The sequence below is a fragment of the Macrosteles quadrilineatus genome, unplaced genomic scaffold (genome assembly GCF_028750875.1).
Source record: "Macrosteles quadrilineatus isolate MER2022 unplaced genomic scaffold, UCM_ALF_1.0 Scaffold_4__1_contigs__length_99947679, whole genome shotgun sequence".
In the NCBI taxonomy this organism is placed as follows: Eukaryota; Metazoa; Arthropoda; class Insecta; order Hemiptera; family Cicadellidae; genus Macrosteles; species Macrosteles quadrilineatus.
In genome coordinates, this window is record NW_026542597.1 from 28057938 (window position 1) to 28202116 (window position 144179).

Genomic DNA, 144179 nt, shown 5'->3' on the forward strand with positions numbered 1-144179 from the left:
AACAAAGTATTACAGGAGTTATGTAAGATTGAATAACAGTCATCTTTACAATGAGTTTAAAAGATCAACTCAAATATTACCGTTGTGTAACTCAGACCCTGTTTATCTTCGTTATTGATAAACCTAAAGCATTCCGGACGGTTCTCTCCTTCTCAAAATGCCTCGCTGTCCAGGCAACACAGGTCATTAATAGAGGGCCAATTGAGAACGAAAAGTCGTTTTGGGGTAGTGTTAGGGCGCATTTGTAACCTAATAGTGTCCAGGTTCAGGTTCAGACTGTGATGGAACTTTCAAAGCCACTGGGGCAGAGCCCAAGGGACTTCTTCAAAAATGTAAGGCCAGTTTGCAAATCTACGCGACACGCTCTTTCCAATGAGACGTCAATGGATAAAATTGGTTAAGAAATGGCGGAGGAGTTCAACCGACAAACTTTCGTGTAGCGTATTAATTATATAGATATCTGTTTTTGTATTTTCGGTATTCAGCTTAAAATTTTGCAAAGAAATATATTTCTAGCTTAGACCAAACTATTGTTCAATAAGTAAACAGTTAATGAATTAAATTATCTTACTTATAAAGGGAAATAACTTTACTACAATATAAAACTACTATTACTTACATTGACTGCCACGCAGGTGTTGGAGCGTTGTGTTGACGTACAACGTTTACGGCAGAACCATTGTCTGTGGTAGAACTCTCGCTTCAATTCAAAACTGAACCACGATAAACTGACCAGTAGTTTTTGTTTGTCAAATTTCTCGGTCTTCAAACGCGATATCAGTTTTTTGAAATGGCTAAAGCACTTAGCTTTACTTTTCTTTGATATAGTACAGTAGCTGTCGCATATGATAAAAATTGCGATCAACAGACAGTAAAGATTATCATGTGTTCGATTTAGGTCTAATTCAAACACGAACTGATTTCTTAACGCAAGTTTTTCGATGTATTTGATATCACCTTTTAAAGTGTTTAACCCCTTGCCGAAAATATTAACTTTAGTCTGGTTGTCTAAATATTTGCCTAAAGTTTCTAGAAATGTGTATAATTTATTGGAAAATGTATTATCTAGCTTGTCTAACTCACTGATTAACGATAACGATGATTGTCCCGCACAAGTCATGACTTAAAGAATACAACTTACGACGACGGTAGAATTGATGTACAACGACACTTAATTGTATCGTTTACCTGCACTGGTATATTATCACTGAGGCTGCAGTGTTTATAACAGTTGCTAGCTAGGACAGCGTAGTTTGCCCGCCAACGTCTAGGAGCGCTGAGCGCTGCTTTCACTCAGGACTACTTGTAGTCCTGGCTTTCACCTTTCCCTTTCACTGCACACCACGCGGGGCACGGGGGCAGGAGTGTAGGAGTTTTGCCAACGGGTATCAGGTAGAAAGGGTCCCCATCCATGAATTCCACATACTGCGGAGTTTTGCCAACGGTTGTGGGTTGCGCGAGAGGGGGAGGGGGAGAGAGATTACACGTGACCGTGAGGGTGGCTTCCGCTATGGGTGGACAAACCAGGCAGGATGCTGACTGTGTTCAAAGTATGTAATGCAGTTATGCACCTCTGACTGTGAAAGGAAATGTATTGAATTTTTAACCTAACCTAACCTAACCTAACCTAACCTAACCTAACCTAACCTAACCTAACCTAACCTAACCCACCGCGACAAGCGCATAACTGCCAAGCGTAGACAACCCTGACAATCGCTCTCCTTCCGGACGTCACACTCTTTCTCCCACCACCACCGTTGGCAAATCTCCGCACCAAGAGGTGGCCGAAGGCATCCCCCATCTACCTGACACCTGTTGGCAAAACTCCGGTTCCCCGGGGGCAGAGGGTTGACACTGTGGATATGAGGGGTAATGACCCCCACCTCACAACGCTGTAACAGTGCCTCTGTCTCTGCTCTCTGTTCCTCGCTGAAAAATCAATCCGCACTCACACTGACTACACCAACACCACGCAAGCGTGTGGTTGAGTTTTAAGCCTTTTAGCCGGGTTTGAAAATGATATGATTGTCAGCGGTTGTCAGGGTGGTTGCCAGTGGTTAATCAGTGCTGTAAAAGTTGTAACGTTATTTGACTGTATATACAGGGTTAGTAAAAAGTGTGGAGACCCCCTGTTATTTTTTTAACGTCCCATACTAGAAAAACTAAACTCGGCACACCTTTATGGCATGTTATGAAGTACTTTTTGGGTATAACCGTCACTTGGTGTACATCCCCAAAACGGGGGATTTTGGGGGAAACTCAAACATTTCAAATAGAAAGACCTATCGAGTGACCCCTCATTTTGAAGGTCCTGGTAAAAGAAAACCAAAAACGCAAACTAGACGTCTTTATCTCAATCCAGTAAAAAATGGCAGCCAATTGAAATTCTCAGCAGTTGAATTTAACTTGCAGCCTTCCAAGTCTGGAGACCCCCTGTAAATTTTGTAGCGGCTCACACTAGGAAAACTAAACTCTACACACCTTTTTGGCATGTTATGAAGTACTTTTTTAAGCCTAATAGCCACTTGCTTACCAAACCCAAAATGGGGGATTTTGGGGGAAACTCAAAAGTGTTAAATGATAAGCCCCATCAAGTGACCCCTCATTTTGAAGGTCCTGGTAAAAGAAAACTAACAACGCAAACTAGAGGTTTCTATCTCAATCCAGTAAAAAATGGAAGCTGATTGAAATCTTTATAAATCGGAAATAACTTGCAATTTTATATTCAAGTGGCTCCCATATTTTACTGTGTTAAGATAGAGATCTATAGTTTGCATTGTTAGTTTTCTTTTACCAGTACCTTCAAAATGAAAGGTCACTCGATGGGGCTTATCATTTAAAATTTCTGAGTTTCCCCCAAAATCCCCCATTTTGGGGATGAACACCAAGTGGCGGTTATGCCCAAAAAGTACTTCATAACTTGCCATAATGGTGTGCCGAGTTTAGTTTTTCTAGTATAGGCCGTTAAAAAAATAACAGGGGGTCTCCACACTTTTTACTAACCCTGTATATTCAACTAGCTGTGCCCGCGGGCTTTGCCCCGTTTAACTTCATATGTGAGCTCGTTCGCATGGCTCAATCACGTCCTGGTTAGAGTTCGTTCGCTACGCTCACTCACCTTTAGGTTGGAGCTCGTTCGCTGCGCTCACACGTCCTGGTTGAAGTTCGTTCGCTACGCTCACTCACCTTACGGTTGGAGCTCGTTCGCTGCGCTCAATTGCCTTCAGGTTAGCTCGTTCGCTACGCTACCTCGCCTCCGGGTTGAAGTTCGTTCGCTACGCTCACTCACCTTTTGGTTTCAAATTAGCTGTTGTCAAATATTAAAAAAAATAATAGTGCTGCACTCTGTTGGTAATCCTTGTAACCTTAATGCTATTGAACATCATAGAACAGAACCAACTTGTTTAATTGAAACAGCTGTTATGATTCATTAATTCCATTTAAATATGAGTACTCATTAGGTTAACATGGGAAACTCCAGAGCCACTGGGGCGGAGCCCGAGAGTCCGATCAGAATAAAAACCACTTAGTTTTCCTATTTAATGCCTAAAGAATCAGTGTACCAAATTTCAGCCTCTTAGGTAAGTGGGAAGACTGGGAAGTGGGAGAATTAGTGATGAGTGAGTGAGTCAGTCAGTCAGTCAGTCAGTCAGTGAGGGCTTTGCCTTTTACTATACTAGCTGTAACAGCGGGCTTTGCCCCGTTTAACTTCATAAGTATTCGCATGGCTCAATTACGTCCTGGTTGAAGTTCGTTCGCTACGCTCACTCACCTTTAGGTTGGAGCTCGTTCGCTGCGCTCACTCGCCTTTTGGTTGCAAATTAGCTGTTGTCATAAATTTCAAAAAAATAATAGTGCTGCACCCTGTTGGTAATCATTGCAACTTCAATGCTATTGAACATCACAGAACAGAACCAACTTGTTCAATTGAAACAGCTGTTAAGATTCATTAATTCCTTTTAAATATGAAAAATCATAAGGTTAACATGGGATGTTGCTTGTCTGAAAACTTTTCCAGAAGAGAGAAAGTAGATAAGATCACCCACTCCACCAAAGTTCAGGCTTTGCCCACCAGAGTTCAGCACCAATCAAACACAAACACTGCATTACTTAGTTCACTCACTTTCCACCAGATTAAGGAGATTGGAGGGAAATAAGGATGGCCCAAACATCCCCCCACCCAAAATGAATATTTTAAAACAAACACATAAAAACATTGAAGCTTAATCTTGAAAAGGCAATAGACATAGTTTATTCACAGGACGAGTGAAGGTTCCACTAGCAGTCTTGATCTGCGCCACCCGAACGGTTCCATCTATACCAGGATACACTTCGAGGACTCGGCCAATGGACCATGATGTTGGAGGAAGGTTCTTGGCTGGAAGAAGTATCATCTTCCCTGGAGTGAGGTTTGGAATGGTAGTATCCCACTTCGGGCGATGCATGAGGGTGTGAATGTATTCTCGAGACCATCTCTGCCAAAAATCCTGAACACTTCGGGAGATAAGCTGCCATCTCGATCGAAAGTTTATGGGTTGAATTGACAGATCCTCTTCAGGGCGACTTAAGAGTAGAGGAGCACCCACAAGAAAATGTCCTGGAGTCAAATAATCAAACCCATCGGAAGGGCTGGATGACACTGGACACAAAGGACGGGAATTCATGATAGCTTCTATTTTCGCTAATAGAGTTGAATATTCTTCAAATGTTAAGGGACGATCTTTGATTACTCGTTTGAGGTGATGTTTCATTGATTTTACTGCGGCTTCCCAGGAACCACCAAAATTCGGAGCTGATGGAGGGTTGAACTGCCAATTGATGTGACGCTCTTCACAGTAGGACTTGATTTGGTCATTACCCTGTAGTAATACATCTCTAAGTTCTTTCAGTTCTCTGGCTGCACCCACAAAGTTTGTACCTAAATCACTATACATAGTAGCTGGCACCCCTCTCCTTGAAATAAATCTGTCCAAGGATGACAAAAAGGCTGCAGTAGAGAGATCACTGACTATATCTATATAAACAGCTCGAGTACATAGACAAACAAACATAACTACCCAACATTTATAGGTTTTAGCATTTCTCCTTCTACTCTCTTTACATACAAAAGGACCCGCTAAATCTACACCAGTGTTGACAAAAGCTCTTGTCATCTGAAATCTACAGCTAGGAACATCTGACATGAGTGGTTCTAAAGGTTTAGCTTTAAACCTATAACAATTCATACACTTAAATACAATACTTCTTAAAAGATAACGTATTCCAGGAATCCAAAACTTTCTTTGAATAAGCGATTGCATTAATTGTGCTCCTCCATGTAAGGTCAACTTATGATAGTACAAGCAAATCAACTCCGCTAATCTACTCTTTCTGTGAATCAAATAAGGATGTTTCCTGGCACTTGAGACAGGAGCTTGAGCTAGGCGACCCCCCACCATTAGCAAACCCTCTTTACATTCAAAAGGAGTCAAATGTTGTACATATCCTTTAATAGGTTTATTACTCTTAATACTGTTAATTTCTGAGGAGTAGTATTTGCCTTGTGTGAATCTAATAAGTACCTTTAAAGAATTGTTTAGTTCTAAATGAGTGAGCTCTCCAAACCTTCTTTTATTTACACTTGCTTTAACATTAGACACAAATCGCATAACATAACCTAAAACATGTTGGACCTTTGTCAGCGAAGAACATGATTGCAATAATGATTCTATAATACAATCATTATTTTTATCGGGGATCTCCTGAGTGACGAAACTACTATATTCCCTTATTTTTGTTTCTGGAATGGGATTAACACATTGATAATCACTACGAGGCCACTGACTAATGTCAAACTTTAGGAAGTTTGGTCCATGCCACCAAAGGTTATGATCAACTAACTGGGTAGGTAGTAACCCTCTCGAAGCAGCATCAGCTGGATTGGTTTTTCCAGGAACATGTTTCCACATAGAAGGAGCTAAAACTTCTAGAATTTCAACAACTCTGTTACATACATAGGTTTTAAGTTGATGGGGTGGTGTATGTAACCATGACAGAACCGTACTGCTATCAGTATAACATATGGTATCATAAGTGGGCAAATTGGATAGGAAGTCATTCAATGACCTTATTAGCCTGGACAGAAGCAAAGCACCATTTAGTTCCAACCGAGGAATTGTCACCGGTTTGAGTGGAACAACCTTACTTTTAGATTTGAGGAGGTTAACATTTACTTGATTGTCAGAAGACTTTACCCTAAGGTAAACACATGCTCCGTAACCCTTTTCACTTGCATCACAGAAGCATATCACCGAGATTTGGTCTGGGTCCCTGAAACTTATATACCTGGGTATTCGGATCTTCTCTATTTCCTCCAGCTGAGAAAAAAATTCCAGCCATAACTGAGCCAAGGGAGCAGGGAGATTTTCGTCCCAATCAATGCCAGCAAGCCAGAGCCTTTGAATGAAATACTTTATCCAAAACGTAACAGGAGTGAGATAACCATTTATGTCATAAATGCGCGCGACTTGTGACAACACACCTCTTTTTGTAGTAACTGGATTTTCATTGGACAACTTGTAACAAAATACATCGGATGTAGGGTCCCATAGAAAACCTAAAAGTTTAATGCAATGGGATGATTCAAAGGATACAAAAACATTTTGTTCTTCAACAGGAATTTGTGATAACACATTTGGACTGTTACTAGCATACTTTCTGAGTGAAAATCCTCCTTTACTTAGCAAATTAGTTACTTCATGGTACAACTGAACAGCTTCCTGTTCTGTATTAACTGCACATACCATGTCATCAATATACATGTTAGACGTGAGAGCCTTTGAGGCAACTGGGTAACTGTCCCCTTCATCCGCAATTAACTGTTTTATTGTTCTTGAGCTAGAAAAGGACTACAGGTTAATCCAAAAGGCAGAGTTGTAAGTTCCCATTCTGTAATAGGTTGACTAGAATCATTTCGCCACAATAAATGTGTGTACTTAGTGTCATTAGGATTAAGACCTATACATCTGTACATCTGTTTGATATCACCTATTAGAGCTATGGGGTTCATTCGAAAATATAACAAGATCTGAGATATATCAGATTGTAATTTAGGACCTGATAATAGAAAATCATTTAATGATTTGCCCGTATTACCTTTTTCACTAGCATTGAAGACCACTCGCACTTGTGTAGTTGTACTTTCCTTGACAACAGCATGATGAGTTAATAGATAATCTACTCTTGCAGTGGCAGGCCGCATATGTCCTTGTGTTACATAGTCTTCTAAATTAGCATTGTACTGGTTTTGGAAATCAGGAAATTTTGCCATTCTTCTTTCTAAGCTAAGAAGGCGTTTATGAGCTACTTGTCTTGTGGATCCTAAATCATCTGGAGGTACAGCTCCCTTGAATGGAAGAGAAACTTGATATCTCCCATTACTATCACGAGTGGTGGTTTCTCTGAAAACCTTTTCACAGAAAACATCATTATCATCTGTGGGAACTACATGAGTGGGTTCTTCAGACTCCCAAAATCTTCTTAACATATCATCAAGGGATGGTGTTTGGGTAAACATGGTTTGAGCGACAGAAGAGTTGTGAACAGTGGGAATTTTACCAAAAATAATAAATCCAAAAATTGTATCTAAAGCTGCTGGAGAACCTTTGATATGCACCAAACTCTCGGAGAGTATGTTGGAGTAATGTTGAACACCTAAGAGGACATCAATCGATCCAGGTTTATCGAATTCGGGATCAGCTAGTTGTATGTTACCAAACCTGTTGTGTATACTTGGGTCTAACTTGGTTTTTGGCATGTCCGAGGATATAGTTTGCAAAACTATTGCTTCTACTGACAGAATGGGGTCTTCCCTATGAAGCGGAACAATGGAGCAAGATACACAACCCCGATTATTAGAGAATGAAGATGATCCAACACCTACCACATCAACTGAGTACCTTTTGCGGGGTAATCGTAAAGTTTGTGCTAGGGACTCTGTAATAAATGACGACTCACTGGCAGGATCAACAACCATACGACATTTCACCCAGTCACCTGCAGAGGACATAACTCGACCTTGTACTGTACCTAACAACCCAGTTGTATTTTGTTTGTTTGCTTGTGATTTCACATGACAATTTAATGCATTAGTGGAAGGCTCGTTACTTCCAGGAACTTGAGTAGGGAGGGTTTTACTGGTTTCAGTGCTACATTGTGGTATTTGTGGTGTGTCACGGTGCAACAAGGAGTGATGGTTTTTGTTTTTACATGTTCGACAACTGAACTTACTTCTACAGTTAGCACGTGGGTGTGGCCCTAAACAAGCATAACACAGCTTCAAATTATTTGCTGTCTCGAGTTTTTGTATAGGAGACATTGCAATGAATCTTTCACAAGAACTTACTTTATGTGTATCCTGATTTTTACATAATGGGCACTTAACCTTATCATTGTTCATTTCTACCCCTTTGGTTTGAGGTGTGCTACCTTTTGGTTCTTGAGCGTTAGACATAAAAGACTTAGTAGTTGAACTTTGTTTGATACTTTTAATGGATTTTCCACTTTGGGGAGAGTAGTTGGGGTTAGTATTTGGTTTACTTACATTGGGGGCCTGCACCAAGGAGGCAACTTTATACTGCTCAGATACAAACAATGATAAGTCCTTAAAAGTAGGGAAATCCTTATGAGAATTCTTATCTTCGAATAAACGCTTAGTGTCAGGATCAAGAACATTCATGGCTAAATTGAATACAACGAAATCAGCTAAATCAGGAATTTTCAAAGCTTTCAGGGATTCATATTGAACACAAAATACATCAATAAACTGTCTTAAGTTGTTAGAAGAACCATTCATGAATGGTTTAAAATGAAGTAGTTTATTCAGATAGTGTACCCACTAACCTCTTATCTGTATACCTTTCTACTAGGTTATCATATGCTGCTTGATAATTCTCCTCATTAAAATCAAAGTGATCAATAACTGATAGAGCAGGTACCTCTAAATATGATTTCGAAAAAGAAAACTTTTGTATAGGAGCTAACTCAGTTTCATGCACAAGTGTATCAAATAAAGACTTAAAAGCTGGGAACTTTTCCAAATCACCTTTGAACTTTGGAATGTCAATTGGGGGTAATTTTGGCCTCAGTTGTTTTACATCATGAGTAATAGGAAGTACAACATCTTTTTTTCGATTGTCTAGAATCAACTGACTTTGAGCAACAACATTATAATACAAATCCTCATATGCATCAGAGGCACTTTCAATGGTCACTGCAGACTCTATTATTAAATTTAATCTTGCTAACTTATCTTGAATTTCATTGAATAACGTATAATCACTTTCAACCTTTTGTGCTCTCGCAATAAATACATTTTCATTTTCTGGTAACTTCTTAATTAAATCATAAGTAGTTTGTAGTTTACGAAATAATCTCTCACGCTTCTCAACACAAGCCTTACTTTCTAACTCCTCTTTAGTACCCATCTTAATTAAATCTATAAATCAATAATTGTATAGTTTAAAAGATAAAACCACTTAAATAAGTTGATTTATTTACAAATATAAATATATTTATGCATAAAATCTTCTTTTCTTTTCATGAGAATTAAAAGAGAAATTTACAGGGAAATACATGAGCATTAGCAACCTTGAATGAACAATAGCTTGATAAGCTTATCTCTCCCAGACATGAAAGACACTATTGAATTTTGTACAAATAAATAAACCCTTTAAAGTCACCAAACTTATTTATTTATTAATATAACTTATCCTGGCTCCGACAGGACCAAATATTCGGACCAATGCCCGTGTTTGACTTTAACTGACTTTATTTTAAACATACACTTAAGTGGACTGTATTATCTGACTTGATTTGGTGACTTATTTGGGGCTAGACATGAAGAACAATACATACATTTGAAACAATTGGTTTATTAAGGCTTTCACTCATCACAGTTAACATGGATTTTAGTTTACTTTTACCTAGAGATTAAGTGTAGGTACCTTTTATCTTACAGTTATATTTAACTTTATTTAGATTTATTAGTTTAAATCTGGCCAGATGCATTAATTTCCCCAATAATTAATAATGGTTAAATGGACTTGGAGGAAGGAAGGGAAGTGGCCACATAATGTCTGTTGAAGTTACTGATGCTAATAATGTTCACTTATGATGTTGGAGTGATCTTCCCCACTTTCGAAGATCTTTACATCTTTATAGGAAGTTATTAAAGAAAATAATTACTTGAAGCACTACATATTTACATTTACTTTAAACCAATACTTAGAAACTTTAACACTGCACCAAACAAAACCCTAGACATGTTGCTTGTCTGAAAACTTTTCCAGAAGAGAGAAAGTAGATAAGATCACCCACTCCACCAAAGTTCAGGCTTTGCCCACCAGAGTTCAGCACCAATCAAACACAAACACTGCATTACTTAGTTCACTCACTTTCCACCAGATTAAGGAGATTGGAGGGAAATAAGGATGGCCCAAACAGTGATAAAGACCATATTGGTGAGTGCCAACATCTATATGGCGTTAAAAAAGTCTCTCAGGAATCCACCCCACTGGGTCTCAAAGTTTCAATGTAATCCTTATGGAAGCAGTATTTGACACATAAACAAAGACATATGATCAGCTGTTAACTTTTGAATACAGTAGATAAATAAATAGATGATAGCATTATTCCACAGATACTAGAACGTAAACGGCGGCATGGATCATAAATATAATCATAGATATATAATCAAATGACGACACTAGCTTGAGGTCCGTGACGTAGGAAGTGGTGAAGGAAGTAGTAAAGGTGAGCAGTCTGGAGTGTGGGAACTGTTTATGACGATTAGATTAAGGTATCTGCATTCCTAAAATTCTATTGGAAGGGAGGAAAATGGGTCCGCGACGTAGGAATTGGTGAAGGAAGTAGTCAAGGCGAGCTGTCCAGAGAGTGGGAACTGTTTATGACGATTAGATTTAGGTATCTGCATTCTTAAATGCTATGGGAAGGGAGGAAAACGGGTCCGCGACGTAGGAAGTAGTGAAGGAAGTAGTCAAGGCGAGCTGTCCGGAGTGTGGGAACTGTTTATGACGATTAGATTTAGGTATCTGCATTCCTAAAATTCTATGGGAAGGGAGGAAAACGGGTCCGCGACGTAGGAAGTAGTCAAAGCGAGCTGTCCGGAGTGTGGGAACTGTATATGACAATTAGATTAAGGTATCTGCAATCCTAAAATACTATTGGAAGGGAAGGAAACAGGTCCGCGACGTAGGAAGTGGTGAAGGAAGTAGTATAGGCAAGCAATTCGGGGTATGGGATCTGTTTGATGACCATTAGAATAAGATATTTGCAATACTAAAATGCTATGGGAAGGGAGGAAAACAGGTCCGCGACGTAGGAAGTGGTGAAGGAAATAGTCAAGGCGAGCTGTCCGAAGTGTGGAAACTGTTTATGACTATTAGATTAGGGTATCTACAATCCTAAAATGCTATGGGACGGGAGGAAAACGGGTCCGCGACGTAGGCAGTGGTGAAGGAAGTAGTCAAGGTGAGCTGTCCGGAGTGTGGATACTGTTTATGACGATTAGATTTTGGTATCTGCATTCCTAAAATTTAATGGGAAGGGAGGAAAACGGGTCCGCGACGTAGGAAGTGGTGAAGGAAGTAGTCAAGGCGAGCTCTCCGGAGAGTGGGAACTGTTTATGACAATTAGATTAAGGTATCTGCATTCCTAAAATGTTATTGGAAGGGAGGAAAACGGGTCCGCGACGTAGGAAGTGGTGAAGGAAGTAGTCAAGGCGAGCTCTCCGGAGAGTGGGAACTGTTTATGACAATTAGATTAAGGTATCTGCATTCCTAAAATGCTATTGGAAGGGAGGAAAACGGGTCCGCGACGTAGGAAGTGGTGAAGGAAGTAGTCAAGGCGAGCTCTCCGGAGAGTGGGAACTGTTTATGACTATTAGATTAGGGTATTTACATTCCTAAAATGCTATGGGACGGGAGGAAAACGGGTCCGCGACGTAGGCAGTGGTGAAGGAAGTAGTCAAGGTGAGCTGTCCGGAGTGTGGATACTGTTTATGATGATTAGATTTAGGTATCTGCATTCCTAAAATGCTATTGGAAGGGAAGGAAACAGGTCCGCGACGTAGGAAGTGGTGAAGGAAGTAGTATAGGCAAGCAATTCGGGGTATGGGATCTGTTTGATGACCATTAGAATAAGATATTTGCAATCCTAAAATGCTATGGGAAGGGAGGAAAACAGGTCCGCGACGTGGGAAGTGGTGAAGGAAATAGTCAAGGCGAGCTGTCTGGAGTGTGGAAACTGTTTATGACAATTAGATTAAGGTATCTGCATTCCTAAAATGCTATTGGAAGGGAAGGAAACAGGTCCGCGACGTAGGACGTGGTGAAGGAAGTAGTATAGGCAAGCAATTCGGGGTATGGGATCTGTTTGATGACCATTAGAATAAGATATCTACAATCCTAAAATGCTATGGGATGGGAGGATAACAGGTCAGCGATGTACGAAGTGGTGAACGAAGTAGTCAAGGCGAGCTGTCCGGAGTGTGGGATCTCTTTATGACCAATAGATTAAGGTATTTGCATTCCAAAATTGAGCGGAGTCATCAAGGGTTCGTATTATATTGTTTTTATCATAATGCAGTAAAAACAGTCGTCATTGGTGCATGCGTTGCGGGTCTAAAGTAGCATTTTTACTCTTTAGGGAATACAATTTGTTTTTAGCCTCTATGGAGTAAAACTCAGCTGTTGTCAACTTAGTTGTAAATTTCTATTGTAAACGATTGAATAAGTATCAAAATACGTAACGATTCGTGCTTCATAATCATTTTAACCTACAGTCTACAGTCTCTTCCCATAGCATTTTAGCATTGCAGATACATTAATCCATTCCCACACTCAACACTGCCCACCTTTACTACTTCCTTCACCCTCCCCTACGTCGTGGAGCAGTTTCCCTCTCTTCCCATAACATTTTAGGATTGCAGATACATTAATGTAATTGCCAAAGACAGTTCCCACACTCTGCACTGCAAGCTTTACTACTTCCTTTACCATTTCCTACGTCATAGACCTGTTTCCTTCCCTTCCAATAGCATTTTAGGAATGCAGATACCTTAATCTAATTGTCATAAACAGTTCCCACACTCCAGACTGCTCACCTTTACTTCTTCCTTCACCACTTCCTACGTCGCGGACCCGTTTTCCTCCCTTCCCATTAAATTTTAGGATTGTAGATACCCTAATCTAATAGTCATAAACAGTTTCCACACTCCGGACAGCTCGCCTTGACTATTTCCTTCGTCACTTCCCACGTCGCGGACCTGTTTTCCTCCCTTCCCATAGCATTTTAGGATTGCAAATATCTTATTCTAATGGCCATCAAACAGATCCCATACCCCGAATTGCTTGCCTATACTACTTCCTTCACCACTTCCTAAGTCGCGGACCTGTTTCCTTCCCTTCCAATAGCATTTTAGGAATGCAGATACCTTAATCTAATTGTCATAAACAGTTCCCACTCTCCGGAGAGCTCGCCTTGACTACTTCCTTCACCACTTCCTACGTCGCGGACCCGTTTTCCTCCCTTCCCATTAAATTTTAGGAATGCAGATACCTAAATCTTATCGTCATAAACAGTTTCCACACTCCGGACAGCTCACCTTGACTACTTCCTTCACCACTGCCTACGTCGCGGACCCGTTTTCTTCCCGTCCCATAGCATTTTAGGATTGTAGATACCCTAATCTAATAGTCATAAACAGTTTCCACACTCCGGACAGCTCGCCTTGACTATTTCCTTCACCACTTCCTACGTCGCGGACCTGTTTTCCTCCCTTCCCATAGCATTTTAGGATTGCAAATACCTAAATCTAATCGTCATAAACAGTTTCCACACTCCGGACAGCTCGCCTTGACTACTTCCTTCACAAATTCCTACGTCGCGGACCCGTTTTCCTCCCTTCCCATAGAATTTTAGGAATGCAGATACCTTAATCTAATTGTCATAATCAGTTTCCACTCTCCGGAGAGCTCGCCTTGACTACTTCCTTTACCACTGCCTACGTCGTGGACCCGTTTTCCTCCCTTCCCATAGAATTTTAGGAATGCAGATTCCTTAATCTAATCGTCATTAATAGTTCCCATACTCCGGACAGCTCGCCTTGACTACTTCCTTCACCACTTTGTACATAGCGGACCTGTTTTCCTTCCGTCCCATAGCATTTTAGGATTGTAGATACCTTAATCTAATAGTCATCAACCGTTTCCACACTCCGGACAGCTCGCCTTGACTATTTCCTTCACCACTTCCTACGTCACAGACCTGTTTTCCTCCCTTGCCATAGTATTTTATAATTGCAAATACCTTAATCTAATGGTCATAAACAGATCCCACACCCCGAACAGCTCGCCTTTACTACTTCCTTCACCACTTCCTACGTCGCGGGCCTGTTTCCTTCCCTTCCAATAGTATTTTAGGATTTCAGATACCTTAATCTCATTGTCATATACAGTTCCCACACTCCGGACAGCTCGCCTTGACTACTTCCTTCACTACTTCCTACGTCGCGGACCCGTTTTCCTCCCTTCCCATAGCATTTTAGGACTGAAGATACCTAAATCTAATCGTCATAAACAGTTCCCACACTCTGGACAGCTCGCCTTGACTACTTCCTTTACCACTTCCTACGTCGCGGACCCGTTTTCCTCCCTTCCCATAGAATTTTAGGATCGAGATACCTAAATCTAATCGTCATAAACAGTTTCCACACTCCGGACAGCTCACCTTGACTACTTCCTTCACCACTTCCTACGTCGCGGGCCTGTTTCCTTCCCTTCCAATAGTATTTTAGGATTGCAGATACCTTAATCTAATTGTCATATACAGTTCCCACACTCCTGACAGCTCACTTTGACTACTTCCTTCACTACTTCCTACGTCGCGGACTCGTTTTCCTCAATTCCCATAGAATTTTAGGAATGCAGATACCTAAATCTAATCGTCATAAACAGTTCCCACACTCTGGACAGCTCGCCTTGACTACTTCCTTCACCTTTTCCTACGTCGCGGACCCATTTTCCTCCCTTCCTATAGAATTTTAGGAATGCAGATACCTTAATCTAATCGTCATAAACAGTTCCCACACTCCAGACTGCTCACCTTTACTACTTCCTTCACCACTTCCTACGTCACGGACCTCAAGCTAGTGTCGTCATTTGATTATATATCTATGATTATATTTATGATCCATGCCACCGTTTACGTTCTAGTATCTGTGGAATAATGCTATCAGCTATTTATTTATCCACTGTATTCAAAAGTTAACAGCTGATCATATGTCTTTGTTTATGTGTCAAATACTTTTTTTTTTTTTTTTATTTGTTTACTTTACAATCTGTTCTATTATAGGGATTGAACAATAAGTAAATACTATATAATACGAAAAATTGACTTTGGAACATTAAAAATAGCTGTTAAGCATTCTCAACAACAAATCTTTCAATAAAAACACTTTACAAAAATCTGAAGGGCAGGTCCAGAATTGATGGCCTCTTAAGTCTGTAAATTGTATCCATGTTGTTTAATAAGTTAAGAGCTAAATGATTTTGATGAGATTCCAATTTCGTAATATATCGTTCACTTATGGTCATGATTTCGTCCTTATTTTCTTCCGATGAGCCAATTTAACTGATTAGATTTTAAATTTAGTTGTTGCCGTTTTCTCCAAATGTGTGTTTTCCAAGTTAACTTCCTATCTAAATGGATACCTAAGTATTTAACCTCAGTTACTTCGGGAAGTTGGGTGTTGTTTATTGTGTCAGGAGGACAAGAATTTTGATTTAGAGTAAAAGAAATGTGGACAGATTTAGTTTCATTAATTTTGAACCTCCATGTCTTAAACCAATCAGTAATTATGTTCAGATTTTGCTGTAAATTTAGAGAAGCTTGAAATGGATCACGATGAACAGACAAAACCGCAGTATCATCCGCAAATGTAGCAATTTCTACCAACTCATTTTCTGGGAGATCTGCTGTGTAGAGAATATACAAAAACGGCCCGAGGACACTTCCTTGAGGAATCCCAGATTCGATTGGACGTAGGTTAGTGAGGACGTCTTGATATTTAATTTGGAAAGTCCTGTTTTGAAGGTAGGATTTTAAAATGCCATAAATTGAATGGGGTAAAAACTTTTTTACTTTATATAACAAGCCAACATGCCACACCTTATCGAATGCCTGGCTAACATCTAAGAAGGCAGCTGAACAAAACTTTTTATCTTCAATACATTGACGTATCACGTCAACAACTCGGTGAACCTGTTCTATGGTACTGTGTTTCCGTCTGAAACCAAACTGATGTGCAGGAATCACATCTTCGCCAATAAGTTCTTGTATCCTTTTCAGAAGAAGTTTTTCAAATAACTTAGACATTATTGGTAAAAGACTTATGGGTCGGTAAGAACTTACCTGGTCAAGAGGCTTCCCAGGTTTCGGAATGACTATCAATTGTGCTCTTTTGAAATGATCTTGTACATATTCAAGTTTTAACATTGTATTAAATAAAATAGTCAAAAACATTATTCCTTTTTGTAGAAGCTCTTTAAGTATTTTACCAGTTATGAGGTCGTAACCAGGAGCCTTTGTCAGAATGAAGATTGTTGATGATGATTGATTTTAGTTCTGATGGTTTGAACTTCTGCAATGGGAAGTCAAGTTGTAGCGGAGCATCCAAATATTCAAGTATCTCTTCCTCGTTGTTTACTGCCGCATTTGGTTTGAACACATTCTCAAAGTATTGAGCAAAGGCTTCAGACTTCTCTGTGTTACATTTTGCCCAGCTCCCATCAGATTTTGAAATAGGCGAAATTCGAATCTTTTGGCGCTTCATTCGCTTCGTAGCTTTCCAGAGGGAATAATCCGTAGCTTCGGAAGGTGATAGAGATTGGGTGTAATTCTCAAACCAGCGATTTTTTACATCATATAACAGTCGCTTCAAATTTCGAGATGCCCTATTAAAATTTGTTTTATCGGCTGGATTCCTGCTATTTTGCCAGATTCTTCTCAACCTTCTTTTTTCCGCAATCTTCTTTTTAACAAAAATAGGGTAACTTAATCCAGGTTTCGACAAATAAGGAAGGACAGGAGTTGATGTTCTCACAGAATTTTGAATACAAGTTATAAATAAGCCAATGGCGTCTTCTAAATTTTGATTGCTTTGTAATTGAATTTTTAAGTTTACATTTTTGTTTACTTCTTGACGAAAAAGGTCCCAATTAGTGCCCTTATTGTATAACCGTTCAGTTGCTTTTTGATGAAAGACTTGCGTGCTGATTTGCAATATTATCGGTGAATGGTCAGAGGATAGGTCGAGACTTGATTGGATATTAGTGTAGTTTTGATTAATACCTTTTGATATGAAGAAGTCCAATAAATCAGGAGTTTTCCTCATATCAGTCGGCCAATAAGTAGGTTCACCTGTTGAAATATGATTTAGAGTGTTGTCATTAATTACCCTCAGCAACTGTCGACCTCTTGGTGTGGCCAAGCGTGAACCCCACTCTTGATGCTTGGCATTATAGTCTCCTCCAGCGATGAACCTAGTCCCTAGAGTAGTAAAAAATCTGTCAAAATGTTCATAAGCTATAACATGTCTTGGAGGGCAGTAAATTGCAGAAAGAGTAAGAGGTCCTTGCATGTCTTCGAGAACAATGCTTGAAGCTTGCAGGTACTGTTCCCTAAAACCTGGAATTTCATGATGTTTTATACAGTTTTTAACCAATATGGCACTACCTCCGTGAGCTGTATTGTCAGGGTGGTTTGTAGAGTATAAAGTATAATTTGGAATTTTAAAATAGCTTCTATCTGTAAAATGAGTCTCAGAAATAAGTAAAACATCTATTTTATGATTATTAATAAACAATTGAACTTCTTGACCATGCTGAGCCAAGCCATTAGCGTTCCAAAGAGCAATTTTGAGAACAATATTCATTTTAAACGAGAAATGACTGTTGTTAACAGATTAAGAAGTGTATTAATCTGTTCTGCTTGCTTCGATAGCATACTTTCGAAGCGAGCAAACGAATCTTGGATTATTAATGACAAACCTGCTTCTTGTTCTGTGACTTCGACTTGCTTTCTTGAGTCACAGCCCTCATAACTGTTTCTTGTAGCTTGTGCGAACGAAATACCTTCAGTTATTAAACTACTCTTACTAGGGACACTAGAGTTTCGGTCACCTGTGTGTTCCTGAGTTTTTTCAGGAGTTTTTCGCCGAAGGGGAGGGAATTGCTTATTTTGAGCATCCTTGTATACGGGACAACCCTTGTAATTTGCCGGGTGTTTTCCGGAGCACAATACACAAGTCGGAGGCTCTGATATGGGCTTAGGACAGACTTTAGTGTCATGATTTTGTGTGCATTTTACACAACGAAAGTCGTTGTGACAGTAGGACCTGGTGTGGCCATACTGTTGACAACGTTTACATTGAACAACTTCTTTTTTCTTTCTAGGTGGTTCAAATGAAACCTTAGCATTTAACAAAAACTGGATCTGAAATATATCCTTGTTTTGAGCGTTAGGTTCCAAATCTACAAAGAAAATAGACATGGGTTTCTTAGTGAATCTATTTTTAAGATTAGTAAGGTTTCTTACCACATGTCCTTTTTCTTCGATTGCAGCTTTAATGTCATCAACACTTGTTGAGTAGTGCATGTCCTTCAAAACAACGCTGTAAGCTCGTTCTTGCTTAAGCTGGTAGGTGTGGAAGCTTACGTTCAATTCCCTTAGACCTTTTACAATTTTTCTGTAATCATCAGATGACGATGGAAACAGTTTGATTCTATCTTGACCAAGACACTTGTATGTATATCCAGTATTGGTAACCAAGGCATCCAAAGCTCTGACCATTGGTCCAATATTTGTTACACCGGGAAGGAAGATTGGTGGAGGTTTGGCCTCCTGCTTAGTCGTCTGCCGTGCCGGCACTTCATCGTCCATTTGGTCGTCATCCTTTGAGTAAAGAGGGTCATAGCTGTTTCGAAGGGGGATGGAGTCTATATGATTTATTACACGATGACGTTTTTGCACATGATCTGGGGATGAAGCAATATTTCTCTTGACATTTCTTGATTGGACAATTTGCCAGGAATCATTGGTATTACCTTTATCCAACTCATTAGCGTCAGAGAGATTTTGTTCGTTTGAACTTTCCTTGGACAAGGATGAGCTAGGCCGATAGTAATCATGTTCACGTGTGTGAAAGCTTGTTGCCATGGTAACAAAATTAAATAACTAACCTAAGAAACAAACTGGACAGTCACTAACTGAATTAGTTTATAAATGTACGATTTCACAAAAAACACACGAACCTTTAGTATTTACATATTGAAACGGATATAAACAATTGTTTTAACACAAAAAACTAGTTACTTTTTAAAGCAAATCGTAAGAAAAATCAAAAAATATCACTAAGAAAATGCACATACATGTTTGCTTAAGTTCATCAGCTGAATCATGTGTCAAATACTGCTTCCATAAGGATTAATTGAAACTTTGAGACCCAGTGGGGTGGATTCCTGAGAGACTTTTTTAACGCCATATAGATGTTGGCACTCACCAATATGGTCTTTATCACCATGCAAAATTTGAAAACCATTGATTCAGCCGTCTAGGAGGAGATTGCGTATACATAAAAGTCGACGTATAAGAGCTTCGCTCGCTCCTTTCAATTAAATTTACAAGGATTACCAACAGGGTGCAGCACTATTTTTTTTATTTTTTTTATTTATGACAACAGCTAATTTCCAACCAAAAGGTGAGTGAGCGTAGCGAACGAACTTCAACCAGGACGTGAATGAGCCATGCGAATACTTATGAAGTTAAACGGGGCAAAGCCCGCGGGTACAGCTAGTGGTATAATATGTATAAAATGTAAGTTATGGTATATGTATAAAAACGGTCCGTGCCCGCCAATTCAATTGGCGGGCATGGACCTTCGTTCCACCACACAGCGCGCTATCCAGTAGAGTTATTATACATCGATGGTCAGTGAGGGCTTTGCCTTTTGTATATTTAGATACTAAAAAAACTTTTGCAAAACTAATGACAGCTAGCCTGACACCATACTACTGGACCGAATTATACGTGGTTGGTACCAAATGAAAGATATTTATCTGTAGACGTGCAGAAATTAAATTAAAATTTAACTAAGGTACAAAATTATAAAGTGCGTATTGCAGTTATACTATATGAAATTTAAAGTTCTCACCAATCTTCAATCTACTATAAGTATTTTGTCTTAAGAGGGTTTGGTCCAGAAAATGGTCAAAAATCTGGGATTTGTAAACTCAATTTTTATTTAGATTTTCCTCTACAAGAAAAACAGAACAATTTGATGTAAACATACTTATTTCATGGAGAAATAAAACATTTAAAGTTGAGCTTGCACACACAATTTTGACGAACTAATCATCTTAGGTCGGTTTTGTCAGTTTTCAGTTTTATCATAGACAAAAATAATTACGGTAAATAATGATTTTTGTCTATGTTTTTGTACAACCCATACAGTAAATGATTAAAAGCAGTCGTACTGCAGCATAGTGGCGCTCAAGTAGTTTGTCGAATTAGACCTACGAGCGCTAGTGTTGTCGTGTGCTTGCTTATAACTGCAATCCTGCAATCTACCCGTACCCGAGTACAACCCGGTCGGGGGATGGCAAGATGTACTACATCTTGGGGGGATGGTGGCGTGATAGCTCAGACGGCTGAGGCGTTGCACTGACGAGTGCAGCATTACAAGTATATAATAACTACATTTGAATATTGCGAGTAGATTTTTCACCCTATTTTAAAATCGGAGGCATGTTTGTGATGTGTAATGATAGTATGTAAGTTGCATGTTTATGTAAGCCTACAAGGCTTTGGTGGTGAGGCATTTTATATAGGGCCATAATGCCAGGGAGAAATCATTGTTTGAATAAGTAGTTAAAATTGTTAAAACTAGTGAAAAGAGTAAGAATTGTATATCAAAAAGTAAACGTAGTAAGTCACGCGGAAAGATATTTTTAAATTGTCCTCGGCCACGCACACGGATTCCGCGAGGATTTGCAAACATACAAGGGAGTCTATGAAAATCTATAGTAATTAAAATAGCTATTTGTAACAAGCCTAACCACAACAACACTTCCTTCTTTATTACATGCTGCAAGAATTCACTTAGAAACGCATTTTCTAGTCCCGTTCGTCTATTCACTAGTTATTAGAAACCTTTTGTTGACAAACGTCCAACAATACAACACGGCTGAATGGCTTGCTAATCATTGTTGTACAGAACGACCTTGTCGATTGTTGTACGGACCTAAAACACGAAACGCTTAAACGCTGGTTTGGCAACAGCTCTGCAAAACTGTCACCCGACAAAGTGGGCTTTCTTGCACGGATTACAGTACAGTTTGGCGCACACCAGTATTCCAACCAAACAACACAAAACAGCGTGCTTTTATTATGCACGTAATCCGTGTATGTTTGAAAATAAGTTTGCAACACTTAAAGATATTACGACTACGATCAGCTGGTGCAGCGTTTCCTATTTCGTTCAATTTTTGGATTTAACCTAAAAACGTGTTGTACGGTGTTTGAAAGACTAATTATTTAAATGCTCTTTAACTTTAGGAAAAATATAATGTGTACCTAAAATTTATTTATGTTGTATGATGCCTATTGTACGGCCCCAGCAGATCGTAATTGTAGCGTTGCTAAATTACTTTCAAGCGTACACGTATTACGTGCCTAAAAAAACACACTCTTTTTGTTTATGGTTGAAATACTGGAGTAAAAGTAAGTAAATACAGCTATAGGCCTAACAGTACAAGAAACCCCGCTTTGTCAGGTAACTGTAGGACAAATTATTTACTTAACACTACAAGTTCTCAAAGGTTAAGAACTGCACAACAAAAAATTTAGAATAGCCTTTAACATTTGAGTTTAAATAAAAACAAAGCAGAAGTTTTCCATTAAATCTTGAATCGTTGATTATTTAGTCAATGAGGTTATTCCACGTTGTACAGTGTATATCGCAACAAAAATCTTCAAATGTGAAGAAAATGTAAAGAAATCCAAAAATTAATAATCAAAGTGAACACGTGTTTGATAAAATAAAATAAATGAATGTATAAAAAATATAAAAAATAAGATAAATAAAATAAATATAAAACAGATGTCTTTTAATCTATGCTTTTATTATACAAATTATTATAGGCCTATTTTGTATCTGAATTTTTCTTATCATTTTTGTAACTTCATAATTTTTTAATTCCGTTCATTTTAAGTCATTCCCCATTGCTTATCATACACTTAAATTTATATAAAAATTCACAAATTTGCAATTTTTACAGTAAAATAATCGATTTCAACATTCTAAGACATAAAGAGAAAGTTTAAATACTAGATTACGTTATCCCTGATTTCAATATTGTATACAGTGCATTGCAAGAATTAAGTTAGCAATTAAGAAACCCAAATAATAATATCTATATATTAATAGACAAGAAAAATCCCTTAAACCCTTTTTTCTCAGCTCGTGTGCATCACAGGGAAATCTATGCATATTGTTAGAAAGATATAGGCTATTCCCGTAGATGTGCAGAATCTCTGTATGAATTGAAATAGGCTCAAAAATAAGCACAAAAAATGAATTCAACATAACAAAATTACATTGGCTTTATGGGTTGCCATGCCGGGTGACTGAAAAACAACGAAATATAAACAGGAACTCGAAACAAATGGAAGAAATTGGAATCCCATGTTTTATTAACAGATTGGCGTGAAAATAGAGAAGTCTGTACATTACATATTTTTGGTCGAGTTTTCAACCACTGGACGACCTCGACTTCTAGTTAATATATTATTCTACGAACAGATTATTGTATTAACAACTGGTTTATTGGATAATAAGTTGGTGTTTCAATTTTAAATAAATGTCCTTTACCTTGAGTTCAAACCAAAGGTATAACGTGATAGGTTATTGGAAGCGAGCTGGTCTGGAGCACGGGACTTCGGTCCCCAATTTACGGGTTCGAATCCCGGCAATCACGAATGGATTTCATCAAAGTGACAATGCCACAACCTCTATGCCTGAAGGAAAACTATTCAAGGTCATAGCATCCTTAGATGTTCAGGTGGGACAAAAAGTAATCCAATCACGCAAAGTATTTCGCTTTCGCACCCAGATCTGCGACTAGCGTGTTTAACGTTTCTGTGGCACTTTCTCTCTGGTCTTGTCACGGTTCAGGAAGGGTGTTAAATGACAGTGACACGTGACACGCTACACTACTGTGACACTGTGTCACTGTGACCCGCGTGGGCTGGAGCGATATGACCACTTGACCCATCCTCCTACAGTCGTCTGCCTACTGCAGCCGTGCGTGTAAGTAGCCTACACTTGTCTCAGGGGGTTTAATTATAAAATTATATATAAATGCAAATTTATAGTTGCCAATAGGATATTGTTAGGTTCTGGTGCCCTCCCTTCATTTAAGATAGTGATGGAAGTATAGCTAAAACATAGGATATTAAACAGTCAGTAACTAAATTAACTACAATTAATAAAATAAAATTGACATAAATGTTTAATTTGAGAAAAAAATTGTTTTTTTAAATGGATGGTTTAAAACCCGATGTAGTCACATAAGTAAGACTTACATTAATTTGCATGCATATGATAATAATATTGACACTTTTAAAAGTACTGTATAAACCAACTAGCAGAGTGCCCGTCCTTCATACGGGGTTGGCATGCAGTTATACTCAAGCTTTGCGTTTGCAATGAGGGAGGACATAGTTTGATAAAATTTGCTTCTTTAAATTTACAGTATTCTTTAGTATTACCATAGTATTACACATCTACCATAGCCACAATGTTCTACCACTTCCCCTAAAACAACAGAGAAAAATAAATTATCAAAAATTCGCAAAATATCACAAATTATTCATGAAATTAAAAACATAAACATAACTGTAAACAATCCTACTTTGACAGTTAGTTCTCAGCGTATCACTCACAGTTTTTTGCTGCTGCTTAGTTCAAAAATAGACAAATATAGTTCAAATATGTGTTGTTTTCATAAATGCAAAAAAATATAGTGCTGCACCCTGTTGGTAAATCTTATAACTTTTTAATGCTTTTGAATATCATAGAACCAACTTTTTTTAGTTGAAACAGCTGACTAAATTCTTTAATTCCCTTTAAATATGAATACTCATAAGGTTATAATGGGGAACTACAGAGCCACTGGGGCGGAGCCCAAAAGGAATTTTGTGATAAGAATACATCTATATTTTAATCGGGGATGTGAGCAATCGTCATGCCAAATTTTAGCCCAATCCGTCCAGTAGCTTATGCGTGATTGAACTTCAAACAAACAAACACACAAACTTTCACATTTATAATATTAGTAAGATTCACCAAAATAAACATTAGGCCTATAACAGAATACTTACTTTTTTCAGTTGTAAGTTTCTTCTTTTATGATTAAATGCTATTGGAGATTGAGGTAAAACAATTAAAGATATAGGAGCACAAAACAATAACTGAAAAAATCTTAGTAAGAACCAATAAAAATTGAAATATTCACTAAAATGTTGAAGATGTTTTAGATAGTTTTAGCGCTAGCTGCTTGTTTAAATTTTGAAGAGAATATTAAAATTTAAAAACATAGTATTTATTATTTACTATTTGTAAAGTACTTAGTAACAATCTTTCTGTATTGCAGTGACTAGGTAGATTACCTTAGTTTTCTAGGTTAGAAACAATGGTATAACATATTTTGTAAATACATATCCTGTGTGACATTTAAACAATATTTAACGTGAATACATTTTTTACAAAATTGTTCCTTCATGGGTTAAACATTATTCTTATAACTAATTAATGTAGTAATTTAGCTTTTTAACAGGCCATTTAGACATTTCCCCCCCACGCCTAAGCATTATCTTCAGATTGATCCATGAGCTAAATACATAAAGAGGAGTGTGTTAAATCTATATGAAAAGAATTAAACTGACTGTTAATGCTTTTCATGGATTTAAAATACTTTATTTATATCTACTGTATCATGTGAGGTAAAATCAGGAGTATTTGAACAGATGCGATATATAGATCATAAACATAAACAAATGACAGGAATTCTCTAATAAAACACATTAACATATGGTTTGGACTGTTCCATTTAGTAATGTTAAATAATGTTTACTTTCGGGCCAGTGACATACTTGACTCCCAGACTAATGGATATATTGACATTCAGCAGATGAGTAGAACCATTGAATTTGGATAATTAAGCATACATCCCATCTATATGGATCAGCTGTGGCAAGGTTGTGTCATATAGAACATGGTTAAATAATTTCACAGTTTTTTTCTACTGTAAATATTATATTTATTTTCATAATTTGTATTTCTTTAAGAGTTGGTTCATGCGACAAATATACTATACTCTGTATTAGTTTCTCTCTCTCTGTCACAGGCTAAAAATAAAACTTTTTGGGAATGAATAGTGTGCCTCCTTCTTGGTGTGTATCTCTAAACAAAAGTTGTACAAAGAATAATTCTAAAAATAAAACAGACATAGAGCTTGCGAAAATGAATGCCTACCATAAACATTAAACATACTCTTATATTTGTCATCCCAGTTAAAGACAATTTTATTTTTTATTGTAGGTTTCCGTATGGTATGAAGTGTATGTTTTTATGTTAAAAATTTATTTACTTAATCTCTGAACTGTTGCTTATCTCCAATCATAGCAAAAAACAAGTAACACACACACACACAGTAAAATTCATCCTAAAATCAGAATAAACATTTAGTTTACCTCAGCGTACTCAAATGTAACTCATATAAACATAGTTTCAGATTGTACAGGATGAAAAGTCTACTTGAAAATACGGTATCCAAAGTCAATAACAGTACAGTACCTGATGATATCATTATGAATTAGGTTCTCGCTGGAAAAATAATTTGTTAGCAAAAATTACTGGAAGTTCTAGTTGTACAAAATCAAATTACGTTTATCTCACAAAGTTATCCTTTAGGCTATAAATAATTGACACACATGCGAGAACACTGCCACACCCATTTCCTTCACAGTTGTGTGGGTGTTTCCACCTAAAACAAGTGAGTAGTTTGATTACTTCATTATTTTCTGAATTGAATATACTTTATTGGCATCATTAACAAAATGAGTTAGTGTTGATAAGTATTTGCCTTGGAATTGTCCTTTTCTCAATATATAATGTCAAGCACGATTTATTACAATTATTAATCATTGGGACGCCACCTAGGTGCGTATTTTGACGAAAAAATGAGTGTAGAATATGGCATGAGATGATAATTTGTGTAGCTTTGTTACCTACTGACTAAGACCGGCTGTTTCATTAGTCAGGAACATTATTAAATCCCATTGATCAAGACCAAGGACAGCTGGCTTTAGAATCGAACCATCAAAAAGTTACACTTTTTTCTCAGGATCCTTAATAATACCAAGGCGAGCACTATAACAGCTGAGCTACCCAACTATTAAGGCGATTCGTGAATAAACTAAGCTACAGACTCAATAGTTTAACAATATTTCCATACCATAAATATTCTTTGTGATCCCCACTTCATAATCAAGTATTGAGATATAAAAGTAAGTACTGTATTTTATTTTCATTTCTTATTTTGAGGTTTTTCTATTGCGAATGACAAGTTTCTTTAAAGGTACAATCACAATTACCTTGTCCTGTTGTTATCTCATGTTGACCTTTTATAAAGATTGTCACGACTGGTAGCTCAACAACAAATATATGGCGTCTGGGACTAACTATAATTACACTAGTGATCGAACCAGCAATTCCTTCAGATTTTTACTCGATTGGTTCAAGTATTTTGATTTATAAAATGAATTACTTCATTACTTGGTTACTTGGTATAGGCCTACTTAATTACATTTTTCCCAGTTGTCCATAAATCTTATGGATGAAGTTATTTTCTCTTTCACAGGAAGAAAGTGCCATAATCCAGTAAGAAAGTGATCCAGAGCCAGGAAATGAAAGTGCCATATTTGACAAAATGTTGCAGAAGATACCCACTGAAATTTGGAAGCAAAGTATTTGCATGGTACAGTATGGTAAGAAAAGTTACCATTAATTTTAATAAAACATTATTTATTATAACACTATTCAAATAAAATCAAAATATTAAGATTTTGAAGACGGTAGTTTATTTTTTTAAGTCTTATCTTCACATCCTAGAACACTAGGTTCTAGCTACTAGGCTGGAACTGTTTTACACATTACTTCAGTTATAGTTCAGGAGTGTCGAGGCATTATTATAGATAAAATCCATTGGTGATTGGCAGGATTCAAAACCAGGACCTCGGGATCCTAAACCCCCGACCCCGCGGTCTACCACTAGACCAGCTCGCTACCCTAATTTTTTAATAGTAAAAAAATGTTTCTCTAGATTAAATTACAGTAACAAAGACCCCCAAAGGGATATCTATTCTATAATATTAAAACGAAACAGTGTTTTTTATTTCACGATTCTGAATCAACCACTCGACGGATTTTCATGATTTTTATGTTGAAAGAAAGATCATTTTAAAAACTAGGGAATGTCGAAGCCATAATTTTAGTTTAAGGTCCCAGTTTTTTAGAAATTTAGTTTTAATTTTTAAAAAGTCTAGCAGCCGACGCTAAGATTCTAAACTAGCTTTTGGCATAAAATAATTTGCTTAACATAACAGCTGTAAACATTCAGCTTTTGTGTCACAAATTAAGCATTTGGATAAAAATGTAAAGACATACTTAGGGTTTACTTATTTATACTATGTGTAATGCTAATCATTGGTACGTTCAATTCTTCGGTAAGAGGATGACAGATTAATTAAATATACATAGTAAAATACTAGGATGTTCAAATTATTTTTTAAAGCAATCTTTGTAATCTTCGATTTGTTTTAGAGCAATATAATTTGTTTTAACTAACAGCTGGTTATATAAAAACTGTGGAACTATGAGGTTATTTTATTTACTCTTATTTTGTCATTGATTATAGGAAATAAGTTAGATTAGTAGACCACCGAGATAAGTAACACCATCGATGTGTACAAGTCGAGGCTCTGTACACGAGTTGAAAAAAATATATTTAAATTACTAGCTGTAACCCGCGGGCTTTGCCCCGTTTAACTTCTTAATTTTCAAGATTATCTCGTTCGCATGGCTCAATCAGGTCCTGGTTGAAGTTTGTTCGCTACGCTCACTCACCTTTAGGTTGGAGCTCGTTCGCTACGCTCACTCACCTTTAGGTTGGAGCTCGTTCGCTGCGCTCACTTGCCTTCAGGTTGAAGTTCGTTCGCTACGCTCACTCACCTTTTGGTTGCAAATTAGCTGTTGTCATAAATGTAAAAGAAATAATAGTGCTGAACCCTGTTGGTAATCCTTGTAACTTTAATGCTATTGAACATCATAGAACAGAACCAACTTGTTTAATTGAAACAGCTGATAAGATTCAATAATTCCATTTCTCATAAGGTTAACATGGGAAACTCCAGAGCCACTGGGGCGGAGCCCAAAAGGATTTTTGAAATAAGAATATGCCTATATGTTAATCGGGAATGTGAGCTATCATCATGCCAAATTTCAGCCCAATCCGACCAGTATTTTTCGCGTTCACTTGTCACAAACATACATCCATACATCCATACATCTAAACTTTCTCATTTATAATATTAGTAAGATTTTACTGCTCAACTTTTTTGGAAAGGGTAGGAAAATCACAATTTTTACATGTTTTAATTTATCTTGGCACCTTTTTGTTTACAATCAATGTTTTTGAATGCTTGAACTTTGTTTGGATTAGGCCCGGAAATATTGATGTCATAAAGATGGAGATCAAGAATCCTCAGGAATACGATTTTAAATTACCACCACAACCTCAGACGGGTTTGATCCAAAGATATACAGTTGAATGACATAGATTTAACACAACGTCATCAATGACCTAGGATACTGCAATTAGACTAACCATCTTTTTATGAAATCTAAAATGTTGTTTGGCGTGTGTTTAGTTGTAGTTACGTTTGGCGGCGCTGAATATTTTATAGTTTAAATAAATGAATATGGGGAATTACGATGTACATTGATTCAATGAGGGTGTCTTAATTATCAAGGATATTATAACTGATCATGGAATGGATAATAAACATAGACAATTAATTACGTCACTAGCATTACTAGCGTTTTTACTTTTTAAATTCCTTCAACATGTGACCAGTTCTTTTGTTCAAATGAATATTATTTTATTTTTGACTCAGCTGTTTACAAAACAAACTAATATGTTGTTGTGTTTACTTTTCTTTGTTTACACTTATTTATTTAGCAATTGGTGCAGTGAAATTGACATGAAGAATGTGCGTGGACGATTCGTTTAATGATGTCAGGACACCAACGTTATAATTATGTGTACTGTGAATTTTATTGGATGTTTTCGTTTTATTTTAGGGAGTTTCAATTCAGACCTACTGGAAATTGTGTATAGTATGAGTAATTGTATTGTGGTGATATTGATTATGGATGAGGCAGGTATGCGATGGAAGATGATATCAATGACTAGGCCTATACACTTCTCAATTGATAATTACTCTTTCTACAGTAGGCTGTAATAAAATTTGTCTTTATACGTGTAAACTAGCTGTTCTGAATTATAGGCCTACACAGTTTTAACTGACTACTCCCGTACGTAGGACGGGCTAACACCTCGTTATAATTAATTATATCTCTCTCAATCAGGTTCCAAATGTATATTTTACAACATTTTGTCCATGGATGTTGCAAGGTTATACATCGATGGTTGCACGGTTGCACCGTGTGAGGATTGCAGGGTCGCCGGAAGACTGCCCCCCGGAAAACTACCCCCCCCCAAGCAGGTTCCTACGTCATATTGACGTCAGAGACCGGGGGGGCAGTTTTCCAGTCACGGACACTCAAATTTAGTTGTCAAACAGTTCTAATCTAACCTAACCAACCAAACTTGCTGTAACATTTCGAAAATCGAAAATGTGTTATATTCACCACATGCATTTTCTATTATCCAACGGAATTACTCGAATTAAAATTAAAATTACATGATTTGTCTAGGGGGGGTAGTATTCCAGTCGCGGACACGGCTTCCATATTGGTTAGTTAGAAGATTTTGTGACGTCACGTTTCACCTGGGGGGGTAGTTTTCCGGGGGATAGTATTCCGCATCCCCGCAAAAATGACAAGAAACAACCTACTAGTGCTTTAAACTACTAGTCCAGTCAAGGAATGAGGTGTAGAGTGCGTGAGCAGGTAACTAAGAGATTCCTTCAGAAACTTGTTCAGGGGGCTTAGGGTGTTAACATACCAAAAGTCCTGACTCCTAGGTGGTGAGCCAGGGGGTGGAGGGGGGAAAAAGGGGGGGGAAAAGGTACGCATTTTGGGTTTTTTTATTATATCTCGAAAACTATCAACTTTTTGTATACTTTAGTAAATTATAAAATTGAAGAAGATTAAATTTTCTACAAGAAAAGTATATAATGTGTTTATTTTGGTTCAACAGATTACGAGTTATAACTTATTTAATTGATATCTTATTAAAATACTCCTTCCATAAGAAATACATGTAAATTAGTATGCGAAATGGGGCGAATCCTATCCGCCCAAAGGAAATATAAATGATATTCTGGAAATCTTGACAAAATTTCCAGTAATTTGACACTTTAATCATTAAAATTGATCCAAAATTAAGGCGAGGGCGAGGTAACCAAATGTCAAGTTTTGGTGTTTTTTTATTGGAAATATAAAAAAAAACCTTAAATCATCCCATTTTTAAACGCTCACCCTCGCTTTAATTTTTGACAAAATTTCATGATTTAAGTGTCAAATTACTGGAAATTTTGTCAAGATTTCCCGAATATCAGTTATATTTCCTTTGGGCGGATAGGATTCGCCCCATTTCGCATACTAATTTACATGTATTTCTTATGGAAGGAGTATTTTAATAAGATATCAATTAAATAAGTTATAACTCGTAATCTGTTGAACCAAAATAAACACATTATATACTTTTCTTGTAGAAAATTTAATCTTCTTCAATTTTATAATTTACTATAGTATACAAAAAGTTGATAGTTTTCGAGATATAATAAAAAAACCAAAATGCGTACCTTTCTCCCCCCCTTTTCCCCCCCTCCACCCACTGGCTCACCACCTAGGAGTCAGGACTTTTGGTATGTTAACACCCTAAGCCCCCTGAACAAGTTTCTGAAGGAATCGCTTAGTTACCTGCTCACGCACTCTACACCTACTTTTGGATCATTCATTGACTGGACTATACTGTACGCAAATATTCCAGCACCATATGTTCAATATTTACTTATTTAAGTACCCCCCCCCCCTAAATTTTGAAAGCCCCGAGTACTTATAGGTGTTGGTAAACATCAGACCGGAAATAAAATATGAATGTATACATCAATTTTTTAACGTAATTTGTTTTAGTAAGTTGTAGTTTGTTTTTAACGTTTTTTTCATTTGTTGTTGGGATTTTTTTTAGTTTTTTCTTCCTAGTGGAAATATACTTATAGTAGACAGACAAACAAACATTTCCTTATTCATATTATGAATGTGATCAACCAGATTGAGTGGAAAATGTGATTTCCAATATTGTTAATAAATTAAACCATGTCAAATATATTACTCTTTTTAAATCAGATATACAGTTATATGCCATACTAAAAGTATAGTAAAAAAACGACAATATATGATAAACTATGTTGAACTAGTGACTACTATTTTTTAAACTTGTTTTGTTGCAGGTTTCATCTTGTTTTGGCATTATCAACGGATTTTATGACTTGGCTGATGTATCTTACAGTGACTACCCTGAAGGTATTTAAGTTGTTATGTTAATATGGTATTTTAAAACTAATATTTAAGCTGTAAGATTAACTATCAAATGTATAATATTGAGTAACTACTGTTTTTTTGTTGTTTTTTCGGGGGGGGGGGGGGAGGTTGAAATGTGTTTACCCACACTGAGAGGCTCAATGTCCTCTCAGTAGTGCCCAAGTGCCAGATTCCTTGGGATCAATGTCCTCAGACTACCAGAAAAAACCTCATGTCCTAGGTCACTAGCCTGGAACTGTTTAGCTAAACTCCTCTTAAGCTATGCCATTGCCTCTAGGACTTTCTTTCTTATTTGCTCCTGAAGGTTAAGGCCGCTCGAGATTAACCTTAGCCCAGTATGGCCTAGGCAAACTGCTTCACAAAGTTCCAGGTGCCCTCCCCCTGGAGCATAGCTCCAACGATATTGGCAGAAGATGTGTATGCAATGCCGGGACAGTACACGGTCCGAGCTGGTCCTTACCATTCTGTGGAAAAGGCCCGGAAGTACCAGTGACCCAACAAAAACTGGGTCACGAAATACCCGACCTCACCATGCTTCCGTTCCACCCATGGTTGGATGCTGGCGGTCCAACATCCCCAAGACTTGGTGTCCCATTCACGTTGCCAGTGTTTGCACTCTTCGCTTGCAGCAATCTCCCTGCCTACTTGAGGTCTCCTGTGGTAGATCGCCCGTCTCGAGATGAAAGACAGGGATGACACCGGTGATCACCATGACTGCAAGCTCGGAGACCATGCGGCAGGCAGAGGCGACTCGCAAAGCCGGTGTAACTACATCATCTACTTCCACGGATCTCAGAAATCCTATCCATGTCTTCCCGTCCGTCTATACATTTCCTGTCCCACGGTGGTGTAACGTTCAGCTACCGATGCATCAATCGTGGAGAGAGACAGAAGACAATCTGCAAGCTATGGACTTTTTGACATCTGCACATCAAGTCCACGTGGACTGTCTCAACCAATCAGAGAAGATTAACCAACGATCACACCCTCTGACTGGCTGTCTCTATAGGCGGACGGGGGGACGTCCATTCCACCAAAAACCAACAGAAGAGCAGTCTCCAGGAAGTCTTCGGTCCGGTCACCGCGTTCGGGAGTCAAAGTTTTCGGTCGTGAGTGAAGTGTTGTTTTACCATGGCCTGTTGCCTTTAACGGCAGATTAAAAATTGTTTAGTGAATTGTCTAGTGCATCAAATCCACAAAGTATGTCAATTTTATAATTATTTAAACTAAAAATGTAAGTCATCCTGCTCGCTTACTCAGGAGAAAATAATTTAAGGCTTTAGAAGTTAGATTTCCAAATTTTAAATCAAATCTACTCAATTTACTTTCTTGAATTTGAACAATAATTAATATTTTATTATCTTGTTTTACATTTTTAATTTTATTAAACTCCAATTACCAATTTATTTGTTAGGATTAAGTATATTTACCTTATTAATTTGACTATTCACTGTGCTGGTTCATTTCTCCTTGTTTAAATTGTATTAGACTTATATATTATCATTGTATTTTGTTTGGTCGAGTTTATCAATCTTCTCCTCTTTTAAATAAATTATAAATTCATTTAGTAACTCTAGTTTTATTCTCAGTCCCGGCCCTCACGCAATAGCCAAGCGAGTCAATTAACTTTTCACCTATTAACTATTTACTACTATTAATACAAAGTCACAACACCGGTCACAAAAGACGTGCCTCTTCAGTACATGGGCCTAGGCCTCAGGATAGTACAAGAGCACCGATTGGACAGCAGACATCAGTAGGCGGCATTTGCAGGAGCGGGAACCAGCGACATTTGACATAAGCCTGCTAAGGCCTTTAGCGACTTTGTCAAGAGTTCGCTTGATCTGCTCGTAGGAGAGTTATGACTGTACTATATTCTATTTTTAAACTAGTAATAATACAATAATAATATACTTTGTTACAGTTGCTGCAGACTTAGCTAAACTGAAAATAATATTTTGCCTGTTGGATGCAATGTTTAGCACATTTCTTCTCATGGGGCTTTATATGGTGAGTTTATGAATCTATAATTCTTTTATAGTTTGAGCTACCGGTAAGTTAAATAAATGTTTTGAATATCAGGCCAATAAATTAATGGTAAGGCTCATATGGCTGTGAATTACGAGCTTGGTGATAAAATTAAGGAACACGGCAGCGTTCCGCCCCGCCAAGTCCCCCAGCGGTACACAGCTGCTGCAGTGTATATATACATGACGTGACAAAGTGGCTTTTTTACTGGTCTATAGCTCTGAAGAAACAAAAGCTATTAAAATAATTATTCATCTACTGGAAAGGGGCACTCATTCTCAACAAAATAAAAAAAAGAATTTAAAAAAAAAAACGGTCGTGTTTGAGCAAAGAAAATCTAGTTTGAAAGTTCACAAATTTTCCGTGTTCTCCTTCTTCTCCTTGAATGTTGACGGACCTACAGCCCAAACCACTGGCTCAATTTTAATGTTTTTTATGTTGTTTGAAAGCCCTTAACGTGTAGATGTGCCTTTTGAGGGTCTCAAGTCAGTGCGTTGACCCATAAACCCTTGACAAGCCCTCAAAGTACGATTCTGGCCCATTTAAATAACATGGGATTAAAATCAAAACAAAAGAAGGACCAGCTGCGACTAAATCTCAATTAATTTAAATGTTAGAGAAATTCATAGGAACAGCTGAAAAAATATTTTAAAACTTTTATAAAGTATTTTTTTCAGGTAGGCTATACCGAATGATTTGAACTAATTACTATCTATTAATTTGAAACTGTTTTTCTTTGTCATAGCTAAATTGAGAGAACGGCTGGGCGTAGAAGCTCGGTAGAGGTGTCTAAAGAAAGGTCTTGGTCTGTAGATGAGCCATCAAAAGAGAAACGTGGTAAATTCCCTTGGGGCTCTGCCCCAGTGGCCTTTGAATTCCCATCCCATGTTATTCTTATGGAGGAAAAACTGGGTTTTTGTCCCAGCTAATTTGAGAGAACGGCTGGGCGTAGAAACTTGATAGGGGTCTCTAAAGAAAGGTCTTTGTCTATAGATGAGCCATCAAAAGAGGACCGAGGTAAATTACCTTGGTGCTCTGCCCCAGAAGCCTTTAAAGTTGCCTCTTCAAATTTGTTTACCATATTCATAATTCTACACTACTTTTTAATGAAACAGCTGTTAATATTTAAATTGTGATTTATTGAATTTTTCAAAATGAAGTACAGTATTTGCAATGGGGTTTTCTGATTTTAAAATCGGTTTTATTCTGCATCGTGTCATGTTTTGAAATATAGTGTTCTATTACCAAATCAGCGGAAAATCCTAATATCACAGTCCCAGTCAGCACACGAGGTATTATATACATATATTTTAGGTCAATCTTGGTAAACTATGTAAAGTATATTGAAATATGTAAAATTCACATATAATTTACTCGCTGATATTTACATAGAAAATATCGTTACCTTTTGTTTTAGGTCAACATGAAATACTGTCTTAATTAATATGTGATTGATTTAAACCTATTTTCTGGCCTATTTCTCGATACATTTAATGTATACTGAATGTAACTTATTCACATCCCATATACTTTAATATTGACGTAAAATATACATATATTTACGTCAAATATACATTAACCATTTTCCTGGATTCATACCAGATAGATTTGTAAATTTTGCTCAAAGCCTTGAGAAAGAGATATTTTCACTCAGACCAAACAGTTGCTTTTAGAGAAACTTTTTCTTAGAAGAAGGGACAGTAGGAATTTACAATACAGGCAGCTAGACAAAGAACTGTAATACAAAGGGGTGGCAAGTGCGAAGGTCACTTCCACTTGTAGAATTCCTTCACCAAGCCAAGAAGTGTAGTTAGACCGAACCGGTTTGGGATTGGGGTTGGGGTTGCAGCGTTGACTTATTGGATCCCAATAAAAATATCGAAGCCAGACTGATAGATACTAGAATTATATCGATAGTCAATATCAACATCGAACTTGATAGGCTCGATATTTCTATTCGATAGCTTACTGGGCAGTTATGATTAATTTAAATTTATGTAACTACTACAGTCTAAGTTAGAAAAACTAAATAAGTTAATAATAATAATTAATAACTAATATTATTATTACTAAGGTATAACTGAAATAAATCATAAATCCTTTCTACACGGAGCATTACTGGTCTTTCGATATGCATTGAAAATCGTATTAGCACGATAGTATCGAATGGGTCGGACAGTACCGTAACGCCGACTAGGACTAGCCGTCATCCGAGGCCGCCATTGTTGTTTTTGTTTTAGTTAAGTTGTTTAGTTCTGTGTTTCTGCTGCAGTTCGAGTTCTTTACTTTATCTCTTCTTCTTTTTATTCTGTGTAGTCTCTCCTCTGCCCTCTTCGAGATCAATATTTCAATCGTTGTTTCCAAAACTTAGCTGTTAATTATTCAGTTTTTTAGTTAGTTTTAAAAGTTTATTTTACAGTTGTAACTTATTTAAGTTCAAGAATCAAGAAGTTTATTGGCCATCGGTGTTACCGTTGGTCCTAGGCCTACTTTTAAGATTTTCGCTAGATCAACCTAACTTATTTATGTTTTCAATTCATCATCAATTTTCTACAACCCTCAAAGGTAAGTGTTCTGCTTTTATTTATGGTCTAAACTTACAAATACTGGATTTTAATTAGGCTAGGCTAAGTTAAGTTACATCACAGACAATTGGATAAAGAAGATTTAAGTTACATCTTCATTTTTACTGGTCTTGGATGATATTTTCGGTAGGTGTGTATTCTTTCAAGATTTCGGTTGCACTTTAGTTTCTGTCCTACATTTACTATTATAGGACTACTAACCACGAATACTAGATCATGTTTTCTAGTACCTATTTAGGTACGGTACTACACAAATAGGTAGGCCTATTTGTGCTACCAGCTGATGAAACTGTTCTAAACTTAACTTAACCTTAACCAAACATGCAGTTAAGTACTAGGTAACTTGAGTTGAAACCGTATGTGAGTAAATGTAGGACAGAAACTAAAGTGCAGCCAAGATTTTATCAAGTAGGCCTACGATATTAACTAACTTAGGTTAGGCCTATTAATTAGCACATTAGTAAGTTACAGGGTTTTTAAATTCGCAGAGGATACGCATCCGGTAACTGGACATGGATTAGGCGTCCAGCAGTTACTGTCATAACCTAACCTAACCAACCAAACTTGCTGATAATGAAAAATGATAATGAATGAAGGTTAAATTATGTTCATAAAATAAAATTATAAATGCCAAAAATTCTAACAAAAGATGTACAGTTAATGGCATTCAAAGCAAAATCTTTGACAAAAAGTTAAAGTTACCGATGTGATTCGAACCAGGGACCTCTTGCGTTAATCAGCCTAGCACTCTATCCACTACACCACAAACACCGATGGTTGTACATCGTATCGTTGTGGTAATGGCGTTCCGGGCCCTCACAACCCTGTGACGTCAGTGCCGGACGCCTAAGTTAATCCACGTCCTGTTACTGGACGAGTATCCTCTGTGTTTTAAGTTACGCTTGATGTTTAAATTTACAGTAGGTAATGGTAATTCCCAGGCCTACACTAAGATTTTAACGCAACTAATTAGGCCTATATGCTTCCTTATGTTAAATTATCAAGAGATAAGTTAATTTTTTGGCTAAGGGTTTTTGAACTTGTCCAGTTTTTGTTAGACGGTTTGTTTATTTACAAATGACTAATAGGTAACTATACTATATGCTAATTAACTTAGGCCCATGTTATACGGACAGCAAGAACGCGACAGATAAAACGCCGACGCTGATTCACAAATTCAGTGCTGTTATACAATCAGCAATCACGCTGTGTCATCGACGCCAGGGAGCTGTTATACGAGCAGTAAACACGCCGCGACAGGCTCCGAGGGAGCCCGAAGGTCGCCGAACTGTGAATTTCCACTCCCGATAAGTCGCCTGGGAACTATCCTGTCGGAGAAGTATGGTAGGGTGAAGCACGGATCTGCTGTGTAAAAGCTGCCCGTATAACAGTAGGTACTCGCATAATTTCTGTCGCGTTTTTTCCGCCAGTTTTACCGGTCCGGTCGCGTTGTCCACGCTGACGCCAGGTTTACAGTGTCCGATGCGACAGATAAAACGTTTGTATAACTTGCACATAGTGACGTCCATTGCTCGGTAGGCTTGGCGTCTCGCGGCGAAAAATCTGTCGCGTTTTTTCTGTCCATATAACATGGGCCTTAGGCATACACAATTTCATTCAACAATTATTACAAGGAATTAAGTTAGCTTATGCATGGATAGGTATATCTGTCATAAGTAAATAAGATAAACTTAATTAATTGTGAATGCAACAAATAGGCCTAATTTAAAAAACATACCTTCTGTTGCTGTATCTAGGTTATGTTATGTTCACTCCTAGGGGCCAGTTGTGGAATCAGGTCTGGATTTACTTATTGTTTCGGGAAATAGAATGGTTATAACAGTCAAACACACCTAAGAAGGACTTAGCCGAAAGTATAAAACGATTAAATATGACTAAAAAGTTTTTTTGTTTTTGTAGATCGACTTCTTTCAAAGGATTGGGGGCGCAACAGTGGTGGACTCTGGCTGTCGAGCCCTCATCAGATCGCGGACAAACGAAGTAGATGTTAGCTTCAGTTGGGAGGGAAGGAAGGGAAAGAGGACCCTCCACAGCCTCAACTTCATAAAACACTGGAGAGTGAGTATAATAGTTGCCTACTAATAGTTACTGGAATCTAATGGAATTTAAATAATAGTCCCTGAAAAGTTATTTTACCTGGGGAGCAGTGATTAACTCTTTTGTTTGAGTTATAATTTTAAATCTATTTTTAAAAAGCTACCCAACTTAATATTTATGAACACTCTTTTTTTAAAGGTGTGTGAAATATTTTATTTATTTAAATCTAATCTGTATCTAATCATGGGGAGACTGTGGGAGAAATTTGTAAAGATGAGATGCCGTTTTTTTTTTCTAAAACTAATAGGCTAATGTTAAACGTGAATCCGTTCTATATTCATCATTAGATTCAATTAAAACCCTCTTATGTTCCCAACCGGAGACTTTATTTGGGGCCCCTAATTCAAACCAACAAAAACAGAAAATATCAAAAAGGAAAAGAAGAAATAGTTATAAAAAAAGTTAAAGGAAAATTTTAACAAGCTAACAACAAGTTTAAATTATTTTAGCGAATTTTCTATATAGGGAATAAGCTATTACTGTAGGTCTCATGGTAAGACCTCGACCCGGGACCGATTTACTTTTCATTTTTGGGTCCTCCATAGGCCAAAAACACCCTCCGTTTAAATTCATATATATATATGAAATATATACATATGTATGTATATGTCCGTTAGCGCGATATCTCGAGCAAAAGTGAACCGATTTTGATCAAATTTGGTACTAATGTATAACCTACGTTTATTCAAAATAATTTGAACAGACTATGGGAACGAGGGTTTATGGGGGGTTTTATGGGGTAAAAATTGGGTTTTCTGATTTTTGACTCTAAAAACACAAAACTTCACGATTTCTTTCCATACCATTTTGTATAGCTTATAAAAGAAATAATTTTGTATATTGAAGCGTTGTTGTATGCCTATCGGTTACGGAGATAATCGAAAAATATTGTAAATTAATAATTTCTATGTTATTCTCATGGAGAAAAACTGTTGTAGGCTAGTTTGCTTGTAGGCTATATAAATATATTTTTGTCAAATTTGACAATTTTGTTTGTTTCATTCTAGTTTATGAACATTTCAATTGAAATAAAAAAACACTTCAATACCTTCCTTCCCTGTAGCAGCAAACCTAAGTACAGTAGGCCTACTCATTATAATCAATGTTACCTATGTAAATAGGAAATAAATCTTACAATTTTAAGGGAATGCAGTAGAGTCCCCAAAACTCGGCGTAATGTGGACTGGAAGGGTGTCGAGTTTGTGAAATGTCGGGTTATTGGGAACTAGGGTTATAAATAAGAACCATACAATTTGTAATCCTTTTAGCTGCCTTATTTATTTATAGGCCTATTTATATTACAAGTCAGTATTAAGTCATCAGATATAGTACAATAAATCTTTGGTACAAGTTGGGAATGATTTAACTTGAGCCCATGTTTAACTCATGTCGTACTCAAAAATCACTAATTTTCTGAGCCAGGTGATGGCCGAGTTATCCAGACTGCCGGGTTATCGAGTGCCGAGTTTGCGAGACTCTACTGTACTTAAGTAGAAATCCAGCCCAGTAAATGGAAATTTGCTTAGTCTGCAGGGTTGCTGTGGCGGGGGTATTTGATATCCATAACATAAAAAAAACTTTTTGTAAATCATTACTTGGCCTCTATTAATCTAGGTAACTACAGTTGGCTCTCAATAATCGGACATTTACTTAAATAGGCCCATTAGAATGTCAGTTTGCCAAAAATGTTTGACTACCAATGTGTGGTGATTTTCCCAATTTCATGGCGATCGTAGGTGGCAATGGTTTCATGATCACAGGATATGTTAACGATTTCGCCGTGATCGTAGGATAACTGAGGTTAGTTTGACCTAGGTCCGCAAGTACTCTAATTACGGCACTGTTATTGGTAATGATTATTTCTGGATACACGAATAAGCTAGAGTATGTAGGCTATGTCTGAAACATGCAAAGGTCTACCAGACCAGTCCAAGTAGATGACAGAGAAGTGTTGATGAACGAGTCAATTTGTGGGTCTCCTTAATCCTGAACATTGGATACGCCATTTTGCTTTGCTTCGACCACGTACTATGCTTACTACTCAAACCGGCCCTGCAAAATATTCCCGAGTTTATACTCGTAAAGTATTTAGTATTAACTAATTAGTGTCCAGTGGCATCACCGCCATGTCGGATTATCAAGGGTAAATTGTTTTGAACCCCCGTAAAAAATCTTCTTCTAAGTTAAAGGACAAAGTAGGACCTTATGAGAAAAAACTGAATCAAACACATTAACACTTGCTTATAACATAACAATTATAGTGAAAACTCTGTGGTATCACATTGTAAAATCATGTTTCAGGTGTTGTTGCAGCGTCTCACGGAGACAATGTCACATACAAGGCATTTGAAACCAAGGTTAAAGAATGGTTCCGGCAGGCTCGAAGATTAAATTTTCAAATGTAAAGCTGTACTTGATTTATTAAGATTACATTTTTATTGTAAAGCTGTACTTTGTACTTATTGCCTACTGTTCTGATTTTAGTTTTGTTGGGTACAAATTCAATTCTAATTACTAATTATATGATATTATGTTAATAATTCTAGAATGATTAGTTTTCCTTTTGATTAATGAGAATTTGTTTCCTATAAAGTAACACATTTTTATGCATTCAATTCAAACAAATACTAACACACCATGAATGAGTGAAGACAATTTAAAAAAATAAATTAGAACTTACCACAGTTTTCATAGTACTACCGTACTGACCATAGTTTATCGCCTAAAGAGTCACCCTTAAAAGTGCCTCAAGTTTTTAGGATGAGTAATATTTTTATAATAATTGACTTTAGCTGAGAACTAATCCATCTTTCTTATGTTGATTACTGACAGAACATTTATTATTATGTTTATTTAGGTGCTAAACATAATTGGATAAATTGATTCTTAATACAATTTAATTAGATTCAGATATTTTTTGCATTACTGTACATAATTAAGATGATTTACATAAATAATACTTAAATTTACATATTATTGCTTCAGTTTAGCTTGTACAAAATTTACATTCCATATACATATATCATTGACGTATTATTTTTGTATATGGTTTACGTAAATTGACGTATTAGTAATACGTATTATTTACAAAATAAAGTGGGACGTATAGACGTAAAATAGAAGTATTCTATATCAATTCAATACGTATAATTTATTTTGGATTTACTTTGGCTCAAAGTAAATAATACATATTATATACTTCTGTGTGCTGACTGGGGTAACTCTTAAAATTATTTCTTATGGAGTTAACTTATATCTATTGTATGGCTTGGTTTCTGACTTTTCTACCACTTCTTGGAGATTGTACGTAGGTGATATTCTTTGGCGTATTGCATCTGTAGACGAAACATGGGTTGGTGAAATTATTACAATGGAAAAAAGCGAGAAATCCTGGACAATTTGATATAGGCTAAAGATAAAATTGAATTAATAATATGCTACATTTCTTGAGCAATCATTGAAATAACCGATTTGCAAACAATGGAAACATAGAAAAAGTCATAGAACACAACCAAGTAAAAGAAAAGAAATAATGTTTTTTTTTTCATTTATAATCGTTATTATAGACAACCTAATGCAGCTATGAGAGAGAAAAATTTGTAGAAACACTAAAAAACAAGATCAGCTTTTTGAGAAAAGATAAGATATTTACAAAAGATTTTGATTATATCTAACTGTTGCATAGATCGTGAGTATTTCCATAATCTTCGAGTCGCCTGTAACGCTTCGCAATTGCTCGAATTCGAGCAACAGGTACACTAGTATAAAATTATTTAGAGCAGTGATATTCACCGATACTTTCCATTGAAAAATGCAGTGTACCGACGGTACACTGGTACAGCAGCTCGTCATTTTTAACAGTTTAATACTACTTATCAAAACATAATATGAAACCTAGGAACTTGAAACTTAGTACTAGTACTAAGGTTTGTTTTATGTTTTGATACACTAAAACAAATAAAACAATCGGGAAAATCAGTTTACGTATGTTAAACAAGCAATTACATTTTTACTTATCAGAGAAAAGAGGATTTTTAACTGTTAATTTTCTACAAAAATTAATAAAATCTAACAAAAAACCACTAAGTGGTAAAACTTTCCCCGCCAAGTCAGCAATCCAAAAAAGATAATAAATTATTACTTTTTCCGCCAAGAAAAACAATGTAATGTATGTAAGTTTGGCAACTTGGCGGCAGACTTTTGCTCGATCACTTTAAAAATAGGTACCATAAAACTAGTTTCATTGAGTAAGTATCTCTCCCATTAGTACATTGCTAGGTGAGAGCTTATTTTACAAAATTTGACCTTATTTGTTCATAAAATCATAATAGTGATGGTTTTGTATTTACTGATTACCTCGAAATTATTATACTTAGTTGGACTAATTAATTAGAGAAGTTGATTTGTGAAATTATCCACTAACGTAACTTAAATGAAAAAAAACCAATCAAAAGTCTGCCGCCAAGTTTCCAAACTTACATACATTACATTATTTTTCTTGGCGGAAAAAGTAATGATTTATTATCTTTTTTTGGATTGCTGACTTGGCGGGGAAAGTTTTACCACTTAGTGGTTTTTTGTTAGATATCTAATACATGATTAATTTTGCATTTTAATCTTAATTTGACTTATTTTTTCTTCATTACAAAATTCAAGTCTTCGCAACATCATAGATGATGTTCAAAGTTTACATCAAGACTTTTTAACCAAGAAGGAATCAAAATTGAGGGTTTTTATGTTTGAAGTAAATACATAAATTGATAGGTAAATTAGTTTAATAAAATAGAACTGAACTTATTTCATGAGTCAAAACTAGAAACAAAAACAATAATAATAACAACTTAAAAGTCAGCTGCAATTAAACAATGTTACAAACATATCACTTTTTTCCACCAAGTTTAGGCTTCTTCAATTAACCTCCTCTGTGGCCTGAAGGTCCTTGTTGATCTTCGCAGGTGAGGAGGAGGTACACTCGGGCGGGGTAAAGCTTCTGCAGTGGATATTCTAGATCGTAGCTGAGGAGGGACATTCGGATGTTGTGAAGCTACTGCAGGGATTGCTCTAGGACTAGGAAATACAGCTGGTGATCCATGGTTTTCTGGATTTTGTACTTGGAAATCTGAAGAAGACAGTAGCTGTGGTAATTGTTTAATGCAGGGGTCGTCTTCCTCTTCCGATTCATTGTCTTGGTAGCATTTTCGAATTTGACTTGTATGTCTTTTAGTGTGTACATTAGAATCAATCAACCACGTGTTCCTACCTAACTGTCTAAGTATGGTTCCTATTTTCCATTTTACTTTCCCTTCAACAAAAGTACAAATGTACACCTATCAACCTATAACTTGATTTTTGAGAAGCACTTTAGATTCTACTTAGTTTCAGAGAAATATCGTTGTCCAGTTTCAAGCAAGACAACATTTATTTTCAGACGTGATAACAATCACTTAAAAAAAAAATTCCCATTCACTAAACAAATTACCCGCAACTCATGTCTACGCACAGGCCCTGCCTATGTAGACACATTTCCATATAAGTTGATTAGGTATTTTTTTTTTATCTCTTTGTGCCATAGTTATATATTATTTTGTAAGTTATTTTTAAGACAAGGATTAAGTAATTTATTCTGTAAAATACCATGAATTGTACTTTTTAGTTGGGAAATAAACATCATTTCATTTCATTTCACACTTTACTCCCAATGGAAAAGCCTCTGGATTTATTATATCGCAGCACTTCAGAAGGTTTATCTCTTGAGTTTATCTCTTGTGAAGGTTTGATAAAATCTAATTTAGTTCGCAGATTATGACCCAAGAACAAAAATGCAGGTGTTTGTCCAGTTGCAGTGTGAGGTGTAGCTCGATAGCGAAATAAAAATGTCCTCAAGTTGTCAGTTTTGTATTTGAATGTAACAAAGGAAATTTTCCCAATCTTTTCCAAGTTCGTCAACATATAACAGAAACACAACTTCCTGTATCTAGTTGCATATTAATTAAAATACTATTAATACAGATAGAAACCCAAATTGGAGAAAATACACTCACATTATGAAACTGAAGACCAGGTGAACAATCAAGTATGTTAGAGTCGATAACGGTTCTAGAATATCTCTTCCTCTTTCATTTTCAGTGAAATTTACTTGGCGGTTGTACGTTCCTTTTCCATGTCCACCAATTTTTTTTGTTTTGAAAATCTGTTGTACTTTTAATTTTGCAAACTTTTGCCAAGTGACCTTTTGTATCACAATTATTACATATTGCATTTCTAAATCTACATTGTTTCCTAAAATTGTTACCACCACAAGAATAGCATAAATAGTTTGAATTTGTAATTAGAACCTCTCCATTGCTCTCATAATCGGAAAATGAAATCAGATTTTTCTTAGCTGAAGTGGTAAAAACTGAACTTAATGTTCTAGCGAATTCAAGTACAGTATTGAAATCTGTGTAATCTTTCTGAAGTAAATTAGCTCTAATAGAATCTTCATTTATGCCCATTATGAAGGATGTAATGAGAGCATCTTGATAAAAGTCACCAGGAAAATCACAACTGCTGGCTAATTCTTTTAAGTTACTTGCAAAGGTGGACAAAGATTCATCACCTTGCTTCAGTGAAAAGAATTTGACTCTTTCAGAAACTTAAACTTTACTGGCTTAAAATGCTTTACCAAAAGTTCATAAAGTTGTTCATAAGTGAATTCACAAATATCTTTTGGCTTGCAAATAGTTACCAATGTTTTAAGAACTGTAGGCCTACTATCCAGGCAGTCAATGAATAAACATCTTTTAATATCATCATTTTTAATATTGCCCAAACATAAATTTGCCTTGAATTTAATATTCCAAACATCAATGTCGCATGAATTAGGGTTAAATTTTTCACATCTAGGTTGACTTACCAACATAGGATTATTAAGAGTTGCTGGTAATGTATCTTCAGACATTATAATGAATTAGACTGTGGAATTGAATAAACTATCTTACTCTCTTAAGTTTTCCATAAAATCATCCTCGTCGCCAGTTTTATGTTTGAAGTAAATACATAAATTGATAGGTAAATTAGTTTAATAAAATAGAACTGAACTTATTTCATGAGTCAAAACTAGAAACAAAAACAATAATAATAACAACTCAAAAGTCAGCTGCAATTAAACAATGTTAAAAACATATCAAGGGTAAAACAATTCTAGATTGATAATTAAATATCATATGGTGAAGCCAATGTTTTTTAGGTGAAAAAATGGAAACAATACCCCCGCCGCAGCAAACCTGCAGACTAAGCGAATTTCCATTTCCCTGAATGGATTTACACTAAAATGTCTCCTTAAAATTATCACATTTATTCCCTATTTAAATAGAATCAGTTTAAAACATACTTAGGTTTGCTGCAACAGGGAGGGTAAAAGTGTTTTTTATGTAAAATGTTAATAGTTAGTAAGAAATAAAAACATTTTCCAAATTTGGGCAAAATATGTTTATAAACAAGCAAACTACAACAGTTTACTTATTCTCCATAAGAATAACATGGGAATTTTAAATTTACAATTTTTTGGAATTTTCTCCGTAACCATTAGGCGCATTATAACGCTTCAATATACTAAATTATTTGTTTTTTTAAGCTCTACAAAATAGTTTCGAAAGAAATTGCAAAATTTTATGTTTTTTGGGTCAAAAATGGGAAAAACCCATTTTTACCCCATAACAGCCCCCATAAACCCCCGTTCCCATGGTCCGATCATGCTGGTTCGCGAACTCGTTCGAATAAACGTAGGTTTACACGTTTGTACCAAATTTCATCAAAATCGGATCATTTTTGCTCGAGTTATCGCGCTAACGGACATATATATATATATATATATATATATATATAAATATATATATATATATATATATATATATGAATTTGAACGGATGGTGTTTTTGACCTCTAGGGACCTCAAAACGAAAAAAAAAATCGGTCCCGGGTCCAGGTCTTACCGTGAGTACTACGGTAATAGGTTATTCCCTATATGGGAAATTCGCTAAAATGGAACAATCCATGAGAATTTTTCCAAGTTCACTTAAAAAATGGAGACTTTTTAAAGATATTATGTCTTAAAAAGGTAAACAAACACATTATTTTCAAAGAGAATCAATATTTATTGTCTTGACCGTTTACCATATTCAAATTAAAATGGAATCATTAGCTTGTTGGAAGAACAGTGCAACTTTTGATTACATCCATTTAAACAAGCAGTTGAACATAAACTTAATATTATTGATTTCATTACGATATTCACCTAATAACTGTTCTTAACCAAAATAATCATGAAAAAGTAAGTATTTCACTGAATTCATTTTGCCTCGGAAACATGTTTTGGACTCTAAACTGTGCAAGTTGCGCACTGATTCCCTCGTTTATTTATATCTACTTAATTATTTACGAGTCAGAAAAATATAGGTATAGGTATTGTTAAATCCTATTTCTGTACTAAGAGAGTTAAATGTCAACTTGCGTGTTGAATTTTGTTAGAAAATTCCCAATTTACAGAAACTCTGAGATAAAACCTAATCATAAATTTCATTTTGTTTTTAAAGGCGAGCACACTGATATTTCATTGTAGCATATTTCATTTTGTTTTCATCCAGGAAAGGCCACACTACTTCCTGTCATGGATAATAGCCAAGTCTGTATTACTTCTGTGTGATGTGCCTCTCTACATACTCATGGCTTACTTCGACAAACTGGCTGATGAAGTGGGAATATTCCTGTTCTGCATGGGTAAGTCTAAGTATCATCATACACTCTTGCATTTAGGATCACTTGAAACAATTTTCTTCACTTCTGTCCGGATTGTGCAGAGGACAACCAACTTTAAAACAATTTAAATTGAATTTTACCTACGGCCCTTTTTTAAACTAGCCTTCTCAATTCAGTTCTTGGAATTGAAAAGATTCACTTAACAGTATATTGTTTACTTAATTATCAGCTGTTACTTTACAATACAAGTTTGGACCAATAGAAGTAAAATTAATGCTTTGAACTCAGCTTATCAGCTGTTAGGGTAAAGCCAATTAATTTATTCATTAATTGATCATACAATGAGTGAGTGGTTGGTAGTCTTGGTCATAACCAGTGGCAATGAGAGGTTAAAGAAGAACATAACCCATTTTAGCCGTTCTGAGTAATAGTCGTTATTAATTAATAAATACCCCCGCCACAGCAAACCTGCAGACTAAGCGAATTTCCATTTGATTTACACTGAAATGTCTACTTAAAAATATAACATTTATTCCCGATTTAAATAGAATTAGTTTAACAAGTACTTAGGTTTGCTGCATCAGGGAGGTAAAAATGTTTTTTTTTATGTTAATAGTTAGTAAGAAATAAAAACATTTTTCAAATTTGATCAAAATATGTTCATAAACAAGCAAACTACAACAGTTTACTTATTCTCCATAAGAATAACATAGGAATTTTAAATTTACAATTTTTTGGAATTTTCTCCGTAACCATTAGGCGCATAATAACGCTTCAATATACTAAATTATTTGTTTTTTTAAGCTCTACAAAATGGTTTGGAAAGAAATTGCTAAATTTTATGTTTTTTGGGTCAAAAATGCGAAAAACCTATTTTTACCCCATAAAACCCCCCGTAAACCCCCGTTCCCATGGTCCGATCATGCTGGATCGCGAACTCGTTCGAATAAACGTAGGTTTACACGTTTGTACCGAATTTCATCAAAATCGGATCATTTTTGCTCGAGTTATCGTGCTAACGGACACATATATATATATATATATATATATATAAATATATAAATATATATATATATATGAATTTGAACGGATGGTGTTTTTGGTCTCTAGGGACCTCGAAACGAAAAAAAAAATCGGTCCCGCGTCCAGGTCTTACCATGAGTACTACGGTAATAGCTTATTCCCTATATGGGAAATTCGCTAAAAAAGGGTCGTAGGTAAAGTAGTGTACGAATCTCACACAATTAGCCTCTAAGACACGCATAAAAGTTTTAAAGGCACTCGCGCCAAGTCTTGTACCTTAAATTTTCTACTTGTGCCTTTAAGGACCGTCTTTTTAAGCTTGCGTAAACTACGATAACAATCTATATGTTAACTATTACGTCCTCTTAGATATTTTTAACCAAAGAGTAAAGCACAAATAGTAAGGTAATCCCTAAAATAAGAGAGAAATTGTAGCTGTCATCAGTGATTTCAAACCAACATTTAACACACATGGAAACTAGCTTCAGATTTTACAGGTGCAAGAAGTCTACTTGCACTACTCAAAGTGAGTGGTATTTATAACATTGACAATTGGTCTTTGGGTTCAATGGTGTCTGGTGTCACATATTTTATCATTTCATTTAGCAGAACCTTTGATATTAGCTATAACATTAGATTTATCATCATTCATATTCAGGGCCAATTTAATTAATAGGTCCGTTCCCAGGGGTGTAAGAGGTTCAAAGGCTAGTTGGGGGGCGCAAGGAAGAGAGAAATCCCCCCAAAATGAAGAGTGAGGGGCCCAACTCTTTCAAGCCCATAGCGCAAGATTGTAAAATCTGCAGCTTGATGTGTGTATGTTGGTTTGAGTCCATTGATGTTGAGCTAATCTGAGCTTTTGAGAATGATGGCCACTTTAGAGTCTAACGATGAAAGTGTTTTAAGGTTTTTAGTTAGGCCTACTATGTTCTAATGATTGAAGTGGTTTTAGAGGTATTTATAAGATATTACTTTATATTAACTGAATAAGAACAGCAAAATAAAAAAAAACTATTAGGCCTACTTGGAACTGTGGTAATACAAGCCAATGATATAATAAAAATAAATATTAATTATTTTCATCGTTTGTAGGTAAAGTAAAATTCTCTAGTCATAGGCCATACAAACTTATGCATTGCAGGCTATACAACACTAACCATTTGTTTCAGGACTTGACATTTATGGAATTCTAGTCATTCACGGATACTATATTGAAGTGACCAGTGTTGGAGAAAAAATTGAGAATGAAGCCTAACTCAAACTAATCAACAACAATACCAAAGACATCACAGCCAAATTATTATTAAAGTTAAGTTATTTAGTACAAACTACTTTTGTCCTTATAACCTTAATTTATCAACTCTACGAAGACATAAATAATGGTTATAATAAGCAGTTAGTTAAAAGACAGCTACTCCCCAAACACCGTTTGACCCTATGAAAACATCTCCATTGTATGCTGGGCTGAGATTGTACAATGTGCTTCCGCCATGCTACAAGTTATTAAACAAAACCAAATTTAAAGAGACAATAAATAATTTACTTATTGACAAGGCTTTTTACTTAATTAAAGATATTTACAGAACATTAATTTAGAATTTTTTTACTTTATTTTGATTTTAAGTGTTTAATTTTAAGTTTATGTTAGTTGTTTTATGTATGGATTTAATTTTGACAATGCACCTTTTCTAAATGTTATGACATGTATGGAATGTTTTGTGCTGCAAATGTCATCCTCAGCTTTTCTGTAAGGCCGACCGATCACAACTGATTGGAGTACTGTGTTATTGAAAACGGCCGGTAAAACCAGTAAAAAGGACGGCAATGTTTTGACAAAGACCGGTCAATGCCATGTCTGTTTGAAAGGTAATAAAGGTGATCCTCTTATTAGAGGGAGGTCATTGTATCTGACTATGTTTGAAAACATTATTCATTTTTTCAAATTTAATTATCTAGGGATTATTTCCAAACTGTTGCAGCGTACTCCGCAGCCGACACACTGAGCGCTAAAGCTGAGGTTCTGAGGACATTAGGGTTAGCACCCCAGCATCTGCTGGTGAGCTTCCTGATGATATTATTCCTCGCTGAGACTTTACCTCTTGTCGCAATACAATGCGCCTTAAATGTCAGTGTGCGGTCCAGTATACACAGATATTTGGGTGTAGGACAGTGCTGAAGACGGTCTCCCTGCCACCTCACATTCAACTCACGGCCTGCTTCTCTATTGTTTAGGTGAAAGGCACAAACTTGGATCTTAGCAGGGTTCAGCTTGAGGTGATTTGCGTCATAGTACTGGGAAAGTTCATTTAGAGTCATAGTCAGCTTCTGTTCCACCTCTTCAAAACTCCTACCTTGTGCCGCCACCGCCATATACATACTGACGTGTAGCGTTTGGCCACGGTTGGTCGTTAGTGTAAATGTTATAAAGAGCTGGGGCTAAGACGCTACCCTGAGGCAATCCATTTCTTTGATTCCTCCAACTACTTTTCTTGCCTTGAAGGGACACGAAAAACCGCCTGTTATGAAGAAAAGTGCCTATCATTGAAGTCAGCTGATAGTCTTTGGTAATACTGTACAATTTTCCCAAGAGTCTTCGATGGTTTACGGTATCGTAGGCAGCTGTTAAATCTACAAAAGCGACACCCGTGATCTGTTTTCTCTCAAACCCATCCTCAATGTGCTGGGTCAGGTTTAAAACTTGGCCACAACAAGACTTGCCTGATCGAAAGCCTGCCTGTTGTGGAATGATCTTTTGTTCCAGAAAATCGCCGATTCGATTGAGTATCAGACGTTCTAATATTTTATATGTGTGGCATAAGAGAGAAACAGGTCGAAAGTTCTTAGGATCGTTTGGATCATTCCCAGGTTTGAGCAGTGCAGCCACACGAGCTTTCCTCCATGCCTTTGGTATATGCATTCGGCTTACGCACATGTTCATGAGGCTCAACAACCATTGCATGGCATTTTTACCTAGGTTCTTTAGTTGTTCGACTCTGATCTCGTCAATACCTGGAGCTCTATTAGTCTTTAAGCTGGTAATGACTGCAGTTAGCTCGGACATGGTGAATGGTTCTTCCAGGAAGTGATTCTCACTTGCCACATCACGCACAACAGGCTCCTGGTATTTCCTTCCATTTAAAAGAAGGTTGGTAACGATTTGATCGGCAGTAACTGTTGTAAAGTTGTCTTTTGGTTTTGTCGCATCTCCATTTGTGTTCTTGAGGAACTTCCAGGCCCGTCTGCTGTTCACCTGCATATCTAAACTCTCCACAAGATCACACCACTTAGTTTTGCAATTTTCGGCAATGACTGACATAAGCTCTTCACCTGCTAGAAGTGTGTCCTCAGCAAAGGGATCATTGTCAAAGAGACCTTGGTATCGTTCTAGCAGTGGCTTTGCCTCTTCAGAGAGTCCTGCGATGTAATGGTTCGACAGCCTCTAGGTATCATTTTTCTCCGAGACCTGCTGGACAAGCTTAACGAAGGAGTCATACATATCAGGTTGTGGAGGGATATTGGCGATTTCTCTGTCAATGATCTCCCTAAAACCCGTCCAGTTGGCCTTTTTGAAATTAAACCTGCGCCTTAGAGGAACAACATCAGGTTTAACAACAGCACTAACGGTGCATACTATAGGTCTGTGTTGAGTTCAGGGAATCGGATCACCTACAGACTTTTCACACTGGGAGGCAATCCTGCTCCCAAGATGTTGTCAGGGTTATAACCCCTCTTCCATCTACCGCTGTTAAAGGAGCAAGGGAGCTTAGGATCGTGTATGAGCTGCAGGTCATTTGCCTCAGCCCAGGTTTCAAGTTTTGTCCCATTTTCACTTGTCTCTTTGTATCCCCAAGCAATGCTCTGACAATTAAAATCCCCCAAGACGAAATTAATGTCATCATAGCATAGATTATCGGGCTCTGTAAATACATACTGAGATTCGGGAGGCTTATACAAAGAGGTGACATTGTACTGTGGTGTCCTGACCGTTAGTATCTCAGTATTGTTCCTCTCAGTAAGCGAAGCTGAGGTGATGTCAATGTATGGCCTGGCAAAAACAGCACTACCATATTGATCATGAGGTCTCTCTAGAATCAGTCTCATTCCGTCTATGTTGGGTCTAGGTTTTAAAATGCCCCGGTGTGTTTCTTGCACAAGGAGGAAGTCGCATTCGTACGTCTTGCACATATCAGACAGTAATACTTCTTTGTCTCTCGATATTAATCGAGATCGTTACTAATGGCCTTGAAAAAGACCGTTTAGGCAGATTCATTTTTCGAAGTCGTCAGTTGTAGAAGGATTTGCCGCTGACATGTCAGCGTTGCCCGGGGTGCGCCCGATTTTGATGTCGTTCATAGCGTGTAATGGCAATCTTCGGGGAGGCTCCTTCTGTGCACCCCAAATTGATGATAGGGAGGTGGAAAAATCATAAATTCTTTGAAAAATAAATACTCTAGTGGGTATGATAAAATCCATATAACAGTAATTAAGGCTGTAAAAGGGAACATTAGTAAAATTTTATGCCACTTAATAAATTCCTCTTTTGTGTCTGGAATTTTTACTAGGAAATTAAAACAAGCTAAAATAATACCTTTACATAAGAAAAATAACTTGACAAATGTATCTAACTACCGACCAATATCTGTGCTCCCTGCTATCTCTAAGATATATGAAAAAGCAGTATACATTCAATTTTCCAAATTTTTAGAACGATTTAATCTTTTAGATGATATTCAGCATGGATTTCGGAATGGAAGATCAGTTGTGAGTGCTGCTGTATCTTTTATCTGTAATTGAGTCGGTTGATAAGGGAAAATGTACAACTGGTATTTTTATGGACCTATCTATGGTTTACGTCTGAGATATGACGTAAACCAATTAATGGTTTACGTCATATCTCACTGAAAGATCTCAATACCTAGAAATCACTCACCTGACAAATTACAATAGAATTATTAAATCATGCTCAACTTATAAGCCAACAGTTTTAGGAGTGCCACAAGGCCAAATATTAGGGCCCTGCTTTTTTTGTGCTATCCTTTAATACGTGAAGGTGATTTCTACGAAACACTACTCCTCCGTTAATAATGGACGGATTTTTACAAACGATGTGTCAAAATTAAGTAGTTTTTGTATAGACCTTTTACCAATTCCTGTAATAAAAGTCCTCGGGATTTGCCCCACAGGTCATCAAAATCCCAATGTATTTCTTATGAAGAAAGGATTTTGTTTACTTAAACAGACGAATAATTTGTATTAATTACAGTTGTTCATAGTAGAGCAATCGTTTTCAGAGTGAGTTTGTTTTCAGTTTCGATAACAGGAGTGGAGTTATTGATGACATTATATTTGATTCGACTCTTTTAAGACATCGGAAATTATGATTGTTGTCCGTTTTTAAATAACGCCTGCAATACTTGGCAATTGCTCGAATTCGAGCAACAGATGCACTCGTCTATGTGGAATGAAAGATTCTTTATTATATAATAAAAATTCAACACTATGTCTGTATGCTGATGACTCGAATCTGGTCATATCATCCAACTCAATAGAGCAAACAGAAATGTTCGCTTATGTAGGATTGGAAAGTATCGGGAATTGTCTTAATAACCATGACTTGATGATGAATTTACAAAAAACTGAATTTATAAATTTTAAGACAAAACAAAGTAGACAGAAGGAGCCAATAACAATAAGCTATAACTTAAAAAATATTGATGAAGAAATTAGTACCAATTTTTTGGGTTTAACACTAGATCAGCACTTGAATTGGGATAAACATGTCCACAAAATTTGAGTAAAATTAATTCCAGAATTCATGCTTTATCAAGTAAGACTTTTCACTGAGATTTAAAAGCTTTAAAAAATATATATTTTGCACATGTGCATTCACATATCTCGTTTGGCATAGCACTCTACTGCTCAACAAAAAAATGTAATCTAGATAGCATTTTAAAGGAGCAAAAAAGAGTGGTTAGAATCATGCTTAAGCTGCAGCATGATGAGTCAGCTAAAGAACATTTTAAGGACCTAAAAAAAATCTTAACTGTTTACAGGCAGTGTATATATGAATCAATAATAATTGCAAAAAAACAAGAAGTATATTCGGAACCAAAAGAAAAATCCCATTCTTATAATTTAAGAAATAAGAACGAAAATGTACAACCACACAGGACTAATTTTTTTGAAAATAAACCATCTTATGCAGGTAATAGATTTTTTTTTATTTATTCCAAAAAATGTTAAGTAAGAAACAGATTCAAACAAATAAAAAAAAAATATTGATAGAGTTTTTAATAAATTAAGCAAATTAATTCTTTTGAAGATTTATCTACCTCCCTCAGTCGCTATGATAGTTTAAATTATCTTACTAGATTTGTAATATGTATTTGTTTTTTTTTATAACCATTCCCTCATGTTTTGCTGTTTTTTATCCTGTTGAATTATTTTGACATTATTTATTGTACAATGTACAGAAGAACGAATAAAGATATTTGAATTGAATTAAATATTTGCATGGTTCATGACTTACCAGGGGTTTCATGGTTTGAAGGTTCTCATGGTTGACTGGGTACGCGGTTTAACAGTACTTACAATACAGTTAGGAGATAAAAGAAAGCAAATGGTTTTAGAATGTTTAATTAGAAAATTTAACATAAATACTGTTATTTTACAATCGAGTAAACGAGAAAATGCAGAAATTAGCTCACAGGTGCTGTAACGAAACTAAGTTAAAATTAAAGAAAAGCGAAGAGATTAAAAGGCGTTGGTTGACGCTTAGTCTTCATCATTCTGTGGACGACCTTGTGGAGCTCGTGGACCTCCGGCTCTCTTGGCCATGATGATCTGATCCACCTGAAACATCAAACAATTTGTAAAGATAAGTAACAACTTTGACTCTACAGGTACAGGATACAGTTGTACGTCCTATTCCGATTAAAATTATAGCCAGTTTTGGATTAAGTAGAAAAAAACGAGCTAGACTCGTAAGTTGGATTTTGGGCCTGCAGCGGCCAGACGAGTAACGCTCGTAAGTCGGCGCCAATGGGTTAACTGGAGAGAAATTAAAAAGATATGCAAGTCACTGCACAATGGCTTTTGTTAGTAATCCATTGTTTATTTATTAATTAATAATTGTATTTATAATTTACTTTTTCACTAAGACTTATGTAGGGACTTCACAATCCATTTTTACAGTAAATCTTTGGTAACATCTGTTAAACAACTATTCACATCATAGCTATGATGATGAACTCACCTTCAGTATGGTACAGGCGGCGTTGGTGGCAAACTTGAGGCCCCACAACACAGTGAGGTACAAGTCATAGATCTGAGCCTCGGCAGCATCCAGGATAGCACCGCTGTCATCCTGGACAAACACGGCTGGAGTTCAGTATAACAGACTCAAATACAGTGAAATCTATTATCCAGCTGTGCGTAACTGACAGGTTCAGATATCGATTCATTAGTCTTTTTATAACAATTGCCACTGCTTACCTGATAATGGTAAGATTATGCTAATTAAGGAATTGTTGCGGATATTTTCATAAAAATGTTTTTACAAAGTTGAATCAATGTTTCAGGATCTGAAATTGGACCCAGTTCTCAGGTTTGATTGTACCTTAAACTTAAACATAACATTAACAAGATTAGGCTACACAAAATCCAGCCAAAGCTTGAAAATCACGGGTAGGTTATTTTAAGTTTCTTGTTTTGGCCATACGTCTCTGTGTGGGTTTTTGTTTGTGATTGAGCTTTGGCTGGGTTTTGTACTGATTTAGTTACAAGTTAATACTCACCATCAAATCTAAAAGGCACTGGTTTGTTTCCAAGCAATATCATTTCTGGACCCAGATGCCATTTTTCCATTGGACAATCCATTAATAAAACCATTTACGAAAAGGTTGACATTACAGTAGACTCCTATCCACACACCTTTCAACCGGACATTGGTTTAACCGGACTACACTAAGCTTAAAAAGTGGCATCTCTTTAATCGGAACATTTTTATCAGCACATCAGTTTAACCAGACTGGATGGGCAGGAAATGGGTGGTACTGAAACAACTTGATGAGAAAGATTTGATACCAGTGATCCCGTGTCTAATTACAATGCTCTCCCAAACTTAAGTTAACTTAACTATTTGGGTTAGTTTTTTAATTGAAACAGTTTTAACTAGAAAAACTGCTATCCGGACTGACCTCGGTCCTGATGAGCCCGGATTAGACTGAGTCTAACGTAGATAGTAACAAGACCATGGTTTAGACCATTCCTCAGAAAAAAAACCCAAGAATGCTAAATATATTTAATTGTGATGTAAATGTAAAATATCTGCAACAATCTGTTGAATATCTTGGTAATAACTGGTAACTAACCGTGATGTCAAACCCGTAGTTGATTTTTCCCTCCTGATGAGCAGCATACAGTTTGGACACAACCTCGTTGGATCTGACACCGGTGTTGTCGGCCAGAGTCTTGACAAAACTCTCCAGAGCGGTGGCAAACTTGGTGACAGCGTACTGGTCCAGGCCAGGCAGCGTCTCACCATACGATGACACTTGACGAGCGAGCTCTATCTCCACAGCTCCTGCACCCGGCACTAGTCTGCCATCCTGCAAATAGTACATAATGTTGATCCAAGTAGTTCTACAACCAATATACTAAGCAAGTTCACAGTAATGTAAGGTACAAATGAAACATGCTTATGGAACAACTACAGGCTTTCAGCTCTGGTATGATGGGGTGGAAACTTTACCCTAGACACCAGAAAAAGTGCTAGACACCACATAAGTGTAACTTGGAGTGTATCCTCTGTTCTTTACTTCTCTGTGGCAAGGTACATGAAAGGTATGAAAACAAATCAGAAAAAATGTCAATCTCTCTTTAAACAGTGAGTCAAACAGATTGAATAATAATAAGTTGATTGTTTTGACCGATTCTCACCACCAACCTTAACATTAACATTTCACATAGTTTAACGTTAACATTTCATAAATCTTAGTTAAGAATGTGCTACGGTAAAAGATTATGCAGTTTTGTCGCACAGTTTCAGTGCTTCAGCAGGTTACGGTTTTTAAAATTCAGAATACAATACTCATACTTTTATCACATTGTATACAAGTAGGACTCAATTTTTGTTGTAATACCACTGCATTTCATATTACGTTCTTGAGTTTAAACAAATTGGATCCTCAATCAGCCTGGATTAACACAGTTTCCCATTAACCAGGAGAGATAAACATTTGATCCACATACCTTGGTAAGAGCCTTGAAAGTGTTGACCCCATCGTCCACGGCTCTCTCGATGTCATCCATGTAGTTATCCGTAGATCCTCGGATCACGATGGTGGCTATTCGACTCTCCTTGGCCTCTTGACTGAAGATGACTACAGATGTATCTCCCAACTCATCTACAAACACTGTGTCACAGTAGCCCAGCTCCTCCTTGTTAGGGGGTGTCTGTCAGGGGATCACAATCAGTTGAATTATTGTTGTTTTTGTTAATTTAAGATTATCTGACCCTATATCAATTCTAGATGCACTGTGTAGCACAGGCCTTATGGGTAACAGTCTTGCTATGCGGAAACTGCCATTTTAAATACATGGAAGTTCACAAAAGCTATTAATTAAAACTGCTAATATGTAACAACCTGACATCAAGAGTAATAAAAATAGTATCAAAACCATGTTGATTGTATAATGAGGTTAGGTCTCAATGAACAAGTAGGCTTATTCCACATATCATTCAACAACTACCTACACTTAGATATAGGTGTGGTTTAACAGAACAGTGATTTATCATGATGAAGATTAGGACAGAATCTAGGATTTTGCTCAACTGGAGTTATTTAACTTTAAAATGTTGAAACAGTTAAAATTTCATTTTTTAAAGTGTATTGAAAGTTGAGATAAAAGACACGTTTTGGCCTTCCTACCAGCTCAAATATTGGTAAGTTAAGTATCTTAAACGACTAGTTCTCTCTCTCCTCTGGTGATACTCACCAATCGTGGCAAAGCTGTGGCATTGACAGTCTGACAAAGACGGCGCAGGTCGAACTTGCTGTTGAGTCGTACAGCCATCATACCGTACTTGTTGACGTAGTGGAGCGCCATGTCACCAAACTTGGCACCGGCCACAATGACGGTTGCACCAGCGTCTGCGATGGCTTTGATTTGATCTTCCAACAGGGTCTCCTCGCCTCTACTGAAGTTAACCAACTCCTCGGCGGTTTTGATCAGAACTGTGCCCTTGAAGTAAAATTAAAATAAAATAACTATCAACCATCCTCATGAATAATAAAGATTTTTCATTTTTCTTCTCAAACTAAATTAAATAATACTTTAAATCTGTTAGTTTTACAGTCTGGTTAAAATACTTGTTTCAAATCGGAGTGAGACTGATAGTGGACCCAGATGACATTTGTCATTGAAATCATCAATGACCAATGATGTTATATAACACAAGGTTGTAGTTGGATTGTTAGAAGAACAGGGTTAAGGCAGTTCCCTTACAAAAAAGAACAAAAACAATGGTGCAGATTTACACAAAACAAAGAAAAGAAACCAATAATCCATGTGTAGGCCTATGTATTAGATTTTTATCATAAGGATGTCTAGTCTACTACCAGTTTCTATACAGGGTGATTGATATAAGTGTGCCAGCCGTTTTATTCGAAAACTATAAGAGATATCAAAAAAAGTTAAATGGTAAGTGCCTTAAATTTTTAAATTAAAAAAATTATAGTCAAGTCAAAAACATTATTTTAGCCGCCATTTTTCCAATATGGCCGCCAACTTTGATTTTTCTTATGGAACACCCTGTATTTTATGATGTATTCTGGTAGAAAAAGTAATTTTAAGACAATTTTATTCTTGTGATTTTTTTCATAAACCTAACCGTTTCAAAGATAATAATGGTTTAAGTTGTGAAATTTTGAATGGTTTTCGAGCAAAACAGCTGGCATGCTTGCTATTAGGCCTTTATCGAAACTCTTTCTCATGCAGAAATTTCAAAACTTTAACCATTATTATCTTTAAAACGGTTAGGTTTATGAAAAAAATCACAAGAATAAAATCGTCTTAAAATTACTTTTTCTACCAGAATACATCATAAAATACAGGGTGTTCCGTAAGAAAAATCAGAGTTGGCGGCCATATTGGAAAAATGGCGGCTAAAACAATTTTTTTGACTTGACTACAATTTTTTAAATAAAAAATCCAAGGCACTTATCATTTAACTTTTTTTGATATCTCTTATAGTTTTCGAATAAAACGGCTGGCACACTTATATCAATCACCCTGTATAAATAAATAAGGGACTTTTTCGATTTTTCCATGAACAAAGGTAAGCCTGCTTTCCTGTCAATTTCCTTAAAATGAGAATCTGTTAATTTTAGTGACATTGCCCGTGATTTCCATGACTGGTAAACACCCTGATAAATTATTGCTAGAAAACTATCAAATAGAAGTGTCTTCTAAGACAAGGAAAGTCACTTAATTCTAAGCGACACTATATTTTTAAATTTTACTTTTATACAGCTACTAAATGGATATTAATGGATACAGTGTATTAATGGATACTTTGGTAATAAATACACAAGTAAAAGTTATAGATTGTGAAGCACTAATTGAGACTGTAGGCCTACATTAAACAAGGTTTTTATGGTTAGTAAACAATCTACCTTGGTTTCTGTCTGCGTGATGTCAACAGCGCAAGTGTAAACAGCAATCTTAGCTTTGGTCATCTTGGTGATATCACCTTCAACATGGCGTTTGAACACCATCCCCTGAACAACCTGGGAGTTGAAGAGACCTGAGCCCTGAAACAAGGTAATATGCAGCTTGTACAATCAATGAGTTAAAAAAAGAAAAATGTGTGTTTAATAAGGGATGTACACCAGCTTTCTGTAACAACTCTTGTACACGATATTTAAAGTATAAAACTAGAGTGTTAACAGTATATACAAAAATAATTGAAACCAAACATATTTTTAAGATCTTTGGTTTCAATTTTGATGTGACGAGATTAAAATTTTATGGACATTAAGGGACATAATTAAATGGTATGACTGGACTGGAGCCAAAGCGACTAATTTTTTAAGACTCAAAATATCCTAGCATTAATTTAATACGAGTAATGTCCAGTGGTCGAAACTCGGCCAAAAATATGTAATGTACTCACTTATGTTAATGTTTCACCCCACAGTGTAAATAAAACATGTGATTGGAGTTTCTTCCATTTGTTTTGATTTTCTGTTTATATTTCGTTGTTATTTCGTCACCAGCATGGCAACGCATAAGATCCATGTAATTTTGTTCAAATTTTTAAACTCATTTTTTGCGCTTATCTTTGAGCCTATTTAAATTTATAAAGGGATTCTGCACACCTACAGGAAAATACCTTTCAACGGTATGCGTAGATTTTCCCTACGATGCACACGAGCTGAGAAAAAAGGTTTTAAAGAAACATGCTTGCCTATTAATATATAGATAGATGCAAATAACTACTGCATCAAGAGAATAAAAACTTAAGATTCATTAGTAAATCCATTCCAATTTTGGATACTAGAAAATAGAAAAGTGATCATAACTTTTTTCGTGGTTGTATTGTGATGTATGTGAACTAAAAATTAAAAACCATAAAACCTCACTAACTCTACACCTGGTAACTTGACAGATAACAGCTGACAGAGTGCCCACAAAAAAAAAACAATTTTATTCAAACATTTAGTTTTTTTTTATGATAGAATATTCAACATTTATTTGAAGATTGTTTACTCAATAGATACATGTAAGTAATCAATTTATGTGTTAAAATTAGCCTGTTATGTTCTCATTTATTAAAACCCATTAACAATTTCAACGTTCTGGATTTCTCGACAGCCCCCAAACTCGATAACCTCTGGGTTCACAAACTGTCGAGTTAGTGAGATTTTACTGTAGTAATGACTTGACATGTTGGCTTACCAAAATCTTGCAAACTCTGACATTATCGACATTGAAGGACGATGAATCAGGAAGGATTGAGACTGAAACAGAAAATATCTATCAGCATGGATCTGTACCTATATAAAAGTTCACAGTACACGAAAAGCTAAAACATGTCTGTTTACAAAGTATTCTTGTTTGACAAAATATATTCTTCCTATAGGCCTACAATTCCTAGGTATATAATTTTTAGCTATAGTGTCAAGTACATCTTGTTAAAAAAAATTATGTGTGATCCACAATTAATATAAACAATAATTAACAAACAAAATGATGAATTGTTCAAATGTAAAAACTTTGGAAGTTCCGCTTTCAACTTTATCATGGATATAGTTAAGAGTGTGGCGAATAATTAAAATACCTGGGCCCAATATATCTTCCTCTAATCACCACTAAATCACGCACATTTCCTGAAGCTTCTCATACTATATACAAATGTGAACCTAACAGCCTCAATACAAATAAAACTAGTGCTCGGTATGCGGGAGAACGCGGCAGAATGGAGTTCCAGTACCTCTCTTTCGGAAAGAAAAAAATATTGGCATAAATACATACAAATCAAATTAAATATTAGGCTAAAGTTTCGGCCCCTCTTTTTTACAAATCGAGCACTAAATAGAACGGTTACAATATTTGCTTGATTTTTATTGGGTTTAGGACAGATTATCTACCAACACTTACCACAAGCTTTAGTGATGATGTCTGTCAAAAAGTCTTCAAATCCGTACTGCTTGCTCATGATAGTGGTTTTAATTCCTTTCTTCACTTCAGCTTCGTTCCTGACGTCTTTGATCTCATGGCACACTAGACTGGGAAGGATTTCAAGGGCTTTTTCCAAAGCTTTTTCATATCCCTCAACAATCTCAGTGGGAGTAAGACCCTTGAATTGAAAATATTACTAGAGAAACCTATTGCTATAACAATCAATTTAATATGTATGAAATATGGTTTACAATTTTTCACACAAAAATTCAAAGTGCACTATAAAATGTTCTGAATTTTTACAATCCCCAGAAAACAAATTAGATGAATTTTTATGAAGGTGTGTGAGCTGCTTCGATATAAAATTCGATAGACAATCCTCCTCCTTTTTAAATATTTGTACTCGTTCTTAATACAAGGGCTGAACTATAATCCAACTTAGAATCAAACTAATCGGACCTCAAAGACAAAAGCCAAGCCACTGTAACATCTTGAATAAATATATTTGAATTTGAATGAGCAAAACCCTCAACATGGCCAAGCAAGCTAGTTAAAATCCAACACAGCACCTTAATAGAGTTAATTAAAATGTCTAATTTGGGGTTCTGTATTTAAAGTCATGATAGCAGCTACCTTAAAGGTAGGATGTGTTTATTTTGTAGAAAAAATTATCAATAGTAAATTTTAGAATAAAAAGGTTTATTCTGTTGACACAGGTAGGCTATAACAATAGCCTACTTGAACTCAGAATAACTTTCAGTAGGGATATTTGGGTTGAAGGATTTAAGGGTTATCTTTCGTACTTTCGTATTATCCAGAGGTCGACCTTATACAGCATGCTGCAGCGCGGTACGTTAGTTTGGTCTATCATAAATATGTAGGTAGGCTAGATGTAGGACTTTCTTTGTTTTCTTGTTAAATAAAACTTAAACTTACCATTCTCAGCAAATCTTCTGCTGCTTCTAACAAGGCTCCAGAGAAGATTATGACAAAGTTTGTTCCATCACCGATTTCCTTTTCTTGCATCTCTGACGCCATAATCATCAACTTTGCAGCAGGATGCTCAACCTACAAAATTGATGTATTATGAAAAATGCTAGTCATAGGCTATGAACAAACGGCCTCACACAACTTATCAGAGTAAAAAAATTATTGTCTTGCAATTTTAAGCTTACTAGAGTTTAAAAGTTTCACTATTTGCAATAATGTTCTGGGACAAATTCTTCCCATCACCAAAGACTAACAGGCAAAAAAGTAGTAGAATATCACATCTAGGCAAGTTAGTCATTACTGCAGCAATAAGACAATGCATGCTGCCAAGTTGAATCAAAGGCCAGGACGCTACTACTGAGCTAGTGCTTGGTAAATTTGGGCTTATAGTATTGAAATAAAGATTTGTATTGTAATTTTCAATAAAGGGGAAGTAAAGCCGATTTAGAAAAAGATTGGAAAAACGGCAAGCCAATTGATAACAAAACAAAAATTAAATAGTAGGCTATTAAACTATCTTTGCTGTTTTTTTTTTATAAAAATAAAATTCAATTTGACGCAACACTGTGGGCTACCTAAAGTATATTAAGGCCTAAATAAAGACTGATTTTGTAACTACTGGTACAGTAATTCATTTAATAACTGAAATCTTGTGAAAAACTACTAAGGAGGTAGGCTTCTTGATGGTTCTAGATTAACTGGGGCTTTGAACACACACTAAAATTGAAAGCACAATTGGCCCTTTGCTGTCTAAGGCTCAATTAGGCCTACCTCCGATAGCATTATCAATTACCTCCAACTCCTTGATGATGGTGGCAGCATCATTCGTAATAAACAATTTTTCAATGTGGTTGATGATTATTTTATTCATTCCATTAGGTCCATAGGCTGTGCGTACCGTCTCAGCAAACTGTTTACAGGCACTGATGTTTCTATACACTGCTTCTTCAAGACCCGAAAAATGCTGTGGACAATCATAACAAGTTTTAGTTTTTAACACATTAATTAGGCTAATAGTATTAGGCTAATATTTTGAAATAAACCTAGGCCTACATGTAAGTTTTTACAATGTCAAGACTAATCTGGGAGACAATAGGTTTCATTTGTGTTCTTCCTTAGCCTATTTAATTTGTATTGTTAGTGTTTAAACGTCAGATGCATTTGAATGAAATGATCAGAAATAATTTAGAGAAAACTGTTCAAACCCCTCCATTTTTTACTTTCTCCCCCTATGCCGTAGTATATGGAGAAAGTACCTAGGCCTATTGTTTTTGTCAAAATTTTTGAGTTTGAGTTTTGAGTGGATAGAAAAAAGTTGTTATCGAAGTGATGTCTGTATGTGTGAATGTGTACAGAGCTACAGACTACACCTGTGGTCCGATTTTGATTAAATTTGGTACATGTAGGTACTAATCCATGGTATCTCCAGGAGTTTTTTATATTTTTTTTATTTAGATTTTTAATGTTGATTTTCTTATAAAAACCCATAAAATAAAGGGAAAAAGATTTTCTTAAAATTGGCCCGCTTGATTTTGATAAAAATGTAGTATGTTGTAGCCCTTATAGTTCTGAAGAAAAATAAATGGTATAACTCCCATTTATGTTAAAATTAAAGTTCGAAAGTTATTGTAAATGTTAGCCTAATTTCCCATAAAAACCCATCAAAAATAAGAGAAAATCCTATTTTCTAAAAAATCCGGTTTTGATTGAAATTAGTACAGTAGCATATGAAATAATCCTTTATTCCTTATAATTCTTAACAACGTAGTCCAACCATTCCTGTAAAAATTACGGTTCAAAAGTTATTGTTGTAACTTATGTTATTTATCCCATAAAAACACATGAAAAAACAGAAAAAATTATTTAAAAAAACAATTCCATTGAAATTTGTCTGTAATGGTCCTTATAATTCTAAACCAAATACTACAATCCACATTCCTATAAAAAAAATTCCGGTCTAAAACTTTTGTGATTTTACCTAGGCCTATTAAATATCGTAGTTACTTACACTCATTTCTTACCCATGATAAAGGTTGTTGACAAGCTTATGGGAGAAAGTATGTGTCAGATTGCTGATACTGTTTATTTGATGTTTTTTGTGTATCCAGAACAGTGGGGCACGACCACAGGAGAGGTTCAAGATTGCACTGCCCAATGTAGGAGACTTATTTGAATGCAAATTAAAATTGTTAAAACAATTCAGCCATTTTTGAGTTATTAGCTAAGAAAAAAAACAAGTCGCCTATTTTTCAAAGGATTCTTGGAAAAAGTTGAGTCCGTTCCAAGTAACAACTGGGTCTTACTAAAATAAGTTTAGTGCTAGGGCTGCAATTTCATAAGTGTCCCGCAGAACAATTGAATGAATATATCGATATACAGTACCGATTATTTCATCCGGTTAGTTAGGTTAGGTTAACCTAACTAACCAAACGTGATATATCAAATTAAATAATTGATATATAAATGATAGTTTCTATAAGTTATTTATTAGATTGTTCTGCGGGACACTTATGAAACTTTTTTCCCATGGTTTGGGATTTTTTCTTTAGCTAGGCCCTGTATACCATTTATATTCTGCAATAAAATTGACAATTGCAAAAACATTATTCACAATGCCTGAGAAAAGGGATCTTAGAAGCAATGAATTAAATGCCTAATTTCGAAAAAGCCTAAGTTTTAAGATAAACAATTCTGCTACAGCCTTGACCAACTTAATGACTGGAACATGCTATATAAAAAGCTATTTTGGATATTGGATTAAACATAGCATAAACATTATTCCTAGAATCGTAAACTACCTAGAAAAAGTGACAGGACATCCTAAGACCATCTGTAACTTACTTAGCTATTAACTAATTCAATGTAAGACGAATATAAGTTATCGAAGCTAAGACGTAGTCTGAAATGTGAAATTGAAATATATGTAATACGGCCTGGTATCTATAAGGCTTATTAACTGTAAAACAACCCCTAAAAACTAGCCTGGTATTGTGCCTTACAGCTAAAAGTTAGGTTAGGAATTTTCATATAGCTTAGATTTTTAATTACCCTTGCTCCATCCTTCAACATTTGGGAAAATCCCGGTGCTTTAGGAACGTGTAAAGCCATTTCTACTGAACTAATAAGTTACAAACTAAATAAGAATTTCCGAAAATGAATTGTATTTCACAGCGTGCGGTAATTGTACGGTACGGCTTGACGGACGATGTTGATTGTAGAGGAAAGGTTGGGATACAGTTTTTTTAATTTTATATCATGTGCTTTAGAGTACATAAAAATAAGAGTACGCTGCTAGTTACATTATGCCAAAAACATGTAAGAAGATCTGTGAGTCTTGTAAGCATAGATTAAAGTAGAGATTACGAAGCCGTACAATCTTTTTTATAGATTTCTCATTCCATTGTAAAATCTGAAGGGAGTATGTTTAATCATTGACTATATACAAATCATGAATAAATACACGACCACCTTTAACTACAGGCCGCGGCCTGGTAGATTTGGCAACGTTGCAAGTGGTGTTGTTTAGTGTCAGACGTCCCATAAGATAACATGGCAGACAGGTGACATCAGTTCATTAATTCGCACTATATTATGAACATAAATTTATTAAAATATTGAAAATAAAACATAGAGAATTGAAAACCGAAACAATATGAATAAAAAATTTATATCTGTACATTATAAGCGGAGTCAATATTGTCATAATCCAGTAACCAATCTTTCGTACACAAATACCATTAGCTGGTTACAAACAAAACAGCTGTTACAACACCACTTGCGACGTTGCCACATCGAAGGCCGCGGCCTGGAGTTAAAAGCGGCCGTGATAAATATGGCCAATGGTTTAATATATGATCTGAAGCGTTTTTATGTGTGTGGTTTTTTTTATTTTTATTATCATCTAGCTGTAACCCGCGGGCTTTGCCCCGTTTAACTTCTTAATTTTCAAGATGATCTCGTTCGCATGGCTCAATCCGTCCTGGTTGAAGTCCGTTCGCTACACTCACTCACCTTTGGGTTGGAGCTCGTTCGCTGCGCTCACTTGCCTTCAGGTTAGCTCGTTCGCTACGCTCACTTGCCTTCAGGTTAGCTCATTCACTACGCTAACTCGCCTCCAGGTTGAAGCTCGTTCGCTATGCTCACTCACCTTTTGGTTGCAAATTAGCTGTTGTCATAAATGTAAAAGAAATAATAGTACTGCACCCTGTTGGTAATCCTTGTAACTTTAATGCTATTGAACATCATAGAACAGAACCAACTTGTTTAATTGAAACAGCTGTTAAGATTCATTAATTCCATTTCTCATAAGGTTAACATGGGAAACTCCAGAGCCACTGGGGCGGAGCCGATTGGACGGATCACGAAATTGATGGTGTATCAACCTATTCCATGAAATTCTACACGTATGTACCAAGTTTCGTGGCAATCGGTTCAGCGGTGTCTGAGTTTATCACTGCCAAATATATATATAAAAGGCAAAGCCCTCACTGACTCACTCACTCATCACTAATTCTCTTACTTCCCATTTACCTAGGTGGCTGAAATTTGATACACTGATTCTTTAGGCATTAAATAGGAAAACTAAGCTGTTTTGATTCTGATCGGACTCTCGGGCTCCGCCCCAGTGGCTCTGGAGTTTCCCATGTTAACCTTATGAGTACTCATATTTAAATGGAATTAATTAATCTAAACAGCTGTTTCAATTAAACAAGTTGGTTCTGTTCTATGATGTTCAATAGCATTAAGGTTACAAGGATTACCAACAGGGTGCAGCACTATTATTTCTTTTACATTTATGACAACAGCTAATTTGTAACCAAAAGTTGAGTGAGCGTAGCGAACAAACTTCAACCTGGAGGCGAGTTAGCGTAGCGAACGAGCTAACCTGAAGGCAAGTGAGCGCAGCGAACGAGCCCCAACCTAAAAGTGAGTGAGCGTAGCGAACGAACTTCAACCAGGACCTAATTGAGCGATGCGAACGAGCTTACTTATGAAGTTAAACGGGGCAAAGCCCGTGGGTACAGCTAGTATATATATACAAACATCCTCTTTTATACTTATAGATCATTGAGATGGATACGCCACCTAGGTGCGTATTTTAACCCAAATATGAGTGAAGGATCAGTGTAGAATGGTGTGTGATGACCTGTGTAGCTTTGTTACTGACTAAGATCAGCGGTTTCATTAGTCAGGATCATTTATTTAAAGCCCAATGAACAGGAACAGCTGGGTCCAGTTTCGAACCATCAAAAAGCTACTGACTTTTCTCAGGATCGAACCGGCAACCTTTCGATTACTAGGCGAGCGAGCACTATTATCACTCAGCTACCCAGCCAATTTAATTAATGTTATGGAGAGGTTTAGGTTTAGTACTTGTAATAATGCCAGCAAAATTGTTTCTCGATCCTTATTTTAGAGTTGTTCTTGTAGTGAATTTGACATGAATAAGCTATTACAGTGGGTCATATGGTAAGACCTGGGCCCGGGACCGATTTTCTTATTCGTTTTGATGTCTCCATAGAGTCCAAAATCAGCATTAACAATTCACATAATATGCATGTTTGTGTGACCATTATTAGCATGCTAACTCTAGTAAAAATTATCTGATTTTAAAGAAATTTGTTACAAGAGTGAAAATTTTGAAGCGTACGTTTTTATGTCCCTGGCCTTTTACTTCGTAGATACTGAATATATAGTTTTTCATTATTTATTTTAATACTTTTTGGGGCGGGGGCAACATGTTACACACAATTATTTTGCTTTAAATAGGTTCTAGGTATTTTTTTTCGTATTTTTAAAGTCTCGAAACTCACGACCGTCACGTGTCCCTAGGGTACATTTTGCAACTTTTATTCTGTTTTTAGAATAATTATTCATTCCGAAATATATGTCATATTTTAATTACATCAATCGTTATTAAACTTACGAAAAGGGAGCATATAATAATTTTATTTTCATTGTAAACTGACTACCATGACTAAATAGGTCTGTCCCTCGGTTTGATGTCAACATCATTAGGGAAAAATTTGCAACTTTGGAGCACGACAGTGGCAAGCCTGGCGTCGATGGAGTCAGTTGGTTTTAGAGACTAGTTCGGGGTGTACGTCAGGACAGGATTGTAGTGCCAGTCGTTTCGAGTTGAAATGAGGAGTTACAAGGTTAAAGGCAAGTTTGTGTTTTTTGTAATTTTGGTGTGTCCATGACCGTACGTAGTCATTTGATGAAGTAGACATGGTGTTATTTTTGTTTATAAGATATTTCAATTGCTAGATTAATCTAGAAGTCCACTTTGTATCCTCGAGCATGAGGTGCAGGGCTAAGCCAGAGCCAAATAACACGCAATGTCACGACCAAAGTTTCACGACCATCGCGGGTTTTTTTCACGACCAATCCAGCCTTATGGATTATACTGTGTTTGGTCTTGACAATAACTTAAATATCATTGTAAATTTGACAGTTTAGTTCAATTGAAACACATTTTTTTATCATAACTAACGGTATAATTGAAGGATTGTTTAGAAGGATTTAGATTATTCCAGACAATTCATGATTCACTTTTATGATTTCTATCATATAAATTTCAAAAATTAAAATATCATATTTCAATGTTTTAGGCTATAGGTACATAAAAGAAGCACACCTCTATAAAAAACATTAAGATTTTTGGGTCTCAGGTTAGGTTTTTTTTCGGATTTATACAAACTTTAGAAGATTTTATTGCCTTTTTCAATTTTCTTGAGTTTTTTTTTATTTTTTTCTAGAAAGACCAAATATACCAAAAGCTTAGTGAGCTGTTAATTGTATACAGACCCTAAGAGTAAAGTTTGAAAGGAATAACGACCTAAAAGGGCAATTTATGAAATAATGGATAGTTTTGCGCAAGGTTTCTCGTCATGATTACCATTTCAAGTATATGGTTTATGGGGGTGTGTCTTGTTTATCGTCCTCTCAAAAGTTCATGGGTACTTTGGGATTTATACAGGGTTAGGCAAAAGTCTGGAACCTGGAACCCCCCAGTTAACTTTTTAACGCGTTGCAGTAGGAAAACCATACTCGGCACATATTTACAACACAAGAAATTTCACTTTTTCATCAAAGTTACAACTTTGACCCAGCCCCCAAAATGGGGTATTACGGGGGCAGCCCCAAATTTTCAAATGTAAACACCTATCATACGACCCCTCATTTTACAGGGTTTATCAAGAGAAATTGAATGGTGCAAATCAGAGGTCAATATATCACCCCTAATCAAAATGGCAGCCATTTTAGTTATTTAAGATGAGCAAGCAAGATAAAGTCTGGAAACCCCCAGTTAACTTTAAAAATTTAACATTTTAATACTGACCAAAAGGTGAATTCTCTTTTTATATTAAGGTATGTTGCGTTTAGTTTTCCTCCTATAACCTGTTAAAAAGATAATAGGGGATACTTCAAAATGACTGCCATTTTGATTAGGGGTGTGATATTGACCTTTAGTTTGCGCCATTTAATTTGTCTTGAGAAATCCTTTAAAATTAGGGGTCACATGATAGGGTTTTGCTTTGAAAATTTGGGGCTGCCCCCAAAATACCCCATTTTGGGGGCCATGTACAAGTTCTAATTTTAATGAAAAAGTGATTTTTTTTATGTTGTAAACATGTGCCGAGTTCAGATTTCCCACTGCCACACGTTATAAAGTTAACTGGGGGTGTCCAGACTTTATCTTGCTTACTCATCTGAAATTAAAATGGCTGCCATTTTGATTAGGGGTGCGATATTGACCTCTGGATTGTGCCATTCAATTTCTCTTGATAAACCCTTTAAAATGAGAGGTGTTGATAGGTGTTTACATTCGAAAATTTGGAGCTGCCCCCAACATACCCCATTTTGGGGGCTAGGGCAAAGTTGTCACTTTGATGAAAAAGTGCAATTTCTTATGTTGTAAATATGTGCCGAGTTTGGTTATCCTACTGCAATGCGTTAAAAAGTTAACTGGGGGGTTCCAGACTTTTGCCTAACCCTGTATATGGATCAATTGATTTTGGGTTAGTTTTTAAATGCAGAATTGGCTAAAAAGTTATAAAAAGCCTCATATCTTTGGAATTGATCAAAACTTTTAAAAACGGCTTCTGGCATTATAATCAGGGTAGAACTCAAACTCAAAATAATGGGTCACAACCCCACCTTTACACTTGAAAAAAAATTAATACAGCAGTAAGTAATAAATAATAATATAGTTTTATATTAAATATCCAATATGGAGACCGGAAATGACCACCTTGTCAAAATAAAGTACTTACTACCTAACAATGTTTGGAAGTGGCCTGGGATTGATATTAAAAAAAATTTAAGAAAAAGTTGGGGGGGGGGCAATTAAAACTCACCCTATATTAATAGGCAATCATGTTTCTTTTAAACCATTTTTTTCTCAGCTCGTGTCCATCACAGGGAAAATCTAAGCATACAGTTAGAAAGATATTTTCCTGTAGATATGCAGAATCCTTTTAGAATTTTGAATAGGCATAAAAATAAGCACAACAAATTAATTTGAAATTACAAAAAAATTAACAACCACTGGACGACCTCTATTAATTATTATTACTAGTTTACTTAGGGAAAAAATCAATTTAGCTATAGCCTAAATAAATAATTGACTTTATTTTTCACAAAAAAAATGTAAAGATGTAACCTAAGATCACAAGGGCCATAATTTCAAGGATTATTGTTCGGTGTAGGCTTATTTGAATGGGGAATAAGTCATCCACTTTGGCATATAAGACATCCACTTTGATGTAAGACTCACACAAAAATTTATACTATACAAAAATTTTATCTCACCATCACTAACAGAACGTTTAACCAATGAAGGTTTTAGTTTAAAGGCTTGGATACAGATGCGGAAAGTGTTCACTTCAGAGTTGGAGAAATTACAATTTTTTGTGTACAGTGGAATATTTGTTGTGTTTCTTGTGCCTGAGTGGACTATTTTATCATTCAGGTAAGCCTGCTGTTACAAAATCTTCAACACTTGATATACACATTGAAAAATTTTAATCAGTAAAATAATGCTATTCGGTAGCCGTTATATTCTGTGCAGCAGCGAGCAACATGTCGTGTATCTCCTTGGCGTACATGACCTGTGCCCTCACTGTCGCCAGGTACTGGGGGTATGTCAACGTGCTCATGTCTTGGTTGGGTATAGGTTCTGTACGGGTTGGCGCCACTGCTAGAGGCAGATATCGCTGACTACTTGTTCCCTGGTTTACACACTCTATGGATGTTTTCTAAAACAGTAAAAAGAAAATAAGTTGATTAGTATAATTGTGTGTTTTACAAAATGTTAAGAGAATAAGAAGATCTAGTCACGAAGCAGTGGAACAAGATTAATTTGAACTTCAACATTTTTAAAACATTAATTTAAAATTATCTATATTGGACCTTAGAAGTACCATATACATAAAATCAATAACAAAATATTATGGATATATAATTTTGGATGGTTTTGAATTATGTGGTTATTAATGAATAGGCTTAACATGATCAATGCACCGAAGACTGGAATCGAAACATTGTTTGGTGTTACAGCCTACGACCCTGATTACGATACAAGCGGCAGGGTGGAGATGCTGACGATAATTTGTGAAACGAGTTCACAATCGCCTGGATCCGGCTTGAAAGACTTTCAATTTGTTCAAAATTTGTGGTGCCACTCACTGCCATCCCTTGACATAAAATGTTTGTGTTGCCGCTCCTCATTCTGTCATTTAGCAATTATGTCAGACCTACCAGCTCACTGTCACGTGCAAAAAGGCCAAGTTTTTTAGAAAGTTGTAATGTGGAAACTGAAGTAGGTATCTAAAAAAAAAAAAAAAAAAAAAAAAAAAACGGTGTTCATCTTGCCTCAGTCAGCGAAAAAAAGGATAGTATTCACCATGCACTTGTTAATGGGATGAACACTTTGCTTAGGCTTAGACGATCCACCTGAATCTTCAGTGTTCCAAGTTAGTATTTTATTTAAACAAAATAACGTAAATAACCAATCGTGATGTAATTTTCACTACTTCACGCCACTTGTATTCTGGCCATTCCCATGTTCTCGCGTTGCCGCTTAAAATGTCAATTCAAAACAAAAATCTATTAGCAAATAAACAATAGTTCCATGAAAAAAACAAAAGGGTGGTTGTACAGGTACCTAACTTTTGAGTTTTCGAAATTTTAACTAAATATTTTAGTTTGTCTTTGGTCCAGGAATGATACCTTAAAATTTTGGTAGAGTTCAGGGACACCCTGTATCAATAGAGATAAGGATTGGTATTATTGTTTGCTCTAACTTGTAAACTTATATAGTAGCTTGTTGAAACATTAGCTTACAGAACAATTGATCAAAGTGGTCCTGCAAGCAAATATTTTATTTGCAGGGTCTTAGTCATTAATTGTTTAACCAAAGGAATCTTTGTATTTAATATTTGTGCAGTGTATGGAAAATACTTTTCTGCCAAAAACCCTCTCCACCTACATCACACCACCGTCCATGTCCGTCCGTTCCTTCAACAGCCTAGTCTACCTCCAATAGTTGAACCTTAACCACCTGTTTGTGGCCGTGTTATAATCATGTAAAACTCTCGTATTCATTTAGTCCACTTCCAAAGTCCATTCAACCCACGAACCCAACAATAAGTAGGGTTGATCCTTTAATCTGAAGTTTTTATACTCTATTTATTATCCCATTAGGTAGAAATATGTACCGAAAATATAGTATATCTTAGGTAAGAGTGCTGATAAAAAAAGTTTATCACACATAAAAAATGGTTTATCTGGAAAAACTTACCAAGTGAAGTTCAATTTGATCACATATTGAGTAAAACTCTTCCATACTTTTGTCAAATCGAGGTGGTGGAGGCATATCAACTGACTTCCTACAACAGATATTTACCGAGAGTATAATTACCTACTTTCAAAAATACACTTGCTTTATGTATCAAGAATAATAGTTCTAGGGCAGTAACACACCTCATGAAGGTAGTTTACTGGACGACAATATTTGTTTCCATTCCTATTTAGTCGGGTAAATATAGGATATGACCTTAAAAAAATTGCAAGAAAACGTTTTATGGTTTTATTTTGTAGAGTTGGGTTTGCAGAATGACATACTAAAAGTTGCCAAAAATCGGTGCACGAGAAAACCACTAAAATCACAATTTAAAATGGCGGCTTTTTTCAACATTGGACAAATTAAAAAAACATATTTCACATGTATTTGTTATGCACATTTTTCAAGATATTTACTTGGGACCACCACCTGTATTTATTGAGTGGTTAGTACTTCATTTTGATAGGGAACATGTTTTTGGCCGCCATCTTGGATCCGCCATATTGGACATAGATAATTTTTTTTCAATGTAATGATAGTGTTGTGACACATCATTACCAACTACATTTTTACACTGATTTCAATGCCGAAATCCGTTTTTAAATATCTTTATTCATTTAGAAGATATATACAAAAGAAAACTCTGCACCATACATTTCTTATGGACGTTTCGTAGTTTGAAATTTTTTTTTTAAATTATTTTTCTTATATCTCCAGTTCTTATTAACGCTTGTAGTTCGTTCTAGGCTTAAAATATTCAGTAATGTAAGGGCTTTCATTTGAGCTCTTGATCATTAAAATCAGACGAGTTAAAGACCTGCTACGAACCTCAGAACAATATTAAATTTAACTTTTTAGAAATATATTTTTATTAAAAGATTTATAACTCGGGTTGTTAATACGTCACCAAGTTCTTTCTGGTCTCAAATTACTCAGTAAATGTTTGGCTTTAATTTTATTGATCATTAAACAAAATCTGAAAATTTTAAAATGAGCCATGGACCATAATTTAACATTAGAATGTATTTATATTGAAATTTGTCTTTAGTTAAAGACGTATATTCCTAATTCTAAATAACTCCCAAAACTCTTTATAGTCTTAAATAATTTGCCAAAATATTGACTTTTATTTTAGCTATGGGTTACTTTCCAGGAGTTATTAGGGTTTGGGATATATGTCCTTAACTAAAGACAAATTTCAAAATAAATACATTTTAATGTTAAATTATGGTCCGTGGCTCATTTTAAAATTGTCAGATTTTGTTTAGTGATTAATAAAATCAAAGCTAAACATTCACTGAGTAATTTGAGACAAGAAAGAACTTGGTGACGTATTAACAACCCGAGTTATAAATATTTTAATAAAAATATATTTCTAAAAAGTTAAATTTAATATTGTTCTGAGGTTCGTAGCAGGTCTTTAACTCGTCTGATTTTAATGATCAAGAGCTCAAATGAAAGCCCTTACATTACTGAATATTTTAAGCCTAGAACGAACTACAAGCGTTAATAAGAACTGGAGATATAAGAAAAATAATTAAAAAAAAAATCAAACTACGAAACGTCCATAAGAAATGTATGGTGCAGAGTTTTCTTTTGTATATATCTTCTAAATGAATAAAGATATTTAAAAACGGATTTCGGCATTGAAATCAGTGTAAAAATGTAGTTGGTAATGATGTGTCACAACACTATCATTACATTGAAAAAAAATTATCTATGTCCAATATGGCGGATCCAAGATGGCGGCCAAAAACATGTTCCCTATCAAAATGAAGTACTAACACTCAATAAATACAGGCGGTGGTCCCAAGTCAATATCTCGAAAAATGTGCATAGCAAATGCATGTGAAATATGTTTTTTTAATTTGTCCAATGTTGAAAAAAGCCGCCATTTTAAATTGTGATTTTAGTGGTTTTCTCATGCACCGATTTTTGGCAACTTTTAGTATGTCATTCTGCAAACCCAACTCTACAAAATAAAACCATAAAACGTTTTCTTGCAATTTTTTTAACGGTCCCTATGTAAATTTGTTTAGTTTGCCTGGACTAATTTTATTTTTATTTTGATAGTCGAAAAATAATCTTGAAAGCAAAAATTCACATTTTAATAAAGCTCTTTTGCCGGACATGTAACTTACATATACATAGTAAGGATGCATAGAAATTTTAAAATTTCAGGTGAGATCAGGGTTGCCACCTTACAGTAGGCCAGGAAAAATCGGGACATTGCCCCCCTCGCGGATTAACATAGGCTTAAATACGGGCATAATGAACCAAAATGGGGACTGTCTCGGCAGAACCGGGATGGGTGGCAACCCTGGGTGAGATGTAGTCAGGTGATGTAGGTTGATAATAGGGAAAGAATTGAACCCTTGATTTAGGGTACTAATATCTAGGTTCTCATCATTGACTTTTGGAAACTGAAGTAGACCCACGTCTATATGGACAAACTGTGTACCATTAAAAAAAATTGTTGAATGAATCTCACACAGTCTGTGCTACAGTCTAAATTTATATTTTCTTTCTTAGCTTATGTTACTGTGATGTTTGAATTTGATTGGTCGTAGTAGGCTATTCAAAAGAAATCAGTAATTTACACCAGCACATTAGGTGGCTATCCAACTAAGATAATTTTTATTTTAATATTTGCCACAACTGTAACACGGGACTAGAATGTCTAGTATAGCTTACATAACCAAGGGTTCTTACTTAATAGACTAGAATTCCCATGTAGAAAAGGTATATGTGTTAAGCATTCATGTATCATCTACCAAAGCTAACAAAACTTTGATTGGAAACCAACACAAAACGACACATTTTATGACTGCATAGCACGCCCTCTTTCAGTCATATAATGTATGGCTTGGTAATGTGGGGTCACTCTGCTGCTGCGCATCAAGTCTTGCTACTCGATAAGATGGTACTTTGAGTAATTACATCTGCGGGCGTACTATGATCACTGCCAACTTATTTTCGTAGAACGGCAAGTAGGTCTATTCACAGTTTACAGTCAGGTTGTATTTGTGATCCTTAGTCTCCAAGAGGAAAATAAAGCTACCTGGGAATACCTGCCTACGTACAGGACACGCAAAGCAGTAGACCTAGACATGCCATAGTGGGGTCCCAATCTTAAATAATTATTGATATTATGGTCTGGATGTTGCCTTAGCCAAACCACAGAAAACGTACTACTATAACCCAGAATGCCAACCGCATGGTAAAAAGCATTAAGTGTTTTGAGAGAGCTTTGCCTGTCAATCCGTAGGCAGCGCCACAAGCGTTGCTATGCTGAGTGCATGGCAACGCTGGTGGCGCTGCCTACGGATTGACAGGCAAAGCTCTCTCAAAACGCTTAATGCTTTTTACCATGCGGTTGGCATTCTGGGTTATAGTAGTACGTTTTCTGTGGCCAAACCCTAAAATTCTTCCCATAATCACCAATTTTATATTAAGCTAAAGTCCTTCAAAAGGCCTCTTCATCAAGCGCTAGTGACAACGCCATTGTATCAAGTTAGTCAAACAGTAGGCCTAAACTAAGCAATCAAAGATCAATCAGGCTTAACAGCTAACTGCAACAAGTATGAGAATTTTAATAAGTTAGGTCGTTGTTCTTAAAAATGTCTATGACATAATTGAATGGCAGAAGTTTTACAGTAGGCTTAAGTTTACTTACACAGTTCCTACATCTATTTGGCTGTTTTGATGCAACGCATGGGCAGCATTCTTGAGAGTAACCTAAAAGTAAAGACAACATTGTAACAATTTTTAATATTAAAATCGCTAAGGCCTAGGCCTAGGCTTAATGGGTTATTCCTGCTGAAATTTGGTAAAGGACTCTCCCAAGCAAATAGCTTAAATGATAGTGATAGATTTTTCCACATAACTGTTTTTAGCGAGCTTGAACTGTTATCGAATGGATTTGATTCTATAACAAATACACAGAGGATACGCGTCCGGTAACCAGACGTGGATTAGGCGTCCGGTAGTGACGTCACCGGGTTGTGGGGTCCCGGAACGCCATTACCACAACGATACGATGTTTGTCCAGCATTGTCCGTGGTGTAGTGGATAGAGTGCTCGGCTGATATCCAAGAAGTCCCTGGTTCGAAACCCATCGGTTTCTTTAACTTTTTGTCACAGATTTTGCTTTGAATGTAATTTCTTCTTAACTGTACATCTTTTGTTAGAATTTTTGGCATTTATAATTTTATGTTATGAAGAGAATTGAACCTTCATTTGATTTTTTTCATTATCAGCAAGTTTGGTTGGTTAGGTTAGGTTATGACAGTAACTGCCGCACGCCTAATCCACGTCCTGTTACCGGACGTGTATCCTCTGCCTCTGCGTAACAAATAATAGGCCTAATACATATGATATGTCACATTAGGCCCAACTTATTGATAGTTATAATAAAAATGATACTTACTGCTAAAGACTCTCTTAGCTGGCCGATAAGGGATTTTACTTTAGATATGTTATCTAATTTTTCTTGGGAGTGAGGCTGAGGCATTTGAGGCTGCATTTGTGGAGCATTTTGTGTACCGGGTTGTTGGCTCATGACTTGCTGGAGTACAGGACCTTGTTGCATTGGCGGGATATTCATCTTAAAATGATGCTAAATGCACTGTCAATTAAACTTGATAACTGCTAAAGTTAAAAGATTCTTTGAAAACTCTTAAATCAAAATATTTTAACTATCGACCTAACCTATTTATTTGACAAATGAATGAAGCGCGAGTGGGAGTGGGTTGACCCTTGGGTTTGACCATGGATGGAGTGACACTGACGGCTGTCTGCTCTTCTGCTGATTTTTTTGACACTGCTCTGTGCTCTCGCTCTAGTCTAGCCTGCTGGTGCTGGCTGACAGATTGACAAGGTGGACGAGGACGGACGAGGACCACGGCACGGCCACCTTTAACTGCCCATTAATTCTCACTTTATTGATTTAAATTTAAATTTATGAATATAAATGTATTAAATTACTGAAAATAAAACATATTTTTTTTAAGAATACGAATGTTTACTGGGCTAGGAAAAATTTACTCCACCTTAAAATGTACAGCAATAGATTTTAAATTTATATTGTTTTGGTTTTCAATTCCATGTGTTTTATTTATTTTTAATGTGTAATAAATTTATGTTCATAAATTTAAATGACTAATACACGTAAATTAACAAGCTGGTGTCACCTGTCTGCCAATTTATCTCATGGGACGTCTGGCGCTAAACAAAACTACTTGCGATGTTGCTGATTCTACCCGATTCTACCAGGCCGCTGCTTGGAGTTAAAGGTGGCCGTGACGGGGAGAAAAATTTAAAATTCCCACTCTAGTTCTAGTAATAATTAGTGTGAATTTGTCCCCCGGTTTTATACCGTAGAAAGCACTCACATTTTCTTTGTGATGTATTTAAACCCATTCCGTGTATATCTATACATATAACTGTAAATGGTATAATAATTGAGATGAATAAATAAAGCAATACTACCACCAGTGGCTTACGGCTTAGTCGTAATATATCTTATGGCGTAATTAACACACTTACATAAATATTGTATTAGATAATGGTATGATGCTATATACCTATCCATGCGTTATTAATTTTTTGTTTGTGTTTTTTATGTCCCACCTTCCATCCTAGAAGAATCCTAGGTTCAATCCCAGAACTGTTTTCCAAATTACTTCAACAAGGTAAAATAAGTTTGTGATTGGGGGATTTAAACCCAAAACCTGACTCCAAAGCCCCGAGCTCTACCACTAGGCCAGCTTTCTCCCGAGCGTTGTTAGTGTAAACTGCACAAATAGAGGTCCAGGCCAGGGCCACTCATCTTGCAGTAGTGCATCGAAAAAATACAAAATAATAAAAAAATAACAACAACTATTGTATTATATATCAATAATATTACTGTATAGCCCTCTTTTAAACTTCTGGGGATAATTATTAATGTGTTGGGGAATTTAAAATTATATAGGTACTTTAAATAGTGAAAGCAGAAAGCGTGCCATAGAGAGAAGCGTTTGCGTAGGATAAAATTGAATGAATATTAAATTACCTTTATTAACTTTGAATGAATATTAAAAAATGTAAGTGGAAGAAGTGGTAGTACTGGCAAAAAGCAACGGTCTTGGTCTTCCTTCTCCTTCTCCGTATCTCTCCACTCCAGTCCAGTCTCCCTCCAGTCTCAGTCTGTCGAGTCTGTCCTGTCTCCCTCCTCCTCCTCCCTCCTGTCAGTGCAGTGTCATACAGTAGTGTCTTGTCAACTTATTCCCATTACACATAGGCCTAATACATACTATTGCATTGATTGCACTGAACTTGAAACAAAATTAAGTAACAGGCGTAGGCGTGTAAAAATAAACATAATATTTTTAATAAACCATCAATAAACACCGATAGTTTTTAAAGGCATTTACCATGAATCGGAATATTGACAATAAAAGGGAAGCAGAAGCCCCAGCAGAATTGGAAAGTCAATTTATTTTAAGGCTGCCTCAAGTGAGTTGTTGGGTTTATTTACATTGTAAATAAACCGATATTTATTTTTTAAATCTCACAATGTTCTTCATATATAAGCTCAAACTTCCGGTACAGTTTCATAACTGGGCTATGCTAATATCGATTGAAACTATCGATTCGATTAGTAAACCTTCTTGCGATTTTTTCACCATCAGCAAGTTTGGTTGGTTAGGTTAGGTTATGATAGTTTTATTGGCTGCACTTTACTTTAGGTCCTACACTCATTTGAATGAAAATATCGTTTGGGTTAGGTTAACCTTACCTAACTATCCAAACAATATATCAAATGAAACAATCGATATATCGATCGATATTTTCATTTGAAGGAGTGTAGGACCTAAAGTAAAGTGCAGCCGTTTTATTTTCTAATAGATATATTTAAAAATATTGATTATTAATCAATATTTTCAATTCGATAGTTTCAATCAATATTAGGGTAATTCTGAGCAATTACTTGGTCAACCCCAATTTTTTTAATATTTTACTACGGTCATCAGGAGGTTCTCAGAAAGCAAGAAACATATAATTCAAGGCCCGCAAGGCCATCGTACAGGTTGCCGAGCGATAAGAAGGTTCAAAGTCCAAGCGATAACAGTGGCTTGCGGGAGACGCGCGGAAGGCCAGTTGTGACAGTACCGTTATGGCTATGGCTAGTGGTTTCTCCGACAATCCTTTTCTCTGTGACGGAACCTAACCTAACCTAACTTATTATGTTTTTTTTAGTCTCAAATATATCTCTAAGGCCAATTGTAACAGTACCGTTACGTTAGGTTAGGTTAATTAATAACCTAACTTAACCTAACCTAACTTAACCTCACGGGGCTTGAATTATATGTTTCTTGCTTTCTGAGATCCTCCTGATGACCGTAGTAAAATATGAAAAAAATTGGGGTTGACCAAGTAAGTTAATTGCTCAGAATTACCAATATTTGCATAGCTCAGTTAAGAAACTGTACCCCAAACTTCTCCGACATTATTTAATAATACATATATGGGTTTTTATCTTTCATGCTAATAACTTTTTGTCAATGCTTGTAAATGCCTATGCCTAATTTTCTCATACCCTCACACATAATGGACTTGTATAACCTATCTCTAGCTAAACTCATTGATTTGTACAATGAAATCCTGTAAGTTAGGCCTAAGTCTAATCAAGTAGGATTAAGACTGATGATAAACTTACTCCCACAAACTTATATCTTGTCTACATACTTTATAGGAACCAGCAAAAGCACTCAGGGAATTGGTGCGAAGTGGAGTTACAAGTCTGAAGGATCGGCTTTCTATCAAGATTGAAAATGATATGAGATATGGAGAGGTCCGCATGGATCATTGGCTCATGCATGCTAAGGTAATTATCATTATTGTAACCAACATATTAAGGTAGGTACCGTACCCTTGTATTGGCTATGTGAAATTCTCAAAAAGAACACAGCATGTTACCAAGCTTGGGCCAGGTTTAAAGCTCGTAATTTTTACCAACCACTGTTTTCACTATAGAATTATGAATGTTGTTGACAATGGAAATAATGATAATAAGTACTGTATAGCCTATAAGAGAATTATGTGGAGAAACTATAATTGTATATATTTTAACGAAGAGGATACGCGTCCGGTAACTAAAGGTGGTTTAGGCATCTGGCAGTGACGTCACCGGGTTGTGGGGGCCCTACCACAACGATACGATGTACAGCCATCGGTATTCGTGGATAGAGTTTTCGGGTGATGTACAAGAGGTATCTAGATCGAATCCCATCGGTGACACTAACTGTTTGTCAAAGATGTTGCTTACAATGCCATTTCTTCTTAACTGTACATCTTTTGTTCAAATTTTAGGCATTTTAGAACAGAATTTAACCTTCATTCGATTTTTTCTCTATCAGCAAGTTTGGTTAGTTAGGTTAGGTTATGAAAGTAACCGCCGGACGCCTAATCCACGCCCGGTTACCGGACGCGTACCCTCTGCTATATTATAAATAAGTAATCAGTTACACCTGTACATGTCAATCTGTGAAATTTTTAAATTATGTTTTAACTATAAGACAATAAAAATTCCCAGATCTGTTTTTGTTAAGGGTGTAGAAATATTCTTGATTGTAAGTTTTAACTTATGCCAAATTGATTTAACTTAATTTACGATATGATATTTAGTTTTTTAAAAGCTATTTTTGCCCTTGGTCCTGTCACAGTGCTTTGAAATAATAATTTTTTTACCTCTAGTGGATCATTATAATGTGTTATCGTTGACTTTGTAGGGCCTACTACAAATAATGTACTGTACTCATTTATAGTTTGATAGCATAATATTTTTAGGTTTTGGACCTTCCTACCATTTTGGAATCAATGAAAACTATTGACAAGAAAAGTTTCTACAAGACAGCAGATATTTGTCAGGTATTTATAACTTGTTCAAGAAAATGCAACAAGCAAAGTTCACTTAAACGCCTTTATGTTAGATTACTTTTGTTGTTGTTGACTGTGATCATGAGTAAATAAGATGTTTGTGTCTCCTAATGCATTTTCGCTAGCTTGTGTGGCACCTTGAAAATCTTTTTAATTTATCTTCTTATCACTTAAAGCCTTTTTACATGAAGCCAGTTGGCAGACAGGTTAAACTGCCTCTGGTAACTTGATTTAAATACAGTAGAGGCAGAAAGCTGCCCTGTAACCTGCCTTGTGTAAACACGTCTCATCACTATAATTTTTACAAAAATATTTTCACACACGTGGTCACTATTATCACAGTCGTGTTGATCTGACAACATGACAAAGGACACGAGGCAAAATCACGGTGGGAGGAATTTTTTCCGATGTTTGATCCATTTGACAGTTGAGGGTAGCTCAGTTTTTACTGGTTTATGGTGTTTCAGTTTTGTTAGTTTCAATAAGAATAAGAAATATTTATTTCCATTGATCTTTATAAAAGAAATAGGACACGTCATTGTATATTAGAAAACTGTGAAGACAATACCCTACTACAGAGATCAAAGCTATTTTTTTTATAAACAAGCAGGTAACTGTTAATAAATTATTTGATGTTAATCACCTAACTCATCTATTTATTTAGTCTGTTTTTTTAGATTGTAATTTGCAAAGAAGAAGATGACCACACAACAACTGATGAAGAATCTCCGCAAAAACAGAAGAAAAAGGATCCAAACAAGGTGGAAAAGAAGTTTTTGTGGCCACACGGGATAACCCCACCATTGAAAAATGTTCGAAAACGAAGGTTTAGGAAAACACTTAAGAAGAAATATGTCGAAGCTCCAGAAATAGAGAAAGAGGTAATTTGGAATTTTTAATTCATCTTGCACTATTACACTGAGAGAAATGTTAAGAAACTATCAAAACTAAATTATAATTCTTTGCCAGATGATTTGCTCTTACCGTGAAGAGTATCTTCAGCTTGACTGAGATTAGTCCAGTTTGTGTGATCACTTTGTTGGCCAGACTTTTTTTCTTCGGATCAGATTGGGTAAAAAAAGTTTGACCTTCGGGCCTGGGCTTAAATTGGCTCGGCCCAAAATCGGGTTACTTGTAAAGTATTGATTTAGCAGGATCGAAATTTGTATACTAAAATCAGTTTATAAAATAATTAATTATACATAATCGGTTAAATCGTGAACATTCCCAGTGGTTGAGACAAAATTGTTAGTGTCTCGTGCGGTTGCAGTAAAAACGCAATGTCTTGTGCCCTTGTGTGAAGGTTGTGTAAAATTATATGAGCATTCTCAGTAGGCTCAGGGACATTGTGGACGTCTTCCTCAGTCTCAGAGACATCATCAGAGTCTCCCACAGTCTTAGAAAAATCGTTAACAGCAGCAAATACAGCAAAACCATGAATTTTGAACCGACAAATCTTATTGCGTGTCTGCAGATCTTTCCCATTATACAAGTAAGGTATAGGGGTATTTTTACTATGCTCTAGCCGCAAGTGTTTTTCATATTACTCCAGGCTTGGCCTTGAAGATGCGGCACTATCACTCAATGAATTTAATCAATGAGGGACAAAACCTCTTGCAGTAAATTCAATCTGAGGAGGGTGAAAAGTGATGATTTCTGACACTGATCGTGTGATCCTACTTATGGAATACTCACCGAATGACATGATTGCAGGTAAAGCGACTGTTGCGAGGGGACAACGAGGCAGTGAGTGTGAGGTGGGAAGTGATAAACGAGGAGGATGAGAAGAAGGCGAACACGGCTGGCTCGGTGGTGAAGGAAGAGCCCCTCGCGCAGGGTGTTGCTAACAATCCCGACAGTACACAACATAGTGTTGATGTTGGTGAGTGGAACACATTCGTTGCTGATCTAAAAAAACTGATAATCTTTGTCTGGGTAACTGTGCACTCCGTTGGTGTTATTCTGATTGCTGTTTTTTTAAAGCAAGATTGATTTTGAACCCAGATGCCATTCATTGGGCTACCCATACAATGCTATCTAACAAAAGGTCAATATATAATAGTTTCAAGTTTCAAGTCCAGAGTTTGGACGGTTCCCTTATAAAAAATTAAAAAAGTGCTAATGACATTGAAAAAACAAATAAAAAATATGTTCTACTTCATTTGAATAAAAACAAGTTGGTTTAGAAAACAGTAGGCTATTTTTTCTGTACACAAATTATAAATACACTGAATAGGCATACTGATGCTGTGAAGCATAATCAAGTTTAAATTATGTGGAACGTTTTTAACGTTAGCCTTAAATCTTAAATAAAATACTGCGCTTAGTAATCCAGTTTTTTCAATACAGTAGACTCCCTCTAGTTCGGCTTCGGTTGGATCGGCCGCCGGATGGTCCGGCCCGGTCTCAGGGGGACAAGTCATATCGTCACGGGCGAATGACCTTCGACAGGATTCAACTTTAATTTTTAGTTTCCGGCCATAGAAGTAAACAATTCATGTCAGTTTAGTTGACACTCGTGCTTCTATGGGTGAATTTTGCATATTACCTATGTAACAACTATGTTACATAACCTCAAAAATACCAAGATAATTTTATAGTTTAATTCCTAGTTTTTCTTCAGTCTAATGTGTTGAAATGCAATGTATAATTAAATATTTCGGACCATTTTTTATGCGGTAGGTTCCCCCATTATTGTTTTTGAAACACCACGGTTTATTTGACAAAAATAAATTGAAGCAGAACAAAGAAATAGCATCGTTAGCTTCAAGGTCAAGCTATCCGCTTGCACTGACAATCATCTGCTCTTTACACAACTGTCTGCTGTACGCTTGCTATCTCACAACAGTTTGTGATTGGGTGATTAGTAACCATGGCAACTTGTTGAATGTGTGGATGAAGAGAAACCAAAGAAAGAAGAAGAAAGTATAAGCGGTGTTTTATGTCATCCATTGTTATCTTTATCCTATTTTACGACTGTCCTTATTATCTTTAAGACTAAGTACTATGATTTTATGCTGTTTTATGAGTTATCTAATGTTTTATTGACATTTTTATGTTCTGAAACAACATGTAGTAGTAGCCTATGCTGACTATGATAGCAGTAGCTTGCAGTACAGTACTAGACTTCATATTGTTCTGTTCTTTACGTGATTTATTGCTGTACGTACAGAGTTGTGTAATTTATGTTTTGCTTGAGTAAGCAAACGTGATTTTAAACGTTACAGTTTTTATTGCTGAACCAAGGTTAATGACTTAACATATCATGATTGCGCAATACTATTATTTGTATTTTGATTATGTAAAATGCACTACATCCGGTTAGTCCGGCCATTTTGTAGTCCGGCCAGTGGTCCGGTCCCGAGGTGGCCGAACTAGAGGGAGTCTACTGTAATATCATTCTGGATTGTAGCTGAACATGACATATTCGGAGAGGCTGTAAGTGATTCAGAAGACGAAGACCAGAACATCAACATTCTTGAACTGGAGGAGGAGAACAGTCGATTGACGGCTGAAGACAGCAGATTGTCCGACTCTGCTTCCTTACATGTAAGTAGCTTTACAATGTGGTGTAAGTAATATTTAGTAAGTATTACTGTCGGGTTTGATTCTATGAAAAGTCAGTTGCTTTCTCATGGTTTTGAAATTGGACCCAGCTTTTACTGATCATTGGGCTTTAAATGAATGATCCTGGCTACCGGTACTTAAACAGCTGATCTTAGTCAGTAACAAAGCTACAAATGTCATCTCACTCCATTCTACACTCGTCCTTCACTCATATTTGGGTGTATATAATATTTGGTTCATCTAGGTGGCATCCCCATCTCATAATTGATAACTAGGTGTAACCTGTTAAAATTGACGGTTAATTTCAAGGTTAAAAAACTTATTAATCTAACTGTGATAAATAGAGTGATGTTATGAAAATTATGAACATTTAGCTTTGTTTAGATGAGTAATAAATAAGTGTAGGCCTATAACATTCAATAACCTGGTCATCTGTTGAAGGCTAAGATGTTAAGGGCAGTCTACTTTGACTGTGGAAATCTAGATTAAGATAGCCTTGTTTACTGCAGGGTACACAGTCGTCTGACCAGCAGCCGTCCACTAGTCTAGTGACAGAATTCACCAAAGAGATGTTCAGTCCTCAAGATGTTGAAGGGGAGGGGGATGTAAAGGTAGAGGAGACGGAGGGTGCAGCAGACAACATCAGCTACGGCTACGACATGTTCAAGTCAGAACTGAGCAGTCCCGGGCAACAATACCTGTCCTCTCCAACCCACCAGATGTCCACAGGCAAGTAAAAGTGAAGGGAAGACAGGTCTGGTCAATCCTATTTTTGTTAAGAGTCATAATTCTTACCAAAGCCTTTCAAAAGTTGTAGGCTGACATACCTACAACAAAATACGTGACAGCTAAATCATTTGCAGCTTAATCATCGGTTAAGATGATCTAGGCAGGGGGGGGGGATAGAGATTAGATTCCTTTCCTCTGTTAGGTTAGGTTAGTAAGTTTATGGCCACTCAAACTATAAAAGTCTTTGACCTAGCCTACAATTTAATTATGTTACAGTGTGTATCACTTTATTTCTTCTTCTGCTCCCATTTTTCTAGTGTTCCTCCATCTTGTCTTGGGTCTTCCTCCTCTTCCCTATTTACTGTCTCAAGTAATTTTCCTTCTTTTACTGGGCCAAGTATTTTCGATTTGTTTTGGACCAAGATATGAAAATTAATTGTGCGTAGGCCCACTAGAGATGAATAAGAAGTTATATACAAGTGTGAAATGGAGGTTTTATATGAGTTTTTTTTTCTGGTTCCCTGTTTCCTCAAGGAAGCTTAATATAGCTGGACTTTTCAGTCTAATGAATCTTCATTTTTTTCCATAAATGTTACTTCAGTTGTAAGTGAAGCATATTTTCCAATGCATTGTTTTCACAATACATTTGAATTGTGTGTTCAGCTGAGATCCGAGGCAGAATGGAGAGTTTACAACAGCAGCTGGCTGATTTGAAGGTGCGCAGACACCAACAAGAGCTGGAGATCGCTAACATTGAGAACTACGCGTTGCGACAACGGTTCCAGGACATTCTGGACAACCTACTGCAAGAACAGCTAGAGAAAGAGCAACAGGTTGGTCTTGTAGTAGTGTTTTATTCAAGGTTTGTATTTTGGTACCTATTTTTTAAATATTTGCATTAATCTCAAGAAAGGTAGAATGTTTTAGTGTTTTTGAATCTATTTTTGTAACCACAAAATTAATGTATTGGAATATTAGATCTGTAATTTACGTCCAACAGTTGAAAAAATAGAAGAGTTTCCAATACATATATTTTTCCGAATACATAAACCATATCTGAGTTTATTATAATACACTTGATACAGATTTTAAAAAAAATGTTTGGTGAGTCGTGATGGATAGAAAATCACTTTGGAGAACTAAATATACACAGGGAATATTCTCAAATTTGTTGAGCTGTTAAATAAGGGGAACCTAATCAAGTTTTATGTTTTTGTTTTAAAATACCGGTATTTCTTGAAACAAAAGGCGACCATAAATTAATTGTATCGTTTTGTCTGTAAATATCCATGTTTTGACACACTTATGTGAAATTATTAACCCAATGAAGTCAAATAACATTGTAGGCTGTTAGTTTAACAAGTGTTTTGGATTATTGTAAACCACAGTGTAAATAAATGCTACTAAAAAGTTTGCATTTTGCATGCATTTGCTAGATCACCAATGGGTATAGCTACAGATAAGTAAGATACAGAGGAAACATTCAATGGTACACTTAAGTGGTGTCTGGCACTAGCGCTGGTGTCTAGGGTAATGACCCCCCTTGCCTTGCTCTTATGTACTAACGCTCTAGGTGGAGGAAGACCCTGTGCCCTATGCAATAGGTTTTTCCGCACAGTGCTCCCCATTCAGTCTTTTTCTCGCTCGTAACAAGTATATTTCTGCCCCAACATACCAGTGCTGAAAGCACACGGTTGTCCCATAAGCTTGTATCCTCTGTGATCTCACTTCTCTGTGGTATAGCTGAATTAATTTGCTTATGTAGAAAACCATCAAAACTATGAAGATTTTTCTTTTTGTTTCAGTATCAAGAACTGTCTTCGCTGCTCTAAATTATGATGATGGGTGGAATTGTGAAGACTGTATATACACTAAGTAGAGTTTGTTTATATGAATAATATATGATAGATTAATTGTAAGTTTTTGTGTTTTCTCACCTTTGGCCTTCAAAGTTCATATTTATTATTTAATTACAATTTTCAAAATTTCCAACTGCCATACTAAGGTTGGGTGATTAAAGCAAAGTTGCCCAATATAGAACAAGCAAGTAAGGCTAATCTATTGTATTATTAAAGTGATACAATCAAATTTTATGTAAACGGTTAAGGCCATTTATCAAGTGAAAATATAGGCATATGGCATATCAAAATGAAGCTCAGAGTGTGTAGATTTGCCGAAAAGTATTGATATGGACGAACTCCCTAAGGGCTCTGCCCCACAGGCTGATTTCCAAAGGGCTACGCCTTGCATGTTTTGGAAGTTAAAGTTATTCGATTAAGTGTTAGTGAACAACAGCTGGCCAATGCAATTGACAATATAGTTTGTTTGTTTACATTTTTTTTTTACTTATTTTATTATTTAGTTTTGTGTTCTTAAAAGAGGTTCGGTAAGTGGACAGTGAAGCTATTTGTAGCTGTTTGATACAAGTGAGTGACTAAAGGTGATCGAAACACGATGAATATGAGAGTAACAAACCATGTGTGTTGTTCGTTCCAAGAGGTTGTCACCGATCTTTAACAGGTTGCCATTTCATTGAAAAGTATTAAAGTATTACAGACGTCGTGGAGGAGAGCGGCAAGTTCAGGTACAACCGTACCCACCTCGGCCACCTCAGGACGTACGGTATGAAGGTTCCACTGCTTTTAACATCCTTTAAGACGACAATTTCTCGAGCTTGGGCCCTTTAAATGAAATATAAAGTCAAAGTTGATTAAATTAATTTAATGGTGGCTTCTGTACACCCGTGAATTCGCACGGTATAACCTCTTTTAGAACCTCTTGTATATAAATAAATTTAATCAGTGTGAGGATAAAACAGCCTATTTGTTTTTGATACCGTACAATAGGATATATTTGCCCCTGATCAGAATGAACAGCTTATAACAACCCTTTCACTGGTATACTGAGGTTTGTATTTTAATAAAGCTAATAAAAGGAGACATCTGCTTACAGCCTCTTGATTAAAATAAGGATTTTGAAAGGACATCAAAGATACAAGGTATTAAGTTATTTACTTTTGTAAAACCCTGGAGTAATCTTTTTTTTAACAATTTTGGCTTGAAACATTATTAATTAAATTGCAACAGGGGTCTTAGCAATCACAAACTATCATTACATATTTTTATATTTTGAATGAACATTTAATACTTACAAAAGGTAAAATATAACAAGTAAAGTAACAGAAATCATTAAGAAAAGGCAACATGTAACCAAATAAACAACAATCAAGAATCAAGTGTAGAATTCAATAGTTCATACAACAACGGTTTAATTAGTTCAATATCCTGTGAGCTAACAGGTTGACTCAAATCAACTGGAAGAGCAATTTTTCCACACTTGATTTCTTTTAAAATTAAAAGTCGTTGTTCACTATAGCATTTTGATATCACACTTAGGTTATCAGTCTTTACCTTGGTCTTTCTTTTTATAAACTCACCCAGAAGTTGTTTCAGTGCTATGTCGATTTGATGAATTGAATTTGAATTGTTTATCTTTAGAGATTCTTCCCTGCACATACTTGTGGTGTTTGGTTGCACAGGAGACATTATCACAGTTTTTATCATCACCAAAATATTTTCTAAATCTCCATTTTCTTCAAATTTTTTGTAAGGAGTAAGGGATATCAAGTTCTCTTCCCAAGCATTATTTTTATCAGGTGGTTCTAGTTTTTCATACATTTTCTCGATTATGGAATCAGGAACTTGGCACCCAGAATCGCGTAGCTTGTTGTATTTCAATGCATCTTCTTTTGTTGCATCAAAGAAGATCTGACAAAAACTTAAACCACAATTCTTTGCAAGTTTGTAATACTCATACCTCATACTACGATAGTACATGTTATCGTCTATCAAGAACAATACTGTGTCAGGATTCTTTATGTCAGAATTGATGATAAACAATTTGTCTAAGCTTGCAAGGTTTTCCAAAGGGGCATTATTTTGTAGGTTTCTAACAATACTTTCAATCATTTTTAAAATGTCCAGTCTCTCTTCTTTCCAGCTGACACTGTCACTGAACTGAGTTGGGTTCCTGACTTTATCAAACTCATCATAAGACACTGAAACAATCTTCAAAGACCCCAGAGCTATTTCTGAAGTGTTTTTGAAATATTTTTCTAATAATTTACGTAGATGTGATTTTCCGCTACCTGGGATCCCGACCAACAAAACTAAACAGACACTTGTTTGATAACACTGTTCCCGACTACTAGGGATGGGTTCTTCTGACATGATACAACTCATGTTCCTGCTAAACTGACTAGCAGTAATCAACTTTGCAATGTACTGCTTTTCTCAGCCACGTCTACAGTTTGAGAAGTTTCAACACCAGCAGTGTTAATTATGGCTTCTTGTCCAGCAGCTACTTGCTGGGTTTTGTTCATTTCTTCAATTCGCTTTTGAACTATTTGAGGCTGTACTTCTACATAAACTTGCATCACCTTTAAATTCAGTTTTGTATGTTTCTGCACACACGCATCCGAACAGTTGATCTGAAACAAGAAATGTGACTTAATTCCATAACAGTGCAGTTTGGGAGATTTTGAAGTGTAAGTGGATTTAGCAAACAGTTAATATTATCCATGTTAGCTGACATGGCCCACCTTATTGCAGCATTCAAAAAATTATTCACAGTTTTATTCCCAGTAATATGATCTTCTTTATACCTTTATTTACGTATTAAAAACTACTGTACCTTAACTAATAGCTACTACTTTCCTATAGGGAAATTCACTAAAATGAATAAAGGAGGAAATCCTTAATGAATTACCTAGTTTGACACCTAAGCAAGCATTGGTCCACATTCAGCCAAATTTACAAGATAGGTTTTCATCAGGAGATATGTCATTGAACAACCAACTCACTCATTGGGCTAATTAATCCTAAACAAGTTTGAGTTTTTATTGTACGATCAGATCAATGATAAGCAACTCATGGATCACTGATTCAGTGTTGGTCGCACTGTCTAGTTCCCCCCACTCCCGACTGGCAGAAGCCGACCCAGCTCATACACTCACCATTATAAAACGCACCTTTTTAGTTCCTGGTCTGTTGAAATATATAGAGAGAATCTATTGCTACCGCATGGCAAACACTTTTTACTATTTAAAACTTTATGTCTGTTTTGTTTCTTGCAGAAAATAACACATTTTAATTGTCAAAAACTACACATTCACTAAACTCGATTTTAGATGTTTTAGACAACTGATATTACTAGTTCCGAATTGTAAATGGAAAAATAATAAGTAATTACAAACCTATTTTGTAAAAAAAACATATTGCATGGGAAAAAACACATAAAAACATAATAACAAGCCACAGACTTATGTTTGACGTAAACGCGATATTTTTATATCACCGTGTGATGGATGACAATGTATCTTACATAGGCCTAGAAGGTCACAAAAAACCAAAAGAAAAAAGTATCGTGTTTACGTCAAACATAGATCTGTGGCAAAAACTGAACAACATTATTCTATTCAGAAATGTTTAGTGTGTAATGAGTTTTGTTTAATGATGGGTTTGAAATTACAAATATTCTATTGTCTATCCTTTCTTTCTCATTACTGATTCTTTTTGACATGTTTAATTTGGAACTAGCAATATCAATTGTCTAAAAACACCTAAAATCAAATGTAGTGAATGTTTGGTTTTAAAGAGTTCAAATGTGTTATTTTCTGCAAGACACAAAAAGAAAAAAGACATAGGCCTAAAGTTTTAAATAGTAAAAAAAGTTTGACATACGTTAGCATTTAGCAATATATTATTTCAATATATTTCAACAGACTGAAGGTGTGTTCAATTGGAGAGTGTATGGGCTGTGTCGGCTTCTGCCAGTCGGGAGTGGGGGGAGCAAGACCAACAACAGTGCCTCCAATGTCACTGAGAGCGCAATCCAGTAGGTTTGTACATTGTTCAATCAGAATCATCAACAGTTTGTTTATAATAAAGCTATGAATTTGCTTGCTTTAGTAAGATTTCTATGTGTAGAAGAGTCAATTTGCTTGTACTACAATAATCTGACTAAAGGTGTTCATCCACTTGTGAGCCAAAGACACGTTTTTAAATTTTAATAATATCATTGCAGAAGGATTGAGAACCTGAAGACAGTAAAATTTGTCAAGCTATTTTTGTGTTGGCTATTTAAAGAAAAACTTACCTCCTCAAAAGTCATGTCCCGCTGGCCAAATGTGTTGATACATCTGAGGAAACAGCTTTCAGATATTCTATTGTATTGCAGAAGAAAATCCTTGAACTGGAAAATATGTTTAGTTTATAATTAACATTACCGTACATAGGATAACATTCAAGAAAGTAATTTACATGAATGAATATGAGTTGCTTAAATAAGAATGCCTCATCAAAGCCTCAATCATGGCTTGTAATGACTTAAATCTTAACAAAACTAGTTGCTCTGCCCGTGCTTCACTACAGGGTGAGAATACAGAAGAGAATAATGTGGTTAAAAAAATCTATAAGAAAAAGTTACAACACACTACTTTGTACTTATTTCTTATTTTAGTGAAGATCTATTTTATCTATTTATCTATTTTACTTATTTTTTTATTTATTTTATTGATTTGTTATCTATTTTACCAATAAACTGTGTGGCAGAATCAAAAATAATAATTTCTTTTGTAACGTTTACCGGTACATTTAAACAATCTATAGGCCTAACAATCAAAAGGTAAAGAGAAAAGCTAAACAAACAAAATATAAAATTAAATTAAACGTAACAGTGCTGACTAAATTCAATATTTTAGATGTGATCAAAAAAACCTTTTGTCTTAAGGTATGTGCTGTTAGAAAAGGGTTTTTATTGAAAAACTGATGTTTTTCAGGGACATTTCACATTCAGACCTTTTGTTCAAGAACCGGTATGCGGTTGATAGGTGTGCGGCTTACGGGTTTCTCAAAAGTTAAAGTTCCTGGTTCTTATCTTTATAGATTACGAATACTTTGACAGAACCGGTATGGATCATAATTAGGCCTATACACAAATGACATTCGTTTTTGGCCCGAATCCTACTAAAAGCATTTATGGTTTGGACTGTTCCATTTAAACAATGTTAAATAGTGTTTATTTTCGGACCAAAAAAGTCATTTGTTTATGCTTATAATCCATACCGGTTCTGTTCAAGTATTCATGATATAGATGAAACCGTGTAAGTATAGGTATGACCATATTTTTATCATAAGTTATATTGTATGTTATTATTATTTTTATTGTCCTGTTGTTTTGTGTAAAAATAGAGCACAGTATCGGAGCAGTCAACGGGGTTTTTGCAGAAGAGGACCGCAACTATCTAAACTGTGGAAAAACCAGTTTAGGTTTAGGTTAGTTTATAGCTTTAACTCACACAAGTGAAAATAGCGACATCATAAACGTAATGGCCAGCGTCAGCTTTAAATAGTGGCCCTCTTCTGAAACACAGACCTCAATCAACATTTCCTATCTGAATCAATATCAAAACACACTACCGGTAGGCCTAACCAAATAAAATGAACCAAATTTTTGAGAAATAAATTTGATAGGACAGTATATAATCAAACTACACCGATAGCTTGATAATTATTAACAGGGTGTCCCTTGGAGCGTTACATCAAAATAAAACTCAAGAACAATTACAGGTTTTCAAGGTTCAAAATGTCAAGGGCAAAACTTCAGACGCTCAAATAACTTACGCAAAACTTATTTATTTACACCTACACAGGTTCATTCTGGCAATAATGGAAACATTTCAGGCAATTGCGGCAACATCCTTGGTAAATTCCACCAATCGTGACAAAATCCATGAATATTCTCGGCTTCTCCCGATCACATCATCAAACGTTAGAATGTCTTAAAATCGCGGCAACATCCGCTAATATTCCCGGTGATAATGTCAATACATATCATAAGCCTATGTCTCACGATTGTGACAATATACCACGATAGCAATAACTCCTGTGACTATTTTCTGTGAAGGCGGCCAAATAGGAAAAATTCACAGAATTTTTTCTGTTCATCAAAATGTACGTACAATTCCCCGTTGCCAGGTTGGCTGGACAAGCTAAGTATAAAACAACTGTTAAAAGGTAAAACAACTGTGAAAACGTGTCATCGGTATTTTTTTACTTTCAGCTCTCCAAAAACAAATTTTGAAAAAATATTAAGTTAGCCTAGGTACGCTATTGTCCATTGACCTAGCCTATTTTGACCACTTTTTTGAGGCCACTATTTTTGGCCTGATAAGTGTAAATTAAATATCAAGAACAATTTTTAGCTTAATCTTACATTTCTCAGTGGATCACTCATGATGCAAATTTTTTGCTCAAATATGATGTAGGCCTAGGCCTATATGGATTAAAAATTATTGACTAGGTATTCTAACACTGGAGCAATATCTTATCATTGTTAAAAGTGTTGCTACCGAAAACCGCAGGAGAATGCAAGTCTTGTTACTGGAACAGTTTTAAATTTTGCCTTGCACTTTTACCAGGTACTTTAACTATTCAAGTAAGTTAGTAAGTTAAGTGAGATTTGAGGTTAATGTGATCTTCACAAACACACACAAGACTTTAATCAATCACACACAGGATTGATCATTGATCTGAATCAAGGCTGCTCGGCTGCTGTCTGCTGAATAATGCCTTTGAAAGATGTCTCAGTTAGTAACCATGCAGCTACATTGTTTTCTTTATTCCACTAGCCAGACAAATCCGCCACGGCCACCTCTACAGGCCATGCCCTGGTAGAATTGGCAACGTCACAAGTATGGTTGCAAGTAGTTTTGTCTAGCACCAGACGTCCCATAAGATAACATGGCAGACAGGTGACACCAGGGGCCCATTTCATAATAAACTACAAGTTACAAGTTACAACTTGTAACTTTTAATTTCCATTAGATTTGCATTGGGCGATCAGCTGATTTACTAATAATATCAGTTTGTACTTTATTATGAAATGGGCCCCAGCTCATTATTTCGCGTATTAATCATTAAAATTAAAATTTATGAATATAAATTTATTGAAAGGTTGAAACTAAAACATATAGAATTGAAAACAAAACAATATTTAAAAATTGAAAATCAATTTTTGTACTTTTGAAGTGGAGTCAATATTTTCATAGCCCTGAAAACTACAAGTTACAAGTTACAACTTGTAACTTGTAATTTCCATTAGATTTGCATTGGGCGATCAGCTGATTTACTAATAATATTAGTTTGTACTTTATTATGAAATGGGCCCTGGTGTCACCTATCTGCAATGTTGTCTTATGGGACGTCTGGTGCTAGACAACACTACTTGCAACGTTGCCAATTCTACCAGGCCGCGGCCTGGAATTAAAGGTGGCCGCGCCCCGTCTGAATGATTGATAGTTGATAATTATTTTGGCCGACACCAAAAATTCTTCAGTCAATGCTTGTTAGCTAGGGAGTATTTCAAAAGTTCCAAAATCGGAAGATCCAAAGAATATATTGCCGATCGGAAGTTCCAAAATCGTAAGATCCAACGTTTATATTGCCGATCGGATGTTCCAAAATCGGAATTTCCAAAGGTTATTTAGCGGGTCGGAAGATCCAAAATCAAAAGATTCAAAGAAAATATTGCCGATCGGAAGTTCCAAAATCGTAAGATCCAAAAGTACAGTCATAACTATAAGTACAAATTTATTTCTTAAAGTAAACTTATGAAATAGACTGTCCTTTTCACTTTGGAACTTGTGATCATATGCCGGGTCGGAAGATCCAAAACTCTAGTAATCAGATCGGAAGTTCCAAAACGCTAGAACTGTTGCGTCTCTCAGATTGAAGGCGTTTAAACACACGTCGTCACCAGCAACGTTAATGGTTATTTGTTTTGTTAATTGATATTTTAATTAATATTTTTGTATTAGTATTTTCAAGTACACACACTTAAATACACACGCATTCATACATACATGTATATATGGGATTTTGAAGGCATGCAGGGCTAGTGTTGGTATTGTTTACTATTTATTTTCAAAAGTAAAGTAACGTGTTTATTTTTATTCTTAAAAGATGGTTTAAGTATTAACCTTGACAATAACAATACTAAATTATCTGGCAAACGTCTTAAACAAATAATAACTTATTTTTATAGCTTATGACAATTTTTGTTTACTCCGTAAGAGAATCTGGAATAAATCATTTGAAAAATGAAAAGATAATGAATTTGTCCTGGTTTATTTGAGCTGAACTATTAAGTTGTAATAGTGTACTAGTAACCAACGCTAAATATTTGAAGTTGTTTCCGGTTGTTGTAACAAACAGGTAGTTTCAAATTTAATTAAATTGAAATTGTAACGTTAAATTATATTTAGTTTTCCCCACAACTAGCGAATGTCTGCTGTAACCTAATTCAAGTGAAATGTAATTTTTTCCTTACAAAGAATGTGTTTTATCAGGAAATGTAAAATGTTCAACTGTATATCAAACATTTGCGTCTAATCAAGTTTTGTTGGAGATTCAATTTGTGTACCTAAGTAAAAGGTTTTGTTGTAACAATTTTAAGTCATGTTTGAAAATACTTATTGTTCTGCAAACTATCGCTTAATCGTTGAAGATATGAGAATTGACTTATACGACATAGTTTTTTGGTCTTTATATGTGTAAATAGCTGTTCTGAATTAAACTGTTTAAAAAATTGACTACTCGATTCCCGTACGTTCGACTGACCAACATTTGTACATTAACTCCCTTTACTATTCAAATACTGTTTGCGTAACTGTGATGTATATGGGTTGCGTTCTGAATCACAAGGCACTGTAATTATAGATAGGGCTCAGATTATTAATTGACGAATATTGTGTAAATAAAGCAATTGTTTTAAATCCGCTTATTAAAAGTATGCTATCGTAAACGAATCAATTTAGCATTTAATTTGTTTAAATAATAGTGATATATTGTTATCAAATGCACAACAATTATTTTCAATAAATGTGTTTCCAGTTGGTGTCGTTTGAGTGCACAGGCGTCAACTCAATGTTTCACCCGTATTTAATGGTAGATTGTACAAATTGTAAACACTATTTTTTATAGTTGAAACAAAATATGGACAGGTCTAATTAGTTACATAATTATTGAAATTAATTATTTCATTATAATAATCTTTCCAGTAAAAGATTTATGCTCCAATAGGACTTATCAGTTTTCGGCTTCAACTAATCAACGAAAAGTCTAGTGTGGTACCGAGAGATAAATTATGCCCCTTACCTATAAAAATAATCGTATTTTGCATGATAAATGTTTAAAAAAACTGGAGTAGGATCTAAAATATTCCTTTTTTAATTGCATACCTTATTCAAGTTGTTATTAGTTCTGCGATGAAATTTCTATGGTATTTAATAGAATTATATTTGTATTGTAATAAAACATGTATGTGTAGTATATTTCTTTAACAATTAAATGTAATTAACCAAACTCAGCAAGGATCAGTCACCCGTTACTATCTTTTAGTTTAATATTCATTTATCTTTGTTTAAGGTATATTATTTTCTACAATTTAAAAACATTTATTAGAAGTCTAATTGTCTAAATGCAAATTTACTTGCTCTTATTGTCCTGCCATGTAGGTATAAAATAAAAAAATTAAAGTATTGTAGAAGAGGGTTCGTGTAAAGGTAAATTTAATGAAGAATACGCAGCCCAGTAATTTGTTGATATTGTAAAGAGTGTGATATTTCGTTATAAGTCTCTTTGAACTGTGAAGGATCCAAACAGTAAACAGAAAAATAAGTGTTACACAGGAATTAGTACTGGAAGGTGCTGAAGACTGTACAGTATGTAGAATCATTTGTGTTCGATAACTAAAGTGAACCTCCACAAAACTACAGTAACGGTAGGCCTACAGTGGTAGACTGTGGAAGTATAGTAAAGCTGTAGTTAATTTTTCACAACAAATAAACTTACAAATGTTACCTACAATTAATGTGGATCTTTGGTTTCTAATGACTCAATTTTTTACTTTTATGCCCATAACATTTATTGTACTCCCATTGATTATGGTTGCTAACTATCGCTATATCGTTATATATCGTCATTGGCCGCATTAAAGGTAATACGATAGACGAAATATGAAATATACTTACTTTTGTGACAACTTATTTGCTATAGAACTTTCAATTGCTATATTAATTACTAGCAGAGTACCCGTCCTTCGTATACGGGGTTGGCATATAAGTAAAAAAATGCTTATTGCAGTTATATTGAACTCAAACTTGGAACTTGCAATAATAATAATAATAATAATAATAATAATAATAATAATAATATCTTTATTGCCGTGAAACAAATATACAATTGCATGGCATCCGTCAACATTTAATACAGGCATAACAAGCGACAGCAAAACAAATAAATACAACAGCATAAAACAATTAATAATACGAATGATTAAAAAATTACACAGAACTTGTCATTTGATTGTTTAGAACCTCAGAGCAGCCGAACACCATCTACTCATTTGTGTCAAAAAACTCACCCACAGTGTAATATTCTTTATTAATCAGATATCTTTTTAAAATCCGTTTGAACCGTTTTTCGTTCCTTTCTTTCCTTATTTGTTCAGGAAGACTATTCAAAAACCTCACCCCCGTCTGAGAGGGCAAGCTTGAGGCTGCACGGGACCTGTTTTGGGCCAACCTATATTGTTCTCTGCCTCTAGTTGAATACGAGTGAATGTCCTGGCCTTGTGTGAGGCTGCATTTAAATTTGGAAAACGTGGCAGCTTCCAAGATATACAGAGAGGCAAGAGTAAGCAGGCCTAGCTCCCTGAAGACGGCCCTACAAGACTCTCTCACCTGTAGTTTAGCCACTATTCTGAGTGCTCTCTTTTGAAGACGGAACAACCTGTGGAAGTCCGCTTCTGCACATCCACCCCAAATTGCAATTCCATAAGAAAGATGGGGGTAAATAAGGCCAAAGTAGGCCATTAGCAAGACATTTTCTGGACAAAATTTTGAGAGGACTCTTAAGGCAAAACAGCCTGAAGATACCCTCGTGCAGACGTTGTCAAGGTGGTTACTCCAAGTGAGCCCCCGGTCAATGGTGATGCCCAGAAACTTAAAAGAATTGACTTGTTCAATTTGTGAGTCATCAATCATGACCGTTACAGTCTCACTTGGTTCACCGTGCCTGTAAAAACGGATGAAATTTGTTTTTTGAGAATTTATTTTCAAATTGATGTTTTCAAAAAATTGAACACATGAATTTAGATCTACAAAAGTTTTGATTTCTAGATTTGGAAGATTGTTGGCACTGCAACAGAGAGTCGTATCATCAGCATACTGAACCAATTCGCTAGATCCAGATGCTGAAGACAGATCGTTAACGTAAATTAAAAATAAAATTGGACCAAGAATGGATCCCTGCGGGACACCATACTTTAACAGAGCTGGTTTTGAAAGATGATTTGAGACCTGCACCTGTTGAGTTCTGTTTGAAAGGTAAGATTTTATCCAATTCAACGGAACACCTCGAACACCGTAGTGTTCTAATTTTGACAAGAGGATACTGTGGTCGACGCAGTCAAAAGCCTTGGTAAGATCTAGAAAGACACTGAGTGTCGGGTGATGCTTGTCCAGATTCTCAACTACCTTACTGACAAGGCTATGCACTGCATCCACTGAACATTTCCCCCTTCTGAACCCGAATTGATCAAATGAAAAAATGTTGTGATGATTGAGGAATGCTAACAACTGAATCAAGAACAGTTTTTCAAAGATTTTGCTAAACACAGGCAAGAGAGAGATAGGACGGTAGTTGTTGGCATTGAGTGGGTCCCCCTTTTTAAAGATTGGAATAATTTTTGCCCTTTTCAGATCTTCAGGGAAACACCCACTCTTAAAAGATGCATTGACTGCTTCCGTCAATGGACGTAATATATGCTCAGACAGTTGCTTGAGAAGCCATACAGACATGCCATCGATATCTGTTGATCTCTTCGACGGTAATTGTTTTATGACAGTTGCAACTTCCTCCTCTGTTACGGGGAAAAGTCCCATAGACATAATGGGGCTATCACCTATCACTGGCTGCATATTTCTCAAGGATGTCACATTTGAAATTGCTACTTGGGAAAAATAATCATTAAGGTAGTTTGCCACAATCGAAGGTTCTGTGACTACGCCACTGTTTATTCTTACATGAATAGGTTTTTCATTTTTCTGGCCTTTTATATTGTTGATCACACCCCATGCTGATTTTGAGATATTGTCACTAGCTTTTAATTTTTTTCTAATTTCATAGGATTTCGCTGCTCTAATTAATTTTCTATAAATTCTTTTGTAATTTTTAAAAAATATTTTGAAATTTGCATCTCTTGTTGCTTTAGCCGTAATATAGTGTTGCTTTAGTTTTTCTCTAGATACCAAAATACCTTTAGTTATCCAAGAAACATTTTGAGATTTTTTTTTTATTTTCATCTTTCTTTTTGGACAGTTTGAGTCAAGGTGATATCTAAAGCTGTACATGAAATGTTGAAAAACATCAGTTGATTTGGTTTGTGATAAATAGTTCCATTGCTCATATTTTAAACAGGCTTTAAATGATTTAATTGTTGAGGGGTTGACAGTCCTTCCCTCATAAACTGAGGAGGGAGTAGTTGCAATGGGGGAGGACACATGTTGATAAAATTTGCTTCTATAAATTTACAGTATACTATAGTATTACACATCTACCATAGCCATAATATTCCACCACTTCATCTGAACAATAGAGAAAAACAAATGATTAAAAGTTCATAAAATATCAAAAATTATTCATGAAATTAAAAACATAAACACAACTGTAAACAATCCTACCTTGACAGTTCTCATGGCATACCACAGTTTGTTGTTGCTGCTTAGTTATAATTAGCTGTTTTCATAAATGCAAAAAAAATGTAGTTTTGCACCCTGTTGGTAAATCTTATAACTTTTAATGCTTTTACATAGAACCAACTTTTTTAGTTGAAACAGCTGACTAAATTCTTTAATTCCCTTTAAATATGAATACTCATCATAAGGTTAACATGGGAAACTACAGAGCCACTGGGGTGGAGCCCGAAAGGATTTTTGAGATAAGAATATGCCTATATGTTAATTGGGAATGTGAGCTACCATCATGCCAAATTTCAGCCGGATCCGTCCAGTAGTTTATGCGTGATTGAACTTCAAACAAACAAACACACAAACTTTCACATTTATAATGTTAGTAAGATTTTTGACCCAGTTATAACTAACTGTTAACAATTGTAATTGATTATTGTTGTGATGGTTGTGGTTACTGTACTAGGATACTAGTAACACTTTTATCACCTTACAAGAAGTGATACTCTCACAGGATTTTTATCCCTCATTGTTGTTTAAACCCGTTGTTGAGATATAAGCTCACTAATGACAGCATTAATTATGATACCAAAGTAATTACATTAGTTTCGAAATGGGTTGTGAAAACGATTTTCATTTTTGCGCCACTATTTCTAAAGGAATTGAGATTTTTTCCTTAGGGATGTAGCATACGGTATTATAATAATGCAAAGTAAAACCCCCAGATTTAATTAATGTTCTTGGCATTTTGTTATAATGATATGATAAAATATATTTCTGCTACTGTAATTTTCCGATCTAAATACAAAGTTCAGTGCTCCATTTCGTTCAACAAATATGGTCACTGTTAAGCCATACGGCCAATGATCAATTGTTAAATGTGCAAATTAGTTCTGTAGTGAAATAATTACTTCACGGAGGTATTGGTAGTCTTCAAACACGTTTGTAGGCTAGAAATAAATGATTTAGAATATTTTAAAGGAAAATCTTTGAACTCTTATTTGATATTGTTGTGCAAGCAAGCAGGCAAGCAAGCAAGCACACATAAAAGCAGACTTTACTCGTATATACGATGAATGTAATAAAAGAGACAGTTGGTTTTTGTTAATATAAAAAAATTGAACAAAAGATTTGATAATCTGTTTTGGCAATCGTATGAGTACGTAAGTTTGGAAGCCCTACAGCCCTTCAAAATTTTTTGGGGTGAATAAATGCAGTACTTTGCAAAACCGCTTATATTTAAGCAACTAGTTGTGATAGACTTTACATCTTGCTGTTTAAATTGTTTATCTTACTGTTTAAAACGGCAAATTCCCAATTTTTTCATTGGCTGTATTCACACACCGGGGAAATGTACATGTTTGTGCAAAGTTGTTAAATGCAGGGCCGGGGATAGTAGCTAGTAAGGGCTAGACCACTCCGCCGGTGTACCTGCATCCCGCTCGATTCACCCTGTGACGTCACGTGGTTGTCAGCCGCGCCTGTGTTGTAGTATGATGGCAATGCGGGGATGGGGAATACTATCCCCCGGAAAACTACCCCCCCCAGGTGAAACGTGACGTCACAAAATCTGCTAACTAACCAATATGGAAGCCGTGTCCGCGACTGGAATACTACCCCCCCTAGACAAATCATGCTATGTAATTTTAATTTTAATTCGAGTAATTCCGTTGGATAATAGAAAAGGCATGTGGTGAATATAAAACCGATTTTAGAAATGTTACAGCAAGTTTGGTTGGTTAGGTTAGGTTAGATTAGAACTGTTTGACAACTAAATTTGAGTGTCCGTGACTGGAAAACTGCCCCCCCCCCCGGTCTTTGACGTCAATATGACGTAGGGACCTGCTTGGGGGGTAGTTTTCCGGGGGACAGTCTTCCGGCGACCCGGCAATGCTCGGCAGCGCGCGCGCCCTGTTTCGAATAAAAATTCCCGCTGAATTTAAAGACCTATTTTGTTAACCTCTGGCATTCTTAAAAGGAAATTAAATTGTCTATGGAATGGTGTAACTTGTTCATATGAATATTATTATTTACTATTTATTATTGAAGATCAAAGTACGAAGAACTGTCCTAGACTTTGAACATGTGGTTACTATAATTATGTTTTTGAAAAGAATATGAAATATTTAACCAAATAAACAATTTATTTGTGTTCCCTAAGGGTTTATCGAAATAAAAAAAACATATTTAGCCTTTCTCAATAGTAATATTTCTATTCAAAATTCAAGTTTTATTTTTACAACTTTTAAGACGAGCTTACTAAAATTAGGTTAAAATAAAAAAAATATTATTTGGGTGGCGATATAAATATTTAATTAGAATTTCCTATCACTTTTGTAAAAATGTAAAACTTGTGACGCAAAATTCTAGGGGGGGAATAAACTAGTATTCACCAAGTCAGGCTAGGCCTACCCTAGAACCAGCCACACTCAAATTTCTTCCCCGGAGTGCTCAGAAGGAGCCGAGAAAAATCCAGGGGTCGATACGAAGTTGTCACGGCTTTGACTGATCAATTTATTTAAAATTTAATCGAAGGCTCAGAGCTGTAGAAGCGCTCAGGAAATCCTGCAGACGCTCAGTTGGAGTTATATCATCCCAGCCTTCGTAAAAGTGTTTTGGAGAATTTTTCCTAACTTTTAGAATGACTCTGTAGGGCCGACGAGTATCCAATCTTAAGCCAATGTGATATAAATACTCGTAATGAACTTTCAACTACAGTATCTGGCTAAAGACATTGGTAGATAATAAAATCGAATATAATGTGAAAAGCAATTCCTACAGAGTCGTCGGGGCCTAATTAATATAATCGAATGGAGAATTTATCGTGGGATGATTTAAGATAGATTTAATATTAATATTCGTGACTGTTTGATTGTTCAAATCAGCCTACTCCCAAGACTAGGTTCTCTCGCCCGCCAAAGATGGGGTTTAGAACGCAGACGACAAGTCTCGGGGCATTAAAACGGCGAACTAATTAGAATAAACGTACGTAATAATCATTCGTAGAAATCGTAATTTTGAAACTAATTGGTTTAAACCAAACCAAACGATAATCACCGCTATTCACTGGCAAGCAGGAACTGGCGGGTCGAGAATCAAGTCGGCGAAATTTACGTTGTTAAATTTAGTTATTGAAAATCGAATTTGGAAACGGGAATGCGAATGTTAAACGGAAATTTAAACGTAAATCGTAGCAATGTGTTTAACTAATATAGCTAACCTTCGGTAAAAAAATTATCGATGATCGTGCAAGCGTTGATAACAGGCGAATGTAACGACGAAGTTACTTCAAAGACGGCGTACGAACGAATAATCCTGTCCAGGGGCCAATTTCATAATAAACTACAAGTTACAGTAACCCCACAACAAATTTCTCAAAACTGTGATAGAGTGTTATTCATTAGCACAGAAGTACGATATGAACTGACGCGACGTGACGAAGGAAAAATCAAACTTACACTGTAATGGTTATCTCCCTTTGAAGTTAGAACGTATCTTCCCAACAAAAAGATATTTTTTTCAAATAAAATCATAGATTAATCTGCATTACACTGATGAAATCACGGAACTGTTTAACTACAAAAGATCCACCAATACGATTTTAATACTATTTAAAGTTTAATCCAAACGATGAGATACCAGATAATATACTAATAACTCCGATGACGTACAGTATGGGAAATATTTTATGCATTGAATGATCAACCTTATTTGGTAACTATCATTATTGTTTTTACACTTATTAATCTTTAAACAATGCTAAATGCTCAAAATATGTACAATTTCACTCAATTTATCGCAGTTAGATGAATTAGCGTAATCCTTGAAAATAACCGTCGATTTCGACGGGTTTCACCTAGTAATATTAGTTTGTACTTTATTATGAAACTAGCTGTGTGCCCGTTCTACGCACGGGGATCTCATCATAGTCAGTTAAAACCTTCTTATATACTAAAGCACAGCAGTTGGTTTGCATATTTTCAGATATGCTGACAAAACTATTCCTTCGCAAATACAGTATCTGACAGTTTCAAGCCAAAACTAATGCTTCGCAATTAAATGTCACACGGATCTTTTTGGTCCATATGTTAAATGCAATGATTAAACTAAAAAAACTGTATCAGCATTCTTGACACATACTTTCTCCCATAAGTTTGTCAACAACCTTTATCATGTGTAGCCTAAGTGGTGAGAGTAAATATACGGAAATGGGATTTGTACAATTTTGTTCAGAATTTAAAGGACTATAACATAATGGTTAAAGGTATTTAAGGTACTACCTCAAACTCATAATTTAACACTTTATTCGGGTTGACATTTTCATTTTCAAGGTGCTCTTGTCCTTTCCGTGAAATACTGAGAAATAAAGGACATTAATGCGTTACCAACAGACATACACACAAAAATACAGAACTTAATTAGGGAATTTTCTACGCTTTAAGCATAAAAAAAGTACATATAAAATTAGTATTTGAAATCTTTGTTAATGTCATAAAATTTTATCATAACAATTTATATTTGCTATTGCTTGGACCGGAGATGACCCTAAATTCTGTCGAAATGCTATCTGAATCGGTTTGCTATACGAAATGAAGTACAGTAGGCCTACTATAGACGATTTAGATTGGTGATTTATAGTAAAAATTACCAAAATAGACCACGAACTATTAATACATAAACAACGTTCAAAGCGTTTGAACAATTCATGATGGTTTGCTGAATAAATGTTTTACTAAAATGCGTTATCGCTTAGCATAAACTAACATTTTGGAATCCAGACAGAAAAAGCAAAAAATATACAGTTAAGACATAAATAAATTGAATAGGCCTACGCCTGTAATAAATAAGGTGCAACACCACTAACTAATTTGTAAATTACTGTGATGTGTTGGTACGTAAAAATGATTCTTGCTGCTAACAATGGTTAAAAGGAAAAGAACCAGTACCGTACCAAAAACAACAATTACAGTTAAGAACTGTAGTACATCCGACCAATTATATGCGTTAATCAAGGTTATTTATCTCTTGGTTTTGGATTTTCTCGTAAAAAGTTATCGGCAATCAAAGATATTTCCCATTAATTGCTTTATTTGTACACAACTCTTAATGTAAACTTATCGGTGTCAGTTTGAAAAAAAAACAACCTTATACAACATAACTTTCTGTTATTTAATAGATTACGTATTCTATAAACAATGATTGCTGGTATATCTATTAACATTATAAGGAAATGTGATAAAAATCAAACAACGTTGGGTTTTTGGACGTTTGTAATTTTATTTCTTAAGTACCTAGGTAGGCCGTGTATTCTATGGAAAAGTACCGGTATCAAGGATCGTTGTCGAAAAGGTTGTTATAAAAATAATTCTGTAAGAGTACGTACCCAAGAGATGGGCTATGGGCCTATTGGCTGTATGGTCCAGCGATTGCATCACACGGTGAGTAGGAACTATTAACTATATAAAAATAGTCAATGGTAGGAACAGAAAGTGACACATTGGAAAATCGAGCTTAGCATCATCCGTAAACCTCTGTTACAATCACCCTCTCTCTGCAGTTGTGATTTTTTACTTCACACTTTACACAACCGCCATTGAAGAGTCGTCAATGAGTGGAACCTTGTTTCTAAGCTATTGGTGACGATCATTAGTAAATTTAAGTTTCCCAGCCGTATACAACACTGATTCAATGTCTTCTTTCTGGTTATCAAAACTCCAGAACAATTTTATACACAAAGAATGTCTGGTTCCTGACCTGGATGATGCCTAGTTATTTAATTTACGATTACACTATATTATTCCACTTGCGATTAATTAAATCCTTTATGTAAGAAAAACGTTTTTAATCTCACTTGGATGGGATTTGCCTTCAGAACGTGATCGGAAATGGTTGCGGTGTTTGTAAACAACATTTGTAAACATTTCAGTGACAGCTAGAAAAAATAATCTTGATCCGAACAGCTGTTCGTTATTTCATAGATGATTATGTGATAAAAACTGGACGAAAACTTGACAAAAATCGCACAAAACTGCATTTTTGAACGTCCGTAATTTTAATTACAAAGTAGTGAGGCCATATTTTAATGGCTAAAGACACTCTCGCCAATCCAGTGAATACATTAAAATGACTTGGGTCTTGATAGGTACTCTCGTTTTCCTGGAGAAGATTGCGTAAAATGCCATCTTGAGTGTTGCAGAAAGACAGAAAGACAGACAGACAGAAATTTAGATGAGACTTGTTTCGGCTTCTTTAATGTATAAAACGTAAAAAAACCTAAAAATTTACGATTCTGAGCAATGTACAGACAAAACTCTAATTTTATTTATATAGATGAGCCCCTGGAGTAAAATCCTTCGTTTCTGCCCGCTCGAGGCTTACGCGCTAAAGCGGCGAACTCAAGTACTACTAGACAACAGCTGATCGCAAATTCACTTGTTGAGCTGGTCTAGTGGTCAGTGGTCTAGTTTCGTCTGTCGTATGTCAACAAATTAACACCAGTTAGGGGTTATGTCGTCGGCGGCGTTAAATATCTGTAAAATCGGCCGGTTTAACTTTATTATGTGAAACGAAGTGCTATTATGAATCAATATGTAGTTGTGGATGTGTTTGTGTACTTCACTGTGAATAAAAATAGGCCTACGTTCTTTGGCCCATAGCCCAAGCTATGGCCAACACATAGGCCTAGGAGTAGGCTATTGTGGTTAAAAATCGGGTAAGTTCTGATGTTCATTTATTCGTAGTACGTTTTTACCCCCCTTAAAATTTGGTACCTTACAAACTCAAGCAGTTTTAAAACTAATGATTGTTCTGTGACACTTTTGATAGTTTCAAACAAATTTGCTTATCGAAAAACCTCAAGTAATTAATATATAACAAATTATACAGTCACTAAAAATCGTAAAATAATTTATTTTTGTAAAAAAAATATAACCGACTTCAAACGCTCTAAAAAGAATGAAATAATCTCAATAAAGTAAACTTTTGTATTAGTCAAGCTCACGTATTTCAAGACGGCTCTATCTGCAAATATGAATAAAATAAAAGATTGAGAGTGTATTTTGAAAATCAATAAAGTGTAGCTGGATAACATAAATATAAAAAAAACATACTGAACTGTTTTGTTGTAAACAAAATCAAAGGAAGTATTTTCTTGTATTTTATGTTTACTTTAGAATGAATGCATTATGAAAATGACACACACAAATGTTCTATATGAATGGATAGTAATTTATTGTGATATTATGATATATCGGATCTTTTATAAGATACTCATTAATACCACTATAAAATTATAATTTACTATCTAATTAAAAATGATTTATCATTAATTATTTGTTTTGAATTTGCATAGGAGTCATATTTTTCTCAGCCCACTTAGAACTTTAGTAGCCTACTTTGTTATAGCTACTTGTTTTTTACAGTTTTTGTTCAAAACACATACTTTGTAAACACCTACAACTTCAATCGTGCTCTTTACCTTTTTAGAGCTGCAAGATATTCTTACGTTTTATGCTAGCTAAAACTTTTTTTTTCGTCCAGCTAGTTTCAGTTGTTGTGATTTTAAGATTACTACTTCAGTTTTGTAGTTTTTAATTTATTTCTGTTTTAGTTTTACAGTCTTTGCAATTGATCACATCGGGTATTCCATCGCGATTCATCTCTGTGCCAGTGCCACATTCTCCGGGATTTTACAAACAATAACTTAATTCCATAGGAAACAGATGAATATCATAAACAAACTATCAGTCAGTCACATATTATTTGACTTCAGAACACTTCTACACAGCTAACATTAAAACTGAACTACATACTTAGCGCATTGAATACAAACAAACAAGGGGTTCATTGCAGAAGTGCTGGGCGAGGCAACCACGTGACGTCACGCGGCCGCCGACCCCCCCACTACCTGGCGCGGCGGCTTCTGCCAAACATCAAAAGAGTGGTCTAGCCCTTACTAGCTACTATCCCTGGCCCTGGTTAAATGTATGTAAATATTAGTCCTACCGTAAAAAGTCGAACGCAGAGTTGAAAATACTTTAATAAGCATGTTTGCTGCAAAATTACATCACTTACATTATGAACATATATGTATTTCATTTAACAGGCATATCCCGTGTTTTTTGTGCTGATGGAGCAAAAAACCAAAGGTGCGTACGACCAAGTGTTACAGAAGCTGGTTGAATTGGCGCCGGAACTACACCCTCAAGTTATCGTTTCTGACTTTGAAACTGCATTGCAGACGGCCTTGAGGGAAAGGTTCGCCGACGCCCATATCCTCGGCTGATTTTTCCACTCGTCAACAGTAAGCACTAACCAGTATAAATATGTAAGATAATTGTACATAATTGACATAACAGTAGGCCTATGTAACACGTGGAAGTGCAAAATAAGAATAGTGGAGGGTACGTTGGGATATAAATGTACTTATTACGAAATGTATATCAATACAAATGAAGCAATAATATAAACAGTTATAAATGTCATGTTAAATAGTCAAGGAAATTGTGTGCTGATATTGAATTTTATTTTGGTAATCAGTTTTCATTTATGTACTCGTATATTGTATAATTCCTTGCTTAACCTGCAATTTAAGACTCGGTTCGGATCTACAATCAATTTTGGTCGTACTACATATTTTCAATCCAGTACATAAGAAACCTGGTTATTCCCAAGTGCATGGCCATACACAAAAACTATATGGTTACAATGGTTTTATTCAGGCAATGTGGAGGAAGGCTCGGTCTTTAGGCTTGACAAGAGCCTTAAACATCAATCCTGCCGTTAAACGTGCTGTGAAAATGACAATGGCATTGGCATTGTTACCGGAAACCCAGATTGAAGAAGGTTTCCGGTACATTGTCACGTATGTACAGGCCAACGGATTGGAACCGATCCTCAACCAGTACATGGCGTACGTGCGCCGAACGTGGATTCAAGGTGACGTTGAATACTCAATAACAGTAAAATAATTATTAAGATCACAAGCAGTATACTTTATACATCTGGTGGGTATAGTACTAACTTAAATATATTTTGCATTTTGTACTTATAATTAAGACTAGGAGAAACCCGTCGAAATCGACGGTTAGGGGCCTCTTCGTTTATATGGGTGTGTGGCTTCATTGACAAAAAATAATGCAAATGACATAGCAAAGTGGCATTTCCAAAAAGAAAAGATTACTGTAAATTGGCTGTTACGTAAATATTTATGTTTAAATGCATTGTTAATCAACGTATCGTATAAAGGATGATGTGATCTAGTTTAAAAGGAATATGACCTTTCTTTTACGACAGTAGCTCATTAAATAGTATTTACTCTTTGTACCATTTTTACAGCCAAAATGTCATGTTGTTTTCAATAATGTTACCAACCTAGTGGGCCACGGTCCGTAATATAGACCACTGCGAATAATTTTTCAAAGATAGGTACCGGTACCATTCTAGGAAAGGTTTCTGTGTTTGGATGTTATTAGACACAATAAGAGCTCAATGAACTTCTTCTACAGATAATTAATCTGCTGGGGAAATATAAGCCGAATTATAAATGCGAGTTTGGGCATTTTGTAACTGTATAAGTAAGATACATAGTATTTTTAGGCTGCTGCTCAGTCCACTTAAGAATATATTTTTTAGAGATAAATTATATTTTTTAGCTGATTGTAGCTGAGTAGCGATACTTAACATGCTACCCTCTTCGTTAGTCTATTAACATTCAAAGGCTCTCTAATAGTAGAAGTTCTTATTTGTATTAATACCCTTATTATGTGTTTACTAAGCGGAATGAATACATCGAAGTAACCTCTCTGAAAAGTCTGCAGTAAATTGCAGTTTTCCAGTTTAATGACTTTTTAAATCATGCACATATTTCTACATAAATATTGTAAAATGTTTTATTAAGTTGCTGTACACTAATATTAATTTAACAAAATATGGACACGGCTCATATGGCCAACGTGCCCTTCTGCATTTGTATTATTTTGTATTGTATTACACAATCAAAGACTTTTCCAATGATTGAAAACATCTGACAATAATCAAATGAACCTATGATGATCTGTCTAGAATAATATGATAAAATATAGGCAAAAGTGGTAATAAAGGCAGACACCAACCCGTACAATAGATATAACATATAGTTCAATACAAAATAATTAATTAAAAGAGTTACTATAAAATGATTGTCAACTGATTTCATAATAACGTTATATTGCAAAACATGGCATGATACAGAAGAAAATCTATTTTAAAATCAGTAAATAACATTGCAAATACTTCTTTTGGACAATTCAATAACTCCCAATAAACGTGTGTTGTTTAAAATACAATTTAATAATTAACAGCTGTTTAATTCAATAGCATTTATCCACATGATGAAAATATAAACAAATCTGTGGAGGGATCTTTAAGGGCTTCTGGGGCAGTGCCCTAACGGGATTCACTTCGTTTTTCTTTTGGTAACTCATCTAGAGACCAAGATCTTTCTTTGGACACCTCTACCAAGTTTCTACGCCCAGTCGTTCTCTCAAATTAATGGAGACAAAGTTTCCAATTAAATATTTAGATTCCTCCATGTTAATCTTATAGGAGAAAATCCAACTTTGATGGAAGATCCTGCCCAAACTAATAAAGATTTCAAAAAATTAAAAAGACTTAGCAAAACTACAGATCAGGGCCATTCTTTTGACACTTTAATCATCAAAATCGGTCCAAAAATGAGGGAGGAGTTCTGTTTACAAAAATCGGCTTAGCGTATTATATATATAGATGACTAGCAAATCTATGTATACCAATTTGTTTCTTTAACCCTCCAAGTGTCCATAGTTTTAGTCGTAATGTTCGCCCATTTATTGCGTAATCGCAGGGTTTATTAAAATGTATCTTAGAAACTAAAAAAAAAATTTAAAGTATACTGGTTTATATATAATTTTGTTTGGAAAATTATGGGCTTCAATGTGACATATAAAACACTACAAAAAAAATGTTCAACAATTTTTGTGGGGTTAACATTTCTCAAAAATTATAAAATAAATGAAAAAAATTGTGTTAAGCTTTAACAATTTACATTCTAAATACCTGTGTGTAAATGAAATCTATGCATTCCAATAACACGACACACTTTCACCAGTCTTAGCTGATAATACCACAACAAATTTTCATTATTTGGCTTCACTATGCCAAAACATATCACCATTTGGTGAATAAATTTCATTAAACAACAGTTGTAGAATAATTCTTGCCGACTTTTTTAATGGTAGGGTATCTACCTACGTTATTGGACTCTATTAATAGTGTAATTTGTTTAGGTGTTGGTGGACAACACCTCTCTGTGTTTGGTCAACCACGGAGGACCAATAACGACCAAGAAAGCTTCCACAACCAATTGCTGCAAAGGTTCAGCCATGTTCACCAGAACGTGTGGAGATTTCTTGGTAAGAAATTCTAGCATGTTTGAGGATAATAGAGTTCCTATTTCACTAATAGTTTTGTATGTGTTTTATTATATCGACAGATAATCTCTAATTACAGTTTAAGACAGTATTGATAACACATACTACTACACAAATGTAGTTTAAAACTTGTAATGTTTAACATTCAGTAAATATCAGTAAATATACAATCTGTAATTGGTTACTAGTTTTGTTGAATAATTACCAACATACTTGTACTTTCTATGTGTATATTATTAATTAAAGTAACTACGTCTACAGCAGCCAATAACAAATCATATCTTAGGTTTGTGCAATGTTTTAAGAACGGATTTGAAAATTTTCAGAAGAACTAAGAAACATTGAACACGCATATGTCCAACAATACGCAACTTATGAGAATGGAGTTGCAAATGACGCTGTGCCAGCTCCATCTTATTTGTCCAACAACCGCAGGATTCAGGATGCTACATCGTTGTTACTTGCCAGACGATATAATGCAGGTGAATTCCTCCGGAGAGTGAGCAATGTTGTACCCACTCCGAGGAACAACAATTTGACTGTTGAGGATGCAGAAGAGGAGGTAGCTGCACCACCAAATGAGGGGTTACCGCCACTTCCTGTCGCACTGCCACCAGGGATGCGGCAGATCGAGAACATGCATGAGATGCCAACCGACAATGGTAATTACATTAGAACCCCGTGCGTCATGGCCTAGGCACCAAATTTTTTTATTCCCTAATAGTGTTACTGGTAATATGCGTACATGCCAAAAAGAACTATTATTAACTTTCATCCTATGTTTTGAATGCAAATAAAAATATTTTATAATTTCAATTTTTTTAGAGCTATGTAAGGTTGATTTACAGACACAAGCAACAATAATCTTAAGAAAACATTTCTCTCAAAGGCTGTTAAGACTGACCAGTGACCAAGCCCTGTGGATTATTGGAATAGATTCATCTTAGTTGGCCAATTTGAGATATACATATTAAATGTTATACATTCGGTATAGAGTTAACTTATATGTAATTGTCTATTTCATTTTTTCATATACAGAAGACGAAGACGACTTGCACATCATTGTTCAGGCTCCGGTCAGGAGAGGAGGCCGCGGGCGTGGACGCGGAGGAGGCCGTGGGAGAGTACAAGGTAGTTATTTCTACTTTTATTGCTAGACTAGAGAGCACTAGACAAAGTTACAAAATAATTATGAAAAATTTTCAAAATCACAAAACAAAATGGTGGCCATTTAAAATTTTTTTTCTAAAATTACGTAAAACACGCCAATTTTACAATCATATTATAATTATAAGTGTTTTTACGTAATTATATTACAAATATATTGTCACCTGATTTCTTGAGATTGGACGAATATTAACAGAATGGGAGTGTTGCTGAAGGTCTAAGTCCCGGAAGGTCCAATTAGACCTTCGACACACATTTTGCAGTTTGTACTTGTTGCTGAGGGTCAAATCTGGTAGTATGTCGAAGGTCTAAGTCCCGGAAGGTCTAAGAGTACAGTCAATGCAAAAAAAACTCATCCACTGATACTGTTTTAGACCTTGCGGGATTAGACCTTGGGCACACAATGAACATTTTGTAAATAAATTATTATACAATGAGAGTTGCTAAAGGTCTAATTCCCTGAAGGTCTAGGGGATCACGCAATACTAAATTGGCGGGAATCACAGAGGATTGCGCACGTGAAGTCAGAGAAAACACCCCCGTAGCAATAGCTGCAACAGACTTTTGCGTGATTACGCCATCGCGCATCCCGCATCCCGCTGTGACGCTGCGTGATTCAAAGAAACCAAGCCTTAAGGCCGGTTCCGAGGCGATCGATGTGATTTTCCACCGTGGGTCCGAGGTCCCCGCTTGTTTCGAGGTCCAGGTGAGGGACCTCGGAACCAAATACAACCGAAAACGTGTTCGTTGCCAGAGAATAATTTTAATATCAATGTTAAGTGATTTTTAGCGAGACCTTGGAACCCTAATGGAAAGTTTAAAACTTCTTCTCGGAATTTCCGATAGGAGCGTAGCGATAGTTTTTACTTGTACACAGTGTGGCATGTGACATAAAATCACATTCTTCGCGGGAACCGATGTCCGTGTCCGTTTCTCTCACATATAATGTATACACTATACACCCTCTGATACATCCTTCAACTGGAAGCAGAGGCTCCCCTTTAATCCCCACCTCCACCTCTCTCCAAGATTTCTGTCTGTCTGTCTGTCTTTCCTTTTGTCTGTAACACTCAAGATGGCATTTTACGCAATCTTCTCCGCGAAAACCAGAGTACCTATCAAGATCGAAGTCATTTTAATGTATTCACTGGATTGGCGAGAGTGTCTTTAGTGATTTAAATATAGCCTCACTACTTTATAAATAAAATTACGGAAATTAAATAACTAGACATCGTCCAAATCGGAACCAGAAATTCTTTGAGTATAAAATGTTTCTTGAGTTTTGACTACTAGAAAGAAGACCTTGAATCAGTGAATCAGTGTAGAAAATTTCAGGCATACATATAATAGGTAAATATTTTTGAATTTCAATCAAATTATGTTTATATGTTTCTATTCCACGTGTAGAAGAACTAGATAACCCAGACGATCCTGGTATTCCACCAGAGGAACCTATACCTCAAATGCGTGGTCGAGGGAGAGGTGAAGGACGAGGTCATGCCAGGGGAGTGAGGAGAGGCAGAGGAAGAGTTTGTGGGAAGACCTCGCAGGGGAGTCGGAGGTAATGATTTCATATACTCATGTGATCATTATAATGTCAGTTTAATCCAGAACGAAGATGGAATTCATATTATAATTTTAACATCTATAAAAAAATTCTGTTTCGAAAATTGTTTATAACGTGTCGCATTTGTCATGTAAATATAAATGACCTTATTACCAGTGGCGTAACTAAGGCCAATACGACCATGTGGAGGCCAGTGCTCAGGCCAGGAGAGAGAGGGGGAGAGAGAGAGAAAGAGAGAGGGAGAGTGGGGGGAGAGAGAATGTAATTGGTGTGTACAGGATCTATTTAAAACTATATTAATTTTGGTCTACAGGTTATGTGTGTAACATAAAAACAAGGTATTTTGTACCATGTTCAGCATGAAATGTACGTGTTGCTATATAGGTCAATGCTAATGTGAAAGGTAAACGAAATGGTACCCTGACTGTAGTACCATTAACAATAGTTAATATCTTAGTGTAATTTGTTACCAGCACAACTGTATTCCAATTTTTAACAATTTTAGGAAATGAATAAATTAAAAATATAATATTACATCCTATTTTAGTACAAAGCTCTTGAACAAGGTAACAGTTGATAACCCTAGGATTCTTTGGAAATTGACAATTTATAAACTAACCTTGAAATCATTAGACATAAGCAGTCCCTGTTAAAAACACCGGTTCATCAATAGTAATAAAATAATGCAGTTCAATAACTTCTTTAGCGCCCATACCGGCACAACAAGGTGCAGCTCCGGCACCGGCAGGGTTAGCCGCAGCTCCGGCACCGGCAGGGTTAGCCGCAGCTCCGGCACCGGCAGGGTTGGCTGCAGCTCCGGCACCGGCAGGGTTAGCCGCAGCTCCAGGAACCGGAAAACGACGTGGAAGTGATGGAGCTAGAAATTGGACTGGTAAGTCAAACAAACTAACTTGTAAAACATGTGGCTCATAAACTTTGAATAAGAATAACAAATAAATGAAATGTATTAAACGACACTACGATGTTTTTAGCAGTTTTCTAACATCCATATTATTGGATGCAGACAGCTAGTATTGCTATTCACAACCAAAATAGTGGCTACAGCATCATTAACATTTTGGACAGCTGTTCTATTTTTGTTTGTAAGTCTAAAATATATCTCTAAATCAAGCGGAAGGATGTTGACTAAATTTTGACATTGGGAACTGTAAGCCCTAAAAGTGATAGGCATCAGGCAAAATATAACGGAAATTTCTGAAATAAGTATTCCTCTAAAAACTCATTTAAAATATTAATTTTAGCCTAACGGACAAAAATCACTAGTAACTACATACTGTACAAAGTTTACACTGATGATTACTCTATATAGGGTACAATAGATCAAGTGTTGATGAGTGTTTTGTGTTGGCTACGTTATAGTGAACTGGTGTAAACTCAACGTTTTCCTCTTATTTAAGGGTATATGTTACAATTGTCTTGTATGAAAGTTACAATTATAGTTTGCATAATTCGAACAGCTGCTGTATTCAATTGAATTAGTATTACATTTAATTCCATTACAATGATCTTTTTCGTAAACAATTTATGTTATCTGTCTTCATCTAAACAATAGTATGAAAGTATTTGTTTTAAAGAGTATGCTTGTGCAAAATATTTTCTTTTACTTCAATAACAATTTAGTAGAGTACCAAGCAATAAATCATTTACTTATTTTTTACTTGTTTTATTAATTTACAACATACGAAATATCTACGATTGAAATAAATTAAAATGTTTGACTATAGTTCGGCCGCTTAGAAAACGACCTGTGCGCTAATGCTAAACCAATGCTGGAGGAGGTCGTTTTCTAAGCGGCCGACCTATACCAGGTTAATTAGACTATTACAATCACCTCTCGCAGTAGACACAATTTCCCTCTTTAAATTAAGTTCTATGATGGATGCACTACTTGAGTTTCGATTGTTGCAGGATCATGCCATCGACCGCCAATTACAAATGTTGGGCGGTATCCAGCTAGATTTGAACGACGTTGAGGCGGCAGAAAACGAGAGGCCGTGCATCGCATGTGCAGTCAACACCAGGACCTACATGGTCGAGCCATGCGACCACTTCGCCTTGTGTGGGCGATGTGTTGCGATACATCGCACCACTGTAACAGTTGTAGATGGTGACAGGCGGGCTATAAGATGCCCAATATGTCGCACGACTGTCACCAACTACCGCAGAGTGTTTCAGTGATAGCGTTAAATTATAATTATGCTTTGTTTTTGCGTTTTACTGAAAATACATCGTCGCAAAATGTAAAACTGAAATAGTAATTGCATAAACCACCATCTTAAAACATTATATGTGGATTTCCTGTAAATATTTTTTAATTTTATATACTTACTAGTTGTGTATACATTAAACACTATTTCAACAAACAATGTGGTTGTTTGTCAAAACAATTTGTATTATTTGCTCCATATCCCCCCTGAAATGAATGTCAACATTTGTTAGATTTTTTACATTAGGCCTATTATGTTTTTTAGATAGTTGTGTATTAAAAAAAAAATACCCTGTTTCAACAAAATTCAATTCACTGGTTCCAACTTCAATAACCAACAGTAACACCACGACACGACTACCTATTTTTTCATCCGATTAATATGCATATACAAAATGAATTTTAAATCTTATATCTTTCAACAGATGTTTTGTTGAAATAACATTAATTTGAAAAGGAAACTTATAACCTGTGGATGGAATTAAACAAAATTAAACACGCTAGTAAGCTAATGACGTAACTTGTCTATGATGTAGTCGATGATATAAGCTACAATATAGCTTCAATATGATGTTTAATTAAATGCATCGATGAACACGAATACTGGTGTAAAAACAAAACAACATTAACAACGGTTAAACATAAATACATGTTTTCTTTTCAAATCATCGAAAGAACACAAAGTACACAATAAGTAATTTCAATACGGTACTATAAAAAAAGTCAACACAGTTGTGTTCTAATAATTTTGCCAGCTCAGGTTTTCCAACGAAGATCAAAAAGTAAATTAGAAAAAGGTGAAATATAAATGGTGAAATATAATTCTAATGTACCTTGGAACCTGGCTAATGACAAAAAATACTTAATTCTCAGTATCTTACAGAGGAAACACCTATTTAGCTATGCATCGCAGTGCAGAATACTTTGAGGGAAGAAAGTATATCTAATGGAGATGGCAAACAACCAAACTACAGTAAAAAAACCAGCAATTTTAGAGGCCTTTCAATGGTTATTCCATGTTAGCACTTATTCGATTGACTATAGCACTTATTACATAGAACAAAGCCAAAACTCAGGGTCATGGCTTGAATTACGTCCTAGCCGAATTACATTAACATTAAAATAGGAATTGGCCGATAACAGAATTCTCTATACAGGTTCTGAAATATTACGTTTCTAGATACCGATTCCAAATTCTAAAAGAAAGAAAAAAATTAAATACTAAAAATAGTCTAATATATTCAAATGAAAATTTATAAAAATATTTGCATAACATAGCCTACATAGACAGCATTTGCAAATAATAATTGAAGAATACCTATTTTGACTGTCAATATTGAAACAATACGCTGGACAGTAACCCATATTTTTAGGACGAAAGTTGCCAAAGTCAACGTTTTGTTGTTCGTATCATCATTGTACAACCGGCGTAGTCCATGCCGGCAAAAAATTATCGTGCGTTTTCGGCTATTTATCGTATCCAAGCCGGTTTTTTTTAACGAAACGAAATAGTCGTAGACAGAAAACATCATAGCGCTGTTACCATGAGCTAAAAATTATACAACTTGCGTTAATTTGTAAAAATTAGCTGGTGGACTGAACGACCGTGGAGTGAATAAAACATCCCGGTTTTATTAAGGCCACGTGATGAGGGTTGCGGAGTCGTCGATTGGTTGGGGGGGGGGGGGGGTGTTGGAGGATGGGTGGCGGACACGTCACTCTTGCTGTGCTCTGCCACACTATTTTCTATATCTAGTTGAAAACAAAGGCGACCACTGTCTGCCTGTCTATCTGTTCGACTCGAAAACAAGAATCAGTGTGAAGGCCTCTTCATACAATAGTACTGGGGGACCGAGCCTTGCTCGGTTGTGGCATTGACTAACCAACACCAAGTATACTTCCCATCACATTGTAAATTTTGAAGCTGTGTTTTCGTGTCTAGTTCTGTCCGGTACACTGTCGATGTCGTGTTTTGTTCAATTTTGTTTATAGTATTCAAGTGTTAGTTTCACTCCCGGCAACACCTCGAGCAGCTTTTTCGGCGGCGCCACCGGTCTCCCCGCGGCTAATAGGCACACTTTGACTCCATGCCCTCTACACGTCCGACACTGGCGGCTCCACTAGCTGCGCCACATGTTGCTCAAGGCTAATAGGGGCCTTACTTGAACTTAAAGAAACATTTCGTTAAGTGCCAAGAAATTAATCACGCACCTACCTACATAAATAACAGTATTTTTGTCATAAATAAATAAATGTAAAAATTAAGTAAAATAACACATCAACACATGATTATTCTGATTGCTTATTACATACCTTATAGGCCTACATTGCTTGTATTACAGAGTCGTTATTTTTTTATCAATCAAATGTCTTGGATTGTAATGAAATCATTTCTCGAAAATCATATTTAAAATATTTTTTTATCAAATGGTTTTAACGATTGTACGTACTTTAAACCACAACCTAGCAAGGCTCAGTCCCCCGGTACTAAAAACTTAAAATGCGTGATATCTATGGTGATATTTATAAGACCAATGTCTGTTCAACAAAGAGTAATTATTGAGCACCTGACATCCATCAGCAATATGGTATGTTCTTTTCCGACGAATCAAAAGGCCAAAACATTGGCTGATGTGTTAACATTTAATAAAATGCATTTATAGATCAAAAGGTATTTATTTCCCGTGCTATTGCCGTTAAAAAGCACGGGTACAACAGCTAGTTATCAAAACATAGACAAAAATACATTAAGAAAGTGTTACCATACTAACAACATAATACATTGTGAAAGTTTGTGTGTTTGTTTTTCTTATTGGGGTTCAATCACTCACTGGTCGGATTAGGTTGAAATTTGGCATGCTGATAGCTCACTTTCCCGAATAGGCATATTTTTATCTCAAAACTCATTTCGTGCTCCGCCCGACTCGATTGTCCGTTAGAGCTTGGATTTGCAACATGTTGTATTTTACAAACAAAGACAATTAAGGTCTATATCAACCTATGATTACATTTGAGCACTTCTTCTTTATATCATAAGTTTCTTCTACATTTGTATTACAATTCAACACAGGATTTACTAATTTGAAATATACGATACAGCCTATGAAATAACTACACCTTAGAGAAACAGATTGGGCAAATTGGTTTACTTCATACCAAGCTATCAATAACATAGGTTAGGGTTCACTTACTCTACGAATCATTGACACAATGAGCCTTCAAATATGTAATTCTTAAAACACATGGCTCACTTACTCTACAAATCATAGTCTATACGAGCTTCGTAAATAATATTGAAGGTTCACTTGCACTACAGGCTCGTATACTATACGAGCCGATCAAAAATATCAAATAAATTAAGAGGGTTCACTTACTCTACAAATCATAGTGCCTATGAGCCAAGCGTATGAATTCTTGAATAATTCAGGAATAAGCTCGTATAGTATACGAGCCAAAATACTGAATTTAAATAAATTACAGGAGTAGGCTCGTATACTATACGAGCCTATTTCATGATAACTATTACACAAATAGAAGACGGCTCACTTACTCTACAGTTCATTGGCACAATGATCTGTAGAGTAAGTGAACCCTCTACAAATATTAGAAGGCTCACTTACTCTACGGTTCATTTAGCTACTCGTCACGCGGTTTGCAGCGCATCGTTGCAGGCGTGTATGGTAAACCAATACCGCAGTTCTGCCGTTCTGCCTTACTTCTGCCGTTTACTAGTCTTGCAGCGTGAAAGAGAGCTTGTTATGTTAATGCATTGTTGAATTTTTAACTTGTGTACTCGTTGCTAGAAATCAAGCAATTATCAAGTACCGGTATTACAGGAGCTATTTTAAGAGTTATTACAGACTTAATTTTCAATTAATTAAAAAGACTCACGTAAAAGCTTATGCAACTAATGGAATTACTTACTGTGTTATGAACATTTCTATATAATTAAAGTTGTAAATATTTTAAAATTGTTTAGAAGATTGCCTTTTTAGTGTTTTCTACAAACGTGTCTCAACTTATACACATAGACTGGTGGAGTGGTAATTTATATTTCTAATCATTTAACTTTAAATTATGAACGCTTTCAGTCACGTGAAGTTGAATTAATTAAACTGACATTAGTTTTTACCATAAATGATAAACCTTTTGAAATTGACTTAATAGCTTTGTATAGAAACTATAAATATGATTTTCATTTTTTCCGCAATGATTTGCAACGTATTTTGAGTAATTGTAAAAACACAGCTATTATGTTAGGAGATATAAATTTATGCATTTTAGAACAAAATAACAGTGTCATTGATTATTTAAGTATAATGAACTCATTTGGTTTTGAGTCGTTTATAAATGAGCCAACTTGGGGGAGAGAAAATTGGGTAAAGTGTTTAGACCATGTATTCATCAGAAGTAAGACTAATTTAATTTTTCATAGTACCTTTAGAAAACTATGACTTTACTGATCATGCTGGAGTTAATGTAAATTGCGTAACAAGTTGTGATAGTGCTTTGAAAGAGGAGTTTGTCAAGGCTGTAGATCATTCAATTTTAAAAAGAAGGTTGGCTGAAGTGAGCTGGATGCCAGTGTTTGATTGTGAGGATGTTGATAAATCTCTAACAGTTTTTTACGATATTTATAATAAATGTATTGAGCAATCAAGTTTTTTAAGGCCTATTAACAGTAAAAATAGGCATCGAACTCCATGGATATCGGACACACTAATTAAAAAGATAAATGAAAAAAACAGACTTCACTCTCGATTGAAAAAGCACTATGACATACATTTGTTTAATAGATATAAAGAACTCTCTAGAGAATGTTCTAATTTGAAAAGAGGGGAAAAAATGAATTATTACTCATCTAAAATTGAAGCAGTAAAGGGCTGCATCAAAGTCTTATTGGAATATATGCAAATCTATTATGAGAAAGTCAAAAAATGAACTAACATCGATTAATATAGATGATAAAATTGTACAGGTTGAGGGTAATGAAAAAATAGTTGCTGACTCATTCAATAACTATTTTACTGGTATGCCGGATAAGCTGATTAGAGAATTGTATGGGCCGGGATTCCATGCCATGCCGGATATCGGTCTAGCGTGCAGCTCAAGGTTAAGTTTATCTGAAATTACTGAGGTAGAATTAGAAAGTTTAATCTTAAGCAAACCAAATAAACAGTCTGTTGGCTTTGATGGTATGAATACTATAAAAGAAAATGTTAAGATTTTTGTCCCAATATTACGTGACATTTTTAATTTATGTATAAAGCTAGGTTACTTTCCTTCTAGTCTAAAAACAGCACTCATTGTTCCAGTATATAAGGCAGCTGATCCATTGCAAATGAATAATTACCGACCGATTTCACTTTTAAATACCTTTGCTAAGCTGTTAGAAACTTGTGTGAAAAGCCAATTAGTTAAATATTTTTCAGATAACAATTTATTTTCAAATAATCAATTTGGGTTCATGAAAGGTAAAAATACTGACCTAGCAGTTGAAAGACATATAAGCGAGATAGTTAATCATGTTGATGAGCGTAAACCAACAATAGGAGTTTATCTTGACTTTACTAAGGCATTTCACTTAGTTAATCAAGACATATTATTACATAAACTAAAGTTATATGGAATTCAGGGAAATAGTTTTAAGTGGTTTGAGACTTTTTTAAATGAAAGAAAACGGATGGTTAAAATAAAAAAAGTTTACTCAGATGTATGTTCTCAAAGGCTTGGCGTCCCTTAAGGGGGAGTGCTTGGACCAATTTTATTCACAATTTATATTAATGACATGTTATCAATGGATTTAAAATCGAAGATATATGCTTTTGCTGATGATACATCTTTAGTATGCAGTGCTAACAATTGATGAGCGTAAACCAACAATAGGAGTTTATCTTGACTTTACTAAGGCATTTCACTTAGTTAATCAAGACATATTATTACATAAACTAAAGTTATATGGAATTCAGGGAAATAGTTTTAAGTGGTTTGAGACTTTTTTAAATGAAAGAAAACGGATGGTTAAAATAAAAAAAGTTTACTCAGATGTATGTTCTCAAAGGCTTGGCGTCCCTTAAGGGGGAGTGCTTGGACCAATTTTATTCACAATTTATATTAATGACATGTTATCAATGGATTTAAAATCGAAGATATATGCTTTTGCTGATGATACATCTTTAGTATGCAGTGCTAACAATTATGATTTACTGAGGATGAAAATTAATAATGATTTGGACGTAATATCAAATTGGGTGATAAGAAACAAATTAATCGTCAATACTTCTAAATCTAATGCAATGATATTTACTTACAAACCTCATTTGACAGAGTCGTTGAAAGAAGAGATCGATCTACGTTGTCATTTAGTTACTTGTTTTCGTGATTGTTGCTGTACAAAAATTAATTTTGTTGATTCGGTCAAGTATCTTGGCCTTCATATAGATTCAGATTTAAAATGGCATACACATGTTAATCAACTATGTAAAAAACGTAGAAAAATTAACTATAATTTCTTTCATTTGAGACAGTTTATTACTCCTAAACTTCTTAGCACGCTATATTTATCCTGGTTTGAATCTACTCTTAAGTATGGTTTAATTCATTGGGGAGGGACGTTTTCAACAATACTTAAACCAATTGTAATAATGCAAAAACTTACATTAAAAACTATTTGTGGTGTAAAGAAATTTGACTCAGCTGCACCACTGTTTCAGCACTTAGACGTACTGCAGCTAGAGAAGATATATTTATATTCAAATAGCTGTAACCCGCGGGCTTTGTCCCGTTTAACTTCTTAATTTTCAAGATTATCTCGTTCGCATGGCTCAATCACGTCCTGGTTGAAGTTTGTTCGCTACGCTCACTCACCTTTAGGTTGGAGCTCGTTCGCTACGCTCACTCACCTTTAGGTTGGAGCTCGTTCGCTGCACTCACTTGCCTTCAGGTTATCTCGTTCGCTACGCTAACTCGCCTCCAGGTTGAAGTTCGTTCGCTACTCTCACTCACCTTTTGGTTGCAAATTAGCTGTTGTCATAAATGTAAAAGAAATAATAGTGCTGCACCCTGTTGGTAATCCTTGTAACTTTAATGCCATTGAACATCATAGAACAGAACCAACTTGTTTAATTGAAACAGCTGTTAAGATTCAATAATTCCATTTCTCATAAGGTTAACATGGGAAACTCCAGATCCACTGGGGCGGAGCCCGAAAGGATTTTTGAAATAAGAATTTGCCTATATGTTAATCGGGAATGTGAGCTATCATCATGCAAAATTTCAGCCCAATCCGATCAGTATTTTTCGCGTTCACTTGTCACAAACATACATCCATACATCCATACATCCATACATCTAAACTTTCTCATTTATAATATTAGTAGGATGTAATGTAACGTTAAATATTACATTGCTAGCAGCATTCTTACCATAAATAATATTGTATCAGGTACAATTCGGCAAATATTTCATTTATTTTTGGACTTCCACCAACTTAATTAAGAATACGCGAGTATCAACATGAACAAGTCGGATCAACAATTAAATTGGTCAACTGATCAGCTGATCAGCTGGTTGACGTTCGAAGCATTACAATTTTAATTCTTTTCTCTCAATACTTGAACCTCATTGGTCCGTTACCTGTGTGGATATGAGAAAACTATGCGGATATGAAATGAAACTATGCGGATATGAAAGTAAACAGCTGTAAAGTGAAACTTTTCAATTCTAAGAACTGGACTGAAATGGCTACTTTAAAAAACGGTCGTAGGTAAAAGGTATTATTCCCCTAAAATGAAAGTCTCCTGCACAACTTCACGTTACGCTCTTTCCAATGAGACCAAAAACATGTCAATCGGTTCAGTAGTTTCGGAGGAGTAATTGTCACAAAAATCCTGCTTGCGTATTAAATAAGTACTAGTGTCCCTCTTGCTCGAATTCGAGCAATTGCTAAGTATTACAGGCGTTATTTTAAAACGAATAACATTCATAATTTCTGATGACTTTAAAAGATTCGACTCAAAGATTATGGAAATACTCAATATGTACATAACAGGTCGATATAATCAACATTTCTTGTAAATATCTTATCATTTTTCAAAAGATGATCTTGTTTTTTAGAGTTTTCTACAAATAGACATACTCATAGCCGCATTAGGTTGTCTATAATAACGATTATAAACGAAAAAAAATTCTATTTCTACTCCTTGGTGGTGTTTTACGACTTTCCTATGTTTACATAGTTTGCAAATCGACTCTAGATATTTCATTTCAACAAAGTCAGTAAATGTTTGTAGTAAACTGTTAAATTAGCAAACTTATTGACTGTTTTCAATTCACATATTTTCTTTTTCTCACTTTTAATTTCTGACAACAGTTGGAGTTGAATAACAATGTCAACAAAACACACCCTACATGAGCATGGTGGTTTTTTTGTGTTTATTACCATGTTAATCTTATGGAGAAATACGAAACTTTAAAGGGCTCCAGGGCCTCACTCTCTAATTATTTCCCTAAAAAGAAAGTTTCCTGCACAACTTCACGTTACGGTCTTTCCAATGACACCAAAAACATGTCAATCGGTTCAGTAGTTTCTGAGGAGTAATTGTCACAAAAAACCTGCTTGCGTATTAAATAAGTAAAAATAGATATATGGATTTGCTTATGTTAAATTTATTATTTTAAGAGCAACGATCACTTAATTTGAAGACGATAATTAAATAATAAATAATAATTAGTTGATTTGGAATTAGGTAGCTGGTGCCCATTCTACGTACGGGAATCTTAGTAGAAATTTCTTAAATTCAGAACAGGAGTTGGTTTCCATATTTAGTGTGCATTTTTCCAGATATGCTGGGAAAACTATTACTGTATAGGAATACATATAAACCTTCGCAAATACAATATCTGACAGTTTCAAGCCAAAACGAATGCTTCGCAATTAAATGTTACCCAATCTTGTTAGTCCATATTTTATATCTAATGAAGGAAGCAAAGGAACTGCTTTATAGATCTACTAGCAACAGTGCCCGTTATGGTTAAACACAACGGTCTCTAGTAAAATAATGGTTATGAAATCCATACACCACTTTACTCACTAATATTAATGGTACAGTTTAAGCACATAACATTAGAATGTTTAGAATGTAGAAAATTTAATCAAAGAAAAATTAGTTAGATAACAATAAGCTGTTGAATTATTAACACATGTTTCGTATGATTAGATTATACATACTGGTAAACCAATTATTACCATCTATAAAAATAATTGGTTTTTCTTTTCCGAGTCGGGTTAGCTCCTCTACCCGACCGATTTTCATAATTTTGGCCAACTAAGGACGCACCGCAGATTTATTTGAGCTACTGTATTGTTTATTGAGATCGGACTACCTAAAGCACACTGCTGAATCACGAATCAACGATAATTACCTATCTGCAATCAATGATACGTAACTCTATTTTTATTTAAGTTATTTTATATGTCTTAAAATACTTCAAAAGCTTTCACTTGAGATATTGATAGTTTTAATCAATTAAGTTCCAGATACTGTATCGCTCAATCATAAAGTTTAAATTGCATTATATCTTGGATATGGAATTTAGTTTTAAATATATTTAATTAATTCTAACTACGTTATTCTATTTGTTTTGACCTAAGAACCTTCATTGAAATACCACTCCCATTTCATTAAAGCACACAGCTAAATCGAGACCAACACAAATTGTTCAAAAAATTGAGTTCTTTATCATCGATTTATATCCAAACGATCTTGCTTGCAACCTCAACAGTACTTTCATAATTATTTGCAAATACAGTGTATTCACAAATTAGGCTATCCAATGACATATTAATTAATAAAATCGGTTCAGTAGAACTGTAGATTTAATTGTACAAAGCTTAAGAACAACATCTTTAATTCAGTATTTTCTCACTACTATACATTTGGAGGTTGCTTAACGTTTTTGCAAATAACTTTGAAATGGCGAGGAAATCGACCAAAGTGGAGCGTGATATTCTGAAAGAGAATAACATTTCCTACAAATTACCATTATGTATTTCTTGAAATTACAAGAAATACATACTGTTTCATTAAAAAGTAGTGTAAAATTATACATATTGTCATATTTGATAGATAGATTGGCATTAATTTGGCTAGTTAGGTATACAGACAAATTAATATTTACGTAACAAACAATTTACAGTATTTATTTTGCTTTTTGGAAATGCCACATTGCTATTTTATTTGCATCATTTGTTGCAAAAGAAGCCACATGACCATATAAACGAGTAAGCCCCTAACATTACGTAGAGAGATTAATTGACAACTTTATGTAGCCTATGTATAAGGCTGAGACAACTAACTGACATCCCCCATGTCAATGAATTTTAGCTTTAACAGTAACCCCACAACCAATTTCTCAAAACTATGATAGAGGGTTATTCATTTGCACAGAAGTACATATGTATGATATGAACTGACGCGACAAGACGAAGGAAAAATAAAAAACGGATATACATCCCTTTGAAGTTAGAACGTGCCTTCTCAACAAACAGATATTTTTTCTTATATAAAATCATAGATTAATCTGCTTTACACTGGTAAAATAGCGGACATATAGAAATCACTACTAAAAAATTATAAAAATTTTGAATTTTTTTTTAACCAGAGCAGGTAAAGTGTTTAACTGCAAAAGATCCACCAATACGATTTCAATAAACCCTGCTATAGTAGTGTGCTGCTCCTAGTATATCGAGCTCTAAATATTTGCGTTACCAACGGAAGCGCAAACAATGGCATTGTTTCCTATTGTACAAGCCTTCGAGCGCCCGGTTGGCGGTTTTTTGCTGTGTCTGTCTACTCACTACTGCTTGATTTCATCGCAGAGGCGCAGTGTGCGTGATGTTAAGCGTCACAAAAATGCAAATACCCCATTTATATTATTGAGCGAAGCACTTATAATTTTGTGCTTATTAGCGAATTTCCCTATAGGGAAGTAGCTATTACCGTAGGTGGCACGGTAAGACCTAGACCCGGGACCGATTTACTTTTTCATTTTGATGTCCCCAGAGGCCAAAAACACCATTCGTTCAAATTTTTATATATGTATATATATACTTTATACTTTATACTTTATACTTTCTTATGAAATGGCGACCATACAATGTAGGTATTTTAAGCCAAATAGACTTATATATATATATATATATATATATATATATATATATATACGTCCGTGAACGCGATAACTTGAGTAATTTTTGTCCGATTTTGATGAAATTTGGTTTAAAGGTGTAAAGTGGGATAAACTTGAATGAGTTCGCGAACCAGCACGATCGGACCATGGGAACGGGGCTTTACGGGGGGTTTTATGGGGTAAAAATAGGGTTTTCTCACTTTTGACCCTCAAAACACAAAATTTCCCGATTTCTCTTTAGACCTTTTTAAAGAGCTTAAAAAAACAAATAATTTAGTATATAAAAGTATTTTTGTTCGATTATTAGTAACGGAGAAAATTTAAAAAATTGTAAATTTAAAATTCCCATGTTATTCTTATGGAGAATATTGCCAAATGTTGTAGTTTGCTTGTTTATGGATATATTTTGATCAATCTTGGCAAATTTATTTATTTTGTTCTAAGCTATCAATATTTTACTCAAAAACACACTTTATTAGTTTCCTTGTAGCAGCAAACCTAGGTACTCGTTAAAACTAATGTTATTAAAATATATTTAACTGAAAATCAATTCAGACAAATGGAAATTCGCTTAGTCGGCAGGTTTGCTGCGGCGGGGGTATTTTTGTATTTTAATTTATAAAGGCATTCTGCACATCCACAGGAAACTATCTTTCTAACAGTATGCGTAGATTTTCCCTGCGATGCACATAAGCTGAGAAAAAAGGTTTTAAAGCATACTAGCTGTTACCCACGGGCTTCACCCACCCCGTTTTAATTCATAAGTATTAATAAAATTATTGATTGGTTAAGTTAAACTTGAATAAACAAAACAGAATACAGAAATACAAACAAATAATTACACCTGATTTTAATAAGGAAATACATTGAAAGAATAACATACAAATAAGGACAGCTGAGGTTTTTTTAACATTATGTATAAGGAAAGTTCCCTTTGGAAAGAAATTACGACCTTAAAGGGTGATTTATGGAATAATGGATAGTTTTGCGCAAGGTTTTTCTCGTCATGACGAACATTTTAAGTTTATGGTTTATGGGGGTGTGACTTGTAGTTTTCTCAAAAGTTCATGGGTACTTTTGGCTATATATAGATTTCTGCTTGCCTATTAATATATAGATTCACTTAGATCAAGCATCTGCAGTTGTTCGCATTTCACGGATTGTGGACCATTCTGTAAGTAACAGCTGTGTTTACGTCGTATACATAAAGTTGGGCATACTTTGGTTCAATGTTAGAGGGTATTAACGGTCCAATCAGATAGTAGTATGTTTTCTGTGCCGATGGTAAAAGGAGTCAGTACTTAAAGTTATATAGACTAACTGAATGATGTCGATTCATTTTGACACATCGTTTTTAAAAATCCATCCATTATTAACGGAGGAGTGGTGTTTCGTAGAAATCACCTTCACGTATTATTTTATACAGTATATAAGGAGTACCATAAGATATTTTTATTAACATTTGATATTATTACACACCAAGTTTAACATGGAGGATTCGAAATGTTTAATGTCAAACTTTGTCTCAACTAATTTGAGAGAACGGCTTGATAAATAAAGGCATGTTTATTTATTATTTGTTTTATTAATTAGTTTGAAATAAATAGAAGTAGGGAAACTTCTTTTTTTATTAGTAGCAAAGCTCTGCCAAAACAATTACATATAAAAACCGATGTTCATAGTTTGGTTTACTGATATCAATATTTAAATGAAGGATGATAGCATTACTAAGTGACAAATTATCAGTTCACTGAGAGATTATGTGAACACGAGACATCTTCTATATAAATAAAATTAGAGTTTTGTCTGTACATTATTTCTTAGTACGATCTAGGACTTGCCTGAAATACAACTGTGTTCAACTGTTACGGGCTAGAACTAGCGTAAGATGTGTTGGTGGGATAGAAAAAAGGTAGAAAAATTACAGGGTCACGTGACTTTCTCTCAGTAACACTCTTAAATTGTATTATAGCTTTTATTATGGTTTAAAACGCAATACCATAGATCCAAAATGTTATAACACACATATTTTTCCTTTGTTCAGTTGAATTAGTGATTAGGGTAGAGGCAGCGTAAAGAAAATGAGCAAAATACAGGGCAGATAGTGGCGTACATAGGGTAGTATTTAAAGGCTAAAAATAGAGCGTTTAAGGAGTTTTCTTATCGAATAAATTCCTACTGTGTGTATTGATGTCATTAGCATTGTTTTTCAAACGTGCTATTATCTCAAGTCAAAAATGTGCTAGTATAATTAACGACTAGTGTACATGTTGCTCTAAATCAAGCAATTGCAAAGAAGTAAAGTAGTTATTTAAAAACAATTATTAACTTATTTAAAAACGAATAAAAGTAATAATTTCCGATGAGTTTAAAAGACTAAACTCATAGATGGAACGTACCTAACATTTCCATATAATAGCCTAAACATTTCTTGTAAATATTTTACAGTACCATTTTTCAAAAGCTGATCTGGTTTTTAGTGTATTCTACAAATATTTCCCACTTATAGCCACATTAGGTATAGTCCATGTTGATCTTCGTCAATGATAACGTAGTCAGCATGGTACTACCCATTGTCACCAGTACAAATTTCAGTAATTTTTTTATAGAGATACAATTTTGTTTACAATAGGTACTTAAGAACTGCCTGATTTTCTGCATAACCTCCCTGTCACAATTTTATTTGCCTCAATTGGCATTAATTTGGCTAGTTACTGTTACAACGTAAGTTATATTTACCTGAAAATATGCAGAATTGTAAGGCCTACTGTTGTTCAGATGGGTTTTTGTTTCCCTTGAATGTGAATAATGCGAATCCTTCAATGCAAGTTTTAATAAGGTTTCTTGGATGTAGTCATATTATTTTAAAATCACTTGACTTTTATGAAAACATATATAATGTCCTTGCCGTACCAGTTTAATTCAGCCTTAGAGGGGTTTCCTTTGCAAATCATCATAAAGTTAAGTCCGTGTTTCCTACAAAATAGTAGCACTTCCGATAACATCCTTGTCCATTGTTTGTGGGAATCTTCATATTGTAGGTGTTCTTCTTTTATATAGGATGCTGGATGATAACGATAATATTTTTAAAAAAATCTCGATTTCTGCTACTTGGTGGCGTTCTATGACTTTCCTATGTTTCCTTGGAAAGCAATTACGACCTTTAAGGGCAGTTTATGAAATAATGGATAGTTTTGCGCTAGTTTTCTCGTCATGACGAACATTTTAAGTATATGGTTTATGGGGGTATGACTTGTAGTTTTCACAAAAGTTCATGTGTACTTTGGGCTTTATATTGATAAACTAGTGGGTTGTAGGGACATAAGTCCCTAAAAAGCTCAAATGTAAAACAAACTATTGTAATATTTAAACAATCTCAGAATAAAATTATCTATGTGTCAGAATCGATACAGTGCTACAATTACTACATGTACTCATATTAGTACCCTGGCCCAGTTATTATTTCTAATATTATAGCTCTACTCCTTTTGTAAAGGCACAACTGAATTAGTGTAAAGGCTGCCCTATAAGTTATAGTTGATAGTTATAGTTGATTATAGTTTCGTTTCTGATCAACATAAAATATAAACTACTCTCTGTGTCAGCTTATGTGGTGGTATTCCTCCTAAAGCTGTGGTTGATTTTATACACTCTTTAAAATAGGCCAATTTAAACGTTCAATGGGTTCATAGTTTGTTAAGACCATAGTAAAGTATTTATTTGCTAATCCGTTATAATTTTTAAGTTAATAACACAGCGCTGTCTGATGTTATGATGCAATGTACTGATAGCCGACAGCTAAGCCATATCAGCTATAGTCATGTTAATAGTATATTATTTTTCATTCAATGGATGTAAATTTTGTTTGAAAACATTTTACCGTTTATATTATTTATTTAGCCTACAGTTAAAAAAGCGAATCATCGACTGATTACTTGCCATTGGTTAGGGTTCCATTATCATGTTAATGAAACCAATCAAGAAAACAAATTCATCAACATTGATATAGGTACATATTTTTGGTTAGTGAAACATAAAGAATCGGAAACTACCTCCAGGGTTTACTGTTATAGATTCTATCTTTACTATCTATATAGATTGTATATATATACAATGCATGTTGGGCTATATTATTTTAACCTTTTTTCCTTGGATCAACTTTACAGACAGTAGATACCTGGTTAAAATCTACTCCAATCAATTTTATTTTTCCGCCCATTGGAATTTGTTATAGTAATTAATGAAAGGAATATACAGTATGTATTGCCTGTACAAACCTATTTCAAATTTTATTCCCAGGTTATTCTCTAGAGTAACTGTTAAGGTTATTCCACTTGATAAAATCATAGATTAAACACTACAATTACGTGTTAAATTAAATGTTATGAAATTTAAAACAAAAGTTTTGAATAAATTTTCAACATATGTTTTGAAATAAAAACAAAACAGAAGTTTTCTAACTAATCTTGCATTGTTGATTATTTAGTCAATGGGGCTATTTCATGTTAAACATTCCTTCAGCACAACAATAACCTACTAATGTGAAGAAATGTAATCAAAGTCAAATAATTTTGTAAACTTCGTGAACATATGTTTAAAGAAACCAAATCTTAAATGTTTCAGCCATTCTACTTCCATTTACTTTGATTTTAACCATCTCCCACGATTCTACTAAATTTCATGCGCTTGGCTAATTTACATACAAATACACAAATTTGCAAATTGCACAGTAAAATTAATTTCAACATTCTAAGACATAACGACAAAAGTCTCAATTGTAGGTAACGTCATCCCTGGTTTTATATAGTATACAGTACATTGCAAAATTTACTGGCAAATGAGTTAAATCCAAATGTAATATTGCTTACTGGCTTAGATGAATCACGATCAGCTGTATTGAGGTAAACAAAAATCAACAGACAAATGGCTTCTGATGCTATTCTTATGGAGAACATTTTACGTTATATTATTGACTAAGTCAAAGGTTTTATCAAATTTTGTGTTAAAATTTGGGGAATTTCACTATTTTTCCGGGATCGAGACCATTAATTTGAACCCTCTCCCGTCGTTCTACGACCACCCAGTCGCCCACAATTTTGACGCAAAGAATCGGCTTTCGTAATTAATATATAGATAGATATTTAATTTCCACAAAATCAGTTAATGTAACCAATGCGTTTCGTTGAATTGAAAAACAAAGAACACAATTAAATTAAACAGCTGATGTAAACAATATTATGTTCTTCGAAAGGATAACATGGGAACTTAAAAAGCCACTGTGGCAGAGGCCAAGGGACTTTTTCAAAAAATGTAGGCCAGTTTGCAAATCTACGCAACACGCTCTTTCCAATGAGACGTCAGTGGATAAAATCGGTTAAGAAATGGTGGAGGATTCAACCGACAAACTTCGTGTTCGCGTATTAATTATATAGATTTCATATGTGCATGAAATGTTGGTGTGAAACCAACTTGTATAACTTTAAGCTAAATGGTTTAAGTTACCTGGCTTCGTCAAGTGATCCTTCTTCAGTATTACACTACTATAGTTTCGGACTTGAAAATAAGTCCATCTTCAGAAAACGTCAATAGGTCATCTAACCAAATTGGTTAGATGACCTATTGACGTTTTTGTTAACCTGAAGATGGACTTCCAGAGGCTACCTCACCATGTATACCTTTGAAGTAGAGGCTATATTTATTCCCAAAAGGTATCAAACGCCAGCTCCTGATCAAATCTTTTCTATCACTTTAAAGTTTGTTTCGTGTTTTTAGTCTTCACGTACAGAGACTTAAATCTTTGTATTAAATTGTTAGCAATCATAAATCGTGGACAGAATCTTCCACAAAAGATAAATACAATATAGTTCAACACCCTAGAACTCCTTAAAAAAAATATGTTTTGTTAAGGCTTCGTCATAATGTTAAACATACTCAATACAACAAATTCATTAATTTTACATATGTAAACGTTGATAGTTGTGTGCGTATTGTATTTTAATATATCTTCTGTATACATCTAGTCCTCTATATTTTCTGTGTACACAAATGCTTCTGTATACACTTTTTTTGCAACTCACAGTAACTGAGAAATATTCTAAACTGGTGAACTGTTTTTATAAATTTTTGCCATTATTTCTCAACCCGTGCTTAAAAAATTAGTGACTCGTGGATAAATCCAGATACAAAATTTAATCTAAATCGGACCACAGGTTTTGTCTGTAGCTCTGTATCTGGATCATACAAGTGTGTATTATATAACCTGATATTAGTCAAAATCTATCTATATATTAATAGGCAAGCATGTTTCTTTAAAACCTTTTTTCTCAGCTCGTGTGTATCGTAGGGAAAATCTACGCATACCGTTAGAAAGCTATTTTCCTGTAGGTGTGCAGAATCCCTTTATAAATTAAAATAGGCTCAAAAATAAGCACAAAAAATGAATTTGAAATTTTAAAAAATTAACATGGGTCTTATGGGTTGTTATGGTGATGACGAAATAACAACACAATATAAACAGAAAATCAAAACAAATGGAAGACATTCCAATCACATGTTTTATTTACAGTGTGGGGTGAAAATAGAGAAGTTTGTACAAAACATACTTTTGGTCGATTTTTCGACCACGGGGCGTGCTCTCGTATGTTTTATTCTATAACGTTTAATTTAATTCAACATAAAAGTCATGCTCCCTCCATTTTTAAAGTATTCAGTCCAAAAATGTAATAAATTTACTTGTGCATACATATTTATTTCGTTTTAATAAATAATTGAGGTGATGCAATACACTTATGTAGGCAGTCGCAGCAGTCGAATCCGGGCATAGCGCCTAAAGTTTCACGAACGCAAACCGCGCAACGAGTAGCTAAATGAGCCGTAGAGTAAGTGAGCCATCTAATATTTTGAAGAGGGTTCACTTACTCTACGGATCATAGTGCCAATGAACTGTAGAGTAAGTGAGCCATCTAATATTTTTCTGCAGGCTCGTATAGTATACGAGCCTATTCCTATAATTTATATTATTCATTATTTTGGCTCGTATACTATACGAGCCGATTCCTAAATTATCAAATAATTCGTAAGCTTGGCTCATAGTCACTATGATCTGTAGAGTAAGCGAACCTTCCTACTGTATTTTTAAATATAATACACGAGGCTCATAGGCACAATGATTCGTAGAGTAAGTGAACCCTCTTCATTTATTTTTTATTTTCGATAGGCTCGTATAGTATACGAGCCTGTAGTGCAAGTGAACCTTCAATATTATTTAAAAAGCTCGTATAGTCTATGATCTGTAGAGTAAGTGAGCTGTCCCCATAACATACACACCAAATTATCTCCCCCCTGTAACAGCAAACCTAGGTACTCATTGAAATTAATAATATTCATATAGGAAATATTTCTTACAATTACTAGGGAAGAATTTAGTAGAATTACAGCAAGGTAAATGGAAAATTGATTTCTCTGCAGGTTCACTGACGCGGGAGTATTTTAATTTTACGGGAGGCAGTACACAATAATGATATCTTACTCATCATCATTGACACAACCATTACGGATAATTATTATTATTACCGTAACATAATTAAAGAAGTAACTAAATCCAAAAAGATTACACAAACAAATTTACTTAATTACGTAAAAAAAAGTATATATCATAAAGCATTTTTTATGCTATATGATATTTATGGTTATACCATCGCAGGTGAAGCCGAAGGTACTTGCTAAGTAATGAATAACCCTTACATTGACATTGATCAAACAAAAGCCATGAAATGATTAGGGATATGCCTCAGACCCCAAATGAACGAAGGGTAAAAATTTGTTGAGTATATAAAAAATTTCATATAAATATAAAATGCAAATCAAATAATTTGCATACTACTTTTTAATGTATTTAGTATCAGACACAAACAAGAGTTAGAGTCAAGAGTTAGTGAATTATTGAGTTAATTCAAGACTTGTATTATTGAATTGGTATCTTTCAATCATAAAGTCTTTTAAGTCTAGCATTAAGTCTTTCGATCTAAGATTTTAAATTCAGGGATTATAATTTAGTTACATACATCAACATGGCATCAACCGATATACGCCGTCTGCAATTATGGTGCCTTGTTAGAAGGCAATCTATATATACCACAGTGAGGCAAGCAGTATTTGACAAATACGGGAGTTAGAAACTGTATGAGGAAAATTAAGATTTCCTAAACAAATTGGGCTGTTATCTAGATACATATTTTACTTTATAAAAAGATAAGTTACTTCAGATAAAAACAGTATAAACCACAAAGTAAACTACCTATTTGTTCCATAATACTTAATTCTATGTTCTAATAGCAAAAAATAAAATGTTAGCCTACTGAGAGTATTCTCAGAAGATTAACTCTTCTATTAGGAGTATTTTATTCCATCTATGTTTGATAATATTGTTGTCATGATGGTTAAATTTAAAAAAGGAGATGTAAAAAAAATTATCATAGCATATATTTAAGGCCAATACATACGCTAAGAGAATTGTAAAACTATACGAAGAGTGCTTCAAAGGGCATTTTAATACTCCATTGATAAAATACAAACAGTATTTTAGTAATTGCCTTTACGTGATATAAATTAGAACAAAACTAAAATTAATTAAAAACTCCGTTATACTTAATGGCTAATTTATGTGACAATATTTATCTAACATAGAGCGAATTAAAATGTTGTTTTTAAACATTGTCTGAATATACGTCTTAAATATGATGTTGAAATGGTTTTTGGACAAAAAATACACACACCAAATAAGTAGTTTGGTTACTTTTCTATACAGATCTAAACTCGAGTGTCTAAACTTTTCCCCTGACATTAGCAACGCGGCTGGTTACGGCGTTCATCGCCTTCAATCTGAGAGACGCAACAGTTCTAGCATTTTGGATGTTCCGATCTGACTAGTAGCGTTTTGGAAATTCCGACCCGACATACGATCGCAAGATCCAAAGTGAAAAGGACAGCCTATTTCATAAGTTTACTTTAAGAAATAAATTTGTACTTCTAGTTATGACTGTACTTTTGGATCTTACGATTTTGGAACTTCCGATCGGCAATATTTTCTTTGGATCTTTTGATTTTGGATCTTCCGACCTGCTAAATAACCTTTGGAAATTCCGATTTTGGAACATCCGATCGGCAATATAAACGTTGGATCTTTCGATTTTGGAACTTCCGATCGGCAATATATTCTTTGGATCTTCCGATTTTGGAACTTTTGAAGACCATCCGTTAGCTAAATTTATTACAACATTCGGGAATAGTATTGATTATATTTGTATTATTTGTTATTAGAGACATATATTATATATTACCCTATATTGTGATTTAACATTTTTAGGTTCAGTCATAGACTAAACAACACAAGGGCGTATGTTATGGTCGAATTTTGTGAAACATGATGAAACTATAATCCGTGGCAGATCGAAAATCGTATACTATGTCCTATCTCCAGACAGCAGACATACTTTTCTATTTCACTGTGCAGACAGCAAAGCGAAAGCCAATAGCAACAGCAGAAGCAGAAGAGAAGATACGGAGTACGGACGGAGATAAAAAAGTCAGAGAACTAGAATCGAAGTGTCAACCCTTTTGTCACTATTAACTTGGATCCGCTTTTGGGTGTGTAAAATAAGATATTCTTAATCATAAATGCTCTCGTCAACGATATAAATGTTTGATGTACCTATCTGGTTTTGGTTTAAATACTTAATATACTTAATAGTTCTCGTAATGTATTAACATTTTTCTCATAGGTTTTACTGATAACTTAGCTTCTCTCAGCCCCTAAGGACTCATCCAAGGGATTTTTATTTTGAAAATAGAGATTTAAAGTGTATTTTATTCTTATATATATATATATATTTCCTCAGATATTCAAACTATTATATCTAGTTTAAGCTTCCTATCAAAGTTAGGCTTGTAGAACCATAAATGGGTTTTACATCATCCACCTTGTGCCTAACCCCTATTTGAGTTGTAATTTTGGATTTACCTAAGTATCGAATTAATTACTCTATGCAAATTAAGTTTAGGCTATATTAACGGTACATAAACTTATGTCATAATAATTTGATTATCTAGGATAATAGTCATGCTTTGCATAAGTTATTTACAGTATTAACATATTTTCCATATATATTGCCTGGAACATTAAGCTCATTCTGTCTTGGAAAAAAAGGCAATTTCTAAATCAATAAGCTGGTCAATTATAATTAACTATTCATTTTATTGTATAAACCAAGGAATTTTTGAGTCCTTAGCCATGTAGTTGCTTGCACAAAAACTATTTTATGCATCGGCTTATCATCAGCTCAATCTAGGCAATTACTACACACCTAATTTTATAAATTTTTTTCTAATTTCAGTTTTGTAGGCTTGATTCATGCTTGGTTTTATTTATCTGATACAAACTGCTTTAACAGGCCTAACATTTGTGATGTTATATTTTCATTACATAATGATAGGCCTACTTTAAGGATTAAACTGGCTCCATGATACCCGACTCGAACAGGTATTGATTCCATCAAATTATCAAATTGGTATTAATTTGATCAATAATCCAACTTCAACCAACCAAAACCCTAAACTTTTGTTATAGATTGTAAGGCAAGTGTAACAATCAATAATAAGTTAACTTTCACAATCTACAGTAAACAATGAAGGAAAATGTTAAGGTTTTGCCATTTAAATGATCATACCCATAAAACAGATCTTTCCTTACCTCAGACTTATTTGTTTTTCATTAAGAAATATTACCTTCCTTGTATTTACTACGTAACTAAATTTGATGCAATTTGGTCCATATTGTTTTGTTTTAGGCAGCAAGACTGTTTATTAGGTCATGACCCAAGCTGCAACTCAACCCAGGAACAGTCCAGTAGTTGAGAAACACCTTCACGAGATGATGCGAGACACTCCGTCGATGAATGAGAGTAGCAAGGCCGTCCACTCTGGTACAACACCCCCCACTCCTCAAAGAGGTTACAACCAGGCTCCAGCATCACTACCGCTGTCCAACTGTGCTTGTAAGTGTATAATCTACCGTACTGCTGAATTTTAGTGATGCACGATTTTTCAATCGTTTTAATTTTTAATCCATTGACAAAACGTAATCCATTGATTTTTTTGGTCTGCATTTACAAAATGTGCCTGGTCTAAGAAAATGAATAGAGAAAATTGCGTGCTTTAGAAACACAAAATAGACCTTTCAATGCAAGCCGTTAACACTAACTGATTTTTACCAGAGGAACTATTAAAATATGAATTAGGGTATGCCGGTAAAAGGTAATGTTGAAATGGAATAGTTTTATCGCTTACACCATCTAGTGTTTGCAAAAACAAATGGATTTTTTTAATGAATGAATCTGAATGCAGAATATTAACAATTAGAACATTTTGAAAATAAAATTCATTAAAAATTCAACCAGTCAAGAACGGTTACATCCTGGAATTATGCTTCGCTACTGCTGATGACTATTTTAGGTCCACAGTTTATTAATGCCCTTCTGATATATATAATTTTCTCTAGTTGTACATCTCAGTTCCACAGACAAGCAGGAGGCTGACAAGTTAGAGAAACTTTGGGTTATATAAACAACAACACAAGAGATTGGTCCATTGTAAAACTTCCTTTTTTATATCTAGCCTACATAGTTGCTTAATTCACAATATAATATCATTTACATATATCTAAAATTACAGTTTTCTCTGTACATTGCGTAGAATCATGAAGTTTTTGGTTATTTTTATTTTTTATAGCCTAAGAAAGCAGAAAAAAACTGATTACTATTTCAATTTCTGTCTGTCTGTAAAGGCAAAATACCACTTTATGCGGCCCACTCCTAGAAATCCAGAGTACAGATCAAGAATCACTATAGCCTATTCACTGAATTGGCGAGAATGTTTTTGTAGCTATCAAAAAATGGCCTAACTACTTTGAAAAAAACCAACAAAAAAACAAATGTTCACAATTGTTTAAAGTGTCCAGTTTTGTGTCACATTTTTCATAATGTTTAATACATAGCCTACATCATTTATCAAATCAATACTGTAATCTGTTTAGGTTTACAGAATATGTATTCTTTGAAATACAAACATCTGTTTGGATGAATATTCTTTCTTCAAACTATTCCTGATTTTCACATCAAAAGTTGTTTACCAAAAGTGAAGTTATTTCTGATCACGTTTTGTAACCAAATCTAGAACCAATCAATAAACATTAGACTTAAATAACAGAAGATCGCAAGTAGGGGACAGTGGGGCACATTTGAACATGGGGTACATTTGAACGGTTTAAATTTGCCGTCATTTTTATACTCGCAGGCCATTGGACCAGATGTAAAATGTAGCCCTCCAATAGGGCAACTGGTTGCATTCATCTCCCTCCATTTCTGATCAGTTCTTAGTTTGTTGTTGGGAAAAGAAGTTTTAGAGCGCCATAAGAAAATTTTTTAAGCAGTAGGGATTTTTAAATTTTCCATAGAAAAACTACATTACAGATAAGTTTGATCCATTTACCTTGTGGCTTATACATATTTCGATACAACTATGCACTTCACATTGATAAATTACAATCCAAGAAAACATAGGCTAATTTAACTTTTTGCAAAATGGTGTCTAGTGGGGTAGATTTGAACAAGAGTCTGAGGGGTACATTTGAACACCACTGTTTTCCTCTGGTAAGCATGATGTTCAAATGTACCCCAACTGATTATATTTGTTTCCTATACAAGACAGTAATGAATAATGATAATTTAAAACTATAAGCTTCCTCAACCAACAATGAGTGTGAGAACTGCACGTGCAGCGAACTAATATAATTTTGCTATTAACTTTGCAACATTTAGCTATAAATAACATGAATCTAAAACATTAAATGAAGAATTAGTTCCAATAGAAATAAGAACTGTTTTTATCAACTCACATGCATAACGATTTCTGTAAAATAAAAATTTTCATTTTACTTAATTAGTGTGTTAAATTGTACCCCACTTCTTCACTGGTGGGATACTTTTGAACGATTTGCATACCTTTGTGAAAACAGATATTGCACATTAACATGTTAACTTGGAGGGTTTAAAAAATATCAATCAATCAATCAATTATTGAGATGGGGACGCCATCTAGGTGCGTATTTTAACCCAAATATGAGTGAAGGATGAGTGTAGAATGGTGTGTGATGACCTGTGTAGCTTTGTTACTGACTAAGATCAGCGGTTTCATTAGTCAGGATCATTTATTTAAAGCCCAATGATCAGGAACAGCTGGGTCCAGTTTCGAACCATCAAAAAGCTACTAACTTTTCTCAGGATCGAACCGGCGACCTTTTGATTACTAGGCGAGCACTATAACCACTCAGCTACCCTCAATTAAAGCTAACATTATGTTACAACTAAATGTAATAATATTTTTATTAAAAACACATAAACTCACCTATAAAAAATTAAAGTTTAAAAAGTGTTCAAATGTGCCCCACTCTCCCCTGCCTACTACAGTTTTTGTAACTGTAAATGAAATACAATGACTAGGTACCATCCAGCCCATGAAGCTGGAGATTCTGTCTGTATAAAATTGTACTGAACTTGAGTTTTAATAACTTAACTGGGGAAAATACCATGAATCAGTTTTGAATAGGACTAGGCAATTTTTATATATTCGTCGCCAATAGCCTATAATCGAGGCTGGCTTAGGGTCCTGTGGATTCGGAAATACATCCGGACTTCTGGGTTATCAGGTGCCTAGTTTACAAGACTGTAGTTAATGTAACTCAAGAACTTTTGCAAACGTATGTATTGTTAAAGTTGAATTGGATTTATCACCAAAGAGGTTCTAAGAATGGTTACAAAATATGATACGTACTGGTACTAGTATTATAGCTACAAGAAAATACAAAGATAAGTTCTTTTTTCAGCTCCGGCAGCTCAAAGTCCAACATCACCCAGTCAAAATGGTGACTCGCAGATGTTAAAAATACCCCCATCAAAAATAGAGACGATAAAGAACTGGAGTATTTCAACCTACAAGTGTACAAAACAGTTGATGTTTGAAAAACTAGGGAAAACCTCTAGAACGGTTGATACAGGTAAGCATTTATTCATAACAGTTTTTTTTCAAAATATTAATTGCTGAATGTTTTCATTTTTATTATTATTGTTAGTACAGTTTGATTTGTCAGAGATTCACATTACGTTTTACGTTAACCTTTAATTAAAAGTAAGGATGATTCAATTAGATATATAGGGCTATCATTTGTCGCATGTGACCAAAGGCAATAAGATTATATAAAAAAAAAATGTAGTACCTAGTAGTAGGCCTATCTAATAAATAGTATAATATCTAAATATGCACAAAATTTAAGTCAAATGGATCTTAAAACTTTTAAGTGATGATGGAAATTATTCAAATCCCAATTAGCCTATAGCAAGTGCCTTTATATTTTGGCAAATAAACAAAAAACTTCTATTATCCACTCACATCAACACGTAAGTACACAAGAGCGATTTTAGTTTGATCAAAAAGCAACTAAATGAAATTGTTCAAGAAATCAA

At 35.3% G+C, this 144179-nt stretch overlaps 9 protein-coding genes and 1 long non-coding RNA gene across 12 annotated transcripts in view; 5 read left to right on the top strand and 5 right to left on the bottom strand.

The window, feature by feature from the left end:
* Positions 1 to 4049: 4049 nt before the first annotated feature.
* On the bottom strand, positions 4050 to 5086 carry LOC128993323 (uncharacterized). Its single transcript, XM_054417139.1, has one exon. The coding sequence runs from the start codon at positions 5049 to 5051 to the stop codon at positions 4224 to 4226; it is 828 nt and encodes a 275-aa protein (XP_054273114.1). The 5' UTR covers positions 5052 to 5086; the 3' UTR covers positions 4050 to 4223.
* An 18261-nt stretch (positions 5087 to 23347) lies between these two features.
* On the top strand, positions 23348 to 49977 carry LOC128992351 (uncharacterized). The gene is made up of 6 exons (XM_054415891.1): positions 23348 to 23425; positions 27039 to 27165; positions 31876 to 31948; positions 33891 to 33976; positions 47322 to 47454; positions 49626 to 49977. Exons 2-6 carry the CDS (start codon positions 27085 to 27087, stop codon positions 49709 to 49711), a joined length of 459 nt encoding a protein of 152 aa, XP_054271866.1. The 5' UTR covers positions 23348 to 23425; positions 27039 to 27084; the 3' UTR covers positions 49712 to 49977.
* On the top strand, positions 36269 to 41109 carry LOC128992352 (uncharacterized). Its single transcript, XR_008490709.1, has 3 exons — positions 36269 to 36559; positions 38500 to 38658; positions 40999 to 41109. It is a non-coding gene; the product is annotated as an uncharacterized LOC128992352 (long non-coding RNA).
* A 5099-nt stretch (positions 49978 to 55076) lies between the features above and the next one.
* Positions 55077 to 66356, bottom strand: LOC128991817 (T-complex protein 1 subunit theta). Its single transcript, XM_054415015.1, has 11 exons — positions 66181 to 66356; positions 63926 to 64096; positions 63079 to 63210; positions 62122 to 62320; positions 61420 to 61481; positions 60135 to 60272; positions 58456 to 58701; positions 57709 to 57912; positions 56829 to 57065; positions 55712 to 55822; positions 55077 to 55308 (listed from the first exon to the last, which is right to left on the bottom strand). Exons 1-11 carry the CDS (start codon positions 66238 to 66240, stop codon positions 55231 to 55233), a joined length of 1638 nt encoding a protein of 545 aa, XP_054270990.1. The 5' UTR covers positions 66241 to 66356; the 3' UTR covers positions 55077 to 55230.
* Positions 66357 to 71743: 5387 nt separating this feature from the next.
* On the bottom strand, positions 71744 to 78753 carry LOC128992089 (mediator of RNA polymerase II transcription subunit 29). Its single transcript, XM_054415497.1, has 4 exons — positions 78411 to 78753; positions 77658 to 77719; positions 73940 to 74027; positions 71744 to 72395 (listed from the first exon to the last, which is right to left on the bottom strand). Exons 1-4 carry the CDS (start codon positions 78585 to 78587, stop codon positions 72180 to 72182), a joined length of 543 nt encoding a protein of 180 aa, XP_054271472.1. The 5' UTR covers positions 78588 to 78753; the 3' UTR covers positions 71744 to 72179.
* A 1495-nt stretch (positions 78754 to 80248) lies between these two features.
* LOC128992414 (transcription initiation factor TFIID subunit 7) lies at positions 80249 to 89119 on the top strand. The gene is made up of 9 exons (XM_054415981.1): positions 80249 to 80479; positions 81720 to 81851; positions 82814 to 82894; positions 83581 to 83784; positions 84617 to 84785; positions 86316 to 86452; positions 86980 to 87199; positions 87863 to 88032; positions 89005 to 89119. The coding sequence occupies exons 1-9, from the start codon at positions 80399 to 80401 to the stop codon at positions 89029 to 89031; spliced, it is 1221 nt and encodes a 406-aa protein (XP_054271956.1). The 5' UTR covers positions 80249 to 80398; the 3' UTR covers positions 89032 to 89119.
* Positions 89120 to 90305: 1186 nt separating this feature from the next.
* LOC128992415 (L-seryl-tRNA(Sec) kinase) lies at positions 90306 to 91440 on the bottom strand. The gene has a single exon (XM_054415982.1). It carries the CDS (start codon positions 91438 to 91440, stop codon positions 90424 to 90426), a length of 1017 nt encoding a protein of 338 aa, XP_054271957.1. The 3' UTR covers positions 90306 to 90423.
* An 18-nt stretch (positions 91441 to 91458) lies between these two features.
* Positions 91459 to 95761, bottom strand: LOC128992416 (mitochondrial import inner membrane translocase subunit Tim9). The gene is made up of 3 exons (XM_054415983.1): positions 95474 to 95761; positions 93356 to 93451; positions 91459 to 91688 (listed from the first exon to the last, which is right to left on the bottom strand). Exons 1-3 carry the CDS (start codon positions 95492 to 95494, stop codon positions 91467 to 91469), a joined length of 339 nt encoding a protein of 112 aa, XP_054271958.1. The 5' UTR covers positions 95495 to 95761; the 3' UTR covers positions 91459 to 91466.
* A 14982-nt stretch (positions 95762 to 110743) lies between these two features.
* Positions 110744 to 118387, top strand: LOC128993492 (uncharacterized). Its single transcript, XM_054417435.1, has 7 exons — positions 110744 to 110945; positions 113312 to 113437; positions 113782 to 114117; positions 114494 to 114586; positions 116030 to 116183; positions 116896 to 117081; positions 118119 to 118387. Exons 1-6 carry the CDS (start codon positions 110807 to 110809, stop codon positions 117059 to 117061), a joined length of 1014 nt encoding a protein of 337 aa, XP_054273410.1. The 5' UTR covers positions 110744 to 110806; the 3' UTR covers positions 117062 to 117081; positions 118119 to 118387.
* Positions 118388 to 139152: 20765 nt separating this feature from the next.
* Positions 139153 to 144179, top strand: part of LOC128992361 (arfaptin-2) — a 14988-nt gene continuing 9961 nt past the window's right edge. For 2 of the 3 annotated variants that reach the window (XM_054415905.1, XM_054415907.1), the window contains exons 1-3: positions 139153 to 139251; positions 140451 to 140657; positions 143531 to 143713. In XM_054415905.1, the coding sequence (XP_054271880.1) occupies positions 140474 to 140657; positions 143531 to 143713 (367 nt within the window). In that variant the 5' untranslated portion in view covers positions 139153 to 139251; positions 140451 to 140473. The remainder of the gene's footprint in view (positions 139252 to 140450; positions 140658 to 143530; positions 143714 to 144179) is intronic. The other variant, XM_054415906.1, reaches the window with a different exon arrangement.

What these genes read in the sequence shown, in the direction of transcription:
- LOC128992416 (XM_054415983.1), bottom strand. Translation starts at nt 95,494, where the DNA reads ATGAGTGATCCACTGAGAAAT. An exon ending in TGAGTGATCCACTGAGAAAT is followed by an intron (nt 93,452 to 95,473) that starts GTAAGATTAAGC and finishes CATATTTTCCAG; the next exon opens with TTCAAGGATTTTCTTCTGCA. An exon ending in GGGACATGACTTTTGAGGAG is followed by an intron (nt 91,689 to 93,355) that starts GTAAGTTTTTCT and finishes TTCTTGTTTCAG; the next exon opens with ATCAACTGTTCGGATGCGTG.
- LOC128993323 (XM_054417139.1), bottom strand. Translation starts at nt 5,051, where the DNA reads ATGTTTGTTTGTCTATGTACTCGAGCTGTTTATATAGATATAGTCAGT.
- LOC128992351 (XM_054415891.1), top strand. Translation starts at nt 27,085, where the DNA reads ATGAAAGTGCCATATTTGACAAAATGTTGCAGAAGATACCCACTGAAA. An exon ending in TATTTGCATGGTACAGTATG is followed by an intron (nt 27,166 to 31,875) that starts GTAAGAAAAGTT and finishes GTTTTGTTGCAG; the next exon opens with GTTTCATCTTGTTTTGGCAT. An exon ending in AATATTCCTGTTCTGCATGG is followed by an intron (nt 47,455 to 49,625) that starts GTAAGTCTAAGT and finishes CATTTGTTTCAG; the next exon opens with GACTTGACATTTATGGAATT.
- LOC128993492 (XM_054417435.1), top strand. Translation starts at nt 110,807, where the DNA reads ATGACAATGGCATTGGCATTGTTACCGGAAACCCAGATTGAAGAAGGT. An exon ending in TGAGATGCCAACCGACAATG is followed by an intron (nt 114,118 to 114,493) that starts GTAATTACATTA and finishes TTTCATATACAG; the next exon opens with AAGACGAAGACGACTTGCAC. An exon ending in AGGCCGTGGGAGAGTACAAG is followed by an intron (nt 114,587 to 116,029) that starts GTAGTTATTTCT and finishes TTCCACGTGTAG; the next exon opens with AAGAACTAGATAACCCAGAC.
- LOC128992415 (XM_054415982.1), bottom strand. Translation starts at nt 91,440, where the DNA reads ATGAGTTGTATCATGTCAGAAGAACCCATCCCTAGTAGTCGGGAACAG.
- LOC128991817 (XM_054415015.1), bottom strand. Translation starts at nt 66,240, where the DNA reads ATGGCTTTACACGTTCCTAAAGCACCGGGATTTTCCCAAATGTTGAAG. An exon ending in CCATCATCAAGGAGTTGGAG is followed by an intron (nt 63,211 to 63,925) that starts GTAATTGATAAT and finishes TCAATTTTGTAG; the next exon opens with GTTGAGCATCCTGCTGCAAA. An exon ending in CATCATCACTAAAGCTTGTG is followed by an intron (nt 61,482 to 62,121) that starts GTAAGTGTTGGT and finishes TTTCTGTTTCAG; the next exon opens with TCTCAATCCTTCCTGATTCA.
- LOC128992089 (XM_054415497.1), bottom strand. Translation starts at nt 78,587, where the DNA reads ATGAATATCCCGCCAATGCAACAAGGTCCTGTACTCCAGCAAGTCATG. An exon ending in AGCTAAGAGAGTCTTTAGCA is followed by an intron (nt 77,720 to 78,410) that starts GTAAGTATCATT and finishes CTTTACTTTTAG; the next exon opens with GTTACTCTCAAGAATGCTGC. An exon ending in ATCAAATTGAACTTCACTTG is followed by an intron (nt 72,396 to 73,939) that starts GTAAGTTTTTCC and finishes TTACTGTTTTAG; the next exon opens with AAAACATCCATAGAGTGTGT.
- LOC128992414 (XM_054415981.1), top strand. Translation starts at nt 80,399, where the DNA reads ATGAATCGGAATATTGACAATAAAAGGGAAGCAGAAGCCCCAGCAGAA. An exon ending in TTATTTTAAGGCTGCCTCAA is followed by an intron (nt 80,480 to 81,719) that starts GTGAGTTGTTGG and finishes CATACTTTATAG; the next exon opens with GAACCAGCAAAAGCACTCAG. An exon ending in ACAACATAGTGTTGATGTTG is followed by an intron (nt 84,786 to 86,315) that starts GTGAGTGGAACA and finishes TCTGGATTGTAG; the next exon opens with CTGAACATGACATATTCGGA.